This window comes from Lactuca virosa, chromosome 5 (assembly GCF_052849685.1).
Source record: "Lactuca virosa cultivar CGN04683 chromosome 5, Lactuca_virosa_CGN04683_v6, whole genome shotgun sequence".
Taxonomy (NCBI): domain Eukaryota; kingdom Viridiplantae; phylum Streptophyta; class Magnoliopsida; order Asterales; family Asteraceae; genus Lactuca; species Lactuca virosa.
Genome location: NC_136430.1, coordinates 306,120,529 through 306,264,707, shown reverse-complemented (window position 1 = coordinate 306,264,707; position 144,179 = coordinate 306,120,529). Strand labels below are relative to the sequence as shown.

Below are 144,179 nucleotides of genomic sequence, written 5' to 3'. Positions count from 1 at the left end.
CGACGAGTTCCTCTTCGATATGAACATCGAATGAACCTTCATCCGACTCGCCGAGTTGTATGAACAACTCGTCGAGTTCATCTTCATCTGATGAACAAGTTCTGACCTTGACTCACCGAGTTGTATGAACAACTCGTCGAGTTCATCTTCAATCATAAGGAGATTGCCTTGGACTCGCCGAGTCTGTTCTAGCACTCGTCGAGTCCCATGAACTCCAGGTCTAAGGCTAAGTCCAATACATTGGGTCACTCCTTCGGACCTTCTACAACCTTTCTAACACCCAACTGAGTTCTTTTGACCCTCAACAGACATGGGACTTTATGCCTTGGACTTGTCGAGTCCCAAGAACGGACTCGCCGAGTCGATAATGTCCACACCCTAAATCCTCGATTTCTGATGTACAACCTTTAACCAAAAGATAGATCCAAGCCCCTAAGCTCGATCTAGCACGTAAAGTTTCAAACTTTACGTGCATGCATGGGACGTTTGAGCCTAAAAGGCTTTAAAATGGCTCTTATGTTGCATGGGGCCTTCCTTGAGTGCAAAAGCAACCCAAATATGCCTTGTGACCCCTCCTAAGACTTAGATCCGAAGTCTTGACCCCCAACCATGTTTGCAATCATGGTTGGCTACCTCATATGGCTTAAAAAGCCCTAATTCTTCCCCAAAAAGGGATTTAACAAACAAGCAAGCAAGGTACAGACTTTATACCTTTCAAAGACTGCAAATGATGAACCAAACTCGAATCCTTCAGTCTCCTCTTGATCCTTCTATGTTCTTCCTCCTTCCTTGAGGTCAAAACCCACAAAAATCACTCAAAAGCCTTAGATCTTGCACCAAAACACTTAGGGTTTGCTATGGAGGGTTTCTGGGAGCATAAAGGGGCGATGGAGGCTGTATAAGGTTGTTTAAATAGGGTGCAAACCCTCAGATTAGGGTTTTGTCCAGTTAGAGCCTAGTCGTCGAGTCCGGGACCCGACTCGACGAGTCCATCACTTAAATCCCGCGTCTCATCCCGCTTCTACTCGGCGAGTTGGGCCTTCAACTCGCCGAGTCCCAAGCCAAAAATGTGAAATTACTTAAATAAAATACATACCAGGAACCAGGTGCTACAATCAGAGTGTAGGACTAGCACTTGTGACTAGAGTATCTTGTAGGGAGAGCGTGACTGTTGTGTATAGATCTATACCGGACTGACAATCCCGCACCCCGCTGCTAGCTACAGTTTGGACCGGCAGGTCTACGGGTGACAAAGTCATTGAGGATACCGGCCCCGTTACGTGCCTTATCCAGTATGAAACTCAAAACCTAGATAACATGAATTTACTTTTGTAATAATGAATCAAATGAACTAACCTCAAAGTAATAACCAATAGATTACTGGAGGGTATTACTAATAATAACTTCAGGACTTAGTTCATCACGGTTTTCCTTTATTATTTTTATTTATGTAATAAGGCTAATATACCTCTCTGGGTGTAACCAGGGTTTTTAAAAGAAAACTGCTTTTTGAGTATGGTAGATACTTGCACACCTCGGTTTAGAACGGAAAATCAATCATCAACCTTTAGGGAAAATATAGGATTTTCCCGGGATAACCCGGCTATTCAAAAACAGATTGTTTGACATGTAATCAATGGATATTCATATTCCTTCCACGACTCCTTGGGTTGTACATATCTTGTATGAATCTGGAAGTCATGGAAGGAATGGGTTTTCAAACACGCTTTTCATAAGAAAATATAGGTTTTTCTTGAGGAACACTTTTCAAAAGGATTCAAGAAACACTTTTCCACCAAAACTAAATGCTTATGAACTCACCAGCTTTATGCTGATATTCTTTCAAAACTGCTTGTATTCTCAGGGAATTAGTAGACAGGTACTTCCAGGAGTTCGGAGAAGTCGAAGTGTTAGAGTCGCGTCTTTCCATTTTACTTTTGATATGAACAAAATTGTGTATTAAACAATGTAAACCTTTTTCATATATGTATTCAATGTCTGGTTGTGTTTACTATGCTTGCTATGATACAATTGTCGTGATACTACGCATGACGTCAACCACCCCCGAACGTTTCCGCCGTTCCGGTTTGGGGGTGTGACAGATTCAGGGATGAGTTTGCGCCGGCTGTGGAGCTTCAGCAGCTGGCCAGGGAGTTTTTGGATATGAGGCAGACGACTGAGTCAGTGGCGGAGATCACCGCCAAGTTCAGGGAGAGGGCCCTGTTGGTACCCCAGTATGCAGGGGATGAGGAGATGCGGAAGACCCGCTACCATGATATGTTGAGGGCTAATATTCGGGAGCATGTCAGCTATTCAGCCTGCCCGACCCTGGAGTCTATGACTACCAGGGCGTGGGAGAGGGAGCTCGATTTGGAGCACGTCAGGAAGAGGAAAGCAGAGACTGAGCAGGTGACAGGGGTTTCGGGGAAGAAACCCAAGGGATTCGACGTTATGTCGAAGGGCCAGCCAGGCCAGAGCCGCTGCAGGAAATACGGCAGGCCGCATGAGGGAGCTTGTAGAGCGGGATCGACCGGCTGCTACAAGTGCGGCAAGACGGGGCACTTTGGCAGAGATTGTACTGCCCCCGCCCCCACAGTGCAGATGCCATACCTGATTTGCTTCCATTGCAATCAAAGGGGCCATAAGAAGGCCAACTGCCCTAGATTGACAGCAGCGTCAGCAGCAGTGCCAGCGGTGGCGCCGACTCCAGTGACAGCGCGGGTTACGGATGGCCGGAAGGCCAAGGTAGAGGCTCCAGTGGTGCGGAGCCGAGCATTTCAGTTGACAGCCGAGGAGGCGCGCGCTGCACCCGATGTGGTGACGGGTACGATTTCTTTCTTATGCTTTTATGATATGACGTTGTGATTTTAATATGTTATATATGTGCTCTGTTTAGGATCGTTCCATGTGAACGGTATCCTAGTTCAGGTATTGTTTGATTCGGGTGCTACCCGATCGTTTGTCTCTCTTGCGTTTGGCAAGAAGTTTCCTGAGTCTTCGGGCATGTTGGATTGCCCTCTAGAGGTCGAGATTGCGGACGACCGGTCAGTGCGAGTATTAGAGGTCTACCGAGGTTGTGTTTTGCGGCTGTTCGAGGAGCGTTACCTGGTAGACCTGGTTCCCATACCTTTGCGGGGGAACAAGGTTATTATTGGTATGTATTGGTTGAGCCCCAAAGGGGCGGTGATTGACTGCACGCAACAGTTGGTGCGGATCAGGACCCCAAGTGGGGGAGAGCTGTTGATTCAGGGCGAGAGGCCACAGCGAGGACCAGCTTTATGTTCAGCGGCGAGAGCTAGGCGCTACACTCAGTAGGGTTGCGTAGGATTTATCGCCTATGTTATGGATACCCGGGAGGCGGGTAAGGCGACAGTGGGCGATGTGCCAGTGGTACGAGAGTTTGTGGATGTATTCCCCGAGGAGTTGCCTGGGATACCTCCGTAAAGACAGGTAGAGTTCAGGATCGACCTAGTCCCTGGTGCGGCTCCGATAGCCAAGGCACCGTATCGGTTGGCTCCTCCTGAGATGCGGGAGTTGTCTACACAGCTGCAGGAGCTATTAGACAAGGGATTCATTAGACCGAGCAGTTCACCCTGGGGAGCCCCGATTCTGTTTGTGAAAAAGAAGGAGGGGTCACATCGGATGTGTATAGATTATCGGGAGCTGAATAAGGTAACGGTGAAGAATCGTTACCCGCTTCCGAGGATTGATGACCTCTTTGATCAGCTACAGGGAGCATCTTGGTTCTCCAAGATTGATTTGCGTTCAAGGTATCATCAGATGAGGGTCAGAGAGGAGGATGTGCAGAAGACTGCGTTTCGGACGCGTTATGGCCACTATGAGTTCGTGGTGATGCCTTTCGGGCTCACCAATGCTCCTGCCGCGTTCATGGACCTCATGAACCGCGTGTGCAGACCGATGTTGGATCGGTCCGTGATAGTTTTCATCGATGACATCTTGGTTTATTCCAAGACACGAGAGCAGCATAACGAGCACGTGCGAGAAGTTCTGGACACTTTGAGGAGGGAGAGCTTGTATGCTAAGTTCTCCAAGTGTGAGTTCTAGTTGCGCGAGGTGCAGTTTCTTGGGCACCTTGTCAACCAGGACGAGATATCAGTTGATCCGGCCAAGGTGGAGGCCGTGATGAGGTGGGAAGTCCCGAGGTCTCCATCCGAGATTCGGAGCTTCCTGGGATTGGCAGGCTACTATCGGAGATTCATTCAGGACTTCTCAAAGATAGTCGTGCCCCCGACCAGGCTGACAAGGAAGGCCGTGGTCTTTCGCTGAGGGCCTGAGCAGCAGGCTGCGTTTGAGACATTGAGACAGAGATTGTGCGAGGCGCCAATCTTAGCCCTGCCGGAGGGCATGGAGGATTCTGTTGTTTACTGCGATGCGTCCATCACAGGTTTGGTCGCGGTATTGATGCAGAGAGGGTATGTTATTGCTTACGCTTCAAGGCAGCTGAAGCCTCACGAGGCAAATTATCCGACACACGATTTGGAGTTGGGGGCTGTTGTTTTCGCCCTCAAGATTTGGCGTCATTACCTCTATGGGGTTCGTTGTACCATTTACACGGACCACAAGAGCCTGAGGTATCTCATAGACCAGCCAAATCTGAATATGAGGCAGCGTCGGTGGCTTGATGTGGTAAAGGATTATGATTGTGAGATCCTCTACCACCCGGGGAAGGCCAATACCGTGGCCGATGCGCTTAGCCGCAAGGCAGCGCTGATCAGGGACATCTGTATGAGGATGACAGTTGTGACTTCGCTGTTGGAGCAGATTCGGGAGGCCCAACAGGAGGCCATGAAGGAGGAACATCGAAAGAGTGAGCGAATTGTGGGTCAGGTTTCCTCCTTCGACTATGATAGTCGGGGATTGTTGACTCTTCACCGTAGGGTGTGGGTCCCTTATCATGGGGGTGTGCGCCAGGTGTTGATGGCAGAGGCGAACAAATCCAGGTTCTCTATCCATCCCGGGGGGACGAAGATGTACAGGGATCTTCGTCTCGATTATTGGTGGCCCTGTATGAAGAGGGACATAGCCTGGGTCGTGGAGAGGTGTCTGACCTGCAGGAAGGTCAAGGCTGAGCACCAGAGACCTCAAGGCAAGGTCCAGCCGTTGGATATCCCGCTGTGGAAGTGGGAGGATATTACGATGGACTTCATTACGAAGCTTCCCAGGACCGCGCGAGGAGTGGATTCGATTTGGGTCATCATTGATCGATTGACCAAGAGCGCCCATTTTATTCCGATCCAGGAGAGTATTTCGGCCGAAAAGTGGGCCGACATCTACATCAGAGAGGTGGTGGCGCGGAACGGGGTGCCAGTTTCAGTGATTTCAGACAGGGATGTGCGGTTCACTTCCAGGTTTTGGAAGAAGTTTCATGACGAGCTGGGTACTCGTAGGGGTGTCATTAAAAACCAAAACCGAATAACCAAACCGAACCAAATGATGTTTGGTTAATTTGGTTCGGGTTATTTGGTTTTCGGTTAATTTGGTTTGGTTAACCGAATAAGGATACCTTATTCGGTTTGGTTTTTGGTTAAATTTTCATTGTTTTGGTTAAACCGAAAAACCGAATTTTATATATATATATATATATATATATATATATATATATATATATATATATATATATATATATAAACATTATATATATAAATTTATTGATTAGTTACTAAGGTTTTCATGACTTTTTTAGTTATTAACCATTATAAAGTTATAGTTGTTCTATATTTTGTATTAAAAAGAAAAAACAAATTAACCAAATAATCTTTAGTCGTACGATTAAAATTATATTGACCTATTTCGAAAACTTGAATATAATATTTTATATATTAATTTAGTTTCTTTGTTTGGTAATATTTTGGTAAGTCCTTTTTTCTTTAAGTTTAATATTTATTTTTACGTGCTGAATTTTATTCGGTTTAACTGTTAAACCGAACCGAATAAACCATAACCGAATAAACCGTAACCGATTAAACCGAACCTTATTTGGTTTGGTTATGGTTAGATTTAAAATGTAAAAAAACTGATAAAACCGAACCGTTATAACCGAAAACCGGAAAACCAAACCGAATAACACCCCTAGGTACTCGTCTGCATTTTAGCACCGCTTTTCACCCGCAGACGGATGGTCAGAGTGAGCGGACCATCCAGACTTTGGAGGATATGCTGCGGGCGTGTGTTTTAGACTTTGGGGGTAGTTGGGATACTTACCTTCCGTTGGCAGAGTTCTCCTATAACAATAGTTATCATGTGAGCATTGACCGTCCTCCTTTCGAGATGTTGTATGAGAGGAAGTGAAGGACCCCGATATGCTGGGGAGAGGTTGGACAGAGGGTTATGGGGAGTACCGAAGTGGTACTCAAGACTACAGAGAGGATCCAACAGGTTCGAAGCAGGCTTCAGACTGCTCAGAGTCGGCAGAAAAGTTATGCCGACAAGCGTCAATCGGACCTGGAATTCCAGGTCGGGGATATGGTGCTCCTAAAGGTGTCGCCTTGGAAGGGCGTCATTCGATTCAGGAAGCGGGGCAAGCTGGGCCCCAGGTATATTGGACCCTTCAAGGTTATAGCCCGGGTGGGCAAGGTGGCATATAGGTTGGATCTGCCAGCCGAACTCAGTCAAATTCATAGCACATTTCATGTCTCCCAGTTGCGGAAATGCCTGGTAGACGATTCGGCGGTGGTGACTTTGGAGGATATTCAGGTTGATGAAAGCCTGAACTACATCGAGCGGCCAGTGGCAATCCTTGACAGGAAGTCAAGGGATCTGAGGAACAAGAGAGTGGAGCTGGTAAAGGTGCAGTGGCAGCACCGAAAGGGCTCAAAATGGACCTGGGAGCCGGAGGACGAGATGAGGGAGCATTACCCCGAGCTTTTTCAGGATCGAGCAGCAGACTTCGAGGACGAAGTCTAAGATAAGTGGGGGAGATTTGTAACACCGGATTCCTGGTATGTCTTTAATTCAAGAATTTTATGTATTTTCTCTAGGACTCGACGAGTTGGTGGCCCAACTTGTCGAGTAGAGACGGGATCCGCGGGAAGTTTAAGTGACCTACTCGACGAGTCGGAGACTGACTCGGCGAGTAGGTGCTGTTTGAGTGAAACCCTAAATTTGAGGGTTTGCACCCTATTTAAACGTCTTATTGCAGCCTCCATCGTCCCTTATGCTCCCAGAACATCTCATATCGAAACCCTACCCGCTTTGAGTGATCTAAGGCCATTTTTGGTGCTTTTGGGTGGTTTGTGAAGCTTGCAAGGAAGGAAGAAGCTTGGGAATCCGAGTTGGGGCTTGTAGATCCAGAGATCTTACTCCATCTTCAGCTCAATCAAGGTAAATGCCCCCTGTTTTGGTCTTCCATTTGGTTGTTCGTCTTTAGGGCTTAGATTTTGGGTGCATTTAGGGCTTTCTAAGCCATTTTCGGATTTGTGAAGTGATTTATGGAGTTCTACTTTTAGATCTGAGTCATTGGAGGGGTCTCATGGCATAAAGGTGCCAACTTTATGGCCATGAGAGCCCCATGCTCATTGTAGAGCACCTTTTATGGATTTTTGAGCCAAAACCCCATGCATGTGCACCAAGTTTGAACTTTACGTATAAAATGGACATTAGGAGACCAGATCTATGGTTTTGACGTGTTAAGACCCATTTAAATCGACTGTATAATAAGGGTCAAGAAGGGACTCGACGAGTTGTTCTTGGAACTCGGCGAGTCGGTGTGTAATGACCACTAAATCCTTTCTGTGGATGGACCAGTGGTTCGGGAAGGAAGTACCGTAAATGTTTAGACTCGTAAAGGGACCTGGGAATCATGGGACTCGACGAGTGTATGAGCAGACTCGGCGAGTCCAAGGCAATCTCCCAACCTTTGAAGATAAACTCGACGAGTTGTTCATACAACTCGGCGAGTCATAGACTGGACACGTTCTTATGAGGGAGATGAACTCGCCGAGTTGTTCTTGGAACTCGGCGAGTCGGATGAAGATGGTCCCGATGGTTTGAATGAAGGAGAACTCGACGAGTTCTCGCTAGACTCGACGATTGGTGTCGGGGTTGGATCGGGTTAGTGGAGCATGGACTCGACGAGTTGGTAGATCAACTCGGCGAGTCAGGTCAACTGGGTATTGACTTTGACCAATGTTGGCTTTAACTGGACTTGAGTTGACCCTGGTTAGGGTTGTATGTTCTGTTTGATGACTTGGAAGGTTGTCGTGTAGGGATTGAGGAGTCGAGGAGAGCCGACCTTCACGCCGGGGACAGTTCAGGCACTACGCGACATCGAGGTGAGTTACCTTCCAGTAGGAGTGGGTCTAAGGCACCAAGGTCGGCCTGTTATTGCTTGATATCCAAGTATGCTAGTTTGCTTGATATGTGACTATGCTAGTTTGTATGTAATGTGAGATAGTATCAGTAGGAGGGGACTAGTCCCCGAATTGGTCGTTAGGACCAATGGGTAGGTCGGACACCCCAGATATGTCTGACAGCATGATTGAGATATGATATTATGTGTTAGCAGTAGGGGTGAAATAGTCCATGTGTTGGGTCTAATAGTGTTGCGTCTTTGGGCTCGGTTCTTAGCCCGGTTTTGTTATCCGGTTTGGGCTTGTCCAACCGTGTTTGTTTTATTAGGGTTTAGTATTTAAGGTGCATGCATGCATCCTTTATTGTGAGCGCTTTAATTATTATTCTGATAGTTGTACTGCAAACCCTAGCTCGCCTCTACAGTGGAAGTTCTTAATCGAGCTCTGCTGAGGCGTGTCTACATTTGAATCATTAAGCATTACTTGATTCTATATCGTTTTGATTGTGTTTGTTTGCTTTTATTGTTTAACCTGTTGAATATCTAATCGATCTAAGAGTTTTCAACTCATCAATTGGTATCAGAGCAGGAGACTGTGTAATTCATACACATCTCTTCTGTTAAAGAAGATCTTAGGGTTTTCCGCCTTGATTGATATTGTTAGAGCCGTCATTTACTATTGAAGTAGTTCTTTAAATATTCGATCTTACCCTAACGTCATTTACAAGTCTGATCTTAAGCAGATTTTTGAACAAACATCGTCATGTCTATGGATGATTCTCAGTCTAACCTAATCAATATCTCCAACAGCATAGGATCGACGACAAGGATTCCTATATTATACATTCAGGATTATGAGGTCTGGACTCATCACTTTGAAGATTACGTGATTGGCTCAGAAGACAATGGATACTTGATCTGGGAGGCGATTACTGTAGGTCCATTCGCTCAATCAAAATCTTCAAGAGTTGTTAAAACTCAAAAGGAGTACAATCAACTTATCAGTGATGTGAAAGACATTCCCCAATATGAGAAGGAAAAGTTTCAGTGCAACATCAAAGCTTTAAGAATGATCAGGTTTGCTTTGCAATCGGACACGTTTCGGTTAGTAAGCTCATGCACAACGGCAAAATAAATATGGAACAGATTGAAGGAATTGTATTCTACGGATGAAGATCTTGAGCAATCAATCCAAACATTGTTGCTCTCAGAATTTGGTGACTTCAAGCAGAAGCCAGAAGAGAAGCTTATTCAAGCCTTCGATCGCTTCAACCATCTCCTTAGTAAGATAATAAAGCATGGGATTGAAAGAAAAATCATTGAACAGAAGGTGACATTTATGAATGGCCTTAGACCCGAATGGATGGCTGTGGTGTCTACTGTGAAGGCTCATGAACAATTCAAGAATTATTCTCTAGCGAAACTGGTGGGAATATTAAAGTCACATGAGAGTGCCTTGACTAAAGAAACGAATGTGGTTTCTGGCATGGGTTCCTTGGCCCTAATCGCAAAAGGAAAGAGTGTTGCTGAAGAAGAAGAAGATTTGAATCTCTCTGAATATGATCTAACAAGTGAAGAGTATGCTTTGATGGTGTCAAATCCCAAGAAGTTCATCAAAAGAAGGTTCCGAACAAATAAGAACCGAAACTGGCAAGGTAGCTATAGTGCCGAGAAAGCAAAGGAGGAACCGAAGAACGTTTCTCAGACCGAAGAACCAAAGAAGGAAGTAAAACTTGGAGGTGACTCAGGGATTAATTGTCACTACTGCGGAGGCAAAAATCACTTCGCCAGAGATTGTATGCTGAGAAAGATGTCAGAAAAGAATGAAGATGAGGATGAGGAAGCGAACCTCACATGACTATTGGAAGAAATCAAGAAGAAGAAAGCTGGATCTAATAACACTATGAATGCTCTTATTGTACAGGGAAATATTGTTGACGATGAGTTCGGAGGTGTTGAAGTTTGGTCCACTGATTCAGAAGATGAAGAAGTGAGGAAGCCTACTCATGGCATGGCTTTGTTGGTGAAAGAAGAGGACGTTGCAGGAAAGTGCCTAATGGTGACTTCTGGGGTGTCACAAAAGTGAGGCTATGCCACTGATGGGGAACTAGATGAAGCGAAGGAGCGTGAAGACAGGTGTTTTGCAGCGAAACCTGTCGGTGAGCAAATCAACGAATGCGATGAGTTGATCAAGAAGGTATAATCTATTCTTGTTTCCTTACAAATTCCCATCTCAAACTATGAAAAAGAACTAAATGGATTAAAATCTAAATTTTCTAGTATAAGTGGTAGTTTAACTCAAACTCGCGTCACAAACTCTAACCTAACTGATCAAATCAGCAGGGTATCATCAAATAGTGAGGAGAGGCGTATGTGGATTGAGCAGAAGGAGAAGGAGTTGATTAGGTCTAGGGATGAAACAATTTATTTGCAAAGAGATAATTTGAAGCTTTTGAAACAACGAAATGTTTTTTGTTTAATTGCTAAACGGTTATATACCAACATTACTCAATTGCATCTTGATTGTGAAATAGGGAAGAAGATACATCGTATGATTTTACCCTTCCTTGAGTTAAAGGAGGACGAAATCGATGTCGATGCATATAACTGTGAAAACGTTATTTCCTCTAATGATATTTCTCCTGTTTACAAAATTGGTTTCGACGAAATAGAGTCCTTCATTAAGTCAAAAGACCATAAGGACATGCTCAAAAATTTGTTTGATGAAAATGACAAATTAAAGATCAAAACCGAAACTGTACAAAAATTTGACTCTTTGAATGCCAATTTGAGTTCAGAATATAAAATTGATATTGAAAACACTTCTGAATTCAATGAGGATGATGATATGAGTGTAATATCTGTAGAAGATAAGGTGGACTGTTCTGAGTTTGTCAAGAGCGAACCCGAAACCAACAAAAATCTTATTTCTGAAAATTCTGTTGAGTTCGCTCGTTTATCCAAAGACAAAACCAAAGTCCTTAAGGAAAAGGCTGTTGTATATCAGAAAGTCCAAACGACTCCAAATCAAGTTTATGCAGTTCATGGAGTTACTCAGCAACAGACAGCCGAACTGACAGCATTAGTAGCAGAAGATAATGCTGATGGCTGTGATGAGTTTTTCTGGTCAGCACCGATTGATAACGCTGATGAAACAGTCGGTCTATCCACGAAAACATCATGGAGAGTAAAAGGAAGGTATGTGGCAGAATCGCTTAATGATCCTACAAGCTTTGATGTGCCCAACACAAGTGGTACCAAAACTCCGTCAGGCAAACCGATCATGATGTCAAGCGAAACCTCTTCGCTAAAGAGTGAAATTCTTGCTTAGAAACCGAAGAAAAAGGCCAACATCCACAAAAATCCAAAACAGGTGTTAGAACGAAAGCATCAACGAAATATGAGATACAAGAAGAATCTCACTGAAAGGAAATAGTTTGGCGTTCTCAAAACCCTAATTACGTTCGCTATGAAAAACCCTCTAAGTTAAAGGAAGAAGCAAAGGCAAACTCAGCATCTTGTGCTCAACGTAATGAAAACAGCCGAAAGAAGAGTTTTGGTCCCCTGACTCAAAACAACCGAAAACAGAGTATCGGTCCACAAAGGCACAACAACCAAAAGAGAAATTTTGGTCCTCAGACGGACAGCAACCGAAAAAGAAGTGTCGGTCCTCAAGATAAGAGAAACCAAAAGGGTGGTTTCGGTCCTAGACCAACAAATGAGAGGAACCGAAAGGAAAGTAGTTTCGGCTCTCAACCAAGTAAGAGCAATGACCGAATGCTTAACTCTGCTACCGACTCTCATCTTTCTCATTCCGATCCTCACTCACAGAATAATCGAAAGGGAAAAGGAAAGCTCTTTCCAGAAAATGCAAAGAAGACGTCGTTTAAACCCAATTTCGAGAACCGAAAGTCTGCCAACGTCAAATTCTCAAATTCTAAATCTGAACCTAAAGTATTCAAATCAGATAAAATCAAAGTTTTCACCTTAAAAAGAAAAGACGAAACAACCTTAATAAAAAGGACCTTTTTAGTTGATGTTTCTCTTACAATTCCTTGTTCTGTAAAAGGCTCACAAGGACCCAAGAAACTTTGGGTTCCTAAATCTGCTTAATTTTTGCAGGTAATCCGTGACGAGCAGTTTGACGATGAATGGTACATAGACAGTGGTTGTTCGCGTCACATGACAGGAAGAAGGGAAGAGCTGAGGGAGTTTTGGTCCTTAACAAATGGTGGAAGTGTCAAGTATGGTAATAAATCTTTTGGCACGTTTAAAGGATATGGTATGATAACCAATGGCGAGTTCTCGATAAGAAAAGTGGCGTGCATTGAAGGTTTACAACACAACCTTATCAGTGTTTCTCAACTGGTAGTTGGTACCGGGTTGAAAGTTTCGTTCGATGACGATGGCTCAGAGATTGTTGAAAAGAAGACGAACAACATTCTGCTGAAATCAAAGCCAAAAGGGGAGATGTGCCCTCTGAATCTCAATCCCATACGAGGGAAACCAGCAATCTGCTTACTAACGAAGGCTCAGTCAAACGAAAGTTGGCTTTGGCACCGAAGACTCTCCCATCTCAACTTTAAAGACATAAACAAACTGGTGCTTGGGGATCGTGTTCGAGGTCTTCCTGTTCTAAAGTTCGATAAAGAACACATGTGTGCTGCATGTGAAATGGGAAAGCAAAGTCGACAGAGTCATCCTTCTCGAGTCAATACAAAAATTATTGAACCACTTGAATTACTCCACATTGATTTATGTGGTCCTTCTTCAATCGAAAGTATTGGCGGTAACAAGTATATACTTGTCATAGTGGATGACTTCTCTCGGTTTACTTGGGTGTTCTTTTTGAAGCAGAAATCAGAGGCCACTCCAAAGCTTAAACTTTTTATCAAGCAGATAGAAGTTCAACTACGGAAGATAGTTCGAAATATAAGGAGCGACAACGGGTTGGAGTTCAAGAACAAAGACTTTGAAGATTTTCTTGCAGAGAACGGAACAACTCACAACTTCTCAGCTCCATATACTCCACAACATAATGGAATTGTCGAAAGGCGAAACCGATCTTTGTGTGAAGCAGCCCGAACCTTGCTGAGCTTCACTTCTCTACCTCTATATTTCTGGGCTGACTCCATTGCCGCTGCATGCTTTACACAGAACAGATCTTATCTCAACAAACGTTTCTCCATCACTCCTTATGAGATCTTGAACAACCGAAAGCCTAACGTAAAGTTTTTTCACGTGTTCGGTTCAAGATGCTTCATCTTCAATTCAAAGGAGCACTGAAACAAGTTTGATGTCAAAGCAGACGAAGGAATCTTTCTGGGTTATTCCTTAACCTCCAAAGCATATCGGGTTCTCAACAAGCGTTCAAAGAAAATAGAGGAGACCTATTATGTTACCTTCGATGATAACTACGTCAAGAAACTGAAGACAACCGAAGGTTCTGTGGAGGAAATATTTCCAAAATCTGGTCAAGTTAGGGTACCAATTTCAAACCTCTTTGAGCAATACATGCTGCTATTTGATGAACCAGAAAAGGCTATTCTCTGTGAATCTAAAGTTGTAGACAACAAGGTAGATAACTTGAAGAAGATAATCGATGATGCTGCGAAGAAAATGGCAGAGGAAGAACCAATCACAACCGAAAAGCCAGACACAAGCGAACCTCCAACAAATAGTTCCCATATTCAGGGGGAGGGTTCGTCCTTTCCACATAACCAAAATTCACCATTCCAGGGGGAGAGCTCATCATCATTCATTCCAACCGAAAATCGAGTCCAGGGGGAGAATTCTGAGCCTGATACTGAGGAAGTATCTTCATTCGAGGGGGAGAATGCGAATACAAACGATGACGATACTCAGTCAGAATTTGAAGAAGAAGTGAATGCTGAACTGGATCCCTCATATGATCCTAGTTACCCTCCTCTCACCAAATGGACCAAAGATCATCCACAAAAACAAATTATTGGTGATTCGACAGAAAATGTTCTCACACGATTACAACTGAAAGCGAAACAAACTGCACTTTTCTCTAAAGTAGAATTATGCATGTTTAATTCATTTGTCTCCAAAGTCGAACCAAAGACGATCAAGACTGCACTCGATCACTCTGATTGGGTACAGGCGATGCAAGACGAACTCAATGAGTTCGAGCGAAATAAAGTGTGGAGACTGATTCCAACACCAAAGGATGCTTCTGTGGTTGGATTAAAGTGGGTTTTCAGGAACAAGATGGATAAGGAAGGAAATGTAATATGCAACAAGGCAAGATTGGTTGTGAAAGGTTACTGTCAAGAAGAAGGCATAGATTACGAAGAGACCTTCGCTCCAGTAGCAAGGCTAGAATCGGTTCGTATCTTTCTCGCCTATGCTGCACACAAGAACTTTGAAGTATTCCAAATGGATGTAAAGTGCGCCTTCCTAAATGGCGAACTGGAAGAGACGGTGTACGTGGAGCAACCACCGGGTTTCGTGAACGAGAAGTATCCAGATCACTGCTATATTCTGGACAAGGCAATCTACGGTCTCAAGCAAGCACCATGGGCCTGGTATGAAACTCTAACTAGATTTCTCAAAATGTCTAAGTTTAAACAAGGTTCGGTTGACCCAACCTTCTTTCGTAAGAAAGAAGGTGACCACCTTATGATCGTTTAGATTTACGTTGATGATATCATCTTCGGTTCCACAAATCCTAGCTTAACAGCTAAATTTAGGAAATCGATGGAGACTAAATTTGAAATGAGCTCAATGGGTCCTATTAACTTTTTCCTTGGCTTGAATATAAGACAGGGACCCGAAGGCATTTTCATTAATCAAGAGGCTTACACGAAGACCTTGCTAGCCAAGTTTGGAATGATGGGAGATTCGAAAGTAAAGGTTTCTCATGGCGTTTGGCACAAAGCTAACACCTTCTTTGGACAAACCGGCTGCTGACATGACTCTTTATCGTCAGATGATAGGGTCTCTAATGTATCTAACAGCAAGTCGACCAGACATAATGTTCTCTATTTGTTATTGTTCCAGGTTTCAAGAAAATCCACGTGAACCTCACCTGCTAGCTGTGAAGAACATCTTTCGGTACCTGAAGCGAACCTCTTCTCTTGGTTTATGGTACCCTGCCAAATCAGGATTCTTTGTCCAAGCATTCTCAGATGCTGATCTTGAGGGATGTGGACTGGACCGAAAGAGTACCACTGGAGGATGCCAATTTCTGGATGGCAAACTTGTTAGCTGGCAATCCAAGAAACAAACTTGTGTGTCTTTCTCCACTGCCGAATCAGAATATATAGCCGCTGCATCATGCACATCTCAGATCATTTGGATACAAAGTCAACTTCGAGACTACGACCTGAACATGAAGAAAATCCCACTATATTGTGACTCGGAGAGTGCAATTAGGATTTGTCATAACCCAGTGCAACACTCAAAGACGAAACACATAGCACTGAGGTATCACTTTATCAAGGATCATGTGGAAGATGGTAACGTTGAAATTCATTTCGTAAGGACCACTGATCAGTTGGCTGACATCTTTACTAAGGCCTTTCCAGAAGCAAGTTTTAATAAAATCCTGCAAGGCTTAGGAATGATGGAAGCTGAATCTGTACCGAAATCTCGTTTGTCTCAATAAAAATTGGAAGCGAAATAGAGCGAACGCTCGGTCTATTTCGGGTTCGGTTCTTCCGGGAACCGAAATGCACCGAACGCTCGGCCTATTTCGGGTTCGGTGTCACCGAACTCGGTTCGCTCCTCATCTCTAAAAGATGATTTCGGTTGTACAGTATGTATACTCTTTTCTCGCAATTTCCTTTATGTTTTTTTTCATAAAATTCAAAATATTTTTCTTTCTGTTTTAATTGTTTTTCAGAAAACCTTATAAAATTCAAAAATATTTTTTAGAAATTTCAAAACTCAAAAATATTTTCTTTCATTTTATTGTAATTTTATTTACTCTTAATATCATTTGTATACAAGGACCATTATTAATGATGGAGCTGGGGTAGGTATAATTCTTTATTTATGTACTAGCTAAGTGTCCCTAGAAGCATGTTGTTGCATGTTGACCCAAGTCTCAAAAGATTTTGAGTGAAGCCTTAATGACTTGATATACACAAATCATGTCTTCCCAATCAGGCTGTCAAATTCACTCTAATCATGAGCTACCTTACTCTTCTTAAATGGAGTTAAGAGTTTTTCTGCTTAGTCCACCTTTTATAGCAGAGGTACATTCGACTCTTTTACCACCTCTTATTCATTCTCCATCATATTTCATCTCATAACTGTAACCCTTAAGACTCTCAGCATTTCCACTGAGGTTTACGGTTACACAACTTCTATGTTAATGATCTTAGTTTCGTGCCACTACGTGCTAAGTGAAACCCAAAAATTCAAAACCTTAATGCATTGATGGTGAACAATTACATGTTCTAGCTTTCACCTTTGAATTAACGAAATCCCTTTTGTGGAAGTACCTTGAAATCTCCTTTTTATTATGAGAGATCCTTATGAAAATGTCTTGCACCATGACTTTTCTTCCCAAAGGATCCAGTTTTTTTTTTTTTTGAGATTTCTAATTAACGATTATCAACAAGTCACTGAATATGTTCCAAACCTACTTGTTTAACAGACCACATCGGTCTCACAAGTACTTCGTTCTATTTTCGGTCTTATATCAAGTATTGGAAACCAGAATTGAAGCGAAAGCCACACTTAATAGCCTTATATAGAAAATAAAATGCCTTTCGATACTTCTCAACAAGTACTTGATCGTAATTCAACGGGAATCCAAACAAGCACTTTGAAGTCTCTCTTGACTTTGAAGGAAGAGATTCATGCCCGGGATCCACTGCTTTATGTCTTAAATGACATCACAAATTCCCACAAAGAGTTTGATTTATTTCTTTATCTTTGACACTACCTTGCACGAAAATCTTGTATTTTCCAAAAGTCTTGTTTGGTCATTTATAAGCTATTCATAAATATATAGCTTCAGTTCCTAATGATGTAATGCAGTTATTTCCATACGAAGGGATGGGTCAATATTCAGCCTTTGGTAATCATGGTAATAAAGATTTGATTAAAGATTCAAGCGGTGACTCAGTAGGGAGTGTAAACGATTGATGATGTGGAAAGAGGATAAGTATGGAAGGCGCGAGAATTTGAATCGTTACCTACTCATGCGTCATCAGCTACTTTATCGGCGTTGCTAGTTGTCAAATCACGCTTTTTTAGGCGTCGTTTCCCCAATTAATGGAATCATTGCTTGCGATTTTTCTCTCTATTCAAAATCGTATATAACGGATTGATTTCTATGGCATTCTTCTCTACCACACTTCATCTCTCACAAGCAAAAGAATGCAATTTAATTTCCACTGTTCATCTTCTTCTTCATCAAGCATCAACAATGGCAGAATCTTCCTCTGTTCAAGAAACCACTGGACGCTCTACTCTTCTCGTAATCAAGGCAAACCAGAACTTGTTGATCGATCTTACACCGTTTCTCTACGATACTTACATGTATCAAGTGGTGGAATGCCTAAAATATTCCCCACTCGTCAAGGCTCTCTCAACGGTGGAAGTCGTACCAATGACATGTCTCTCTCAACTTTATTCCACTGCTACATACGACAAAGGTGCTGAGAAGATTTACTTCGACATTCTCAACCAAAAAGCTTCAATCTCCAAGAGCCGTTTTTGCTCGTTACTAGGGCTCACTTATGACGAATCCATGGTGCACCCTGATTCCATCTCCACAGGTCAGCTTTTCTCTATGTTCTACAACATGGGGTACATTGAAACCCTAACTACTGTGACAAAGTTCAAGAAATCATGCCTTCCTCCTCAATGGAATGGCCTCTTCACCCTTCTTTTCAAAGGGCTTTCTGAACGAAGTGCAGGATCTGATGGTGCTAGCAAGTCTTTCATGACTTTGCTTGATGGATTATATAATGGTGTCAACCTTGATTATGGTTTGGTTCTATGGCTTCAACTTGTCCAAAGTTTGTCATCTGCTTCTCGCCACACAGAAATTTCTTGTGCCAGGTTTTGGACCATTATCACTCAATGGATTATGGAGCGTTATCATGTTCCTATCATGGCAGACTCACTTCTCTCCTCCATTGCTACATTTCATACCACTAACATCATTGTCACTCATCCGTCGAAGTTTCACTTCGTTGGCTCAATTCCTGAGGCAATGTATGCCTATGTGTCCTATGCGAGCAAGATTATTCAGGAGTACAAGAAGCTTCCCTCTTCTGGTCCAAGGGAACTTTCTCCTGAAATGATAAAATCTATTGAGGAAGCAGACAAACCTGTTAAACGGGGCAAGAAGCAAGAAGCAAAAAAGGGGGATAAAGGAGGTCAAGTCTCAAAGGTTCAGACTCCGAGGAAGCGAAAGTCTGAGAAGGCAGCACCTTCCCAGCCCAAGCAGAAGAAGACCAAGAAACCTGCTCGGAAGCTTATTCTTCAATCATCAAGCGACTCAGACTCCGAGTACGTGCCTACTGGTCATAAACACTCCATTCCCAGCGAATCTGAGAGAGAAAGCTCAGATGATGAAGGTTCGGCTCGTGGTGGTACTCCACCTCGTTCGCCTACACCTGAGGTACATGTTCACTCCAAAGCACCTTCTCCTCCACCTGTTTCCATTCCTATTTCCTTACCTCCCATTTTCCTTATCATTACATCACAACCTTCCTCTACCATTCCCATTCCTACACCTATTTTCTCTGAAGCTACAACTACAACTACCACTAGAGTTCAAACCAACGTATCTGATACGGGGGTTCGTTCTTCAGCACCCGAAACCCCTGTTACCACCAAACCTCCCTCCCCTACCCAATCGACAGAAACCAATACCGTTCTTGGTGGTGAGGACTTGGAGTTTGATTCTACTTACTTCAGTCCTTATCGTGTCCAAAGCGATGATGATGAAGACGCTCCTCTCACCAAGCGACATCTCAAGGTTGTGACTGATAAGCTTGATCAGTTACTTTCTTCATCCTCTACTGGTGCTTATTCAGAAGCTGCCCTCAAAGCTTTGTTCTCTTTCGTAGTCAAAGAACATGCTACCTCCATCTCTGATGCTGCAAAGGCTATTGATGCCTCTACCTCCCAATGCCAGAAGGCTTCGCTTGCTGTTGAAGCCTCGACAAAAGACTGAAAGGACGCGACCGCAAAAGACGAAAAACTAATATCAGAGGCTCAACTCTTTTTGGATTCTTTGCAAGCAGCTGCTCAGAAAAACGCACAAACAGTGAACGCATCTGTTGACACTCTCACACGTTCACTGGAGGCAGAGAAGACACAACTTGAAGTGGCTCGAAAAGCTATTGAAGCTGCTAACGAAGAGCTTCATACTAAAGTTGATGATCGCTTAACTCAGCTTGAGGCCGAGCTTGCAGTCGAAAACAAAATAATGGATGAGCTGGACAAGCGAACTTCCCAGCTCAAAATTCAGAACTTAAAGCTCCGAACTGTAACCAAAGAGCTTGACGATTTAAAGTCTGAACGAGAGGTGATTCGAAGCTCAGTGGGTGATGTCCATTCAATCTTGTTGCATCTCCTAGACGCCCATGACTCCATTTTGACTATCTCCATTCGACGCCACTTAGCTGAGAAGCTACGACCTGCTTTGGATATCTTAAGTAGGATTGAGGGTGTTCCGGAGACTAGTGTTCTTCCGAAACAAGGGGGAGAAAAGGTTCCACAAGGCAAGGCTGGCAGGGCTCAACCTCAACCCCCTCCAGAACTAAAAGCGACTGCTGGACCGAAGGATAATGTAGCTTCGGTCAGTAAGAGGGAAATGAAAAAGAAGAAGATTGGAGAAGACGATGAAGATGATGATGATGATATTGAAGACATCATGAAAGGGAATCCTTCTAAACCTCATCAGAAACTCAAGCCTACTGATCAAGAGATTCGGGAGAAGTTGAATCTTGTGGAGAAAGAGTTGAAAGAAAAAGAACTCTTAGGGAAAAAGAAGTCCATGTTTCCGGAATGGACCATTGAATCGCTCCAGAGGGAAGTCATTGATGAACCGAGCACTCACTGGCTTGAACCTGTTATGTCGTTCGGTCTTGAGAACTCGAAGGATGCTCACTTCGATATGCCAATCACCCGAAAGGCATTTATCTTCCATTGCTTTGACTCAACGGCTGTCGTTCCTTCTCTAGACCTGAAGGTAGATCGGGATTTATTGGAGTTTTATCTGGAGTTTGCTCAGCCTCAATACTTGACATGGAGCACAAAGAAGATTACAACGGTCAAGGTATTGAAGCCCTCTTCGGCAGGGAAATTTGTTAATGTTAAATTCAAAGTGACCCGAGGCTCGGATAGCTCGGTCCATACTATTTCCCTGGCTGATCTACCGAACTTGAACCCGCATGACTGGATACTCCTCAACAATATTTTGTTGTCCAATCCTCAGGAGTATCAGCCGATCATTGATCACGTCAAGCGAATGCTTGTTTGCTACATTCACGAAGTAGCAAAGATGGATCAAGAAATCGCATCTGCCATTCACAAGCGAACTACGATAAAACAAATTGGAAGAACTGGCAATGTGAATGCGATGATCAAGGGAAAAATCGATCCTCAGTTTCATATAGTGATGTTCATTAGGGGCGAAGGTCAAAAGTGTTTGTTCGCTCTTATTGACAAGCACCTGTTCTCTACTGCTTGCTTGGAGCACATTTTGGAGATCATACACAGGTGTAATCAGAACGGTGAAGCTGACAAGAAGTTATTCACCGATATGCTTCGTTGGTACATTCAGTTTCGGCAGACACTTCTTGCGATCATCCCTCGGCTGTTCAAGGTTGTGAAGCAGGTCAAGGTCACTCAACCGAAGTAGTCTCTCGCCTCATTTGACGCAAAGGGGGAGATTGTTGGGTCTAATAGTGTTGTGTCTTTGGGCTTGGTTCTTAGCCCAGTTTTGTTATCCGGTTTGGGCCTGTCCAACCGTGTTTGTTTTATTAGGGTTTAGTATTTAAGGTGCATGCATGCATCCTTTATTGTGAGCGCTTTAATTATTATTCTGATAATTGTACTGCAAACCCTAGCTCGCCTCTACAGTGGAAGTTCTTAATCGAGCTCTGCTGAGGCGTGTCAACATTTGAATCATTAAGCATTACTTGATTCTATATCGTGTTGATTGTGTTTGTTTGCTTTTATTGTTTAACCTGTTGAAGATCTAATCGATCTAAGAGTTTTCAACTCATCACCCCGTGTTCGGTTGAAAGACCGGAGGGTAGGTCGGCACACCAGAATAGCCTGACATGGGTAGGTCAGCACCCTAGAATGGCTCGACATGGGTAGGTCAGCACCCCAGAATGGCTTGACATGGGTAGGTCAGCACCCCAAAATGGCTTGACATGGGTAAGAAGGGCGCCCCAGAATTGCCCGGCAGTATGTATGTTATGAGATTGTATGGTATGTGGTATGATAGGGGAACTCACTAAGCTTTGTGCTTACAGTTTTAGTTTTGGTTTCAGGTACCTCCTCGTCTAAGGGGAAGGAGCCGGCGGTGTAGCAGCGCATCACACACACACATGGTTTCCGCATGGAGTTTTCTGGGAATGTACTCTGATTTATTTTACTTTTGACGATATGGTTTTCAGACACATTGTTAAGTTTCTTTTTACAAATGACATGGCATGGGAAATGTTTTGGTAAACTGTGTTGAGAAGTACTTAATTAAAAATGAAATTTTTGGGCTTGAAATTTGGGATGTTACAAAAGTGCAAGAAAATGATTATTAATCATGCATAAGTGTCAAGCGGTCATTTTCACAGACTTTGAGGGGCTAGAATGTAACTTATGAAGTATTTAAGAAATGTTAACCCTAAAATTCGGGATTCTTACCCTATTTGCAACCATCAACTTTCTAAAGAGAGTGTGTGTATCATTTTTGGGTTGTTGTGATTATTCAAGTGAAGAAAGTGGTGTTCTTGAAGGTTTTGAAGCATCCTTGGGGTAGTGCTTTGGTGGTTGCTTCTTCTCAACTTATTCCTAGTGATTCTCACGAATTCCCAAAAGGTATGTTGATGTTCCTTTGATTTACTTTCTATCCATGTGATGTACACTCAAGAGATAATCGTAGGGGTGTGCAAATCAAATGGAAATGAGTTATAATCTTGGTCCCATAGTATGACAACCCGAAATTTCTATCTTGAATAGTTGTTCAAATCAATCAAGGTTGGACTCATTTTTCTATCTTCTAGCATTGTTTAGAGTCAATTAAAGCGTTTTAAGCCTAGTACATCCAAGAAATGAGTGTTAGAAAGTATCTGGTTGAGTCCATTGTGCACCAAGCAAGCCATAAACTTCATCATGTGGAGTTTACAGCCACATCCCATGAGTTTACGGCCGTAAACTCAAGGTGGCCGCAAACTCATGCCTTATACATGATGTTCTTTCATTTCTTCCTCATTATTCACCATTTCAACCTCAAGAACTTGATTTCTCTCTCAACTATCATCCGATTTTTACTCTTAGATCTTCAAGATTGTAAGTGTTCTTCCCTTGAATCATTGATACATCTCATTATCTAGTATCACCCTTTGATTTCATCCATTAACTTCATCTTTTGGGTTTGATCTTCAAGATCACCAAGAACACCAAGAACACCTACTAAGTTCTTGGACTTCAAACACCCCTAAAGGCTTCTAAACTTGTAAGTACCTTCCTATGTGTATTACTTACTAGTTATGCTACTTGAAATCATCCAATATCCAAGATCAAAGAGAGTTTACGGCCAGGAGCATCTCCCTTGGCCGTAAACCCTTGTTAAGGCTTCTAATTGGACATAAACTCTTCTTTAAGGCTTGGATTGGGTCTAGAACACTTCCATGATGTTTGTAAGACCTTAAATAACCTCTTTGGCACAAGACTTCATGAGTTTACGGTCGTAAACTCTTAGGTCCGTAAACCCTATGGCCGTAAACTCAAGGGTCGTGAACACCTTGGCCATAAACACCATAGTGTGGCCTTAAACTCCTTAGATGCAATCCTTTGTGATTATAACACTTCCATATAAGTGTTTCCTAGTTCCTAAGGTGTGTTCCTTGCATGATTAGTTGTATAAACACTAATTATATACACATATGTGTCTTTATATGCTTATTAGGATCCGTTGTGCTCAAGTCTTCACTTGGCACTTAGCATCCTACAAATCGATCTTTCATTCGTACCACTCACTGCAGGTGAGTTCATACCCCTTAATTTACCCTTTTAAATGATTTTAAATGCTTTTATATGGGGGGGGATACAAGTAGAAACATCATAGTTATTATATCAATCACATGTGATTAATAACTATCAAACATAAGGATTTCTTATACTTCAAACTGTGTTATCAATCAAATTGCTTCAAATCGTTTTACAAACTATTTTATATGCAAAAATCTTTATAAAAATATTTTAAAACTTATATTTTGTCAAAAGCATATCTATATAGATATAGTTATATAAGTAGGATTGAAAGGACTTAGGACTGATAGCTCGCCTTACTTCCTGTTCCTTGTTTGGTTGTGGACTTAGGGTATCGGTTGTTCGTCCGAAGGTCGTTTAAATCTTAGTTATATATTATGTGTATGTATATAGATATAGAAGTTCTTCATTCAGTTCAATACCTTTGGGTAGCAAAGGGTACAAACATGTTCATTCATACAAACAACATTGCTAGTAAACTATAATAGGTATAGTTTAGGAAGTCACTAATACTATTACTAGAACAATGAAACACACAAAGAGTCAGTTCATACATGAGTCAGTACATACTATAACGAGAGACAATACTCACTATAAAGAGAAACAGATAGAGCATACTATAACGAGAAACAATACTCACTATAAAGAGAAACAATACATACTACACACTATACACTAGAGAACATACTACATACTAGACAGAGAGAACATACACTACACTAGTACATACTATACAAATACAAGAATATTATAACATTAATGTGAGATACTACTTCATGGCTCGGCATATAATGTTGTGTCACGTTTTGTACCCAGAGTCTCCTGGAGGGAGAGCGTGAATTTGTGTATAGATCTATACAGGACTGACCCTCCCACACCTTGCTGCTAGCTACAATGGGACCTGCAGGTCTACGGGTGACGAATGTCATATCAATTCGACGTCTCGAACGTCGTGTTATACTATTCAATCAAGTATGGTTACAATCATATCACATTTTACCCTAATTAACTAACAAGTTTAAAGGTAGTTAGTACATTAGTAGTTACCTAGATAAAACTACAGTACATCTTTATTTTCCCATTTCATTCACATTGTGATCTTCTCACATAAACGGTAATGAGAAACTATATTTTGGTAATGATAGTCATACTTGGGGAAAACTCATACTTTTACAAAAGAACAAACATAGAGAACAGTTGAGTCTTGGTAGAAGACTACTTTAGTAGAAAATATAGGATTTTCTAGGAAGTTTACAAACATTTACATCAAACACTTACAAACTTTTACATCAAACATTTACAACTACTTACTTCAAACTTATACAAACAACGACACTAAAATATTTATGAACTCACCAGCTTTAATGCTGATCTACGCTTTCAAAATAACTTGTATTCTCAGGTCGCCAGTAGACAGGTACCGATGATCAGGTTTTGAGAAGATGGAGCACACTCAAGACTCATCTCTTATTTTGATTATTCATTTTGGTGTCGTATAAACTTCAGAACACACTTGTATTAAAACTATACTATTAATGCAATGGATGATGTTGTTGCTTGTTTACTATTATGCATTGTTGTGATACTGTACATGACGTCCTCCGCCCCCGAACGTTTCCGTCGTTCCGGTTTTGGGGTGTGACGGATTGGTATCAGAGCATTGTTTATAGTGAATTGGGTATATCAACCCATAAAAGATATACAACTATAAACACAACAGGATTAAATACTCTGACCAAGAGTTTATACTTTTAAATAATAAAATATTTAACCGAAGTATACATACCTGCATTCTTACTAAAATCAGTGTCACTAGGACAGAACAAAAGTATTACGATTGTTGGACAGCACAAGTAGGCTTGGGGACATATAATCAGATCTGGGAGTGATATAGCCTGATCAACTATATCTTTCCGAGAAGTGATTAGCATGTGCCTGGGAATGGTTGTGGTGTTGCAGCAAGTCTAAAAACTTACCAACACTACTACAATGAAAACATTAGAACCGAACATAAACTTAAAATACTATAGGAGTATTTTGTGTTACTATAATTACTTATGTGCAAACTAAAAAGGTCTTTATTAGTATGTCAATAGTTGCTGAGTGGATACACTAAGGTTATATGTGACTAGGATGATATAGACTTAGAATCTGTGATCTTTGCTTTACTTCCTGTTCCTTATTTGGTTGTGGGCTTAGAGTTAGGGTCACTTATTCGAAGGTCTATCCTGTTTTGGTTACATATGACTGGTATGCACTACGCAAATGTTGGAGTAACTGGTAAGGATCATCTTATAATTATATTAATTTAGTACGTCTATTAATTATTTCTTTTACCCCTATTCTCGCGTAGATAACATGGCTGGATTCCATATCCCCGGAGACTCGTACTTTCCCAACCAAGGCGACGGTGGATGGCTCGATGTAGACCCAGAAGAGGAACCTGCAATTCCACTGGATGATGATTTTGCTGAGAACTTCCCGGAGGATTCTGACTCCGAGCCAGAAGTCAACGATCAACCCCTGGTAGCTCCAAACCCAAATCCAAACCCACGTCAGGCTTTTCAAGGCCCGACGCCTCTGTGGGTGGAAAGTCTGGAGACATGGAGCCAGGAACAGGGTCAACCCATTCCCTACAATGGAGACAGAAGCTTCTATAACGTGAGTGAAGGAGGCTCAACGGACAGAGTCCTGCCTATTCTAGTCCGCAGAGTTGCTCATAATGAGATACAGGGTAAGACAGCCCTCAATCGAATTGCGGAACTTGATGCCAACACAGGGATCAACACTATCCGCATTCATCGGCTGGAAGATGCTCGTGAGAGAGCTGAAAGATACAATGAGTCTCTACTGCAAGCACTAGCTGATACAAGGGCTGAAGTCATAGAACATCGCGTGCGCCATCGAGTGTACGAGCGACGCCTTCTTGACTTGGAGCGTCAGCTGGCTGACTTAAGGGTTCGCCCAAGGGGTTCCCGTCGTCAGTAAGGGATGCTCTGCTCATCCCTTTTCTTTTGGATTAAGGATTAGCATTCCTATCTATGATCTAAGTAGCACTCTTTCCCTATAATTTCCTGTTATCTTAAGACTTTGAACTTTCGGTCGATAGGTCTTTATTCTTTGAAAATTTTCTTATCTTGGTTTGATGTAGGACCTACTTCTAGGTCATTTTCCTGAACTTGTTACATCTGTAATACCAGTAATATTGATGGATATATAATCTAATGGAAATCAATATCCAACTGCTTTCATCTTTTTAGTTCTAGAGCTCGATTTAATCATACTTCTATCTGTGTTGTTGGGCTATGGAGTGTTAGTCCATGAGTCACTCTCATCATTCTCTCTATTTAATTCTTACCAATATCGTCATCTTTGTGATCTTATAGCTTCAAGATGCCTCCACGTCGATCAACGAGGCGCGCTACTCCAATAACTCCAAATCAAACACCTCATCCTCCTCCTCAATACAACCCAGCAGCCATCCAAGCTGCTGTGAATGCGGCTGTTACGGCATCCCTAGCTCAATTCAACTCAACCGGTACCAGCGGGAGTGGACCTAATGTGCCTCCCACCCCAGTTGAAACTCCAGTGCGCTCTAGGGAGTGCTCGTACAAGGAATTCACCAGCTGCAAACCCAGGGACTTCAATGGAACTGGCGGAATCATTGCCCTCTCGCAATGGTTCGAGAAGACGGAGTCGATCTTTGAGATCTGCTCCTGTCCGGAAAGGAGCAAGGTAAAATTTTCCGTCTGCACCTTCGCGGACCGAGCTCTGACGTGGTGGAACAGCCATGTCAAGTCACTATCCCTAATATTGGCGAATGCTATCGGCTGGGAAGCTCTTAAGGAGCTTATGATCGAGGAATACTGCCCGAGGGGCGAAGTTCAGAAGTTGGAGCAGGAACTCTGGAGCCTAACCATGAAGGGCTCCGACATAGTTTCCTACACTGTCAGATTCAGCGATTTGGTAGCGCTATGTCCGGGAATGGTCCCTTCTGAGGCGAAGAAGGTGGAAAGGTACATCTGGGGGTTGGTGCCTCCATTTCAGGGGAATGTCCTAGCTTCCAACCCCACTACCTTCGATAGTGCCAAGCGATTGGCACAAAGGCTCATTGACCATGGGGTCCGAACCCCGTCAGCAACAACAACCCTAGCCATCTCAGAGCCCTCCAAAGCCGCTGACAACAAGTGGAAATTCTGGGATGACAAGAAGAAGAAAGCTGCCAAAAAGCAGCAGGTCGTAGCTGTTCATGCTGCGATAGCGCCTACTGCTGCTGCACCAACGAAGTAGTATGTTGGAAGCTTGCCTAAGTGCAACAAATGCAGCTTCCACCACAATGGACCCTGCCGAGAAATACAGTGCTCTAACTGCAACAGGAAGGGGCACACTGCCCGTTTATGCAAGGCTCCGACAAAGCCAATCACCCAAGTCCCCGGCGTTGGTGTGGGCCAAGCTTGCTACGGTTGTGGCGAGGTGGGCCACTACAAGAGGAACTGCCCGAAGGCAGGGAATGCCGGTGGAGTGGGAAGAGTTTTGGCTATATGCCACGAGGAAGCGGTTGCCGACCCCACAGTGGTCACTGGTACGTTTCTCCTCGATAACTCTTATGCATGCATTCTGTTTGATAGTGGAGCGGAGAGGAGTTTCGTGAACCAGAAATTTGCTCACTTGCTTAAACATAAATCGCATGCACTTAAAGAACCGTTCACCGTAGAAATGGCTAACGGGAAAACAGAGAGCACTAGCTGCATATACATAGGATGTACACTAACATTAGATAGCCATTCATTTCCAATCGACCTCATGTCGGTCTCAATTAAAAGTTTTGACATCATAATCGGCATGGATTGGTTGAGTTCTCATCGTGCCGACATCATGTGTTACGAAAAGGTTGTTCGTCTTAATCTGCCGTCTAGCGAAACCCTCATTATCTACGGCAACAAACCCGGCACCAACCTTCGCCTCATCTCGAGCATTCAAGCCCATAAATTCTTGCGAAAGGAATGTCGCGCATTCCTTGCTCATGTTGTCGATGTGAGCCAAGAGACGAAGGACCTAAAGAACATTCAAGTAGTACGGGATATTCCCGACATCTTTCCAGAAGAACTCCCAGGATTACCTCCGCAACGTCAAGTCGAGTTCAGAATCGACTTAGTTCCAGGGGCTACCCCAATAGCCAAATCGCCCTATCGTCTAGCACCAGCTGAGATGCAGGAGCTATCCGGTCAACTGAACGAATTGCTCAGCAAGGGCTTTATCAGACCAAGCTTCTCACCCTGGGGAGCACCGATCTTGTTCGTCAAGAAGAAAGACGGATCGTTCCGTATGTGCATCGACTATAGAGAACTGAACAAACTGATCCTCAAAAATCGTTACCCTCTGCCTCGCATAGACGATCTGTTCGATCAACTTCAAGGGGCGAACTTCTTTTCAAAGATAGACCTGAGGTCCGGGTATCACCAGTTACGAGTGCTAGGGGAGGATGTTCCGAAGACAGCCTTCCGAACTCATTATGGACACTACGAGTTTGAAGTGATGCCGTTCGGATTGACCAATGCGCCCGCAGTATTCATGGACTTAATGAATAGGGTGTGTCGTCCTTACTTGGATCATTTCGTCATTGTCTTCATCGATGACATACTTATCTACTCTCGTAGTAAGGAGGAGCATAATCAACATCTGCGACAGTTCTTGGAAATGCTGCGATCTGAGAAGCTTCATGCGAAGTTCTCAAAATGCGAATTTTGGATCCGAAGAGTCGAATTCTTAGGGCACGTGGTTAGCGAAGAGGGAATTCACGTGGACCCTTCCAAAATCAAAGCCATTGAGAACTGGTCAGCACCGAAGACGCCTACAGAAATTCGTCAATTTCTAGGCCTCGCTGGCTACTATCGCAGGTTCATTCAGAACTTCTCACGGATTGCGAAACCGCTTACGACATTGACCCAGAAGGGCGTGGCCTTTGACTGGGAAGAGAAGCAAGAGAAAGTGTTCCAAACGCTAAAGCGAGCCTTATGCACTGCACCGATATTGTCCCTCCCCGAAGGGATAGAAGACTTTGTGGTTTATTGCGATGCATCCAATCAAGGGCTCAGCTGTGTTTTGATGCAACGAGGTAAGGTCATCGCCTATGCCTCAAGACAGCTGAAGACACATGAGGTCAACTACACCACACACGATCTTGAGTTAGGAGTGGTAGTGTTTGCTCTGAAGATCTGGAGACACTACCTGTATGGTACAAAAAGCACTATCTTTACAGACCACAAAAGCCTTCAACATATTTTCGACCAGAAGGAGCTCAACATGAGACGATGACGGTGGGTCGAGCTACTCAGTGATTACAAATGCGAAATTCGTTATCATCCCGGCAAGGCCAACGTAGTAGCTGACGCCTTGAGTCGGAAAGAATACTCTAGTCGTAGAGTCAAATCATTGACTATGACTATCCGTTCACACTTGTCCACACAAATTAAGGAAGCTCAGCTCGAAGCTTTGAAACCTGAAAATGTGGCGGGTGAATCCCTTAGAGGGATGGATAAAAACTTGGAAGTCAAGGGTGGAGGAGCCTTATATCTCGTGGATCGGATATGGACACCGAAACACGGTGGTTTCAGAGATTTGGTCATGACCGAAGCTCACAACACTCGATATTCCGTCCACCCAGGTTCAGATAAGATGTATCTGGATCTTAAAAAGTTATACTGGTGGCCTAACATGAAAGCAGAGATTGTTACCTTCGTAAGTAAATGCCTTACTTGCGCCAAGGTTAAGGTCGAATACCAGAAACCATCAGGTTTACCTCAGCAACCAGAGATACCTGAATGGAAGTGGGAGCGGATCACGATGGACTTCATAACAAAGTTGCCCAAGACAACGGGTGGTCTCGATACCATATGGGTGATCGTAGACAGGTTAACAAAGTCCGTACACTTCCTGCCGATCAAAGAAACTGACAAGATGGAGAAGCTAACAAGAACATACAATAAGGAGATAGTACGACTGCATGGTGTTCCCATATCCATTATCTCTGATAGAGATAGTAGATTCACTTCGAGGTTCTGGCAGTCGCTACAAAGTTCCCTAGGAACTAGGTTGGACATGAGTACAGCCTACCATCCACAAACCGACGGACAGAGTGAGAGGACTATTCAAACTTTGGAAGATATGTTGCGAGCCTGCGTGATAGACTTTGGGAAGGCATGGGATACTCATTTACCCCTTGTCGAGTTTTCCTACAACAATAGTTATCACACGAGCATAAAGGCTGCTCCATTTGAAGCCCTCTATGGCCTCAAGTGCAGATCCCCTTTGTGCTGGGCTGAGGTGGGCGACACGCAGTTAGCTAAAGGACGAGTTCCTGACAGTACTCTCACGGGTCCGGAAATCATTCGGGAAACGACAGAGAAGATCGTTCAGATTCGTGAACGATTGAAAGCCTCTAGAGACCGACAGAAAAGCTACGCAGACAAGAGAAGGAAACCGTTAGAATTCCAGGTGGGCGACCGTGTTCTATTGAAGGTCTCACCTTGGAAGGGCTTGATACGCTTCGGAAAGCGTGGAAAGCTAAATCCAAGATACGTAGGGCCTTTCGCGAACTACCTCGCGAACTCAGTAATGTACATTCTACTTTCCACGTCTCGAACTTGAAAAAGTGTCTGTCCGACGAGACTCTTGTAATCCCACTCGACGAGATCGAGATCAACGAGAGCCTCAACTTCGTAGAAGAACCTGTAGAGATCATGGACCGAGAGGTCAAGCAAACGAAGCAAAGCCGCACCCCGATAGTGAAGGTTCGCTGGAATGCCAAACGAGGACCTGAATTCACTTGGGAGCGCGAGGATCAAATGAAACTGAAATATCCTCATCTTTTCGTTTAGTTATTTGTAATAGCTTATTCTTTAAACTCCAATTTCGGGACGAAATTCTCTCTAACGGGGGGATGATGTGACAACCCGAAATTTCTATCTTGAATAGTTGTTCAAATCAATCAAGGTTGGACTCATTTTTCTATCTTCTAGCATTGTTTAGAGTCAATTAAAGCGTTTTAAGCCTAGTACATCCAAGAAATGAGTGTTAGAAAGTATCTGGTTGAGTCCATTGTGCACCAAGCAAGCCATAAACTTCATCATGTGGAGTTTACAGCCACATCCCATGAGTTTACGGCCGTAAACTCAAGGTGGCCGCAAACTCATGCCTTATACATGATGTTCTTTCATTTCTTCCTCATTATTCACCATTTCAACCTCAAGAACTTGATTTCTCTCTCAACTATCATCCGATTTTTACTCTTAGATCTTCAAGATTGTAATTGTTCTTCCCTTGAATCATTGATACATCTCATTATCTAGTATCACCCTTTGATTTCATCCATTAACTTCATCTTTTGGGTTTGATCTTCAAGATCACCAAGAACACCAAGAACACCTACTAAGTTCTTGGACTTCAAACACCCCTAAAGGCTTCTAAACTCGTAAGTACCTTCCTATGTGTATTACTTACTAGGTATGCTACTTGAAATCATCCAATATCCAAGATCAAAGAGAGTTTACGGCCAGGAGCATTTCCCTTGGTCGTAAATCCTTGTTAAGGCTTCTAGTTGGACATAAACTCTTCTTTAAGGCTTGGATTGGGTCTAGAACACTTCCATGATGTATGTAAGACCTTAAATCACCTCTTTGGCACAAGACTTCATGAGTTTACGGTTGTAAACTCATAGGGCCGTAAACCCTATGGTCGTAAACTCAAGGGCCGTGAACACCTTGGCCGTAAACACCATAGTGTGGCCTTAAACTCCTTAGATGCAATCCTTTGTGATTATAACACTTCCATATAAGTGTTTCCTAGTTCCTAAGGTGTGTTCCTTGCATGATTAGTTGTAAAAACACTAATTATATACACATATGTGTCTTTATATGCTTATTAGGATCCGTTGTGCTCAAGTCTTCACTTGGCACTTAGCATCCTACAAATCGATCTTTCATTCGTACCACTCACTGCAGGTGAGTTCATACCCCTTAATTTACCCTTTTAAATGATTTTAAATGCTTTTATGGGGGGGAATACAAGTAGAAACATCAAAGTTATTATATCAATCACATGTGATTAATAACTATCAAACATAAGGATTTCTTATACGTCAAACTGTGTTATCAATCAAATTGCTTCAAATCGTTTTACAAACTATTTTATATGCAAAACTCTTTATAAAACTATTTTAAAACTTATATTTTGTCAAAAGCATATCTATATAGATATAGTTATATAAGTAGGATTGAAAGGACTTAGGACTGATAGCTCGCCTTACTTCCTGTTCCTTGTTTGGTTGTGGACTTAGGGTATCGGTTGTTCGTCCGAAGGTCGTTTAAATCTTAGTTATATATTATGTGTATGTATATAGATATAGAAGTTCTTCATTCAGTTCAATACATTTGGGTAGCAAAGGGTACAAACATGTTCATTCATACAAACAACATTGCTAGTAAACTATAATAGGTATAGTTTAGGAAGTCATTAATACTATTACTAGAACAATGAAACACACAAAGAGTCAGTTCATACATGAGTCAGTACATACTATAACGAGAGACAATACTCACTATAAAGAGAAACAGATAGAGCATACTATAACGAGAAACAATACTCACTATAAAGAGAAACAATACATACTACACACTATACACTAGAGAACATACTACATACTAGACAGAGAGAACATACACTACACTAGTACATACTATACAAATACAAGAATATTATAACATTAATGTGAGATACTACTTCATGGCTCGGCATATAATGCTGTGTCACGTTTTGTACCCAGAGTCTCCTGGAGGGAGAGCGTGAATTTGTGTATAGATCTATACAGGACTGACCCTCCCACACCTTGCTGCTAGCTACAGTGGGACCTGCAGGTCTACGGGTGACGAATGTCATATCAATTCGACGTCTCGAACGTCGTGTTATACTACTCAATCAAGTATGGTTACAATCATATCACATTTTACCTTAATTAACTAACAAGTTTAAAGGTAGTTAGTACATTAGTAGTTACCTAGATAAAACTACAGTGCATCTTTATTTTCCCATTTCATTCACATTGTGATCTTCTCACATAAACGGTAATGAGAAACTATATTTTGGTAATGATAGTCATACTTTGGGAAAACTCATACTTTTACAAAAGAACAAACATAGAGAACAGTTGAGTTTTGGTAGAAGACTACTTTAGTAGAAAATATAGGATTTTCTAGGAAGTTTACAAACACTTACAAACTTTTACATCAAACATTTACAACTACTTACTTCAAACTTATACAAACAATGACACTAAAATACTTATGAACTCATCAGCTTTAATGCTGATCTACGCTTTCAAAATAACTTGTATTCTCAGGTCGCCAGTAGACAGGTACCGATGACCAGGTTTTGAGAAGATGGAGCACACTCAAGACTCATCTCTTATTTTGATTATTCATTTTGGTGTCTTATAAACTTCAGAACACACTTGTATTAAAATTATACTATTAATGCAATGGATGATGTTGTTGCTTGTTTACTATTATGCATTGTTGTGATACTGTACATGACGTCCTCCGCCCCCGAACGTTTCTGCCATTCCGGTTTTGGGGTGTGACACATAGTGTTCAACTGCTTTGGACAGTTAATCTGAGTTTTGGATGGTTGAAATCTTCCTAAAAGAGGTTTTGATCGGACATGTATCAGACTAGAAATGGCATGTGAGCGGAATGAATTTTTGTAATTGCCAACGTTTTTGCATCGCGATGATCGCCTCTTAGCGCCTCGATGTCGGGTTTTCGTGTTGACCAGGATCACGACCTTTTGAATTTTAGTGGTGTGACTTATAATCCCTAGTGGCGCAAAATACACGCTATGTTGTTTATTTTCTTATTCGAATCTCATTTCTGATCAGGATCTTATGTGTTTTTTAGGGGATTAATTGTTTCCTGGAGAGTGATTTCCTTTGTTTATTGTTTCCCAAAACATAGACTTGAGGTGAGTCAATCCTTATTACAATTCTAGTACTTTGTTAGGGAAATCTTATATCTTAGGATGAGTTAACTGATTCTAGGATGATATATGAAGTGTTTGTTGTTATTTGTGTATGATGTGTGTGTTGGAAATGTTTATATCCTACTGTGGAAGGAGTGTTTAGGATGTATTGTATATTACGTACTTTGCATGATGTTTTGGTGTGAATTGTGTTGATAGTTTCATGTTAGTGTGAGGCATATGAATGGATTGTGTTTTGTAATGTTATATATGCTATATTTTTATGTAAAATCAAGTTGTTTATGATGTTAAGACAATGCATGCTAATGATGTGATATGCTTAAACATTATGATAATGTATTAGGTATGTTTATACAGTGATGTATTATGTAATAATTAAACGAGGAAAATTATGCATAACAATATGGAATGAGAATGGTTCTTTGTATACAGTTATACATAATTATAAATACGGGGGAATATACATAAAGGGGCAACGGATAATGTTGGCTCTAAGAGGAAAGCCAACTAGTGTTAGCACTATGAGGGAAGCCGATTAGTGTTGAATTTAGGAGAAAAGTCGGTTAGTTTTGACTCTATGAAGAAATTCACTTAGTATTTACTCTACGAGGAAATTCAATCAATTTTAGATCTACGAGGAAAGCCAATCGAATGATTTTTCTAGACGACTAATTCGACACATGGTTCACCAAAGATAGGTGAACGGGAGTGATGTTGGATCTATGAGGAAATTCGGCAAAAACATCATGTGGGATTTGTGAGGTGTATCATGATGAATTTGGAAACGCTTGTACCAATCCTTAATGACAACGTGGAATACCTTTATTAATCAACATCAGAGTATCAAACAATGTGAAATGGAATACCATGTCTTGGGTGAGAGTCGCACCTCACCTCGTGTATTGGTCCAATCGGCCTGGCTAGTAGTGAACTGGGTATTCTTTTGTGGGTGAGTGGGGTAGAAACTCAATTAGTGATGTAGATACCCATATACAATGATGATTTAATAATAATAGTAATTACAATAAAGAACGATGACTAGTAATTACAATGATGAATTAATAATAATATTAATTACAAAGAGGAATGGGGAAAAGTAATTACAATAATGAATTATTATTAACAGTAATTACAAAGAGGAATGAGAATAAGTAATTACTATAATGATGGCGAAAAACAATATTAATGATTTAAATGATGTAAGTGATGATAACGGTGATTAACATTTAAAATATTATAGTGAAGAGCAATGATGAATAATTACAAGATGGATAATGATAGGTAATTATAACGAAGATTAATATGAAGGTTATTATGAACATAATATGGTGTTGATTGTATGAAGTATGTTATGTTATGCAATGTGTGAATTTTATTACATGTAATGTGATGATTGATTGAGCCGTTGTGGGATATGCAATTTTTTATTAACATTGCTGACACTTGTTCTTTTCTTGTTGCATTTGCCTTGCATTGGTTCAGGTGCTCTAAGAGTCTGGTGGTGAAATTAGGTTACTTTGGTTAGTTATGTTTTGGTATTATATTTTGTAGTCGATGCCTCATTGGACATTTTTTTGATGGATATTTCATTTCCTTTTAGATTTGACAAACTTAAACTATTTTGGGGGATTCGTCTAGTTCTAATAAAAGAATAGTTTTTGTACACATGTTACTTTTCTATGCCTCCAATGTTTTCATTTTCATGCTCATTCCAATTACTTATCTAATTTCCATTTTACCCTTTTTTTTTCTTCAAAAATCAGCAAATATTAATGTTATTTCTGTTAAATCATCGGCGTCATTAGTTATATTAGTGATTATCGCATGATATACACACCATATATTTGCTAAATCCATTCCTAAAAATTAAACCATATGGATTTTTCTACAAAAACGTTTCTCGAATCCACTTGCTTGATTAATGCTCCTGAAAAAACCCTACATCACCATCTCTACGTCGACTGATTTTTACATCTCACCAGCACAGTTACATCTCACTGCCATCACGACCACCACTTCCCTTTCTTTATCTCTAAGTCATCGTAAACGACACCAACACTGCTGCTCTACATAGAGGACTGTAATGTCCCAAATTTCAACCAAAATATTTATTTTTAAAGGTGTGTGCGTCATGGTCTATTTGGAGCCTACTCACTCCTATAAGCACAGCCTGAAAACATTTAATCCACAGCTGCAAGCATAAAACTTAGTGGGTTCCCCAAAATATCACATACAACAATATACACATAATACATACAAATAACGGCCTTCAGTACAAAGTTGGTCCTCCCATGGCCTTCAACATAAAGTTGGTCCGCCCCTTTGGCCTTCAACACAAATTTGGTCCGCCCCAAGTATCTTGGCCTTTAGCATATAATATACTTTTTATTTACTTTTATTATCGTTATAGCAATTGGTTTTGCAGACCATTAAACCTTACTCAACCCCCAACCCCATGAAAGGTTGATATTAATTATAATGGTATATTTCCTTAACTTTTTATAATGTAGAGTTGTAACATTCGAGATTATTGATATGTTCTTTTAACCCTTATTGTAAAAAATTCTATTATTTTAGTCCTTAGCTAGTACGCGGGGCGTACTCTATGAGTACACTTAGCGTACTAGCTCATTGATGGATCGTGGATGCACCCACGTACACGGGGCGTACGTAATGCAGGGGCCAACCCTGATTTTTAGGGTTTGTGCCCTATTTAAACAACTCAAGACACCCTTGGACCTCCTAATGAACAACCTCCATCATCAGGAAGAATCTTTAGAAGGAGATAACCAAAAAGAAGAGTGTTTAGGCAAGACTTTGGAATTCGGTGCAAACGGCCAAGGGTTGAAGGTACTCCAAAACAGGATTTGGGTGCCTAAGATGGGAGGAATGGGAGATCTTATCATGGAAGAAGCTCACAATACCATGTACTCTATCCATCCATGCAACACCAAGATGTATAGGGATTTGAAATATTACCAGTGGCAGAAGATGAAACTCGATGTTGCTAAGTATGTGGCTGAGTGTGTGACCTGCACGAGAGTTAAAGCGCAATATCAGAAATCATATGGGAGTTTAGAGCCGCTGCATGTAGCCATGGGTAAGTGGGAAGACATCACCATGGATTTTGTGACTAAACTACCTAGGACAAAGACGTTTTTTTTTGAATAAATGAAAACATCATAAATGGTCCCTGTGGTAGTGAAATGACGAAAACGTCCTTCAGTTAACGGACAAAACTTAACGGAGTTAGCAATAAAGATCAATCTTCAAAAGTTTTGAAAGCACAGGGACCATATATTTTAAACCACGGAGACTAAACTTCAGATCTAGGAAAACCACATTGACCATTTATGATATTTTTTCGACGTTATACATAAGGATAATTACCGTGCCAACTTTTGTCAAAATGAACCATTGATGCAAAATGATAATAATAATAAAATTATAACGACCATTTGAAGGGAAAAAATTTAACCAAAAGGACCATTCGTGAAATTTAGTCTAAATTAAAGTGCAGCAACCATTAATGAATTATATAACAAATAACATAATCCAATCAAATATAGATAATAAAAATACGCTCTATATTGTTACTTTTGACCTTCATGTTACCAAACTTTATGAATAGGGGTACAAACGAGTCGAACCGAGCCCGAGCCTGACCAGGCTCGGCTCAGGCTCATTTAAGTTACATAGGGCTCGAGCTCGAGCCCGACTCGATTCGATCTTTATTTTACTGAGTTCGGCTTGATCTCGTAAAGAGTTATACAAGCTCGGCTCGTTTTTTATGTAATGTGCCTAAATAAGCTCAAGCTTGGTTCGAGCTCGTTGAGAAGCTCGTTTATTAACACCCTAAATTCGTAATTCCCCAAATATATATTTTTTATTTTAATATATAAAAATAATAATAAATTATATTATATATAGGCTCGTTTAGGCTCGCAAACCTAATCAAGCTTAGTAAACATAGGCTCGAGCTCGGTTTGGGCTCGTTTAAAATCGATTTCGAGTCGAGCTTTCAACGAGCCGATCTCGAGTAGCTTACGGGCAGCTTGGCTCGTTTACACCCCTATTCATGAACATTTGTTATTCGATAATAATTACACTTCACATATATCTTGTTAAACGAGTAAGTTCAAGTGATTCTTTTAAGAAGCATTAATTATCATTTTGCATCTTCTATGTATTTTATGGTAACTCTGTGCCAAACATCTTATTTGTTTTATTTATTGGTGTAGAAATGATTTTTGTTTAAAGAAAAAAAAACTATACTCACATTATTATTTATGTAAAAATATAAAATAAATTTTGCAAGTTTCAAGTAACCTGTTGCTACTATCGATTGGAACATTAGGGGCGTGTTCGGCAAAATTAGCTAGTAGCGGATAGCTTGTAGCGGGTAGCGGATAGCTTATAGCGTTTTGTTAAACGCTACATGAAGTAACATTTGGATTTGGAGCGTTTTGTTTAAACTAAACGCTAGAAACTTGTAGTGTCAAACAAAGCTTTCTGTTCAAAATGGAGCGTTTTGTCAAACGCTAGAAGCTAGAAGCTCTCAAAAACTCTGTGCCGAACACGCCCTACATATGCACTACTACAAGTAAAGAAACTTAGAAACATAAATAGGTTATTATTGTTTTAAAAATAAGATTTACTAAAAAGATGAGAATATTTTTCTATTTCTTGATATTTATCTTTTAAATTAAATTAGATAGATGTGTTGGCTTCAATACTAATATTCATCAATGTAAGGTAAACACATTCAAGTAAGGTGTTGTTACTAAGACATCAACAATGTATAAAAGAACTTACAACTACTTTTCAAACACTTTTACACAAATAACAACCACAGTTTCCGACTTCAAGCTTCCAGCTAATTTTACGAAGTTTTACCAGACAATAACATAAACCGCACTGCAACTAAAATTAACCGTAAAAACTGCATAAACCACAACCGCAATAAAAACCGATGGTAATGTTTTCTGTTTTTCAAAAACCGCAAATTTGCGGTGCAGTGCGTTTATTAGTTTTTAAAAACCACAAAAAACTCGCATCGCACCGCATATATTATATACAATTTTTTTATTAATTATTAGTATATTAAATATTAAAAATAAGTTAAGTTTCATGAATAAAAGAAGTATAAAATTCTAGGAGACAAAAGCGTTGATTTTTTGTTATAATTAACTTTGAAAAATGGTGAAATTTGACAATTTAAAAATATCTATTGTTAATTACTAGTGATTTGATATTTTTAAGATATTAGTCTTTTGTAATTTAAGTTAATTGTGTTATACCTTATAGTTTTTTATTATTACAAGTAATATGTTTAAACTCTTAAAACCGTTTGAACTCTAAACTGCGGTTAAAAACCACAAAAAATAACCGCATCAAATCAATGCGGTTAATAACCGAAGCACAAAAAAAAATAAACCGCACCGTAAAAATAACCGTCTAACCGCACCGCAAAAATAACTGCACCAAACGGTTTTGAAAATGGATTAACCGCATGTGCGGTTAGTGGTGGGGTTTTGGCCAATAACCGCACCGCGCTCACCCCTACCAGCCATGACCTTAACCCTCCAAAACTTCTAACAAAACAAAAGTTTTATACCTCACTTCCATAAATCTCCTTATAAAACATCATAGTAACCACTTAACACAAACATAACAAAACTCCACACCAATGGAAACAAATTGCATACATTTTTGGCGACATCATTACACGAGAGGTTTATTGTCCCACTCCTCCCTTACTTCCTCTAAATCGGGGCAATATCGTTGTGACAAAATCTCCACTTGTTCAGAAAACGGCTTGCTTCCATGATGACCAATATGACGAACCATTTGCTCCCATCTTTTTCTACAAACATCACCCGACCTATGCTCAAGAACCCTATCCCACTCCACATCTTCCACACACGAAGCATCAAGATCATAAAGAGCCCTAATCAACCTATAATCATCAACATTACTCCATTTCCCTTCCTCCACAAGAGAAGATGTCAATTGTGAGTACCATTTCTTACAACAAGTCGAATCATTTCGAGTCGATAGCTTCTCACTAATCGCAGTCCAAGGAATATTATCCCTCAACATCCCATGTTTCGACTTCTTCTCTTCCAAAATCACTTTCATTTGTAAATCCAAATTCACCAAATCATATAACCCTTGGTACTCTTCTTGACTCCATCTCCCTCCCTTTTTGTTATCCAATTTGATTCTTCGCCATTTATCCTTAACATGAATCCGATTTTTTCCTAGTTCTTCGGCCACCTTTTTCCAATCGCTTCCGTGTTTTTTATAAGATTTTCGTAGAAATTCGGTTTCTTCTTCGGTCCATTTGCCTTTTTCACCCTGTTCGAATAGGATATGGGCCCGATAGTATATGGCGGAGTGTGGGCGATAGGGGATGCGGGCCCCGATTTGTTTCCAACAGTTTTTTAATTCGGGGTGAGATCGACAATTTAGAATCTTTTTTAAACCTTCTTCTTCTCCACCAAGATCGTGTGACTTTATGTAATCCAAAACAGATTCTTTTACTATTTTGTCTTCTTCTGAAGTAAACCACTTGCCTCGAAGTAAGTTGTTTGTTTTAGTGTTTGTGTTCTCTTTATCTTTATCCGAATTTGGAAAAACGTCTACTTGATCAGAAAAGGTGACTTTCTTGGATTTGTGTTTCTTTTTCTTCTCTTTTCTTGAATCCGGATCATCTTCGGTAGGTTCTTTTTTCCTCTTCTTCTTATCCTTCTTCCGTGAATTATCGTTATTTCCCATATTACCCTTCTCATTTAGAGATTCAATTCCCATATCGCCCTTCTCATGTCGAGCCTCGTTTGTTTCTTTTTCTATCTCCAAAGGCTTGGCATCATCTTTTCTTTCTGATTTGTCCATTTGTAACTTTCTAGTTTCTAAAAGCCTTTTTTACTACCTCCTGCAAGAAATAAAAACAAATAACAAGTACCTTTGAGAATTTATATATTAACACTGAAAATAAAGATAGGAACCACGACTACAATTTGGTAATTTAACTCAAAATAACATTTTTGTTTTAGACCCTAAAGGAAATTAACTGCAGTGAAAAAAGAACAGACTGAAATATTCAGCAGTTCGGTTAAACCAACATAATGTACAAATACGTTATCTGTAGTCCTTTTATAGAAAAATCAGAAAGAAATTTCTTAACACCCTATCTTATTACCAAGTCAACTGGGCTAGTGAGTTGGTTTTCTGATGATGAGGATGAAGGAGGGTATTCATGTCTTTTAAACAAGCGAGAGAGCAAGAGCCGATCTCTATCCCAAGTGGACAAATAAAAAATGCAATTTTTGTCCCATTTGTAAGGCTTTCTTAGCAGATTTGGCCATTTGGGGAAATGAAACTATATTGAAATATAACTATAACCAAAAGCAAAATGTTCATAATGACTAAATGCCATCATAGAAACATATGTGTAGTTCCAAGCAAAGGTGATAACACGAAAAGTTGAACAGACCAAGTTTAAGAATTTTGTTAATTATGTTTTATTTTGATTTCAACAATGTGGGTAGAAATTTTCTTTAGATGTGTCTCGAAGCAAAAAACAATTAACCTATAGAAACCACAACCATTTGTTAAACATAAAGGGCCTGATTCTTTTTGGATTTGTTGTATGGATAAACTATTTATATCTAATTAAATCTGTTATAGATAATGAGAAAAAAAAAAATAAACCTGTTGCAATGGTATCGATATAAAACGTGTATATGGCTGTTTCACTCCTATCGTCTATCAATTCGTGTTAGGATTCTATAATCAATTGATAAATAGGGAAGAACTCCGTATCGACGAAGGCATTAAGAAATCAATGTAATTAGCCATTGGAGAATATAGCATACAGAGATTATTCACAAAATACAAAAAATATAAATTACCTAAAAATAAAGTGAGAAACAGACTTCAGATTTCACAATCGTAAGCTAGTTTAAATTTCATACTTCAGAGTTCGGACGTCAGGCGGGGTGAGTGGGTGGAGGTGCGGTGGCCGGCGGTCAATCGGCTGTGCCCTAGAGGCTTCTTGAACAGAACAGAAGAGAGGGAACTTTTGGGATTTCGCTTTGCCGCTTGGAGAAGTCGCGATATCACGGCTGAATGAAAAATCTGTTTTCAAATTTTTAATTTAATTTTTAAATATTAAAATATGAGAAAATTACAAATTTAACCAAATTATTTAATTACTTTGTGAAAAATAGAAAAAAAAAAAAAAAAAAAAAAAAAACTCAAATTACAAATATAGCCATGAAAATCGCAGATGGATTAAGCCCATCTGCAATTTTAGCATTCCTTCTGCGAACGTACAAGTCGTTAAAGCACAGTCGTGCTTTAGCGACTTGTACGTTCGTAGGTGGTTTTTTTTTTTTCCCGTATAAATACCCAATCTTTGACTGAAATCGCAGATGAACTAAGTTCATTTGTGATTTATTTTCATCCCATCTGCGATTTTGAATTTTTTTTTCATTTTTTTTTATAGTTTTGACTACAAAATTGATAGGGTTTAACTACGAAACAATCTTATTATATATAAAGTTTTACAAAAGATTATAAATTTAGTTCTTATTTCTTTGGAACATTTGTTTAAAACATCTCAAATAAAATAAATTCTTCAACAAAAACTTTGAAAAATATATGAAAAATGAAATCGTCCATAGTGTCTCTAGAGAGAGTTCTCCAAAAAAAAGTTTGAAAAATGAAAGAAGAAAAAAAAATTACGTTTTTATACCCCTGAAAAAGGGGAAATCACAGATGGACGTAAAATCACAGATGGACTGAGTCCATCTGCGAACGTACAAGTCGCTAAAACACAGATATGTTTTAGCGACTTGTACGTTCGCAGATGGACAAGTAAAATCACAGATGGACTGAGTCCATCTGCGATTTTGATGGCTATTTTTGTAATTTGGGTTTTTTGGCTATTTTCTACAAAGTAATTATGGGATTAGGCTATTTTTGTAATTTTCTCTTAAAATATAAAGTATTTAATTAATTAATTATTTACCTATTTAAATTTGGTAATTACACCAAAACTCAAATTATAAATTGAATTTATAATTCGGTTTGGTTTCAAACTTGATTAAAAACTTAATTTAAAATCTCATTTTATCTGCATTTGATTTTTATTTGGTTTTGGTTTTGTTTACTTTTTATGGGGTTACAACTCAAATAACAAATGTCCATCTTTGTAATCAATTAAAAAATTTGCAAGTTAACTTTTTATATTTAACTTGACAAAAAAAACATAAACATGGAAGATTTTATTCTTTTAAATTCACATTTAACTATAAAGCTTTTTAGATAAACATTGAACTCATTTGATACAAACAAAATAACTCATTTTGTTCTTTGTTAGTTTTGTTTATTACTGGGGTGATCATAAATCGATTTAGATTGGTTTTTACCTAAAACTGAACCCAAACCGACAAAACTTTAGTTTCAAAATATTAAACTCAAGCCAAAACCAATGGGTTTAGTTTCTTGGTTTTCGGTTTTCCTCTGTTTGGTTTCGGGTTTAAACCCAAACTAACTTATTTATGGGTTTTGGTTTGGGCTAAGCCAATACCAAAGAGTTCATTATATATAGAATATATTTGCTTGAGTTTGAGCCAAGCTTCAATGTAGGACTCTCATATGGATGATGTGGGAATCGACTAAGTGAAAGTTTAAGAAATCCGTTGTGGGACGCGTTCAAAATAAAAGGTGAGATATATGAGAGGAATAGGATTCAAACATGGGACATGAAGGTTGGAGGACCAAACACTTAACCAGTGGACCAATCTTCTACTTATGTTTTTATCTCATGTAATGAATATATATACATATATTTGATTCGATTTGGGTTTGCTCGGTTTCTTATAAATATAAAAACCGAACCCAAACCAAAATTTTCAGTTCTAATAAATGTTAACCCAAAAAAGACGATTAGGATTTGGTTTCGGTTTTTTAGTTTCAGTTTTGTTGGTTTTTTTAGGTTTTACCCTTTTCCAAATTTTGTTTTGCTCACACCCATATTTATCCATATTTATTGCAGTATCATTCAAATTCTTAACACACTAAACTTAAAGACTAAAAGTGACACTCAACTTAAATCTAGTTGGTGGGGTTTTTCATTACCAAATAAATAATTCATTTTTGTTCCTTTGTTTATTGCAATAGCATTCAAATTCTTAACACAATAAACTAAAAGTGTCAACTAACATGGCTCTAGTTGGTGGGGTTCTTCATTACCAACTAAATAACTCATTTTTTGTTCCTTGTTAGTTTTGTTTATTGCAATAGCCTTTAAATTCTTAACATACTAAACTAAAAGTGTCACCTAACTTGACCCAGGTGGGGTTCCTCCTTAAAAAAAAGTATTAACTATCCTTCACAGCCATTAGTTTTGTCTTAATACAAATGGTCATTAGTTTTACAATCTATTGATGACACTCTCTTTCTAAGTTATGTTAATAAAAGTTATTATATTTAACTATTAAAATTAAATAGTTTTTGACCTAACAGTATTAGGATTTGGTATGTGTCATGTGTCCCTAAGTAAAGATTGAGTATGTGTCCCTAACTAAAGATTGATGAGCAAGCCGACCTATTCTATTACCAGACATAATTGGGGGAAGCTCATCCGAAACTAGAGCTAGAAAGGCCCCATTTGACAACCGTATCTCGTTCGGATGATTCTCTGAAACCCCTTAACTAAGAGAGAGAAAGGCGAAGGGAAGTCGGAAAAGCGTGACAGGTTCAAGTCTTGTTTAAAAAATATATATAAATTTAAAAGTAAGGTTAGTAGATGCGTGTATAAGCCTTAAAAAAAAAACTTTAATTGTTAATAACAAACTAAATTCATGTATAAATCATTTATGCCAATACCTAAGGGACATAAGCAATTAGGTGAGCGTAAGGAATTAGGCTCAAGGGTCAACAACGGTGTCATCTTTTTAAAATATAATCGGGTATTCAGGTTTACCTGATTATATAATTACATACTCGAACTGTAATAAGATCGGGTAAACCGATCACCTAAGTTTCATTACTTGAAATCTGATTAACCCGACCCGGTCTACCTGAATCGTCAACGGGACGTTCAGTTAGTTAAGGTATCAATTATTTTCAACGGATCTAGTGTTGGCGATATATTTAGATTTACACCGATTATTACATAATAAAAATTATAAATCTATCTGATGCCCAACTGAATTAGTTATAAAAAAATATTTGAAAACATTTAAATTAATGTTCTAAACTATTAATAATATCTAATAATTTTGCTGTTAAAATTTGAAAAATCTCCGATAAAATCTTGATATTTTGGGTCAGTTTCAAGTTTAATCATAAAATTTTATTTTTTTAAACAGAAAAGTCTCATTATTTTATATTTTGCCCAAATTAATAAAATAATCCTTATTTTTTTCAATTAAAAATTATAGAATATCATATAAAATTAGATAATCAAAATTTTTTTTTGTTGAAAAAATAAATATTATTATTAACTAGTAAACTCAGCCCAAAATAATAGTATTATTTTATGGGAGATTTTCTTTAAAATATCTAAACTAAAATTCAAAATCAATTTATCAATGTACACGGACAAATGGGCTTTTATCCGACCCGATAGCCATCAACTGTCACAACCAATGTACCAATTGTTCTCGTTTCGAGTCTTTTAACCCAGGGTTTAATTAGGGTTCCATTTTCATGGCGTACTCCAGAGCTGTATCTAGGATCTGCACTCGTCTCCAATCTCTATCTCCCAAATTCACCACCAAGCGCTCCGTTCCTCTTTCACCTGATTCATCATCTTTCCCCAAGTCAACCTGCAAGCCTCAAGTTTCTTCTTCTTCTCATCGACGTACTTCAAGGTTTGTTATCGGCATTTCTTTTAGTAAATTGAGCTGATGTACTACCAGGTTTCAATTTCAAACTTTCTATATGATGTAACATTACAATGCAATCAATTCAGTTGGCAATTCCAAATTTGTTCATTACCTTCGCTATCTTGTGTTAGGTTACCACTTGAGTTGAGCGCTTTGATAACAATGATGCCATTGCATAGTGCCATTGCATCAGCATGCTTAAAATCGGGCTTGTTGATAGAGTCTGAAAGCTGGGGATTAGTCCCTCAAGGTTTGTTTTTTGCCTCTATTTATCATCTGATAGTGTTTGATTTTGAATTCTTGACTCAAACTGTAAGCGGATGAATAATCAATTAACTGGCATTAGAAGAGTATTGATTGATTTGAGGTTTAGATGAGAAATAACTCTTAGTCTTTTACCAAATTTTCAACAAATTATTATACTATCAAATGGATTAAGGTACTTAATCGTAGTTCTTAATGAAAATAGCTTCAATCCCTTTTATCAAATGGATTAAGGTATTTATGTGTAGCTCTATGAGATGTTAGTGCTTTAATCATGAACTCCTTTGGTAATTGTATATACAATATATTGAGGAATTGTACACACGAAAACTCATGCTTTAATCATTCTACCTACAAATTTCGTTGCAAATTTCAGACAGTCCAGCCCTACTATAAAGCATCCTACTTTTATTTCTTTCCGTTACAACACTATATTTCTATCTTTTTGTTATCGAGCCTTGAAAAATCTACCCGACTTTAGCATTGTTCATTCATCGATTTTCTTATAGAAATTGCACATTAATAATTTTGTGCGATTATTGTAGTATAAGTTGTTTTGTATGTGGATGGCATTTCTATAATGGTAGATTTTTAAAATACAATGTTAAACAAATGAATGAAAGTACGTTGCTATTTCTTGCATTTAACTCGGTGTTTTTATAATCAATTATTTGGCTCTAACGGTTTTCATGGTTGATATTTCAGGCAAGTCAATGCCTTTATGAGACAATTTTGTGGCTTCTTTGGGTCTGTAGGAGAAGGAACGTCATAGGTCAAGCAAGTTTCTTCTTTTGACATGTAATACAGGATCAAATTTCATAAGTTTTCAAATTTTCTATTTAGTATTTTCCATCAATTTGAATTGGTTGTTCGTTGTTGTTTGTTTATTGAAAAATAAAACATGAAGTTGTAGAAAGCATCATGTCGAATTTTCTTCATCTTGTCACATTTTTGTTTTTGAAAACATTCATGGAAAGTGTAAACACGAAATATCCAAATTGAACCAAAATACGTGATATAATTTTTTTCAAAAAATAGAAACTATAATTTTTCCCAAAAGAATATAACCAAGTTTTAAAGGATTTTGATAAATCGAAAAACTACTGCAATTATTAGGGCAATTTACTAATATTTGAAGTCATGCTTTTTTGACAAGAGATACGAACTTACGAAGAAAGACTAATAAAAAACTCAAAGAGAAGCTTAAATGCAGATTAGACAACGGGAGTTGATTTATGAATTTTTGTAGTGTTTACATATAATGGTAAAATATAATTAGTTTTGTACTTTTTTATGTATGTTGTATGAAGTAGTAAACTTGTACAACTATGTAGTAATTTATTAGTCAAATTCCATAAAAACTAAAACTAATGTAGTTTGATCTTTTTTAATAACCCAAAGAATGCTTTTATACTTTTTTATGCATGTTGTATGAAGTAGTAAATCTGTACAAGTATGTAGTATTTTCTTTAGTCAAATTCCAAGAATCACATCAGATAATTAGATAATCCGTTGATGAAATCAAACATGGTCGATCAAAATTATTAAAAATTATAAATAGATATGAATATAAATTATAAATAAATAAAAGTAATAAAAATATTAAAAACGGTATAAAAATTATTAGATAGTCTATAAAAATTGAAACCATGCGTGTCAAAAAAGTACTTAAACAATTTAAGGTTAAAAATGACTAGCGGCGCAGCTTGTTGCCCGTTTGCCTGTATTGAACCATTTATTCTATAATTTTTAATTGAATAGTTACATTTTAAAAAGAGATGCGCAATTGTGCATACGTGTTTGCAATTTTGCATATTGCATGAAAGGGGTGAACCGGAAATAATGAAAACTTGAAGGACATAAAATATAAATTGGCCTCATCCAAATATAACCCAATCCGAAAGTGATTGCTAACTTTTCTGTAAAAAAACGGCCACAAATGGCCTTCACCTTCTCCACTTTGAAACAGCTCCACCCCCATAATCAACTTCGTTCCTTCACTCTCTGTAAGTGTCCATCTACTCTTTCTCTCAACCTCAACAATTTCTCACATGGGTTTCGCATTTTATCACCAAACAAACACTCAAAGTTCTCACCTTTTCTTCTTCAAGCACACATCACCCCACAGCAACAGCAAGAACACTCAAAACCCACAATCAGTCGAAGAATTATCGACAAAATTCAGCAAGGTTTTTCATCTTTCGACTCTAAAGATGAAAGGGTAGAGAAAAAACCAGTAGACAACGAAAAAAGGGTCGTAAAAGAGAAAGATAAGAATTCGAGAAACAGGGTTGTTTCTAAAAAAGCGAGACACAACGATTCAAACGAAAAGCTTTCGAAAAATACAGGTGATTCAGGAACTGGAAAGAGGTTTAAAAAGCCTAAAAAAGGCAAACTTGAATCACCATTACTTATCCTGCGTCTCAGTTTAGAAATTTGTTCGAAATTAGGCGATGTAATGGGTGCGATTGCAATTTTTGATTTAGCAAAAAGAGAAGGTATAAATTTAGACCAATATCATTACGCTATAATCTTATATCTTTGTTCTTCAGCTTCTATAGGGGTCGTTCAGCCTGCAAAAAGTGGTAGATCAGATACGAATTCAAATAACCCAGAATTATCAAAATGCAATTCTGAAAATTTTGAAGGATTTCAAACCCTAGATGATTTAATCCACTTGATAAACGATCACAAGGGTTCAATCACTAGAACCGGAATTAAAGTAAGCGAAAATTTGAAAGAATATGCACTCAAAAGGGGTTTTGAAATTTATAAACAGATGGTTTCTGATGAAGTCGAAATGAATGAAGCAATCTTAACATCTCTAGCTAGAATGGCAATGTCTAGAAATGATGGGCAAATGGCGTTTGATTTGGTAAAACAAATGAAAGATTTGGGGATAAACCCTAGATTACGTTCATATGGTCCTGCTTTATCTGTTTTTTGTAATAATGGAAATCTTGAAAAGGCTTTTGAGGTTGAAGAACATATGTTATGTCATGGTGTGTACCCTGAGGAACCCGAACTTGAAGCACTTTTGAGAGTGAGTATAGAAGCTTCTAGAAGTGATAAGGTTTATTACTTGTTGCATAAATTAAGAACAAGTGTCAGAAAAGTGTCGCGTTCTACTGCGGATGTGATTGAAAGGTGGTTCAAAAGTAAGATTGCTTCAAGAATTGGGAAAAGAAAATGGGATCAACGTTTGATTGATGAAGCGATTGAAAATGGTGGTGGAGGGTGGCATGGGGTAGGGTGGTTGGGTAGTGGGAAATGGAATGTTGTGAGATCGGTTGTTGGAAAAGATGGATTGTGTAAATGTTGTGGTGAAAAATTGGCAACTATTGATCTTGATCCTATAGAGACTGAATTGTTTGCTGAATCGGTTGCAAAAATAGCTAGAGAAAGAGACAGAAATTCGAGCTTTGAGAAATTTCAAGTATGAAAATTTACCTATGTAAAGATCTTTTTTTTGGTTTGAAAATGAAAAAAGTTCTCATATACATACGTTTTGTTCATTTGTAGAAATGGCTTGATTACTATGGACCATATGAAGCAGTTGTAGATGGAGCAAATGTCGGTCTTTTTAGTCAAAGAAGATTCAAACCATCAAAGGCAAGTCATTTTACGATAAATACCATTTATATTCTTTAATCATACAAATTAAAGATTTATATTCTTTCCTTAATTTCTTGATATATATTTTTAGGTCAATACCATTTCAAATGGAATTAGACAGATGCTTCCTTCCAAGAAATGGCCACTTATTATCTTGCATAATAAACGTATAAACGATAATAAAATGGATGAAGGGCTTAACAAGGCACTATTTGAAAAGTGGAAAAATGCTGATGCGCTCTATGCAACACCTACTGGATCAAATGATGATTGGTAATCTTGTTTTCATTATATTTTTCTTGTTTTTTTTTTGGCATTTATATATTCTTTTTATCAGGTACTGGTTGTATGCAGCTATAAAATTTAAGTGCTTACTTGTGACTAATGATGAGATGAGAGATCATTTGTTTCAACTCTTGGGGAATGATTTCTTCCCAAAATGGAAAGAAAGACATCAAGTGAGTAATAACTTCATTGATTCCATATAAGTTTCCAGGAAACATCAAAGAACTGATTTTTCTTTCTAAATACATCTTTCTTTTAGTAATTCAATCACTTCAAGATTGTGATTTTTCTAGAAATTTCAACTTTTAAAGTTCATTTGGTAACATTTTTTTTCTAATGAAAGGTGCGATTCCATTTTTCTGAGATGGGTCCCGTGTACCACATGCCACCTCCATGTTCAGTTGTCATTCAGGTTAGTTTTTTTTTTTTTTCGGAAAAAACAATCGAGGGTTGAGTCTCAACAGTCGCAGTATTAAAGTTTTATTTCCCATATGGGCACTGGCTTTATGTATGAGCAAATTAATGGGGCCAATGTGTACCTGATTTACATCTCACATGATGCTCATTTATATCAACCAGATAATGGCCTGCATGGGCCCTACACTGTCTCACATGATGTTTATGGGCAGACAGTATGGGCCAACTCAGGGGTTGTTGGAAGAAAAAACATTTTACAGAGAGACGATAGAATTGTATAAATCTTTGGGTAGAAGGAAAGATATGATATGTTTTAAAGTGTGTTTTTGATATACTTGTCAGGAATCAAGAAAAGGGCATTGGCATATTCCTATTGCTTCAGAACAAGACTCTGAAGAGGAGAGAGAGTGGATGTGTGTAACGCGTGAAGGAAAGGGGGTTGAGAGGTTGGATTCTGGAAAGGAAACCCGGGTAAATACACGTACACCATTAATGTTAAAGAATCAAGAAGTATGTGAAACTCTAAAAGAAACTGTTTTGTCGTCTGTTCCTGTAAAAGGAATTACAATTTTGAGACAAATTACTGAAGCAGAGAAGCTTGGAGACTGTATACTAGATTTTCATATATGATGAGTTTAACTTTGTCGGACATTGCAGTGTAGGTAGTTATTGTAAAAGAGCATTTATTTTCGAATTTTTCTGTTTAAACATAATATTTTATTTTTATGTTGATAAACCCACACCTTTTTCAATTTTTTCATTCCGATCTTTTTAGCAGATTTATCGGTAATTGAAAAAAAAAAAAAAAACCTAATTTTTATTTTCAAAACCGGTCACGATTTTTTTTTCAAAGTGATGCCAAACACGCCCTTTAATTATTTGAAAAGTGGTGTGTAGTTTATGCTTTTTTTTTTACTTGTTAATCTGGTTATGCATTAGGCAACACCAGAATAGAAAGCACACAAACATTACCCCAAAATTTCATTTTCATATAGTTTGCATTTATATAAAAATCTTACTATTACTATTTATGCAACTACTTATCACCTTTTAACTATTATATTATTACATTACACCCACCCACCTACAAATTGGTGTAACGACCAGACGCAGAAGATCCTGATCCTTTCCTTCTTCGACGCCTCTTCTGTCTGATTCTACAGAAATTTATCAACACCAAAATCCCTGACAACAAAAAAAATTAACATATAGTATATCAACAACCACTTCACTTCTCTTAAAAACCCTAATTACAAACAATACTAATATAGCATTGTAATTTACTTACCTAAAACAGCAATAACACCAGGTACAAGCCAGTGACTCGGAAACACAACCGGCGCCTCAAGCTACAAAAAAACAGAAACAAAATATAATCAAATTTATAGAAACAAAAAAAAATATTAAATACTAAATAGCAATTTTTACTTACATCATCTCTATACAGCAACCCAAGAAATCTATTCCCTGAAGAATTATCTTTGGGTCCCCCTTTCAACATGGAAATATCCACTGAAGAAGAATTCAACCCCCGCCCAAGATCAATTGCTTTATACCCCGGTAATCGCCGATTCCGTCCTCTCACCTGTAACCCATACCCCTTCGTTCCCCACACATCAAATCTCGAATCGCTCCGGCATGTCAATTCCTTTCCGACAACTCCGGAATACATCGAGAAATTCAAATCCGTCCTCCGCGAAGGCAACTGATCCTCATCTTGATGCAATGGTGCTTTTAACTTCACCGAATTTGAAAAAAGCACGGGATCTTTAATATTCTTTCCCGTGAAATCAAGTAATTTCCTTAAAAGCCAATAACAGTTCGTCACCATATGACTACTATCCAAACAGTTGGAATCCCCGTACACCGCAATCCGACTCCCGCCAACTTCCACCAACCCAAGAACAGCGGAATCGGAATTGTCAATTCCAGACGCGAGAAAACTATGCGTTGCCCCGCTCTCCGAACTATCATAAAACGAGAAGCTATGAACGTATCCATTTCCCGGGAATTTCGCAATATTTGTCCCAGAAGCATATCGAATCAACTCATCATTTAAAGTAAAATCTCCATTTAAAATCCGGTCACCAAACGCGATTCCGAAGGGCGCCAAAAGATCGTTCATCGCCGGAATATTCGCGCCTCCGGTCACCGGAGTCCACCAGCTCCGGGTATTATCATCAAAAAACCGCATTTTCACCATTGTATCAACATTGTACCAATCCGCAAAAACCACCAAACTTAGCCCGGAATTTACCACATCGTCCCTCAGCTTCTGAATCTCTTCTTCGAAATACTCATCTTCAAGATCCACTAAAAGGAGAGTCCCGTAATTTCGCGCTTCGAAGCATGTGAGAGGAGACCCGAGTGTTTCAATGTAGAATCCCGCGTCTCGTAACATGTTAAACATTATATGGAAATTAGTATGTAAATGATCGCCATGCCAATCAAGAATGTCATTCCGGACATCTAGGGAATCCCTTGGAATGTAACCGGGAGGGTATTTGATACTATGGAATTGGTCCCATAAAATCCGGACTGATCTTTCCGGAGTCGGAATCACTTTTAGTTTCAACCGGAGTACACACGTGCTATACCGGAATGACTTCTCTCCGGTCGCCGGAGGGCTGTAGACTTTGACAGTCACATTGCCGGAGATCTCGCCGGAGAATTGAGATCCTTCTTCTTTTATTTGCATATGGAGTGCTAGATACCCTGTCCATGGCCAAATAACATCGGAATAAGTGAAATGAATACTCAGGAGATTTCCTTCTTCGGAATCAGGATTCCAAACCGGTTGACTTTTCACATATCCAATTACTCCCATTCCGTTTAGTATTGTGGTGTTGAAAAGAACCGGCATTGCATCTGCATAAAGTGGTTGCTGACAAAATGGCCATGAATAAGGGCAGTCTGTGTAATCAAGAACACTCGGGAAAATACTTGCTCTAGGCTTGTAGCTTTTCAAGATTTCATATGATTCTAACCTAATAACACAAAATAAGATGTCAATTTTGGTTTATTTACAAAAAAGCCATTGCTTTATATGTGAAAACCCTTTTTTTTGCATGAAATCTATTGCCATTTTTGAACTTTTCTAACAATGGCTTCATGCAAAAATGACTAAATGACCTAAAAGAGGAATGGCATTTTTGTAATTTTTTGCAAAACAAGGAATTGTGTGATTAATATACTTACAAATCAACACGTCCAGCACCCTGTTCATACATATTAGGACCAGAGAGCTTTGCAGCACCTTCAACTAGGGCTTGTTTCATGCTTGCAGGGTTCAATATCTGTTTCCGGTCGGAATCAGGGATTACACTCACGAGGAGACACACAACACCAGCCACCACAGGACTTGCAACACTGGTTCCTGATAAGGGTTTACACCCTGTGCTAATTTTAGACCCCATGATTTCTCTCCCGTATGCAACAACATCTGGTTTTACACGCCCATATCTGTTGGATGTAAAGTTTTGTATGAGTTAAAAAGACGATTATATCCTTGGGTTTGAATGAATTAGATGATTATATTTACCCATGAGGGAGTTCCCAAGTACTCATGCCACGTGATGAAAATGAAGCAATGTGATCGTTGTAATCTATGCCACCAACACCAATCACATCACTTTGATCTGCAGGATTGTTTAGTGTGCCATAAAGTGGGCCATCGTTTCCAATTGCTGACACCATTATGATGTTACTTGCTGTCAATTCCAGGACCTTGTATGCGATTTTCAGATATAGGTTAGGACTTGGGAATAAGGCATTCCGATTCCGAGGGGTATATCATATATGGAATAGAAATATAGAATCTCTTACCTTCTCTACAAATGGAAGATCCAAGTAATCAGGGCCACCAATGCTCAAGTTTAGAACATCCATATTGCTCGCAATTGCATAATTAAATGCGTCTAAAAACCATGACGTGTATGACACCTGCAATAAGCTGAATAGAAACTTATCATATAGTTTAAATGAAGATACAAAAAAGAAATCGGATTGGAAAGGTTGAGGGTTGAGTTATATTGTGGTGAACATGAATAAAAATGGTGATAAAAGTATGTATGATATGCATTACCTGTGCGTCTGTAAACACACGGAAAGCATAAATCTCTGTGTCTGGTGCAAAGCCAAGGCATTCTGCATCTTCACCAGCAATCACTCCAGCAACAAATGTGCCATGTCCAAGATTGTCATTTAAGGTATCTTCATTGGTCCAATTAGTGCGTTCCTAGTATTGGAAGGAAACGGAAGTTAGATTGTTACCAATTTTTTGCAATTCAACCGATCTTATTATTTATAGTATGGTTTGATGAAAAACCTTGATATTGCGAAAATGGGGATGATCTGAACGAATTCCGGTATCAAATATAGCCATCTTAACTTTTGCTCCGGTGTACCCTTTTGACCAAAGTGCATCTGCTCCAAACAGGGATGTAACTTGAGATCTCTGCAGGGAAGATGTACAAATTACCATGTGTAGAATGCCCTCAAGATTTGACTATTAATGCGCATCTAACGAGACGTTGCAACCAATCACCAATGTCTATTCGAACTTACCTGTGAAAGAAGATGTCTGGCCCAATCGATTGTTTGGTTACTAGTCGCCGCCGCAGCCACATTATCACCGCCATCACCAAATGACATGGAAGTGAAGATCTTCCCAGGCCTCTTTCTACCATCCGAAAACGCTCCGACTTTCTCGTGCTTTTCGTTCTTATCTCCACCAAGCAAGTTCCTTAACTGATAGCTTGAATCAACCGTAACATCTTTCACCATTTTCAGCCTCTCAAACTCCCCGATGATCGAACTTGCCGCTTCATCGTCGATCGCCACGACTCCGAAGTCAGTAGGGAATTTAGAAGCAGGATTATTTCTGTTAATCCATTCCCAAGACGAAGAGCCATTTAATTTCTCCTTCGTGCTCTGCTCGAGATACTCCTTGTGATGTTCCGCTTTCTTGTACTCGATAAATCTTACTATGTAGTTTCTCCGAGCTAGTGTCCCTTCTTGTCCTTGTGATTTTGGTGATATTTCGGGGGTTAGGGTTTGGTTCTGAGGGGGTTTGCTGAAGCGAAAAAGGGAAATTGATAGAATGAGGACGATGATAGAGAGATTGAAAATGGAGGTTTTCAATCTGTGTGAAATCGTCTTCATCGTTATGTCGCCGACGTTTACTGGAATTGGTCGGAACGATCCCTCATCGGAATCGGCAAGAGGTATTGATTTGGATTTTGGAGAATGCAGATGAATCTCCGATACGGTGCTTTTTGGGGTTTACTGGGATAGAAATCGAACCTTTGAAATTGAATTGCCGGTCTCCTTAAAACTCCAATTTATATTTTCTTTATTTGCTAAATTTACTTTCAAATAAAATTTTAAGAATTTATGTTCCAAATGTATGATCTATAAAAATAAAAATCCAAATGGGTTGTTTGGTTGGCAGAATCTTACTGAACTAATTTGAATTGGAATTGAAAAAGAAATTTGTCAGGAATTTGAATGCAATTTCATATGATGTTTTGTTGGTAGAATTGGAATTAATTCTAGATTCTCTTTGGTTCGTATGAAATAGAATTGAAATTCATGTAAAATGACAGAATTGTCTTTTTATTTATTTTGTTTAATTTTACTTTGTTTTCTAACACATGAACAATTTGATTTTCACATTTGTTGCTGTTACAAGCTATTCTATTTGATTAACTAATAACACTTTGATTTTCAGGAAGATAAACAACATGGTTTTCACATAAACAACACTTTTGAATAAGCATAGATCTTCACAGAAACAACTAGATAATCGATATTACTGAATAAAACTAAAAATGAACAAATTCGATTTTCAGGAAATCGAGAAGACGAGTTGAGTATAGAATTAGCAGAAACCAGATAATTAATTTTCATGAAACAACTAAATACATGTTTCAGGAAATCGATTTTCACTGAATAAAACTAGATAATCGATTTTCCTGAAATCGACTTTTCACAACAAGAAACATGGTAGAATGAGTAAAAAACCATCGACTTTGACAGTGTTTTACGATGGGGAAGAGAGAGCGCCGGAGAAAGACATCAAGAGAAATCGAGATTAGGTCGAGTTGTAGGGATACACATACCTGACCAAGAGATAGAGAACGAGTTGAGTTTGATGAAGCATGCAATTCGATTTTGACGAAGAAATGGAGAAGACGAGTTGAGTGTGATGTCGGTTGCAGCCTGATTTTAAGGAATACGTGAGATAGGGTTTTAGTTTTTAGAATGGTTTTGTTGAAATAAAATGGGTATAATGGTAATGTTTCACTTTCCTTGATGATATGGAATTATTTCCTTCAGTTTGTTGAAGGAAAGTAGTTTCCAACATATGAAGAAATGTTTTTCTCATTTAGGATTCTCTTTCCTTCCTTAAAGTTGAAGCAAACGCAGGAATTCGGGGGAATTGGAATCCTTTTCCCTCGAATTTCAATCATTTCCTATCAACCAAACGTAGCCTAAGATACATATCATTAACAAACACCAACTTTTATTTTGGGGATAACGACTTGAGAGAGTAACCAACTATACGTTTTGTATATATTTGGTCACTTAAATTTTTTTGGTGTGTTGTTAACCCTTAAACTTGTACTTTTGTTAAAATCATACCATTATTACCTGCAATAACAGGTAAAACCTGTTTTGGGGTACCTCCGACGACATTTCTGGCGTCTGTTACCTTCGGTGACATCTCCTGTTATCTTCTCCGGTCAAATGTGAGTTTTCTGACCATTTTTTTCAGTCTTTTTCTCTTATCCGATCAAACATCACTTTTTCGGTGCGTTTTCTCAAAAACAAATCTTTTATTTCCTACAACCGAATAGAAGTCCATAGGAAAATCGTGATCATCAAATGAAGATCATGTTCTGTTGGTTCTTGAAATCCCCAATTCGAAACCTACAAAATCATTTTAGATATGGGTTACTTGAACAAAATCATCTCGAGTTATAGGTTTCTTGAACACAACATTTCGAGTTCTAGGGTTTTTAGATGAAGAACATATCGAAAGATGAAGAACAGATAGGAAAAGTTTCATGAGTGAAGATGAAGTAATAAAACAAAAACCCACAAAACAAGATGAATCTTCAAATCCAGATCAAAAATCTATCCTAAAATCGTGTTCCCATCCATCCATTGTTCTACAGATCGATGTTACAATTCTTCAAAAACTCATGTAGATCAATGTTCTTCAGAATAACACACAGACGATTTTTTGAAGCAGATCTTTGATTTTATTCCAAAATCAAGTGGTTCTTTGTTCAAGATTTCATTATTCTATTCCAAAATAGAGTGTATTGAGTTCTCTGAGCTTTTCACATGAACACACACATGGTGAGACAAAATTACGTTTTTTGTGGATTTTTGTGAGTTATAAACTTAGTTTTTCGTGGGTAAATCAATAATATTTGTAAGGAAAAACTTACATTTGACCGGAAAAAATGGCCGGAAAACTCACATTTGACCGGAGAAGATAACCGGAGATGTCGCCAGAGGTAAGGTACACCGGAAATGTCGTCGGAGGTGCCCCAAAGCAGGTTTTACTTGCTATTTCAGGTAATAATCGTATGATTTAAACAAAAAATAAAAATTTAAGGGTTAATAGTGCACCAAAAAAATTAAGTAGCAAATATTTACAATGTAAATAGTTGGTTACCATTTCAAGTCATTATCCCTTATTTTGGTATATAATTATTTGATTATAAACATATGGGTTCTTAGAACTTTCAAAATGTAGTCATTTTGGTTGTAAGGAGTTTCGTAAATATGTTATTTTTTAATAAATGTTTTGTTATCATGTGTTTATAAAAAATTTGAGTCGTGTATCATTCCCGTCAGAATGCGGATGCAAAAATTTTCAGTTAGCGGATATTTTTTTATCGTTGTTTTAGAAGAAGATCCGATATAGTTGTGTTATCATTATTTGCGAAAGCAAAAATCATTCTATATTTTGTAATTTCCAACTAATTTACCTCAACTACAAGCAACTTGCTAATATGTCGGTTGTTTTGTTACATTTTCTTTTAAAATATGATTAGTTGTCGACCTTTTGCTATCAAGGCATAGATAATTACTAATGTATACACATTCTCTTATTTCATGTCTTTCATCCATCCAAGTTTACAACAATTTAAAGTTAAAGTAAAGACACGTTCTCCAAATAAACTCCTTGTAATATGCATATCATCCACCGGTTGAGACTCTTACTAACTCCATTAGGTACCTTCAGCTACATATTTGAATGATGAGTGAATAACATAACATATGTATGTATAGTAAGGACTTCGATTGACTAGGGAATCGCATAAGCATTGTTGATTGCAACGTTACTTATAACCTACCTTATCCTTCCCGTGGACTCATATATCAAATATGTAACTGATGCAAGTTCCTGGGTTTCTTGTATAGATTGATATGGAACATTTTTTAGCAATTAGTCATTGGTTTTGTGGATTTGAAAATATTTTAGTATGATTTGGTTTTTATCGGTTTGATTTGGATTTTAGTATAATTTTATGCATTTGAAAATATTTATGTTTGACTTGGATATTTTATGGTGTTTAAATATTTTATTATCAAACTAGGCGAAAAACCGTGCGTTGCGCAGAAATAAAACTATGGTGATTAAAATTATGAAAAATATATTGCGCTGACTAAAATAATATACTTATTTTAGCAATTAGTCATTGGTTTTGTGGATTTGAAAATATTTTAGTATGATTTGGTTTTTATCGGTTTGATTTGGATTTTAGTATAATTTTATGCATTTGAAAATATTTATGTTTGACTTGGATATTTTATGGTGTTTAAATATTTTATTATAAACTAGGCGAAAAACCGTGCGTTGCGCAGAAATAAAACTATGGTGATTAAAATTATGAAAAATATATTGCGCTGACTAAAATAATATACTTATATTACTATTATTATAAATATTTATATCATTATTATTAATTTAGAGTTAATAGTTTTTATACTAATCATTTCATCAAATTCTTTGTTACTAATATTTAGTTATTCTTTATATATTATTAATGTCATCAATCACTTCCTAGCAAATATTTTGATTATTTTGGATGCTAGTTTTGTTGATGATTTATAACACAACAACAAAAGATAAGTTTCAAGGGAAAATTAGAAAATTTAATAAACAATATTAAAATGACAAACAAAAAAAATAAATTTTAATAATAGAAACAACAACAAACGATAACTTTCAATTGGAAATTAGAGAATTAACAAACAATATTAAAATGACAAACAAAAGCATAAACTCTAATAATATGTAAAAAAAACAATATGTAAAAAACAAAACAAGTTTAACATGAAGAGAAAAAATAGAAAGAAATACATAAGAAAAAACATCATAAATGGTTCTTGTGGTTGGTTTCCCCAGATCTGAAGTTTAGTCCCCATGGTTTAAAAACATCATAGATGGTCCATGTGCTTTCAAAACTTTTGACGATTGGTCATTATTGCTAACTCCGTTAAGTTATGTCTGTTAATGATTGGTCATTATTGCTAACTACCACAAGGACCATTTATGATGTTTTCTCTTATTTAAAATATATATATATATATATATATATATATATATATTTAATATATATAAAAGCTCTATCTCTCTATCTCTCTCTCACACACACACACAACCTGATGATGAGGACCTTGTGCCCAAACGTAGACAACGAAGATGCTCTTGAAACAGTGCTCGAAGTTCCGATACCGAAGGAAACCTTCGATGATAACAAGATCAACCACAACACCACCTCTTGGAAAACCTTGAAATCGTGGATGAAACCTCATTCCACCGATCAAAGACGCCAATTTTTGGACTACAGTGGTCGGAACGCTGAGATTCAGCTCTTGCTCGGCGTCGTCGGAGCTCCCCTCGTCCCTCTTCCCATTTCTTCCGGCCACCCCAACATTATCAACCCAGATAACCCCATCGTAAGTCAAATTCCAAGATTTCTTTATGAAACCCCAACACTCCAGCTAACCTAAACATGAAGAAAAGCACATAAAAACCTAAATCTAAGCACATAGGATCATAAAGCATGGAGCTTGAATACTCACAAAGGTCCAGAGTGTGTGAAAGAAGATGATGGTGAGGCTTGCAAGCTGAGATGATGCACCAAAACTCTATCTCTTCTTTTTATTGGCTAGAAATCACCCAAAAAGGAGCTCACAATCAACAATGGAGGATTAGGGTTTTCTTGAGAGTAAAGGGAGATGATGGAGGCTGAGGGTGAGCAAACCCTAGCCTTCACTTCCTTTAAATAAGGGGATAACCCATGAAATTAGGTTTTTGGCACACAAGGGTTGTCACATCGTGACAACCCAAATTGGATGTGTGTTTCCTCAGGCATGGTCATGTTGTGACACACTGATAAGTCTATTTTATGAATGTACTAAATTGTCATAAATATGTTGAATTGATGTATAAACATCCAAGAATGACACTACTTTGATGAGTTGTTGAACTTCATATGCAGGTCAATATATCATACTAAAAGTGGGCGGAACCTGCAAGTAAAACGGATTGCTAAAGGAATGAAGAAACGTTGCTTGGAAAATTGACCATGCTTCAATGTTTTGGTCATATCTCAAGTTCTGCTAGTTATGCCATTTTGACCACCAAAACTTGCACGGAATGTGAAGGACGTCTCCAGGCGTCTAAGACGTCCCCTAGGACGTCCAAGTCAAACAGTTAACATCTGGGCAAATTTCGGAGCAGGAAAGAAGGAAGGACCCCCGTCGGCGTCTTACACGGCGTCTAAGACGTCCCCTAGGACGTCCAGGCTTTTTAGGGGTGTCCCGTGTTGGAACGGTGTGTTTCGAAAAGCATAGAAATCAAGGAAGGACGTCCTAGAACGCGTCTAAGACGTCCTCTAAGACGGCAAGCGTTTTTGGTCAATTTTTTGTGTATTTCAAGGACGACAGAAGGCATGTAAAGACGTACAAAGAACGCCTGGGCGTTATACACGATGTCTAAGACGTCTCTTGGGACGTCCAACGTCCCACATCGCCTGATTTCATTATTTTTTGTCACACACTATAAATAGGAACCTATGCATTCGTTTTTAGGGTTACCACCTGTGATTTTCAGAGTTTTTCCTGCGTTTTTGAGGCTTCTAAAACCCTTGGAAACATTTGGAAACACAAATCCATTCCATTTCAATCTGGATTCAAGGCAAGATTTGATTCAATTCATCATCAAGCAACATTTGACGATCATTCATCCGGTGATTCTCATCAATTCTAGTAATTTTCAGAAACGATTACTTCCTCCCAAGGTTTATCTGTTTCGTACTTTGATAATCATTAGGCTACATTTTTTTGATGATTCTAAGTTTGATTATGAATTCTATTATGCATTTCATTTATTTCATCCAAGTTAGTGTTTTTATGAACTCAATGGAAGGCTAAATCATTAGGGTTACTTCCGGGGATGTTTAGGACTTTTGGATGAACACACTTAATTATTACTTGATTCTAGTTAATCTCAATTGTTATTTTATGTTTCATATGATAATCTTTTGGTAATAATAATTGAAATTTGGGTTGTATGAATTGTTTGATGTCATAATTAAGATAGTCTATTGTCAATTCATCATTTGTTCCAAGTTCAATTAGTTTAGGAATGAAGACAAGTGATTGAATCAACATATATTATTCCAACTTATGATATTAAATCTCAATGCGATAATAGGTAGTTGCAAGACATTTTATTGCTAGTTCACTAATTGTTCCTGATCCATTTAGACATAAATGAGTAAGACAACTAGTTGAATGAACATCTAGTGTGCCCAAAACTATGTGTTACAAGTTAATAAACCTCAATTGCATCTAAGTAATTGAATTAGGATTCTAGGGAAGAAAGTGTGTGAACCTAAACTGTCTGTAATTGAACCGGGAGTACTCTAGTTTTCTCATTGAGATTTTTGTTTTAATTAATAAATTTCCAAGTTTTTTATTTGATCATTGATTTAATTTTTTTCGTGACAATTGCCAATAATATATTTTTGTTGACTATTTTCACACAAAGTTTGACCACAAACTCCTCGTGGATTCGACCCGACTTACCCTATCTACTTAGGTTAGTTGGTTTATTTTTGATTGAGACAACAACATTGTTCACACACAAGTGCTCATTTCGCGACCAATGCTAAATCCTTAAAAGTTAACAGATAGTTTAACGAAAATACTTACCTAGAACCAGGTGTTACATCGGTGGTTGTTGTTGTGTGTTTGGTTAATATTTGGCCATGACAGTGCGCTACATGGTGGATGATGATTACTTATATTTTAGTGAGAATTGGTGTTATGATTTTGTTAAAGTGTTGGCATGAGAAGCTCTTAGAGTATTAAAGTCAATTCTTGTTGCTGCAAGAAGAAGCTTTCCAGTTTTAATTAACCTCAAAGGGAAGGTTTTAAGCATTCCGATATGTGCACCCATTTAAAAAGGTTAATTTAGTGACCTTATTGGGAAAAAAACGTTAGTTTGACTTTTAGGGAAGACAGAGTCGACGCTCGGGTTGGGAATGGGTTGAGGCGGTACCGACGATACCGCCGAGTTGTGAATCCTTGATTGGTGGTTCCAGCGGGCTAGAGCCTTTAATTGATTGCAGCGGGTTGGTGAACCTTTCTCTCTTTCTTCTCTTCTTTACACACACATACACACATACACACACACAATTGATATATATTTTTATGAATTAAAGTTATATTTTATTAATTAATTTGTATGTTTTTAATTATTAAAAATAGTGATGTGGTAGTGGGTTGGAAAAAACTGAGTTTTCATATGTTGTGGGTTGGAAAAGATGAAAGAGATAAGAGAGATAGAAAAGTTGATGTTACGATGAGTTGAGTGTGCTGGGAGGGAATGACTCTCTCCACCCTTATTGATCTAATTGGCACATAAATTGATTTAATGACATATTTAATGTTAGAGTAAATTACACGAGTCGTCCCTCATGTAGGTGCCAAAAGGCACGTTCAGTCCATATTTTCAAAAATAACTCGGACCATCCCTCATTTGTTTAAAATTTGCATGTTTCGTCCCTATCAACATGAAATGACAAGATTACCCTTACCAATTACTTTTTTCATTTTATTTTTTATTGTGATAATTTATCTATAATTATTTGTGAGTTTTATTAAATAAGAAATAGAAGTGGGCCCATACCCTTTTATACATTACCCCTCATCGTCCTACCTTTCAATTCCTTTATCTCTAGCCCACTTTTCTTACAACTTACCAATTACATGAAGGTGAAGGCGTCAGTGGAGTTGAAGGGATTTCACTATCTTCATTGTTTTAAAAATCGGAAAAAGCGTATGCCTTAAGGCGCGCCTCAAGGCGATTCGGACATAAATCGCATATGAGGCGCCACTTCTAGGGTTGATTTTGTTTTGTACGCCCTAGACTTGTGAAGCGGAGGTTGAAGTGTTGAAGCGATTCGTTTACAGGAAGCGTACGCCTTCTGTTTTTTGTTTTTTGTTTTTATTTTGACTTTTTGACCTTGACTAATTTTGACTTCGATTTATATTGACGAGGACACGGGGTATTACGTATTAACTGACCTAATTGACTCCTCTCCTCTCTCATTCACTCTACACACTGATACTTCTTCAAAAAAAATCGCATCACACATCACTAACTTAATTGTGTGTTTTTTGGTGTGTGTTTTTGATATTTTTGGTGTGTGTTTCCTATGTGGTTGTGCCTTTTGAAGTTTGAGACTTTTTTTATGTTTTTGAATGTCTTTTTTTATGACTAATGGATTTAATGGTGAAATTAGCTATATATATATATATATATATATATATATATATATATATATATTGGTGGTTGTCGAGACCAACAAAATTAATAACCCTAAATCTTTTACGCTAAAATAGTGTATAGTGGTAAAGGGGTCGATGTAACGTCCGGTTCCCGATACGTATTTTAAATATGAGTCTTGCATTTTTATACTGGGACTCGACGAGTTGAGGCCCCAAACTCGTCGAGTAGGGGCGAATCTTGGACGCGGGTGAAAGAGTCTACTCGACGAGCCGGAAGCCCCGACTCGACGAGTAGATCTGTCTGAATGAAACCCTAAATTGTAGGGTTTGCACCCTATTTAAACACCTTATATGGCCTCCACTCCAGCCTCCATCACCCTCAGATCCTATTCTCGAAACCCTAATCAGCTTGTGAGTGTTCTTGAGCTATTTTGTGCCATTTTAGTGATTTGAAGCTTGGAGATTCAAGAGGAGGGCAGTAGATCCAGAGCTTGGGTTGCATTTCCAGCTTGGTTGAGGTATAAAGCTAATAACTTGGCTTTCCATCACTTAGATCTTCTTTAGGGCTTGCATATTGTCATTTTGGGCCATTTCTAAGTCACTCTCGGGATTTGAGTGCATAATAGAGTAATGACTTCAGATCTGGGAACTTTTGAGCTCAGGAAGCTTAAAGTTGCCACCTTTATCAAGCTATGGCCCTATCCCATGCATTAGAACTCCTTTATGGCTTAGTTTTGGTGTTTTAGCTTCATAACACCCATGCATGCACGTTAAGTTTGTAACCTTACGTGTTATATCGATCCTAGGAGGCCAGATCTATGCTTTGGATGCAATAAGCCCGAATGAAATCGATTGTATGGACTTAGACTTTGGGGGACTCAACGAGTCGTTCATAGGACTCGGCGAGTCAGGTCATGGTTCCCTAACCTTTTATGTTTCTGAGCAATTTGGTTGAATCTTGAAGAGGGCTCAACAAGATGGACGTGAATATGGACTTGAAGATCAAAGAACTCAATGAGTTCAAGGATGAAATCGGCGAGTTCAAGACAAATGTCCCAACTGATATGAAGCAGGACTCGACGAGTTCAAGGATGAACTCGCCGAGTCATAAGCAAAAGGTCTCGACTCTGTATGAAGGAGAACTCGATGAGTTCAAGGAGAAATCGGCGAGTTAGGAGTAAAAGTACCGACTATGTAGGAGGGAACTCGACGAGTTGGTGGACCAACTCGGCGAGTTAAGTCAACCAGATGTTGACTTTAACCAGGGGGTTGACCTTGACTTTGACTTTGACCTGAGTTGACCCTTGAAAGGGTTACGAGTATGAAATGGTAATTAAGGAAGGTTGTTATGTGTAGGAGTTTGAGAGGAGTTGACCCCAACACCGAGGACAGTTCAGTTACTGTACGACATCGAGGTGAGTTACCTTCCATTAGAAGTGGGTCTACGGCCACAATATCGGCCCACTAGTAGGGATTGTTTGTCAGGTAATTGTCTTTGTGATAATTACCTGGGTTTGCCATTTATCTGATATGTTTTATATGCTAGTATGATATGATGTTAGGTGATAGTGGTAGTAGGGGGAATAGTCCCCATGTTACGGTTGTAAGGACCGAAGGGGCAGGTCGGGCACCCCGGTATGCCTGATAGTATGATTACGTTATGTTATTATGTGGTAGTAGTAGGGGGTGAAATAGTCCCCGTAACCGGTTGAGATAAACCGGACGGGTAGGTCGTACACCCCGATATGTCTGACAGGGGTAGGTTAGGCACCCCGGTATGCCTAGCAGGGTAGGTCAGGCACCCAGATATGCCTGATAGTATGTTTATAGTATGATATGTGGTATGATGGGGGAAACTCACTAAGCTTTGTGCTTATGGTTTTCAGTTTTGGTTTTAGGTACTTCACACTATTATTTTCTGCACCATGATGTTCTTGGGATTGTACTCTGACATTATTATTACTGACGGGTTTTGATCACTCTAACAACCTTAAGGTGCACATACAACCCTAAATGATTTAAATCTATGTTTTCTCTAATTATACATGCAATTTGATTTTCCAAAGCATTATCCTAACTAGCATACAAAACATGGGTACTTGTATAACAAAAACTAGTTATATGACATACCTTTTCTTGTAGCTTGATTCCTTGGACCTTTAAGAGCCTAGCACCCCAAATGTGATGCCTCAAATGCTTCACACACCACCACCAACAATGGATGACTTGAGAGAAGATTACTTGCACTCAAAATTCGGCTATGCTCTTCTAAAGAATACTAGTGGCCGATTTCATGTCCTAAAGGGGTTCTTATATAGTGTGGCAAGAACTAGGGTTACATCCATGTAAACCCTAATGTGCATGACCTTTCATCTTACTTAGGATCCATGGGTTAAACCTCCATGGACTATCCATGGACTACCATGTTGGTTTAGCCCAACCTAAATAACTATAGGCCCACGCTATAAGAATCATTGATTTACCAAATCAACCCCTTACATTTAATTAGTCTCTTTTGATCACTAAATTGATTCCAAATTAATTTTTGATCAATACTAATTAAATAATATGATTTCATATTAATATATTAGAACTTATAATATATTAATAAATCATAAATAGCCTCTTCTCAGAAGTCCATCCTTACAAATGTTCTGGTGACATGCAACCTAAATGGACCATGCTACTCTCGGGTCAAGTACATACCAATTATAGTTATGGACTTAGACACCTTATTCAACAGTCTCCAACTTGGATAAGTCTAATAACTATAGCTGCAAGTATGACCTAAAACACCAACTAGCAATCGTAGCTCTTAAAAGCCTTTGTCGAACTGTGACACGCCATTTTAGATAAGTGATCATATAATCATCTGTTCTCAAGATATCAGTCGGACAAATACATGGAACATAGTCATTCTTATTGTCCAGCATTTGTTTCCCGATTTCCGATGTGTTTGACATAGAACTTAATCGAACACATCAATTGAGTTATGACCGGGCCCGACACATAATTCAAAACAAAATCATCGAGGGGCCAAAGATATCGCTTTTAATCCTTCAAGGACTAAAAGGAACAGATAAACTTCGACTCATATGCTTGTACTAACTACTCGTTAAGTTGTACACAACAGCACGTTTTATAGCATCAAGTTACTGATGCGGTTTCGTACTATCAATGTACAACCAACTCATAGTCAACAACTCATATCTCTTGGTTTGAAGACTTATATGATGTTATCGTCTCACGATCACTCGAGATAAATTCCATGAAGTGATATAAGTAAGCGTGGGTTTAATCCAATACTCAGACCTTATGAGCACTCATGAATGTTGTAGCAAACTTTGATATGTCTAATACACTTCAGGCAATCTACAAGCCAAATTCATGACAGTCTTGCCTCAATACCTACTTCCAAAGTATGATCGACTGTGGACAGTTTCAATAATATAATTATTCTGGAAGTCAAAACATGCAAAATGAAACAACAGTAAATGATTCACACAAGATAGTAACATTACTTATAAATAAAAAACACCTTTTATTTAATCATCAAATGTCAATTACATTTCAACTATTACAAGTTTCAAAACTATCTAATCATTAAAACTAATATCGTCCTTCAGCCCGATGCGTCTGGCACGCTGTAAGTGTTTAACCCTACTCAGTCCCTTCGTGAGGGGATCTGTTGGGTTCTCCTCTGACGATACCCTATTTGCTACGAGGAGTCCTTCTTCTATTCGATGTCTTATGAAGTGATATTTTCTGTCAATGTGCCTGGATCTGCCATGATCCCTTGGTTCCTTGGCTAAGGCAACCGTACTCTCGCTGTCACATAAAATCTCCAAAGGCTCCTTTATAGCTGGTACAACTCCAAGGTCTCCGATGAAGTTCTTCAGTCATATTGCCTCCTTCTCCGCCTCGCTTGCTACTATGTACTCTGATTCGCACGTTGAATCAAATAATGTCTCCTGCTTGGAATTTTACCAAGTTATTGCTCCTCCATTCAGGGTAAATACCCAGCCCGACTGAGAGCGGAAATTATCTTTGTCGGTCTGAAAGTTGGCGTCACTATACCCCACCACTCTTAAGTTATCACTCCCACCGAGGGTAAGGACCCAATCCTTAGTCCTCCGCAGGTACTTGAGAATGTTCTTTACTGCAGTCCAGTGAGCCTTGCCAGGATTCCCTTGATATCTGTTGACCATGCTCAAAGCAAAGGCCACATCAGGGCGAGTACAAGTCATAGCATACATGATCGAGCCAACCACAAAAGCATATGGTATTCGACTCATCTCAGCTATCTCAGCCTCTATACTCGGACTCTGAGTTTTACTCAGTTTGGCATTGCTCTGGATCGGTAAGTCACCTTTCTTGGAATCCATCATGCTGAATCTTTTCAACACCTTTTCCAAGTAGGTACTTTGACTAAGTCCAATTAGTCTCTTACTCATGTCTCTCGATATCCTTATCCCTAGGATGTAAGCAGCTTCTCCAAGGTCCTTCATAGCGAAACACTTCCCAAGCCAGGACTTAACTTCCTGCAAGGTTGGAATGTCATTTCCTATGAGTAGTATGTCATCCATATACAATACCAGAAAGCTAACTATGCTCCCACTAGCCTTGACATATAGACAGGACTCATCCTCGCTTCTTGAAAAGCCAAATTCTTTGACTTTCTCATCGAAACAAAGATTCCATCTGCAAGATGCCTATTTCAATCCATAAATGGATTTCTCAAGCTTACACACTCTATTAGGGTACTTTGCATTGACAAAACCCTCTGGCTGACTCATGTAAACACCGTCAACCAACTTTCCATTATAGAAAGCGGTTTTGACATCCATTTGCCATATTTCATAGTCATGAAATGCAGCTATGGCTAACATAACCCTAATAGACTTAATTTTCGCCACTGGTGAGAATGTCTCATCATAGTCAACTCCCGGAGTTTGAGTAAAGCCCTTCGCAACCAGTCGCGCCTTATAAGTGTGTACTTTCCTATCCATGTCGGTCTTCTTCTTGAAGATCCATTTGCACCCGACTGTCTTACGACCCGGTACATTGTCAACCAAGTTTCAAACTTGATTGTCATACATGGACTGAATCTCACTGTCCATAGCCTCTTTCCATTTAGCAGACTCGGGGACTGCCATGGCTTCCTTATAAATGTTAGGTTCATCCAGATTTACCAGTGTGATATCACTGATAAATGTATCACCTTCAGTAGTAATATGGAAACCATAAAACTCAGGTGTATTTCTAACTCTAATGGAACGCCTTAGAGGTACGGACTCGTCAATTGGATCAACATGAGTTTCCTCCTCAGGTTGATTGCTAGTGTTTGAGGTTCATTCACCACTTGACTCTTGAAGTTCTTCAAGGTCAATTTGCCTCCCACTGTCTCCTTGGCCTATGAGCTCTCTCTCACGAAATACTCATCTCCTCGCAACGAAGACAACATTGTCACTCGGTCTGTAGAAGAGATATCCAAAGGATTTTTATGGGTAGCCGATGAAAATACACCGCTCAGTACGAGGTTCGAGCTTGTCGTAAGTCTCACGTCTCACGAAAGCCTCGCAACCCCAAACCTTGATGTGTGCTAATGAGGGAACCTTCCCTGTCCACATCTCGTGAGGTGTTTTGGCAACCTTCTTAGTTGGGACTAGATTAAGGATATGGGTGACAGTCTCTAAGGCATACCTCCAAAATGAGATAGGTAACGAAGCTCGACTCATCATGGAACGAACCATGTCCAAAAAGGTTCGATTGCGCCTCTCAGCCACACCATTAAGTTGTGGTGTCCTAGGTGGCGTCAATTGTGAAATAATCCCACATTCCTTAAGATAGTCTAGGAACTCGATACTAAGATACTCGCCACCCCGATCGGATCAAAGCATCTTTATCTTCCTGCCCAGCTGATTCTCCACTTCTTGCTTAAACTCTTTGAATTTCTCAAAGGTTTCTGACTTATGCTTGATTAAGTAGACATAGTCATATCTACTGTAATCATCAGTAAAAGTCACATAGAAGCGGTTAGCATCCCTTGTGGCGGTTTTGAAGGGCCCACACACATCGATATGTATGAGATCCAACAAACCTTCACCCCTTTAACAAGTACCAGTGAAGGGTGACTTGGTCATCTTTCTAAGTAAGCAAGATTCGCAAGTGTCATCCGTCCTTAAGTCGAATGACTCCAAAACTCCAGCCTTTTAGAGTTGGCCTATGCGCTTCTTGCTGACATGTCCAAGACGACAATGCCACAAGCATGCCTTATCCAATTCATTGGAAGAATCAATGTGCAACACATTATTTCCTAACTTGTCTACAACCATCACAATTTCATATACACAATTACAAGGTAATGCTTTAAAATAAAAAACACCATTATAAAAAACATTAATAGCACCAATTTCATTATCAAATGAAAAACTAAAACCTTGTTTGTACAAACCATGAAAGGAAATAACATTTCTCGCCATTTCAGACGAGTAGCAACAGTTATTCAAATCTAATTCTAACCCACTACTCATCAAAAAAGAATAAACTCCAATCTTGGTGACAGTTGAAACCTTCCTATTCCCCATGATCAAGTTTATCTTTCCGTGCTCCACATCCTTACTTCTTTTTAGTCCTTGCAAATCAGAACAAATTTTAATTCCACAACCTGTATCAAGGACCCAAGAACAAGAATGTGATGAGTTATTAGATAGAATAGTATAAATACCTGCATGGGTGGGTTTAACCTTCCCGTCTTTAACATCTTGCAAGTATTTGGGGCAGCTTCGCTTCCAGTGCCCTTTATCATGACAGTAGAAACACTCTGCTTCCTTAGGAATGGAAGAGGGAGCAACAGAACCAGCTTTGGTCCCACTTGAAGAGGATCCATCAAGAGACTTTCCCTTGCGGCTCTTAGAGGGAGCCTTCCTCTTCTTCCCCTTTCCTTGTCCAATTGCCAGAACAGGGGTGGTGGTAGGAGTAGTAACAACCAATTTACCTTTGAGAGTACTTTCAGCAGTCCTCAAAAGTGCTTGAAGTTTTCTATGTGTTCTCCTACTTGTTCATATGATAGGTCATGTGGAACTGATCATAACATGGAGGTAAGGAGTGTAGAATGATATCTATAGCTAGCTCCTCATCGAAGTTCACATTCAATTTTAGCAAACGGTCCACAAACCTTTGCATTTGCTGTAAGTGGTCCGTAATGGGTTCACCATCCTTCATCTTAGTTGTTATCATGGAATAGATGTGAAAGGACCCCTTTCTTGACTTTCATATTTCTGAAAGACCCAAACTTTCATATTTGACAATACAGTTATTCCAAAACATGCTACATGCATATTTATAAAATAATATTTTTACATTGAAAAAGTCATTACAAAAGATTGGATACAACCCGACTATGTTTTAAGATTTTACATAACTACCCAAGATATTGTAATTTTATACAAACATAAACTGAAGTACAAAAGTACTATTACAAACTATTCTAAGCCTTTCAACAGTATATGACTACACTGGTTACTTATCTCCTGCAAATTTGTTAAACATTGAGAGGGGTAAGCGATAACGCTTAGTGAGTTCAATAATAGATACAATATAACGTTATGCCATATATATACCAATATGGCAGAAGCAAATAGGAGCAAGGAACAACATGGCATAATGTGATAAGCTTTTCCTAACAATCATTGATTTGATTCAAAGATATACAATCATTGAGACATAACAATTTCCATACTTGATATACATCAATAACGCTTTGGCCCAAATGGCACAGAAGACATACAACTTCGGATTAACCTTTTGGTAGATTTCAGGCTTACAGCCCTGTCTAACCTTCTGTCAATGCCATAGAATAGAAATCATTCTCTTACGGAGACATGTTCTACATGGCCAGAGGCTACATACCAGTACCAATATGAATCTAAGTCCTTTCACTGATCACATGGTCAAAGGTATTTTTTCCAGGAATATCATTTTGCTAGAATATCCAGGCTTTAAGCCTTATCTTAGTATACTACTGAAGCCAAAGTGATGCCTATATCATACACTTCATGGTCAACGGTTCATACCAATACCCAAGTGATGCATATGTCATACACTTCAAGTCAGAGGTACAGTCTTGCTATAAAAATAGCGGAAACAACAACTCGAGATGATAACATGGAAAATCACATAGCACATATAACACATAACATACAATTGTTCCTATATATTAAACTCACCTTGAATTAACCAGGGGTCAAAATAATAATTTGGGCAGCACTTCGGCTCTAAATATGACTTTCGTCGTTGAAAACCGGGCCCTGCGAAGGTAGAGCTTCGAAACCGAAAAGATAAATTTTCCGGGTCTCCGGGCACTTCGGGGCGTGTTTCGGGCTTTGAAAATAATCCCGGGGCTTCGGGGGATATCAAAATAATGAAAATATAGAAAATGGGGGGTGAAATGGTCATTTTCTCATTTTCCCCGGGTAGTCTCACAAGGCTCCTATTTATAGGAGGGGAAATCCGAAGGTCGGACGAGAAGGGACACGCGGAAGCGAGGGGTTCGGACACGCGACATCAGGAGGCGAAGGAATGCATGCGAGGCTCGGACCAGCTGGCATCGGACAGGTGGCTTCTACACGCGTCGGACCTGCGAGACCTCGGTTCGGACGGCTGGAAGCTTCTTAGTGGACCGAACTTCGGTCCAATGGGGAGAGAGGTGACGACTTCGGACCAATCAGAGGGTGCCACGCGAGGCTGCGGTCCAATCAGAAGATGCCACGTGGATCAACACTATTCATGCGAAAATTAAATGAAAAATGTGCCCAATCTTGTAAAATCCATAACTTTCTCATACGGGCTCCGTTTTTGACGTTCTTTATATGAACGCGTAGAGAAAATTATGCTCTACAACTTTCGTTTAGACTTCGTCGGAAAATTTGGACTTTATTTTTATATTATTATTTTTAACAGACCGGGACTGGTAAATCCGTTAAAAATTCATAACTTCTTCATCCGACGTCCGTTTTCGTCAGACTTTTTACCGTTGTACTACTAATGACGAGACCTTCGATTCTCGTTTAGGTTGTGTCGGCTAAAAATCACTCGATCTAAAATTCGAGTTTTTAGCTGTCTATTGCTAAGCTGAAACTTAGAAAAATCATAACTTCCTCATACAAAGTCAGATTTTGGCGTTCTTTTTATCAAAATTCTCGGTTTAATGAATACTACGACTTTCATTTAGATCACTAAGGCTAAAAATTAGTTTATCAAAAACTCACTTTTTACGTCATTCGGCACCGTGCCGGTTTTATCGCGGATCTTCGATTGGTCATAACTTCTTCGTTATAACTCGGATTTCGATGAGGTTTTCGCCTATATGTTTCTAACGAGATTATCTACAACTTTCAAATAATAAAATTTTACTTATTTCAAATTTTATATTTTCGCTAAATTTCACTATTTGGCTTTTAATTTGAATCTCATAAGACTTCCAATAATTTATGAGTGATTCTAAACATAGTTTTACTTCATTTCTAGTAAAAAATATCTGTTAGAACTCAACACTCAATTTCACATAATATTTTTAACTTTTCAAATTACATAACACGATTTCAAAACGTGTATGTTACAAGATGATTTCATACCTCTCTTGACGAGCAATCTGATGGTATATTTCCATCAGGTCCCGGTGCATCTCAAAAGGGTATAAGTCCTCATAGGACTTTTGGAGTTCAACTATCATGGTGGCCAACATGATACAAGACACCTTGGTGGCATCCTTCTCATGAGTCCTAAACTCAGCGATATCCCCAGGAATAGTAGAAGACTCATCGATTTCCTTAAGCTCCTTGTCAATGATATATTCCTTGTCCTCATAGCAAGTGACCATCCTGATGTTCCTAATCCAGTCATTGAAATTAGTGCCATCAAATATGACTCTCCCACACAAGTTCATGAGAGAGAAGGAGCTAGCAGGGTTTGAGCTAGAAGCAGTGTTGGAAGACATCTGAAAAGAAAGAAAGACAAAGTTTAGATTAGATAAGAGTCCTTAATATAACACCCAGATGAAATATTAAGGCTAGGACCCAACACAATATTTTACAATTTGGAAGAGGGATGTCGTAATCCAACTTGCAAAATATTTGAAGGTAGGTAAATGACGATTTACCAATTTCCACCATGAAAAAACGAAATAGATTATTAAGTTTTAATTGGATTGAAATTCCTAGATTCCTTTGAGATTCATTGAACTTTTCAATGACATGTTTAAATCTCGATTATGCCCTTCAAGTTTGTGACTGGGATACCGAAGATCACAAACAAGGTGTGAATAACCATGAAAATTAACTTGGTACACTTGATGTCATTTATCACCTAATCGATGTGCCAGTTAACCACACACGCTCCACTGATCTATGACAAACACCAAGCTACCCATTTGCCACCCTTACTAGTCCATGTTAGTGTGTCGGTTAACCACACACGCTCCACTAACGACTTGGCAAGGTGCAAAGTGCAACTTCATGAATTAGCATCAAATTCACATTTTTCCTAAAGTAACTAAGATTGAGAATTTAATAAAAGTTTAGTTACTTTATAATTATCATTATACTTTTAACGAGAATTAATGTCCTATCCTACCCGTTCGGCTAACGACCCTCCACCAGTCAAGGAAGCGGTGGATGAGAGTGGACACCCATTAAACTGCCATTTTATAGGCAGTATCCTTATACCCCCCTTATAGACCAACTTTGTGAATGAGGCCTACTAACGGTAAGACTGACTTGTCTTATACATATATATAATTATTAAACTTATAATATTATAATAGTATAAGGGTTGAATTTTAAACTTTTAAAATTCTAGGGTTTGGAATTAAAGTATTCATAAGTGTGACTTTACAAATTCCAAAACTTGAGGACAAGTTTTGACACTATTCAAAACTTTTCATTTTCTTAACTTATGAGTTTAATGACTTTTAAGGAAAAGACTTTTGGTTTTCCATAACTTGAGGACAAGTTATGGAGTCCATTAAAACCACTAAGATCGTTAATTTAATTAACACAATAATCAAAAATTCATACATGATCTAGTTAAACTCATAAGCACAATATAATTCATATCATCAATCTTCAAGAAATTAGCCTAATCATATAAACTAATACAAATCTTGAAATTATGACAATTATCTTTTAATTGGACAAGCATGATCATTACCTTATGAAAAAAAATAGATTTCATGGTTCAAAAAACAGTTTGGGGGTAATGATCCTAATCCAATTTCTGGCCAAAACTCGAAAATATGCACACTGGACCACCAACTCGGCGAGTACATGAACTAGACTCGTCGAGTTGGTCAATTTCTGAGTGGACCCGTCGAGTTACCCAGTGGACTCGGCGAGTTCACCTGTCAAAATGCATAAATTCGATTTTTCCAACTTTGAAAACCAATAAAACATCGAGTATAATAGAAAACAATCCTAGGCTTTGATACCACTGATGGGTTTTGAGAACTATAACAACCTTAAGGTGCACATACAACCCTAAATGCTTTGGATCTATGTTTTCTCTAATTATACATGCAATTTGATTTTCCAAAGCATTATCCTAACTAGCATACAAAACATGGGTATCTGTATAACAAAAACTAGTTAGATGACATACCTTTTCTTGTAGCTTGATTCCTTGGACCTTTAAGAGCCTAGCACCCCAAATGTGATGCCTCAAATACTTCACACACCACCACCAACAATGGAAGACTTGAGAGAGGATTACTTGCACTCAAAATTCGGCTATGCTCTTCCAAAGAATACTAGTGGCCGATTTCATGTGCTAAAGGGGTTCTTATATAGTGTGGCAAGGATTAGGGTTACATCCATGTAAACCCTAATGTGCATGACCTTTCATCTTACTTAGGCTCCATGGACTATCCATGGACTACCATGTTGGTTTAGCCCAACCTAAATAACCATAGGCCCACACTATAAGAATCATTGATTTACCAAATCAACCCCTTACATTTAATTAGTCTCTTTTGATCACTAAATTAATTCCAAGTTAAATTTTTATCAATACTAATTAAATAATATGATTTCATATTAATGTATTAGAACTTATAATATATTAATTGATGAGTTTTCGGATGTGCAAAAGTTGGCTAAAGTGGCACACCAACCTTCCCCATATAGAGCTCCAAATGAAATTCCGAAAATGCCTCAGCAGGAACCCACGTAGGCCGCGTGGGTATCTTACGCGGGCCGCATAAAAGTGACGGGGAGTTGGCCTTCTTCAGATGTTGGGTCTCCACAACTTAACCCATTTGCCCAGCTTGAGCCCAATCAACTTCTAGCCCATTTTTCTTCAAGATTTCTTCATTTTAAGCCCAATTAGCTTTTTCTAAACGATCCATAGCTTCCGTAATCGCCCAATCATCAATATTCGCATACTCAAAAATTCTCCCGCATCTCGCAAATTTAAAGTTTATTTCTTCCAAGCCTTCAAATAATTGACAAGCCCACTCCATGCATCATCTCCATAGCCATCAAGCCCAAAATCCTTGTTGTCCTCCAAGTTCAATTGCTTCCTAAAGATCCCGCTCCGCTAGTCTCCTTAAAATCTGCAACTATAATCACGAAACTAGAAAGTACCTGAAAGTGGTCATAAAATAACAAAAAGGAAAATATGCATGAAAATTAACTAAAATAAACTATAAAAAGAAGTAAATAAGATACTGAACATCCGATCCATATCAGATCCAAATCCTCTTCTTTAGGAGTTATCAAAGTGCTACAAAATTCCATATATGTGAAGATAGCTCAAGAACCCTAAATCTTTAAGTCGACTTGATACAAGATACTGAACATCGAGATGAAGAAACTGATTTGAAGAAATCGACAAGTGGGTGATTTATGATTGTGCAGGTTTTTTCAGGAACCATTTTCGGAAAGCTCGATTTTCCAAGTTTTCAAAACCATCAAATGAAGATTATCTCATGAGGTATGTAATGGTGGACTGATTATGGCGATGGTCGGTTGTATGAAGATCACAGGTTTGATTTGAGGTTCGATGGTGGGTTTAATTATTGGTTTGATTTCCATTTTCGATTGCGGGTCTGCTATGGTGGCGTGATTAAGAAATTCCAAAATCATATCCCGAAAAAATGAGAGATAAATAAGTAGATCTGCAACCTATAGATCTCTCCGACACCACCAAAAACCACGACGGGTTTTGCACAAATGAAAGAAGAGACGAAGGGAGAGAGGTGTTCACATTCCAACCTCAAAGAGAATGCCAAAATGGGGTGGTGGGGTGAGGTCACTGAGGTTGGGGTAGGGGGTGGGTGGGAGTGAGCCCATTTCCTTTTTAAAATTATAAATAATAATAAATAATATTAAATTAATTGGAAAATAAATATATAAAGGTAGTATAGTCATTTCAGGTATGCCTTGGACTAAAACCGCAACAAAATTGCCTTTTAGGGATGAAATGTGCAAGTTTAAACCAAACGTGGTACGATCCGAGTTAATGTTTGAAAATAAGGACTAAATATGTCTTTTGACACCTACACGAATGACGATTTATGTAATTTACTCTTAGGCTGGTGGATGTCATACCACACTCACTACACTTTTTAAATGTCACGTCATTTTTTACCATACCCCACGAAACTAGTGAGTGTCATACCACACCGACCATAGTACACATGTTTATGCATGAAGTACAAAATTTGAAGAAATACATTTTTTCGAGTGTGGCAAATCCATAACACATACCACTTTTACCGCATTTCTTTTTTACCCATCGGTGCGGTGTTTAGCACATACCGCAATATACCGCAGTAAGAGGCGCACCACATAGCCTTAACGTTAAGACCTTAGTTTTAGACACAATTGATTGATAAATGTTCAAAAATTTCAATATTTGCCCGTGCTTAAAGGTATTTGCCAAATTCAATCCGTGAGTACCTTGCAGTTTGTTTTTATGAGTCTCGACTAATGTGAGTTGAATCATCCTTTGCGGTTGATTTTGGAAATTATCATATGATTATATTTATAAATCTTTGGTTAAATAGTCTAGTATTTTGATTCGATGACAACTAATACTAAATAATATGCCATTCTTTTTGTTACCATTGGACTTCATTACCGATTTTAGTAGGGATAATGACTTATAAGGTAATATATTTTTCGATTTGTACATATCTGGTCACTGAGTTTTTTTCATCTATATTTACCCCTTCAACTTGTTAAACTTACACATTCAGTCCTTATGACCGGCTACTACATGTTAGTCGGTAAAAATGACTTAATAGGGTAATATATTTCTTACGTTGTACACATTTACTCCTTAATATTTTTGTACACATTTAGTCCTTAATATTTTTTTGTTGCAAAATAAGTCATTTTTGTTTTTGTACTTATTCAGTACTTATGAATGATTTATTTAAGTTTTTCTCATGACATCTTACATGAGACAATCATTAATGAGGTGTTCGAGGCTTTTGATGCTTATGTCAATCGCAATCTCGACTATTTTGTTGCTTAGGTCATGTGTTCTGAACGTCATAACTTCTTCATACGACCTCAAATTTTAACGATTTTTATATCCATGCGTTTGTAGTTTAGTCTACTACAACTTTCGTTTAGATTACTTCTGTTAAAAGTATTTTAGTTTGTGATCATTATATCCATACGTTTTTTATGAATGCATGTATGAATGTTTTTTTATAAAATTGTAAGTAAAGTTATATTACATTTTAACGGGAGTAATCTAAACGAATGTTGTAGTAGACTCAAAAAATGAACACGTGGATATAAAGATCGTTAAAATTTGATATCGTATGAAGAAGTTACGACGTTCAGAACACAAGACCTAGACCAAACCACAAGACCTACACAATCAAGCAGTCGAGATCGCGATGAATATAAGCATCAACAGCCCCAAACACCTCATCAGTGATTGTTCCACGTAAGATGTCGTGAGAAAAACCAAAATAAATCATTTATAAGTACTGAATGAGTACAGTAACAAAAAAACTTATTTTGAAACAAAAAAATATTAAGGACTAAATGTGTACAAAAACATTAAGAACTAAATGCGTACAAAATGAAAAATATATTACCATATTAAACCATTTTTCCCGACTAACCTGGAGTAATCGGTCATAAGGACTGAATGTGTACACTTTAACAAGTTGAAGGGGTAAATGTGGACGAAAAAAAAACTCAGTGACCAAATATGTACAAATCGAAAAATATATTACCATTTTAAGTCATTATACATTTTAATATTCTTGTTCAATTTTGAATTAGTGTTTTGTTTTGGTATTTACTATTACTCTAACCTAAATGTATTTCACTAATTTGATAAAATATAGTACAAGAAAAACATTAAGCAAAACCATTGTTTCCATTCACTTAGGTGGTGTTTGTTTTTTGCCCGCATATCTTCTTAGCGTCTTCTGTCTGCGCGACGCAGACCACGCGCAGACATTAGTCTTCGCAGACTGTTTGTTTTTTTGAAGACTGCAGACCTAAAAATGTCTGCGCGCCATCTTCTTGGCGCAGATGTGGACCCAAATCTTCTAACATCTTCAGACATCTTCTAGCTTAAAAAAAAACACATATATCTTGATTTTTTTTTTTAGTTTTTTGAGTTTATATTTATTCAAACTTTATTAATGATAAACAAATTGAAAAAAAAAGTTACAATACTTAAAAAAAAATCGACGACACAAATATGATATTTTTCACAAATTTATAAATAAAAATTTATTAGAATAATGGTCATTGAAGTTGTTTATACAAATATGAAAAAAAAATCATAATATATTCTTATATTTTTTGTGCCAAATTTTATAAAATATTATGTAATACAATATCGTCAATTTCTTAGAAAAATATTTATGGTACAATTTTAATTGACTTAATTGAAAAAATCAAAGTTTATTTCCATCAATTTATGTATCAAATTCTTTGATTCACAATTACAATGTTTAAGTATAACTTTGCGACCAAAATTGTTGGTTTTTATCAAATATATACGTTAATTTGTACCATTTTTATTTTCACTTTTTATACAATAATACATAAAAGTTGATATAGATTTGTTAATTATTTATAATAAAGTCATAAAAATATTAAAAAATCACTTTGTAGTTAGAACAATCAGTTTATTTAGATTTTAGCTTATTTTAATAGCTTGCAAATGTTAAAAAAACAAACAGTCTTATTTTTTCAGACTGCAGACGTTTGGTCCACCTCTTCTGCTGCAGAGGTCTACAGATGTGGTCCGCAGACTGCAGCCATTTTGCCTCAGTAAAAACAAACAACACCTTAGTGAGTTAGCGTATGATTAAAATAGTTTTTTTTATTACAAAATTGATAGTTAAAGTTTGAAGAGCAAGAAAAACATAGTGAACCAAACAAGATTCTACTTTCAATTTGTATCGGACCTTTAGATATTATGTAAAAGAAAACGGGCAAGTTTGAAGAAAGTTGAAAAAACTTAAAAAATTAAATTTGTTGACAGTGGGATTTGAACCCACGCCCTTTCGGACCAGAACCTTAAATTTGTGTCAACTTTGTTTTATTTTAGAGCATTATATAATATAAACTATTGTTATTAAGGAAAAATTGATTTTGTTGAGAGTAGAACGTGTTGGGTTGAATCGACCCGTTGGTGTCTATTTGGTACTTTAATATGCTAGTATATATTTAAATATGATAATAAAGAACTATATTATCACAATAGTTATATGTTTTCTTTATATAAAATGATTTAAAAGATTTTGAGTATATGTATACATTTTAGTTGACTTTCAAGTCGTTGGGTTCATCCAAACAGTTGCCTCTATAGCGTTTTTTTTTCAACCATTGCGTTTGATTAAAAGTTTACAACATTGTGTGAGTATACATACATAAATACATATTTAATCCATACAACTATAATAATGATAAATACATTTGTTTAACATTACAAAATTGAAATGTAATAAGTTATTTGGTATTTATATGTCATTAAGTGGTTAGTTTAAGAAATAATTTGTCGTGGTTAGTTTGGTATACGATTTGTTGGCATGAGCCCGTTTTTGCATCGATTTGGTGACAAATGTTTATGGATTAGTAATTCATCCTCAATTAAATCAATTATTGGATTATGTTGTGTTTTGGGTAAATTGTAATAACAATCAACATTTTCGTGTTTTTAGGTTAGGCAACCAACATTTTACAGTTATTTAACGACTTTAATCATAATGAAGAATAAGTGTAACGACAACATCAACATAACCCAAAAATCCTAGTATAATGGGAAAGAGGGAGGTAGAAGTCAATAATCAAGTCCACATACAAGAAAGAGGGATTGCATCAGTTTGATAACCTCCGGTGTGCCCACAATGAAAACATGTAAAATGAAGCAAAAACAAAGGAACATTAAATCCTTACAATAAGATATAAACATGGGTACTTCGTAAAGAAGCGTACGTATCTCTGAACCCGAAGTCTAAAGAGGGACACTCGTATACCTACAAAGGGAAAAAACAACAAAATCTGCAACAAGATGTCGATAAGACTGGAGAGAGAAATGAAAAAAGAGAATCGAAACGATAGAGTATAGGTTTTTAAATATTCATTTTATAATTTTGTTAATAAAATATATTATTTTATACATACAATTTGTCGTTTTTTTGAAGTTTAACATTGCTAATGTAATAGCTTTAGCTTTTATTTTTATTTTAAAGTTTAACATTGTTTATGTGTGAATGATGAGAGATTTTGTTTTCATTACGAAAATGACGGTTTTGCCCTCGCCCTACCCCACCCCCACCCGACCACTAAATAATTCTCCCCGCCCCTGTTTTCAAAATCGATAAAAGTTTCAAAATCAAAAAAGCCCCCTTCAACACTCAAACACAACTCTCCACACACCAATCTCAATCCCAACAACCATTCCATCTCCATTACACCTTCAATCAGCTTGCTGATTGCGATTCTCAAAGATCTAATTTGTCCTCCTTGTTTTGGTACTTTGATAGCAATTCCTGATTTTACTGCTTGCCGGCCGGCCGGCGCTTTTGTCTCCGTGTTATTGTATTTCACTACAAAGATTCAGTTCACGAACCCTAATCGGACAGTGCTGCTGCAGATTTTACATGAACACAGGTGGAAGAGTAGCGATGCAGAGATCTGGTTCCAACGGAGGACATCAACATCAGCGTCAATACTCATCCTCAGATAACTTCATCGACACTAATTTCAACAATAAATGGCTTCAATCAGCTGGACTACATCATCTGTACTCCTCTAACCCCAACCTACCTCCACTCCAGGTATCTTCAACTACCTCACAAGCTCTCTTTCAATCATTTTCGAAATATTTAGAGAGCTGTAGCATTTCAGCAAATATGATTGGTATTCAAGCGTTGTTTTCTACAGTTATTGGTATTTGATTTCACTGCATTATGTTTATCGCTCATTTATGTTTTCACCAATCGATCTCTTTATAGTCTGTAGATGAATGGTTTGTAAAGTAATGATACTCGTTATATAAATGTAATTTGATTGAGGTTTCATTACAAGTTCTAGCTGTCTGAACGAGAAGCAACTGATTTTGGAATTTGGATTACTTTTTTTTTTTGACAAGTTTAAAATTGGGTGCAGGATTTTGGGTTTTATGGGAATAATGATGTTGAGGGTTCAAGGATAAACAGGAATTCACAGAGGAATGCAGATGTTTTAACTCCTGGTTCTCGTTCATCAAGCTTTACAAAGTATGGTGGTGTGGAACAAGTGTCACCCAATGAGTTTAGCCCTGGGTTGCTTGATCTTCATTCCTTAGACACTGAGCTGTTAACAGACGTCTGTCCCCACTTCAACTTTACTTCTAATAATCATGCATTTTGAAAATACACCATTAAAATTAGTATTCTGTATCTGCAGGTTCATAGTGAAAACAACTTGAATTTGCTCAATCAACCTCTATATGCTGAAGGTCTTGATGATGTCAATGCTTATTCCTTAACCAACAAATTTGCTAATATTTCTTGTGGTCCAATTGAGAACAACAATCTTAAGAGCTCTTTAGCAGATAAAGAGAAGGCCAACAATGTTGCTAAGATTAAAGTTGTGGTACGCAAGAGACCACTTAACAAAAAGGAACTTGCAAAAAGAGAGGAAGACATCATCACCATAAACCCTAATTCTAGTTCTCTCACTGTTCATGAATCAAAAGTCAAGGTAAGCTGAAAGCTCCATATGAAGGTCAACTGTAACATATTACATACCTTTTTTCTTACTTTCTTTATTATTTATAGTTCAATTTAACATAATGGAGACTCAAATCTATCGCCTTTGCAGGTAGACTTGACTGAATATGTTGAGAAACATGGATTTGTTTTTGATGCTGTTATGAATGAAGGTGTTACAAATGATGAAATATACTCTGAAACTGTGGAACCCATTGTCCCAATTATTTTTCAGAAAACAAAAGCAACCTGCTTTGCTTATGGGCAAACAGGTAGTGATGATTGTTATTATTCAAAACATATTTTCAAGATCTTACATAATCAATAAATCAAATCTTTTACTTTTTTATACAGGTAGTGGAAAGACCTATACAATGCAACCGCTACCCCTCAAAGCTTCACAAGATATCTTCAGACTAATGCACCACACTTACAGAAACCAAGGGTTTCAGTTGTTTGTCAGCTTCTTTGAAATTTATGGAGGGAAAGTTTTCGATCTTCTTAATGACAGAAAGTGAGTTTCAACTTTCAATCATTTTATACTAAAGTCAAAACGTTTATTTCCTTTAGAAACTGATTGAGTATTACTTTACATTACAGGAAGCTTTGTATGAGGGAGGATGGAAAACAACAAGTTTGCATAGTGGGGTTGCAGGAATACATGGTATCACATGTGGAAACAGTGAAGGAGTTAATTGAGAGAGGAAATGCCACAAGGAGCACTGGTACAACAGGGGCAAATGAGGAATCTTCTAGATCACATGCTATTCTTCAACTTGCTGTAAAAAGATCGATCGATGGCAATGAATCCAAGCCTCCAAGATTAGTTGGAAAACTATCTTTCATTGATCTTGCTGGAAGTGAAAGAGGAGCAGACACCACTGATAATGATAAACAAACAAGGTTACTTGATGAACTCTTTTAATTCGTTAAAAAAAGCTCAAATTCAAGAAATAGCATGTGTTGATGAATCTTGATCATTGATATTGCAGAATGGAAGGTGCAGAAATCAATAAAAGTTTACTCGCTTTAAAGGAATGTATCAGAGCACTTGATAACGACCATGGCCATATTCCCTTCAGAGGGAGTAAACTCACTGAAGTTCTCAGAGATTCCTTCGTTGGAAACTCGCGAACTGTTATGATCTCATGCATTTCACCAAATTCTGGATCTTGCGAACACACTCTAAACACATTGCGATATGCAGACAGGTGAGAAAATCGATTATTGTTCTTAGTTTTTCAAGAGCGTACAAAAAACCCTAATTGATTCGATTTGTGACGAAATTAGGGTTAAGAGTCTATCGAAAGGTAATAGTTCGAGGAAGGATTTATCGTCTTCAACATTTAATCTTCGGAATTCAATCGCGTTGCCTGTATCGCGTTCTGAAGATGTTAAAATCGAGAGATTGCCATATGAAACGAACAGATTTGGGTGGCCGAAACAACAGGAACATGTTTCTGTTGCGAGATCGGTGACTTATTTACCTTCGTCGGAGAATTACAGAAGTGATTTTGGTAATACAGATGAAGAAATTATGGAAGATGATTTTGATTATTCGATTGAGAAGACTGATGCTCAGATGAAACCTATCGTTGAAGAAGCCATTAATGCTCATGCAACTGACGAACTTAATGCGCTTTTGGAGGTAACTTTTGGATTTGGTTGCTTTTTGGATGTCGTTATAACGCAATGATCGTTTTTTTATTATTTTTGTGGGAAAATTTTGATTTATTTTTAGGAAGAGGAGAATCTCGTGAGTGCTCATAGGAAACAAGTGGAGGAGACTATGGACATCGTTAAGGAGGTAAAACCTTTTTCTTTTATTTTGTCATTTATAAATGGTTTTTAAAAAAATATATGAGAAAATAAAACTTGTTTGGAAATCTACCTAAGTACTTTGAATTTTTTATTATTGGGACATTGTACTTTGAAGTTTAAAATAGTGTTTTTGACGTAAAAACCGATAAAATTTGATAAACTTAAGGACTTTCATGTCAAATTTGAAAAACTTACTTAGGGTAAAAACAAAGATTTGAAAACTTAAGGGTTTTGTTTGCAAATTTGAAAAACATACTTAGGATAAAAACATAAAAGATTTGTTTCAACTTTCAAGGGAAAAAATGAAAAATACTTTGGCAAACTTTGGGCATCAACAAACAAAAAATCGTCAAAGGGACAAAACCGACAACATTTGATAAACATAAGGACTTTAATATCAAAAGCCATTTAACATATGTAAGTTTTGTATGTGTATGATATTGCTATAATTGGTAGATTTTTCAAAGATGTAATATGAAGAAATGAAAATAGGATGCTATAATAAACAAACCAAGGAAAATACATTGCTATTTCTTATATTCAACCCTGTGATAATTGTATACAGGAAATGAACTTGTTGGTTGAAGTGGACCAACCAGGGAATCAACTTGATGAATATATTTCAAAATTAAATATAATTCTTTCACAAAAAGCAGCCGGGATTCAGCAACTACAGACACAATTACGTGATTTTCAAAAACATTTGGAACAATACAATGTTCTATCGTCTGCTTCGGGTGGCAACTGATATTATAGAGATACAAAAAGGTGAGTCATTTGTTTCTATCTTGTTCGTGTTAAAAGATTGTTTTTCTTTATATTTAATGTGGGCTTGGGTTGGGGTGTGAATCATGTACGATTTGTAACTTGTGATAATTTATACAAAATCAAAATGCCGTTTTGATTTGGAATTACCAAAAGCTATTATTTTCTCGTTCTCTAATCCATATAAAAAAGATGACGACTGTTAGAATGATAATTCTTCAATGTTTTAATGTTTCTATTTTCTAATGAATAATCAACATGGTAGATTTGGGTATTAGATTGTATCGTATTAGTAAATTATGAGTTTTAAAAATCCGCTAAATAAATATCTTGGTAAACGGAACTAATTGAAAACGAATATATTCAAGACAACCGTTGAAAAAATATATTTGAAATTAAGTAGCAACAATATGATCTAGTCACCAAAAAGAATCCCACCACTTTAGATTCGGGAGTGGGGCTAAAAGGAAAAGTGATTGGAAGTTTTTATGTTATAATGACTGTATTTGAAAATAATGAACCGATGCATGTTTCTGACTACAACGAATCAAGACCTAATCTTAGTTTATGAAAGAGAAACATATTAGAGTATGATTTTTAAAAAACTTTTCATTAAAGATAACTTTGACAAATTAGCCGAAAAACTATCTTTTAGTTAATAAAAACAATGTTTAGTAAAATTAATCAAGAATTTAGTTGTATAATGTAAAATAACATTTAAAATTAATAATTGAGAATTATAAGAAAAATATATAATATATTTCATTATATTAAAGTAAATATTAAGTAACAGTTCTCCAATTATTTATGTGAAGTGAATTTTTTTACATATCATATTATATTTACAGTATATCATGGATTTTTTGCATATCATGACATGACTATGAATGTTATCGTATGACTAAATCTTGAATTATTGTCTAATTGTTATGTATGTATGGAATCAATGTACATTGTTGAACAATGTTGAAAACCATATATTATCAAATCATTCATTTGCAAAGATGAGAGCCTATACGATTAAAAGTCTCTTTGAGCATTGGTTGAAAATATATCTTCAAATTGATTACAAATGGATGATGTCTAATACCAAGATATAATGACAAATATCATTGTTTGTGAGAATATCATTTGTCTACTATGTAATTATTTTCTATATGAAAGAAAGATAAAGAAAAATTAAAGTCAAATATTGATCAACACAAAATTTATAAACAAATATCAAACTAATTGTACCACCATGAGGCTTTTAGAAAATTCATAAAAGGTGTCACAATTGCAAGAAAGAATACTCGGGTGTCATGTGTTGATCCTTCCCACCCAGACATGAATATAAAACATATGTCAAAGTCACATACAATCATTATATTGAATGTTTGAACTCTTATTATTCTCCTTTATCTCATTTGGTCGACCATTCATATATAAACATATTCATGAGTACCATACTAATATGAATATTGTTGATGCTATTTTAATTTCCAAAATTCATCGAAAACCTATAAAAGAAACTTAGTTTTATTTTGTTTAATAAACACTTCATTTTCTTTTATAAATATGAAGCTAAAATGGTAAATATTATGAAATAGTGAACACCTTAATGCCAAACACTAATACACAAAGTCATGTTATCGACGGAAAAAAAGAAAAAAACGATGGTTTCCAATGGAACATGAAACCCAAATTTTGAAGGTTTTTTTATGACTGATTTTGATATCTTGTAATGGACTTTACCGACATTACCAATGGAAATGGCTGGAAATTTATATCAAATTATGTATGAAACTTTTGGTATCATGAATGTTATTAAATTCCCCCAATTCAAATAAATGATGTGAGTTTTTTTTAGAACCGGCAAATATTATAAGGGACCACCGCCTAGCAAGGTATTAGGCGGGCCCAGAAAAAAGGAATTACAAATGATTTTGGATTACAAACATTTCAGTGGGCAAATACACCAATCAGCCCAACTATAATGACAATTGATTCTCCTGTGTCTAAGCCAAATGAGGACAAGAGACTTAACACTATCTATAATCTGGAAGGGGGAAGCTCGTATGCTCCTAAACACCCGGTCGCATCTTGTTTTCCATAGTAACCATACAACACCATAACAAACATTAATTAGGTTGTTTCTCCTTCTCCGACATCTCCCCCAAGTTTTTACAAATCTGATGAGTTCCCCGATGGTTTGGAATTGTGGATTCGAAATATCGCACCATTTAAATACCAGATCCCATACAGTGCTCGCCACAGGGCAAAGAATCAGGATGTGCTCCGTATCTTCGTCCTCAAGATGGCATTGGGAGCATGTTGAGTTTACGACTGTGACTCCTCTCTTCTTTAACGCCACATTTGTTGGGATACGACCCAGATTAGCTTTCCAAATAAAGGTATTGACCTTTATAGGAATATCATGAATCCAAGGGATGATTACTTCGTTGTTTGCCGGCTCTATATTATCAATCTTGAGTCTGATCGCCTCTACGTGAAAGGTACCATCCTCCGATAAGGGGCAATTCCATGTATCAGGTTCTGGGGATGGCTGGTGATCTCCAATGACAGCATACAACATCCGAAGACTATGAATCTGTTCAACAGATGCAGGGGGTGTTCTCCATTCCCAAGTGTGGCCCTCCGCTTGTACTCTTTGACTAACCCTGCAAGTCTTATGTCTTTCAAGCTGATAGAGTTCTGGGAATTTGTCTTTTAATGACTCACCATCGCACCACCCGTCCATCCAGAAGAGGGTGTCGTTACCATTCTTCACATGTTTCTTTAAAATGTCATGAAAGCTTATCCCAACCATAGTTAGTTCATTCATCACCTCCGCCATATTGTTCCACACACCTGGAATAGTTCTTTTTGATAAAACATTAGGGGGTTTGTTATGCAAATTATGAATACCCATAATTACACGGCTCCATAAGGCTGTTTTGTTTGTTTTTAATGCCCACCACCATTTGACAATCATTGAAATGTTAAAGGCCTTGAGTGAGCCTAGACCAAGTCCCCCTTTCTCCTTTGAAGCAACGACCTTTTCCCACGACACCCAAGCAATTTTGCGTTTGTTATCACTCCCACCCCATAAGAATTGTCTACGAATCTTTTCAAGAATGTCAATAACTCCCACCGGAGCCACAAATAGAGAGAAATAATACAACGGTATGCTGCCAAGTACCGCTTTGGCTAAGGTTAATCTTCCTCCAAAGGAAAGCGCTTTCGATTTCCAAGGCGAGAGTTTAGAATAAAAACGATCAATTATGGGCTTCCGGTGCTTCTTTAACTTCATGTTTGCGCCTACTGGGACCCCCAGGTATGTGAAGGGCAGCGAAGATGGTTGACAACCCAAAGGTGCAGCCCAATGAGAAACCTCAGACATATCAACTCCAACACCAAATACCCTAGATTTGTTGAAGTTGACCTTCAATCCTGACGCCACCTGAAAACATCTTAACACCCTTGCTAAGTTCTTAATGTTGCTTTGGCTCCACTCTCCCACAAAAATAGCGTCATCGGCATAGAACAGGTGGGAGAGTGAAATTTCTGAATGTGGTATTTTTATTCCATGGAAAAGACCCTTCTGGCAAGCCGCTTTCATCGCAATGTTGAGTCCCTCCATAGCGATTATAAATAAGAATGGTGAGAGCGGGTCACCCTGCCTTACACCTTTTTCCATTCCAAATTCTGCAGTTGGAGACCCATTAATAAGAACTAAAAGTCTAGCTGACTGAAGGCACCCCTTAATCTACATACGCAATTTATCTCCGTATCCCATTTGAACAAGGATCGATTCAAGGTACTCCCAATTAACGGAGTCGAAAGCTTTTTCTAGGTCCACCTTGAATAGTAGGACCTGCTTTTTCACCTTCTTGGCCCAAGCACATAGCTCATTTACAATTAGCGGTCCATCGAGAATGTTACGTCCCTTCACGAATGCAGTTTGGGTATCTCCAATGTTCATGCCAATCACCCCACTGAGTCTGTTAGCTAAGATCTTGGAAATTATCTTATATAAACATCCAATTAGACTAATTGGCCTGTAGTCACCCAGGTGCAATGGGTTTTTTGTTTTTGGTACAAGCGTGATGAAGGACGAGTTACACCCCCGCTCTAACTTTCCGTATTTCTCAAAATATCTAACGAATTCCATAATATCTCCGTTCAATACATCCCAATATTTTTTAATAAAGTCAAAGGTGAATCCATCTGGGCCGGGTGCCTTATCCCCTCCGCATGCCCAAACAGCTTGTTTGATTTCTTCAGGCATGAAAGGATCCTCAATTCTAGAGCTAGAGGCAAGATCTAGCCTATTAAATTCACTGCTGATAAGCTTTGGTCTGGAAGGCCACCGTTCTTGAATTTTTTTTGATAGAACGAAAATACTTCACCTTTAATTGCTGCCACATTTGTGTTCCAAGATCCATTGATAATCAAACCATGAATGTAGTTCTTGCTCTTCTTATTGTTCACATACCCATGGAAAAAACGGGTATTCTCATCTCCGTCAATAGTCCATCTTAATCTAGCCTTTTGTTTTAAATCAAGAACAACCAATTTTTCAAGCTCAGTTATCCTTTGAATTCCAAGTCTCCTTTCCACTATTTCCGAGTCTGTTAACAATTTGGATTCAGCAGCTATATCTAGATCATGTAACCTGTAAGCTTCAACAGTTCGTCCATCTCTTTAGGGTGATCCCTTGCTCTCCACTTCTTGAGCTCAGTTTTAAGGAATCGAAATTTGGCTGCCAGATAAGCATCCGGTTTGCCATATCCCCTGAATTTCTCCCACGCTTCTTTAATAATCTGCTCGAAGCCGTCCCTTTTCATCCAAGAGTTGAAGAATCTAAAGGGTGGTTTTCCAAAATCCGCTTTACTGGTCTGAAGTATGACTGGGCAATGATCTGAAATCTCCGTTGGAGCGGCTGTGATTGACACAGAAGGGAATTGACTTAGGAAATTATTACAAACTAGAAATCTATCTAGTTTGCTAATCTTTACATCCGTCTAGCAGAAATAGGTGAATCTATGTCCCCCCATTCTAAGATCGTGTAGACATTCTTTTTCAATGAATCGATTAAACTAGAAAGCTTCAGAAGGATTAAAAAAAGAATTATATCTTTCACATTCCTTCCTTACGATATTAAAGTCTCCAAAAATTATCCACGTTCCAGTTTTGGCGGATTTAATCTGGCTTAGATCTTCCCAAAGCTTCTTTTTGTTTTGTGGATCGTGAGGACCATAGACGTTTGCAAAAATCATTTGACCTTGAACTCCAGACCACTTACCTATTATGATTAAAAAATGCCTCGCCTTTATGACTTCTTCTACCTGGAATAAGTTGGAGTCCCAAATGCTGAGTAATCCACCTGATCTTTCGGTGGAAGGTGTTTTAGTATTATATTTATTGTAATTTGGTCGTCATCTAAGATAATATATGTCACTTACATCATGTTCACGACCCGCGAACATGATGTAAGTGACATATATTATCTTAGATGACGACCAAATGACAATAAATATAATACTAATATGTAAATAAAAATAATAAAATGCTAACAAATATATTTGCATTTATTTCAATTTAATTTATTAAAATGTATCATGAATGTTATACAACTTTCCCAAATTCAAAGAAATGATGTACGAAACATAAAAATTGTGTTAGATGACGACCAAACATGTAAATAAAAATAATAAAATGCTAACAAATGTATTTGCATCTTAGTTTTTCTTCTCGATTTTGACACTATTTTATTATTGTTATAAATCAAACATCACATTTATGAATTATGTTCAGTGTTGGCTTTTGACCATTTCATCGGGAACCTTCTAGTTATTCGATTGTTATGCTGAGTTGGAAAATAGTGTTGATGTGACACGAAAGTTACTATAATTATTTTATTTATTTATTCAATTTTGATATTACATTATATTTTTCAAAAGTCACTACAATATAATTTCTTCCGATTTCAAACATTTTCATCCCAAAGATCTTTTTCTACTATCCATCTTCATAATTTAATAAAAAATATGATTGAGTGTTTCAAGTCAAACATCTTCATCCCAAAGATCATTTCTCCATATGCTGTAAGTAGCTCGTTAACAACTTCTTCTTTGATTCAAGATGTTGGATACACGAAACAAATTCATATTGCAATTGGATTGTGTCTATCTTATTATGAGTAAGTTATGTGGGAGTGATCCAATACTAGGATAAGGACACACACATTTACTTTTATTGATGATTTCTAACTGGAACTTGACATGTGGATGGACAAGTATTGTGTGGATGTAGATACCAATAAGAATTCATAAATTTTTTATTATTAATTAAATAAAAAAGGGTAGTTTGGTAAATTCATTTAAGAATAAATAACTTTCCAAAATTATTCTCCTAAAACTATGGCTTGATTTCCTAACTTAATTATATTTTCCCCGTTCTTTCTTTAAAACCATGACCAACCTCTTCATTTCTCTGTGTGTATGTGTGTTTTACCGGAAAGCCTAGGTCACATGACTACCTTCTTCTCTATGTTTTATTATTTTCCTCCACCTCTATTGCTGCCCTCTTTCATCTCCAGTGTCGTGGTTTATACCACGAATCAAATACCTCTTATAATCACACCTGCCATCTCCATAAACCTATGCTTTTACTTCCATTTTTCTTTCTTTCGTTATATAGGAACAATCCCCATTAATCGTGAAGATGCTATCACCAAATTAAGCTTCTATCGAGGTTCAACTTCTCAATTTCTCAGATTCATCTTCAATTTTATGATTTTCTTTGTTTAATTAGGGTTATTATGTTTTTGACCGTCCACCTCAATATCCCTTACAACTTCATAACATCTGAAAAATAAAGAATATGGATCAATGGTTACAGGGTCATCTGCTCCATCGCCATTGTTGGATGGCCATAATAATAGGTAAAGTACAACCTGGACAAGCATCGACCTTAAGGTAAGAAAATAATATCTTTCGTCTCTGTGATAAGCACCACTTGTAACCTACTGTCTTCCATCATTCCAACAATCTCATTTTTTTCAAACGTTCTTGATTTGTTCTGAAAACAAGAAGCAAGATCAGTTTGTCTATATTTGTTGCATTTTTTCATCTTCAGAACAAAAATTGATGGGGGCGGGGGGTGTTGTAAATCAGTCCCTTATGTTCCTTCTGATTGTGGATTTATTGGAGCAGAAAAATAAGGTAAAAAACTAGATTAACTCCCTCTTGGTGTTTTGTGTGTGTGTGTGGTTGTTGTGAATTGGATTGTTAATATTTAACCTTCCTTGGTTTCAGATTCACGATCACTATCACCTTGATAGAATATTGATAAAAATGCATATGAGGTATCTCTTTCTTTGATGCACTGATAATTTTTTTTGAATGTTTATCATATATATTGGATTGGATATTAATCATGATTATTGGAATTCATGATGCATATGTTTACATATGATATTCAAAGGTGTTCACATTCCCCATCAATTGTTTCTTTTGCTTGTGGTTAGTTTATTAGACTAATTTTGGTGGCAAGGGAGACATATCACAGTACATATGATGCTTAATCCTGTAGTGATGCGACTTTATCTAGTGATCTTAACGAATATATCAATTCTATATAATATGGAAGTCACTCTTACGAAATTTCTCTTATTCTTTTGCAGGTCACAAACAGAGGATAAAAGTTTGTAATACTTTTTACATTCTTTCAGAATTTTAGGGTTCACCTTACAAAAGCAACAACATTCTTTAAGAATATCAACGTTCATCTTACAAAAAGCAGCAACATTCTTTCAGAATATCAATGTTCATCTTACAAAAACAACAATCTTTCAGAATAGAAGGGTCCATCTTACGAACACAAGAACATTTTTTCTTTAGGGAGAAATCTGGTAGAATGTATTCTCAACATTTTTTCAGAATATCAAGGCTCATCTTACAAAAACAACAATCTTTCAGAATAGAAGGGTCCATCTTACAAACATTCTTTCTAAACATGGATTGTTGTTTGCAATAATAAATATTTGTTTTTTTAATTGATTTTTTACCATTCTTGCTCCAATTTATAAAATAAATGAGTTTATTTCTTAAAGAATAGATGAAGATATCATTCTTAAAGAATAAATGAAATAAAATCGAAAATGATAAAAAATATGTTAAAATTGGAATTGAATTAATGTGTGCTAGAATGTGGGGATAATGAGACCAGTTAACAAATTAAGTCGTCCTTTCCTATTATGAAGGTAATCAAATGTACCATAATACCCTTTCATGTCTGTTTCATTCAATTACAAGACATTTTTCTATTTTAGTTATTGTAATAATATAACTAAATTACTTTCTTTATATAACTAAAACCATTGGTCCACATTCATCTCTACATCCACACAATATATACAATCCACATTATAACCTAGCCCTATATATATACACACACACACACACACCATATATATATATATATATATATATATATATATATATATATATATATAGAGAGAGAGAGAGAGAGAGAGAGAGAGAACTTATAGTTTCCCGAGAACTAAAGGTGGAGCGTTAGATTGAATTATTGAATGACTAGGATTAATTATGATATTATTGTAAATATGAAATAATTTAATGGCATTGTAGGTTTTTTACAATGGAACACAAAGGGTTGATACGGAATAGAAAATTTTCAATAAAAAATCAATTACCAGTTAATAGAAATCCCTAAATTACATTTTCTCACTATGTTTCTTTCTCTCTCTCTCTATATATATATATATATATATATATATATATATATATATATATATATATATATATATATATCTCTACAGAAAACCTAGACCAGTCCTTCCAAAAGCCACCATCGACTGGAATTCCTTGGTTGCCTCCGGTCATCCTCATCCATACGAGACACAATAGTGGGCGAGATCTTTCCTTCCTTCCTCCACGCCGTTGCATCTCCTCCAGGCGGTGTCGTTTCCTCGCTCAAGTTCTTCCTCTACTTCTCCTTTCCGCCTCCAAAATTGTATCCACAAATTGATCTAGTTTTCAGCGTTTTTATCATCAATCAATACCGCCATACCAGAGCTCAAAAACAAACGCTCAAACACTAGATTTTATCTAAGATGAAATGCCTGATATTAGATTGAAAGTGGCGACATCTTGACGAGGCTGAAGAGGATAACAACGACGTTCATGCGATGATAACTCTGTAAGTGGCTTTTCAGATCTAATTGACTCGTTCTTATCATACATACCTTTTTGTCTCTTATCACTAAAATCACTATCGATTTCCACAAAAAAAATCACCATCAATTTCCATCGCAATCACCTTCGACGATCACCACCGAATTGGTAAGAAATTATTATTCATGGATATGTAATTTTATTTTAATTTCATCATATCTTTTCCTACTTTTGTGAATTAAATCTAATTCGACTGATTTGTGTATGTGTTTTGTATTATTCTATATTGTTGCTTTGATTTAATCTAGTAACATCCATGCTCTGTATAAACAATCATTTAATTTTTTGTATGTATTATTATATATGTACTTGCTTTATCTAAATGAAATTTGCTAATTGTTTAGTATTTATACTATTAGTTACGCTTTGAATGTATCATATACTTGACTGATAGATTTTTTTAGTTGCTATTATTAGGGTTTTTCCATCTGTTTGCTTGTGTTTTGCTTCATGTATTCATTTGTTCTATGACTTTATGTCAAAAGATGAAGAACAAGAACAATTTCTACCAAAGGAATTTGTACTTACTGAAAGAAACATTGTGAAATGGCACAATTAAACAAATTATTTTATCATCTGTGAAGATGTTGGCATATTTGATCTTCAATCCTTATCACAGGCAGTTTCATTGCAATTGCATACATGGATTGTTTATTTCCCATATCAATATGTCATATTATTAGATTTTATATTTATGAATTATTATTATTTTTTAGAAGGTTGGATGGCCTAGAAGACCACTATCAAAGCTAGCGGTTGCACAAGAAACAACTACAAGATAGCAACATTGCATTCCATAAAGAAATCAGCAGGCGGAGCACGTATATATTTTTCTTGAAATTTGAAAATGTTTTTGTTTTTTTATATTTAACAAGTTGTAACACACTGTTTTGAATCGTTTCATAATTTGGGGTCGTGACACGAAGATAGGTTATCATAAGGCTTAGGGCCTTTGGGAAAGATACTTAGACCCCTTTGTGGGTGGATAATGTAGATTAGATGACTACGGAGTTTGGTTTGTGTTTTGAAGTCCAAGGGTATATCGGTAAAGTGGCAGTTCGGGTCTTTTATGGATTTTAGGTTTTTAATTGGAAAATCTTTAAGGCAAGGGTGAGTTGATAGATGTGTAGAGCTCCTATTTATCTTTCCGTAGATATAAGGATCTTCGGAATTGGAATATGTCTATTTGAAAATAACAAGGAATTGGGGAAAAGCCGAGTACGCTGGGCGTACTGGGAGTACGCGGAGCGTACTAGGCTCAAATGATCGCGGAGCATCACCCTTGTACGATGGGCTTACCATGTGTACGCAGGGCGTACGTGAGTCTGATGCAAACCCTAAAATTTAGGGTTTACACCCTATTTAAGCCTCATTATAGCATCTTTTGGACAGTTATGATCAACCTCCATCCCCCTTTACTCTGGAAACGAAACCCTAAGAACATTTGGTGAGTTTTTGAGCTTGAGAGCGATTTGTTGGTGTTTTGTGGTGAAGAAGAAGAAGAGGAACACTTGGAGGAGTGGCTTGAGCTTGTAGATCTAGGATCACCTTCTCATTTGTAAGATTTTTGAGGTAAAAAGTTCACACCTTGATGATCATTTATGTTAGATCTACTTTATGGTGTTTCTTGGACATTTTTGAGTCTTTTGAAGTAAAGGAGAGATTTTGATCTACTCCAAAAGTAATGGATGCTAGATCTTAGCTCCATTTAGTCCCTATGTTCATAAAAAACGCCAACTTTATGGATGTTTTTGGTTCATGCAAGTATTAAGACCATTAATTAAGCTCTTTTTCTTTGATTCCCATTAAGCCATGCATGATTGTAAAGTTGCCAACTTTACGTGATAAGTTCCCCTTTAGGACTAGATCTGAGAGTTTGGCTTGAGGTCTCAACCGATTAAGTGCTTAATGGAGTACTTTGGCAATCTGGGGAGTATGCTGGGCATACCCAGCTGGTATGTTGCGTGTACTAGCCCCAGATGGAGTATGCTTAGCATACAATTTGAGTACGCCCCATGTACTCAGCAAATGGGCTTTTGGGGCTTGACGTTCTCGATATTGGGCCATAGTTTGGTTTTGTAAGTTTGGGCCTTGTTGGGCCACTAGACTTCTATTTTGGACTCTCGACTAGTATGTTGGGCTTCCTTGGATTTAGGGCCATGATGGGTTTTGGGCCCAATTTGGAAGATTGGGCCATAAAGTAGGCTTTGGGTTTCCATTTAGGACTTGGGCCTTTTGAGTAGTTGAGTTGGGTCTTGGATTTGGGCCAAGTTAGATAAAAAGAAAAATGGTCTTTTACCCAGGTTATGGGCCAAGTAGCTTAGATTCTTGCTTATGGGTCGAAATCCAATTAATAATTGGATGTTATCTTGATAATGATAGCACGGGGATGTTCCAGACCAGCAGACAGAGATTCATTTGTGTGGTTCAGCAGCTAGAGGTGAGTTTACTCACTGTGTTTAGCGGGTCGAAGGCACCAATGCCGATCCATGGTTTGTTATGTTAGGATGCTAGATGTCTGCATGCCTCTTGCATGTGTTATGTCCTTGTATGCTTACCGGGCGGGGCCCGATGACCATTCTGTATGCTATTTATCTTTGCGATTGATGCATGTGTTATGTGTTTATCAGTTTTTTGTTATATGTATATCGGGCGGGGCCCGATGACGGGCGGATCCAATATATGTTTGATATGTATGGTATGTGGTATTTTGGGGAACTCAGTAAGCTTTATGCTTACAATTTTCAGTTTATGTTTCAGGTACCTCGATTTCTAAATGGAAGAGCTCGGGATTACTACATTGCACACACCACATTGTTCTGCATTTTATATAACTCTGATGTAATTGGATGTTTATTGACATACTCTGAGTTCACTATGGTTTTATGATATTGTTTGGATAATGGTTTTATTATTATAAAAATCGAAATTTTGGTCTTAATTTTTGGGACGTTAGAAGTTGGTATCAGAGCCTTAGTTTGAGGGATCCGGGCATACTCTTGGGTGTGTCTGAACTCAAAATGAGGGTTTGGTAGATTTTTTTTCAAAAAGAAATGTTTTATAAAAGGTTTTTCTAATAAAAGAAAAAGGGTGTGATGTATGCAATCAACCGAGCTCAAGTAAGTTTTCCCAAAATACCCATACAAGTTTTATGATATGATTTGATTTGTGAATATGTGAATCACATGCTAGTTAGGGCTAAGGATCTACTTAGGATTTGCATGATAGAATGCTAGGAGATATGCCTTTCTATGCCTGCTGTATGAGCTTGTAGACTTGCATTCTAGTATTGATCAGTCAGTGATAGGATGGCCTGTTTAGGCTATGCTTGTTTCGATTACTCGATGCTCTAATGCTGCTTGCTTTGTGCTTTTAGGAGTTTCTATTAACCTCAGCTAACTTGTAAGAGAGTATATTAAGTTACATATTGTTGAGACTAGATAATTTTAGAAGGTTGGGTTTTAACTCTATTGCGCAACTCTTGTTTGAGTCCAACCGTTGTAGTGTGAGACCTTTCATTTTGAAGAATTATCTGGTGATGACGATATGTAATTGTATTCGTGAGCTAGTTATAGGATGTTAGGGGGAGTTCCTTATACAACTGATGGCGAGGAGTAGTATGGTGGTTGCCCCAGGTTCATCAGTTCTTTTCAAGGTTTTGGCCTGGGTGGGCCGAGTTGCTTATCACCTGGATCTTCCCGATTTGTTTAGTTAGATCCATAGCGCTTTTCACGTCTCTCAGTTGCGGAAATGTTTGGTGGATGGATTGGCCTGATATGTGATGCCTTGTAGCTTAATAGGAATTGGATGTTATGTTGGATTTAAAATATTTCTTGGTAGGAAGTGAGATTGCGATGTCCTCTGGTTGGCTGTGGGTTGGAGTGTTAATGCACGGATGCTCCTTGCTTTGTGCTTTGTGGGACTCATGAAGATGCGAGTTAACTATTAAGTGAATATGTTAAGTCACATGTGGCATATGTTACTTAATCTCAGAGTGACGGATTTGACCCTACTACGTAGCTCTTGTTTGAGTCTAATCGTTGTAGGGATGAGTCTTTCACTCGAAGGATTATCTAAGCTTTAATGCATGTGATTGTATTCATGGAGTAGTTAACTGACATTATTGGGAGTTCTTCAGTAGCTGATGGCAGGGTGAGGTCGGGAACCTAAGAGGGCCTAGGAAGTGATTTAGTGGGTTGGCCTATGCTGTTTAGCGTTGGGTATTAATTTGAGAATGGGTGTATAAGAATGGATAGGTCAGATGCGGACAGGAGTGGTTACTTAGAGGACCCGAGATGATTCTTAAGGAAAGTATGGATAGGTGTGAAAGGTAGTATTAGGCCCGTACTATTGGAAGCACAGGATCCATACTCGACTCGAGGAAAATTTGGGGATTCTAAGGAACTGGTTAAGGAAGGTGGCACGGTTTGGCTTCGTGATTTGTTGCGGTGTATTTCCGCCTTTATCAGTTTATCGGGTATGATCGTACAGGTTGAGGATGGGTCAGATGATTTTTCGGGCCTCAGTGGCCATGTCTGTTGGGTTTCAATGGTGCATAAACATGGAAGGTAGTTGATTCTGAGGTCTGGAGGTATTTGCTCAAGTAGTGACAGTTGAGTCGCGGGACTCAAGAAGGAAGTGAGTTTGATGAATGGTTTGAGGATTGCAGCCAGAGATTAAGTGATTGGCAGATGGATTGGGATGTCACTCTCATCGACAGGGGTTATCTACTTCCAACTTTCCGCGATAGGAGGAAAAAGAGAGTGGTCATGTGATTTTCAGGGATGGGATGTAGTCCCGACATGAGTCTAGAAGGTTGTGGTTTTCTTGTCGACGGATATCGCAACGTAGAATGCACAAAATGGGTTTTTGTGGTGCGGTCGCTTTGAGATGAGAGCAGGGGTTTGCTTTCTTGAAATTAGTTAGGTCAAGTGCTAGTTGATTGTTCAGGAACCAAGGGAAGTGAATCAGCAAGAGCAACTTTTGTTGTCACTGATGTATCCTGACTAAGAGAATGATGTTTCTTATAATTATGATTAACGCTCGCGACAAATTGTACGCTGGGGAATTAGGCGAGGCGTGTGGTAGTTCATTTTTTTCTAGATGAAGAATTGGTTTCATGAGTGGGCAAAATTGATGTTTATGCATCCGCATGGGATTCTGATATTAGAAAGTGGTTATGAATGAGCGGTTTTTAGAGTTTCCATCTGAGATCCGAGATAAATTCGTGTTCTTTTGGTCCTTATTTGGAGGACCGGTTTGAGATGTGGGAGGTCTACAACGTCATTGGTTGGTAGTTCGAACCCTAAGTGGGGGAGAACAGACTATTTTTATTGAAGGATCATTGCTATATATGAGTTTATAATTTCAGAAGAATGGGTCTTAGGGATTTTCGGTTCGGGTATATGGAACTTTGTTTTAGGATTTGGTCAGGACGGAGGTGCAGAGCAAGTTATCATAAGATGTATGTGTTCAGGAATGAAAGAGTCATCTACTCGAAAAGAATATGTGGGATAAGGAATCTTTTTGTAACTGGTGGTTCCTTTCAAAATGTCGCTGAATTGATCAAGAGGCGTTTGGGATGCTCATGATGAGCATCGAGTGCTGAGAGAGTTCAACAACTCGTTGTATAGATTGCTATCCTTGTTCTAGGGTGGGCAGTATGGATTGGTAAGTCAGCTCCAGAGTTTGTTGTGTTTAGTCTCTCGGGGGATTTGTGCAAGTAGTGTTTTGGGTTATTGGGTTAGTTGTCAATGGATTCTCGATTGTTGGTATTTTCGTTCATCATCAAAAGTGGAGGTTCTTAGAAGTTTCGAGCTGTGTCAGTTGAAGTTCAATGGATGCGTCAACCTATCGCCAAGTTCCGTATGTTTAGATCTTCTTTGGTTTCTGAGTATGTTTACCCTCTATTGCGGTGTAGAATTTTGGTTCATAGCAGGCTCAAGTTTGGCAGTTATCCTTGATTATTGGAAGTTTGAATGTTGGGGCATCGTTATTCAGCTTTCCTGTTTTGGCATCATTTCTAGATCACCTTGGATGTTTTTTCGAGCTTTTGGCGAATTGGTGGAATCTGTTCGGTTTCAATCAAGGTATGGGATCTTGTGTCGATCGTTCATGAGGGTGTTTATGCTGACGGTTGAGGCTTATCTAGTTTTACATTGATATCAGTCTGTGTGTGATAGAAAGGTATGGTCGATGTGATGTTCGAATAGCATTGAGAGGGATGTCGTTTGGTCCCTGCAAGTCGGTGGACTGATGGTTGAATATCCTTAGGTTCCTGTGGGGCTGGTCGCAATTCTTCAGGCTATGGATGTGGTGTCGGCAAGATCGGTTTAGTATCGTGAGCTTATTGTGTAGTGGATAGCAGGTGTCACGATGTATTGTGAACCAGTGGCTGTGCGATTTATAGGGTTAAGGCCCGATGGTCTTTTGATTGAGACTCATATGTCTCAGATCGTTAGCTTTCTTGGCTTATTTGGGTGAAAGTGCATTGTGGGACTCAGGAGATTCGGTGATCAGCTGGTTTTGATCATATGGGTATTTAAGGTTGTTGGGAATGATGGTTGTGCACGGTAGCCGCTTGCAGAGTGTTTTCATTGGGAACTTGGGTTGCTTGAGGGCTGTCTATCAGAAGTTCGGTTACCAATGCCGAGCATCGGTTATGGAATCTCGAGCCATAGCTGAGTTGGGATTTGGTTGCAACGTGAGAATTTGTAGATTGACCATCCTTATGCTCGTAAGATCAGCAGGTTAGTGATGACTTGTCAGGAAGCCGAGCGCGTATTTGAGGTTGTCAGGCGCAACCTCAAATTTGGGATTTGGTGAAATTTGCTTTTTGTAACACCCTGTTCCGAATCGTTTCGTATTCCGGGGTGGTAACCAAAGATCGGGTATTATTAGGCATAAGACCTTTGAGGAAAGGAGATCTGGACCTATTCCGGGATGGTGACCAAAGATCGGGTATTATTAGGCATAGATGATCCGGGGTTCGGTTTTGTGTTTTGGAGCCAAGAGGTATTTTGGTAAAGTGTCAGCTCGGACTTTTATGGAAATTGGATTAAGGCGATTTTGAGATGATAAAAGCGTAGAGCTTCCCGTTACCTTTTCATGGATATAAGGATCGTCAAAATCGGATTAATAATGAAGAAGTTATGGCCTTCGGAAGAATTTAGGGTTTAGGGGAAACCCTAGTATGCGGGGCGTACATGAGGAGTACGCAAGGCGTACTTGTGCGAGGACCGTTACGCGAGGCGTACGTTGGCGTACACTGAGTGTAGTCAGTAGATGGATCGTGAAGCCTCGGCCTTGTACGCTGGGCGTACGAGGAGTACATTGGGCGTATGAGGAGTGCATGAAACCCTAATTTAAGTGTGTTGTACCTTATTTAAGCTCCTTAAGTCTATAGGGCTGGCCTCTTTACCAGCCCCGAAACCTCCTAAACCCTAAATCGACCCTTAGCTTCCTTTGTGGTGTTTTGAGCTCTTGAGAAGGATTTGGTGGTTTTTTGCTCTTTGTGAAGGAAGTACAGAAGATTGAAAGTGCTTTGCTTGGTGAGAATGTTATAGATCCAAAATCATCACCCTTGTTGCAAGCTTATTGAGGTATCAAGTTCAAACCTTGTCTTATCCATGCTTATATCTCTTCATATATTGGTTTTTATGCTTTTGGTCCCTTTTTGGGTTGGTTTGAGGAGTTGGGACATTTTAAGGACTTACTATTTAGATCTAAGCTGATTATGGATTCCTTAAGCATAAAGGTGCAATCTTTATGGGATTTTTGGTCACATGCATCCATTAAGTCACTTATTAAGTCCTTTTGAGCTTTAAGAGCTTCATTTAGCCATGCATGAACGTAAAGTTAGCAAATTTACGTGATAATCCAGCTCAAGGATGTCAGATCTACGTTTTGGGGCAAAGTCTTAAGGGATTAAGAGCTAAATGCGGAAGATGGTTGAATGGGAGGAGTACGTTGGGCGTACAAGCCAGTACACGCAACGTACAAGCCCTACAACAAGTACACTTAGGGTACAGTTGAGTACGCCCCACGTACTCAGTCTGGGGCTTCGGACGTTGTGGGCTTCGGTTTGGGCCATTCTTTTGGGATATGATGCTTTGGGCTTTGTGGGCCATCTGAATGCAATTATTATGGACTAGAAATGTTGTTGGGCCTTGGGGGTAAGGCCCATGTAAGGGTTGGGCCCATTTTAGAAAACTGTGCCATGAATGGGTATTGAGTGTTTATTTGGATTTTGAGGCCTTTGGATTGTTGGTTTGGGCCTAGGTTTGGGTCATGTTGAGTAAAGGGTAAAAATATATTTTTACCCTAGTTTGGGCACTTAGTGTGGACCAGGTCCGATTATTGATGGATGATTATTTTGGTGATTGTAGCGCGGGGATTTTAGCAGGGCAGTAGCCAGAGATTCTTTCTGTGAGATCCGGCAGTGCGAGGTGAGTTTCCACACTGTACTTTTGGGTCGAAGGCACCAAGGCTGGCCCTTTTGGATTGTTATCCTGGTTATCACATGATTGTATGATGTAGTGATTTGTTAGATCTGTGTTCTGGTATTGAGTATGCTGCTATGCGATAGTGATTTGTTAGATTTGTGTTATGGTATTGAGTATGCTGCTATGCGATAGTGATCTGTTAGATCTGTGTTACGGTATCGAGTATGCTGTTGTGCTATAGTGATATGTTAGATTTGTATGACTGTCTGTATATGCTAGCTAGGATTTGATATGGTATATGTTGATGTGTGATGGTGTGTTGGGTTGAGGCGGTCCTGCTGTGTGCTGAAGGCCGAGAGACCCAGGGCATCCCGGATAGATTGCAGCCCAGAGGGGCTTACCAGTCAGGCTAAAGGCACAGAGAACGTTCCAGATAGGCTGAACGCACAGTGAGGCGTACCAGTCATGCTGAAGGTTCTGTGAGCGTACCATATAGATTGTGTGCCGATGGGGCATTCCAGTCAGACTGAAGGATCTGCATGCATGCTGTTTGTTGTTGATTATGATTATGTGTTGTGTTGGTACTTTGGGGGAGCTCACTAAGCGTTGACTTACAGTTTTGGGTTATGTTTCAGGTACTTCAGAGGATCGCGGGAAGGTGAATGAGTGACCGTACACATCCTCATGTTTTGGACTTATGATTTTGGGAAACTCTGATATAGAACATGTTTTGAAAACTATGTTGTAAACAATTTGTGATTTTGGGGCGGTTTTTAAAAGTTTAAAATTTTCATGATTTTATGGATGCTACAAGTTGGTATCAGAGCCTTGGTTTGAGTGAATTGGAGGAACACTAGTGTGAATCCAGTCTCAAACTAAGGAAAAATATTAAAAAAAAAACAATTTTCCAATGGTTTTTAAAATAATCAAGGAGGATGCGATGTGTACGATCAGCCGGAGCCAGTAAGTAGACCCCAAATTACCACACAATTATTTGAGATTACATTATGATATGTTAGAACAACATGCTAGTAACAGGATAAGGATCTTCAGGAACTGTATAATAGAGTTGCCTGATATATGATGCCTTATCTCTTATAGAATACTTGATTGATTGTTGTATGACTCTTTCTCGTGTGAACTTACTATTTGTAACAACGTAAATTTCCAAAACAATTTTTCATTTTTAAAACATACTTTTATTCATAAGGTAATATCAAAACATAATGTATCCAATGTTATCATAACAAAACATATCCCATAATCTCAAGACATAAACTCCATGAGTGTGTACGGATCATGCCGGCGCCTTCCCGCGATCCTCGCTAGTACCTGAAACACATAACACAACAACTGTAAGCACAAATGCTTAGTGAGTTCCCCAAAATACCACATACGCACATACACACATACGCCACTCAAGGCTATAAGACCTTCCGGTCACTGTGTCTCAGAGGACTTCCGTCCCACAACCCTGGTAGACCTTCCGGTCCTACCCGTAATGACCTTCCGGTCCATATCATCATGACCTTCTGGTCCACATCATAATGACCTTCCGGTCCTTCTCATTCATAAGATACATAACACATACATATCATATAACAGCATACAACACATACATCTCATAGCATATAAGACCTTCCGGTTACACATAGGTACCATCCTAGGTACAATATAGTGAGAAGACTCACCTCGTACGAAGTCGGATAAAGTCTCGTGCTTGACGTCCCAACCTAGCCTCCTCCTATCATCCGAATAACATTCCTGATCAATACCCTCTCATAGTCTCATCTCTAAAGATTGGGTAGAAGGCCATTCTACCCCTCCTTGAACTCTCCTGAATCAGCTTGACCAAAACCCTAAGGTCAACTGAAGTCAACGGTCAAACTTTGACCCGACTCGTCGAGTGCACATGGGCGACTCGGCGAGTCCATGCGGGTCCTCTGAATCCTTCTAGCCTCACTTGGCACGTCGATTCATCCCTTCACTCGACGGGTTACTCCTGTCACGAATTGCGGGGCAACCCCGACTCGACTCGTCGAGTCCACTTATGAACTCGGCGAGTAGCGTCCATGGCAACACTCAAATGACGTTCTGAGGTCAGATCCGCTTCTCTAACGTATAGATCTGACCTTTCCATACCCACTAATCACGTAAAGGTGAAACCTTTACACTCATGCAACACATATATGGTTCCTTTTGAAGAAATGGCCTCAAAAATGGCAACCTAAGTTCATTCCTTCCATAACACTTCATAAAGCAAGATGGATAATGCTCTCTGGACCTCTATGGGTCCAGATCTGAAGTCTAACACATAAAGGGACCATAAACTCATCAATTCAAGCCATCAAAAGGGTATAGAAAACCCTAGATTCATAGATCTTAACCAAAACATAAGGAGAGTTCGATTTGCTACCTCAATACTGCAGATCCAAGCTTGAAAACCACGGATTAGGAATCCTCTTGACCTCCTCTAGCTGGAAACACCTTCTTCTTTGCAAAACAACACCAAAAAGGATTAAAATGGCTTGCTCTCACACACAACTCGCCCAAGCTCTCTAGGGTTTCTCTCTCTGGACTGGTAGCCGCAAATGAGGGCTATAAGGACCCTTAAATAGGGCACATGCCCAAAGATTTAGGGTTTCTGCCACCAGCACGGACTCGTCGAGTCACCCTGCCGACTCGTCGAGTCCATTCATTAATCCAGTCAACAAATCGCGATCTTACTCGACGAGTCTAGGCGTCGACTCGTCGAGTCCTTCTCTCAAAGTCAAAATAAATGAATAACATAGAATACCTGGGAATCCGGATGTTACAATTCTCCCCCAATAGAATCAGACTTCGTCATCAAAGTCTCGCTCTGCAAATAACTCTGGATGCCGCTCCCGCATCTCCAGCTCTGGCTCCCAAGTCAGCTCGGACCCTCTCCGATGTTGCCACTGGACCTGAACCAGGGGCACCTCATTGTTCCTCAGAACCTTGATCTTACGATCCACAATCGCGACTGGCCTCTCAACGTAATTCAGACTCGCATCCACCTGAATATCCTCCAGTGGTACCACCGCCGACTCGTCGGCTATACACTTTCTCAGCTGAGACACGTGGAAGGTATCATGAATCTGGCTCAACTCCGCAGGTAGCTCCAAACGATATGCTACCCTGCCCACCCTCGCGGTCACCCTGAACGGACCAATGTACCGGGGCCCCAGCTTGCCCCTCTTCCTGAATCGGATCACTCCCTTCCAAGGAGACACCTTCAGGAGTACGAAGTCTCCCACCTGAAACTCAAGCTCGGATCGTCGCCTATCCTCATAACTCTTCTGGCGACTCTGAGCTGTCAACAACCTCTGCCTGACCTGCTGTATCTGCTCAATCGTCTGAAGCACTATCTCAGTGCTACTCATCACGCGCTGCCCTACCTCTCCCCAGCAAATGGGAGTCCGACATCTCCTCCCATACAACAACTCGAAGGGAGGCATACCAATACTCGAATGGTGGCTGTTGTTATAGGAAAACTCAGCCAACGGCAAGTACGTGTCCCAACTTCGTCCGAAGTCTAACACACATGCTCGAAGCATGTCCTCGAGCATCTGAATCGTCCGCTCACTCTGTCCGTCCGTCTGTGGGTGGTAGGTGGTACTGAAATGCAACCTCGTACCCAACCCCTCATGGAACTTCTTCCAGAACCTGGAAGTGAAACGTACATCTCGATCTGACACAATCGAGATCGGTACTCCATGACGCGATACCACCTCTCTCACATATAACTCGGCCAGCCTCTCTGCGGAAGAGCTCTCACTGATGGAAAGGAAGTGAGCACTCTTCGTCAGCCGGTCAATGATCACCCAAATTGCATCGACGCCCCTCGCGGTCCTCGGCAATTTGGTGATAAAATCCATAGAAATCTGTTCCCACTTCCACAGGGGAACCTCAAGTGGCTGCAACTTGCCATGCGGACGCTGGTGCTCGGCCTTAACCCGACGACAGGTCAAGCACCTCTCAACGAACCACGCAACATCCCTCTTCATACAGGGCCACCAATAGTCTCTCTTCAGATCCAAATACATCTTAGTGGCCCCGGGATGGATCGAGAACCTCGATCTGTGCGCCTCCTCCATCAGAATGGTACGTGCCCCGCCTGCATACGGCACCCAAATCCGACCTTGAAAGGTCATCAGCGCTCGGCTATCGGTAATGAACTCAGACACCTGCCCGATCACCCGCTCCCTCTTGCGGTTCTCTGGTATCACGGCCTCTGCCTGGGCCTCCCGAATGGTGTCCAACACTGGAGTCATCACCGTCAATCGCATACAAGTGTCTCGAATCGGGGCACTCTCTGCCCTACGGCTCAGAGCATCAGCTACAACATTAGCTTTGCCCGGGTGGTACAGGATCTCACAATCGTAATCCTTTACCACATCCAACCATCTCCTCTGGCGCATATTCAGGTTGGGCTGATCCATCAAATACTTCAAACTCTTGTGGTCCTTGTATATGGTACACCGAACCCCATACAGATAGTGACGCCAGATCTTGAGGGCGAACACCACTGCCCCCAACTCCAGATCGTGGGTGGGATACCTCGTCTCATGAGGCTTCAGCTGCCTCGATGCATACGCTATCACATGCCCTCTCTGCATAAGCACCGCACCCAACCCCGATATCGATGCGTCACAGTACACCACAAAATCCTCCATTCCCTCTGGAAGGGATAACACCGGGGCTTCGCACAACCTCTGGTGAAGAGTCTCAAACGAGGTCTGCTGCTCCGGACCCCACGAAAAAGCAATGCCCTTCCGGGCCAACTTGGTGAGAGGCACGACAATCTTGGAGAAATCCTTGATAAATCTCCGATAGTAGCCGGCCAACCCCAGAAAACTCCTGATCTCGGTGGGTGATCTCGGCACCTCCCAACTCATCACAGCCTCAATCTTGGCCGGATCGACCAATATCCTATTCTGGTTAACGAGATGCCCCAAGAACTGGACCTCCCGTAACCAGAACTCGCACTTGGAGAATTTGTCATAAAGCCTCTCCGATCTCAAAACTCCGAGAATCTCTCTCACATGCTCCACATGCTGCTCTCTAGATCTCGAATACACCAGAATATTGTCAATGAATACAATCACCGACCTGTCCAACATCTGTCTGCATACCCTGTTCATGAGATCCATGAATGCTGCTGATGCATTGGTGAGCCTAAAAGGCATTACCACAAACTCGTAGTGCCCATAATGAGTCCTAAACGCCGTCTTCTGGATATCCTCATCTCGCACCCTCATCTGGTGATATCCAGACCTCAAATCTATCTTGGAGAACCAAGATGCTCCCTGCAATTGATCGAACAGAACATCAATCCTCAGTAGTGGATAACGGTTCTTGACCGTCAATTTGTTCAACTCCCGGTAATCAATGCACATCCGGTGTGAACCATCCTTTTTCTTGACAAAACGGATCGGCGCTCCCCAAGGTGAGCTACTCGGCCTGATAAATCCTTTCCCCAACAGCTCCTGAAGCTGTGAGGATAACTCCTGCATCTCTGGTGGCGCAAGGCGATAGGGCGCCTTGGCGATAGGCGCCGCTCCCGGAACCAAATCGATGCGAAACTCCACTTGCCTCACGGGAGGCACACCCGAAAAATCCTCGGGGAAAACATCCGGGAACTCACGCACTATCGGCACATCACTAACCGAACCCGGCCCCTCTGCGGCCACCCGTGAATCCATCACATAAGCCACAAACCCGCTATAGCCCTGCTGTAGGCTCCGCCTCGCTCTAGCAGCCGAACAAAATGCTGACCCAGAACGGGTACCCTTGCCGTACACCATAAGTACTCCCCCACTAGGGTCGCGTATCGTCACCAACGGTCGCTCGCAGTCTATAACAGCCCCAAATCGGCTCAACCAATCCATGCCCACTATGACACACACGTCCCCCATCGCAATCGGGACCAGATCTATCAGGAACTCAACACCGAAGATCTCGAGTACACATCCTCGAATCACATCCGTAGCATACACCGCTCGCTTGTCAGCTATGAAAACTCGTAGAGGTCGACTCAACGCCTCCCGCTGGATACTGATGTGCTGACTAAATGCTAAAGACACAAATGACCGACTCGCACCCGAGTCAAATAGCACCAAAGTAGGTACAAAACTCACAAGAAAAGTACAAGCCACGAGATCGGGCGCTGCGCGGACCTCCTCCGCTGTCAACTGTAAGGCTCTCCCGCGAGCCTTTGGTGCCTCGGCCTTCACCGGCCGAACCTCAGTAGCTCGCACGGTAGCAGGGGCAGATCCATGCGGTGCTCCCTGTGCTGTCCCCCGCAGCTGCGGACACTCGACGTTCCGGTGTCCGGTTTGGTTGCAATGAAAGCAAACCATGAACCCCTTGGGGCAATCCTTGTCTATGTGCCCCTCCTTGCCACATTTGTAGCAAGCACCTGATCGACAAACCCCATCATGTCCCTTGCCGCACTTCCCACAAGTGCGGCCCTTCTGGCCTCCAGATCTCGAATCGGCGGGCTTTTCCCGCTTGGCTGCCGGCTGAGACTGTGCCGGCCGCCGGTCCTTACCCTGAGACTCGGCCTCCTCCCGGGCCTGAGTCTCCAGCTCGATCTCCCTCTTCCGGGCATTTGCCTGGAGCTCAGCAAATGTCCGGTATGACGAGTTCGCCACGAACTCCCTGATATCCCTCCTCAAAATGCTCAAGTACGGACTCATGCGTGCCTGCTTAGACGACACGTGCTCAGGGAAAAACAACGCCCTCTCATGGAACATCCGTGTGATCACAGTCACTGACTCCGTCCCCTGCTTGAGGGACAAAAACTCCTGTGCCAACCGTTCCCTCGCCACCGGGGGAACGTACTCATCTCTGAACATGATGGTGAACCTCTCCCAGGTCACCTCCGAAATCTCTGCAAGAGTGAAGTTCGCCGTCACAAACTTCCACCAGTCCTTCGCTCCTAAGCGAAGCTGGTTCAGTGCAAACCGAACCCTCAAATGCTCCGGACACGAACGGGTGTAGAAGCATCGCTCGATATCAGAAATCCATCTCATCGCAGCAATCGGATCCTGCGTCCCATCAAACTCCGGTGGCTTCGTGTTGCTGAACTCCCGGAACAACATCGAGTCACCCCCCTGAGGTCTAGCAGCAGCAACAGCTGCAGCAGCCGCAACCTCAGTAACCTCTGCGTACCGCTCATCAAAGGTCTCAATCAATGTGGTCTTGATAGACCCAAACATCTCCGGAATCTCGGCTCGGATCGCCGCAGCCACCTTATCGTGGATCATCTGACGAAGCTCCTCGTCACTCACGTCGCTCGTCTCAGGTCTGTGGCGTGTCCCAACCATGATGTCTCTGAAATACAACATAAAATATCAGAGACTCGCTCGATTATACTCGCACTCGATCACTCAACCTTACTTGTTCCCTAGTACCCTAAGGATTCTTACTTGGACTGCGCACTGATCCGATGTCTTCAGTAGTACGAGCCCTATACTACCGTCCACACCGCATCAGTATTCACCCCAAGTCCTCCTCCTAGGATCCCAGATCACAAGTACTCTACATCTCGCTAGCATAGGCTACCCTTCGGTAGACCTCTCATAAGCTCCTCACTGCTACCTACTCACTCTCAAGCATCACATAGCAGCAGAAATCTTCCTAGGATAAGGCATCACAAATCAGGCCACTCTAGTCCTAATATGAATACCTAGCCTACTCTAGCATGCATAACATATCATAACATATATGATCTATAGGTTAGAGAAGCGGATCTGACCTCAAAAGGTCATTTGAGTGTTGCCATGGACGCTACTCGCCGAGTTCATAAGTGGACTCGACGAGTCGAGTCGGGGTTGCCCCGCGATTCGTGACAGGAGTAACCCATCGAGTGAAGGGATGAATCGACGTGCCAAGTGAGGCTAGAAGGATTCAGAGGACCCGCATGGACTCGCCGAGTCGCCCATGTGCACTCGACGAGTCGGGTCAAAGTTTGACCGTTGACTTCAGTTGACCTTAGGGTTTTGGTCAAGCTGATTCAAGAGAGTTCAGGGAGGGGTAGAACGTTCCAGATAGGCTGAATGCACAGTGAGGCGTCCCAGTCATGCTGAAGGTTCTGTGAGCGTACCATATAGACTGTGTGCCGATGGGGCGTTCCAGTCAGACTGAAGGTTCTGCATGCTTCTGTTTGTTGTTGATTATGATTATATGTTGTGTTGGTACTTTAGGGGAGCTCACTAAGCGTTGACTTACAGTTTTGGGTTATGTTTCAGGTACTTCAGAGGATCGCGGGAAGGCGAATGAGTGACCGTACACATCCTCATGTTTTGGACTTATGATTTTGGGAAACTCTGATATAGAACATGTTTTGAAAACTATGTTGTAAACAATTTGTGATTTTGGGGCGGTTTTTAAAAGTTTAAAATTTTCATGATTTTATGGATGCTACAAGTTGGTATCAGTGCCTTGGTTTGAGTGAATTGGAGGAACACTAGTGTGAATCCAGTCTCAAACTAAGGAAAAATATTAAAAAAAAACAATTTTCCAATGGTTTTCAAAATAATCAAGGAGGATGCGATGTGTACGATCAGCCGGAGCCAGTAAGTAGACCCCAAATTACCACACAATTATTTGAGATTACGTTATGATATGTTAGAACAACATGCTAGTAATAGGATAAGGATCTTCAGGAACTGTATAATAGAGTTGCCTGATATATGATGCCTTATCTCTTATAGAATACTTGATTGATTGTTGTATGACTCTTTCGCGTGTGAACTTACTATTTGTAACAACGTAAATTTCCAAAACAATTTTTCATTTTTAAAACATACTTTTATTCATAAGGTAATATCAAAACATAATGTATCCAATGTTATCATAACAAAACATATCCCAGAATCTCAAGACATAAACTCCATGAGTGTGTACGGATCATGCCGGCGCCTTCCCGCGATCCTCGCTAGTACCTGAAACACATAACACAACAACTGTAAGCATAAATGCTTAGTGAGTTCCCCAAAATACTGTTGGATTAATGTCTAAGTCCATAACTATATTTGGTGTGTACTTGACCCGACCCGGCATGGTCCATATGGGTTGCACTTCACCGGCACAATTTATATGGATAGTCTTTTGAGAATAGTATATTTATGATTTATATTAATATATTATAAGTTCTAATATATTAATATGGAATCATATTATTTAAATAGTATTGATCAAGAATTAATTTAGAATTAATTAAGTGATAAAAAAGAACTAATTAAATATGGACTCTTATATATATGGAATGGGCCAAGTTCATTTAGGTTGGGCTAAGCTTTCATGGATGGTCCATTGAGATTTTAACCCATGGATCCTATGTAAATGAAAGGTCATGGGTATTAGGGTTTACATGGATGTAACCCTAATCCTCCATAATATATAAAGGGGTCATTGGCTCATAAAATGGAACAAGTGTGTGAAAATAAGAGTGGGCCGATTTTAATGTGCATACATATTCTCTCAAGTTCTTCCAAGGTGTTTTGGTGATTTGTGATTCCATTTGAGGATTCCACACTATTGGGGCTAAGCTCTTAAAGCTTGAAGACATCAAGCTACATCAAAAGGTATGTCATCTAACTAGAACTTTGTAGTATAGGTGCTTCATAATATGCTAGTTAGGATGAAATCTTGGAATAGTTGATATTTGTAAAATTTGAATCATTTGCTATATGAGTTGAATTAGGTCAAATTTAGTAAAAGATAAAATGATATGATTATTTTATTAGTTTTAAAAGTTTGATCTAAAGAGTTTTTTGAAACCTCCATTAGTTATGGATATGAAAAGATTTTAAAAAAAAATTGATTCAAAGTTTTTTATGGAGTTACAAAACTTGGTCTTAATGTTTTAAAGAATTCCATAACTTGTTCTTAAGTTATGGAACATGAAAAGTTTCATCATAAAACAAGTATTTAACTCCATAAGTTATGGAATCCAAAAGTTTTCAAGAGTTACAAAACTTGCCCTCAAGTTTTGGAATTTGGAAAAAGGTTTTTTATGATAAAAAAAAGAATTGAATTCTAAAACTCTTGGGTTCATAACTTAAACAATTAATTAAATGGTTTTAATTTTGAATTTAATAATTGGAATTATGATGTTTTTATTGAATAATTCAATTAACTCTTATGGACTTTATTAATAGATAATTAAAGTGTTTAATTAAAAGAGAATAAATAATTCCATAATGACATGGTTTAAATTTAATTAAATTAAGAGTATAGTTTAATTAATAGATTAAACCACCAAGTATTTTAAATGTCTAAAATACACCCTTATACTATTATAATATTAAAAGTTTAATATATTATATGTATAAGAGCAAGTCGTCTTACCATTAGTAGGCCTCATTCACGAAGCCGGTCTATGAGGGGGGTATAAGGTTACTGCCTATAAAATGGCAGTTTAATGGGCGTCCACTCTCACCCACCGCTTCCTTGACTGGTGGAGGGTCGTTAGCCGAACAGGTAGGACAAGGACTATAATTCTCTCTTCATTAAAAGTATTAATGATAAATACTAAGTAACTAAACTTTTTATAAAAATTCCCAATCTTAGTTACTTAGGAACATGTGAATAAGGTGCTAATCCATGAAATTACACTTTGCACTTTGTTTAAGCTGTTAGTGGAGCGTGTGTGGTTAACCGACACACTAACCTGGACTTAACAAGGTAGGCAAAGGGTAACTTAATGTTTGTCATAGTATCGTTGGAGCGTGTGTAGTTAACCGGCACATAGATTGAGGGGTAAATATTAAGGGTACCAAGTATATTTGCATGGTTACTTCACACCTTGTTTTGTGATCCTCAGCATCCCAGTCACAAAACCTGAAGGGCACACTCGAGATTGAAACATGCCATTGAAAAGTTCAATGAATCTCAAAAGAATCTAGGAGTTTTAAAACCAATTAAAACCTAATTATACATTTCGTTTATCTTGGTGGAAATTGGTGAATCGTCATTCACCTACCTTCAAATATTTTATAGCTTGGATTACGACATCCCTCTTCCAAGTTATAAAATAGTTTGTTGGGTCCTAGCCTTAATATATCATATTGGGTGTTATATTAAGGACTTAAATCAACTTTACGTGAATTTCTCCCATTGTTGATGTCTGGTTTAGACAACAATGATCTTCCCAAACCAAGCTTTCCTAATGAATATGACTTCCCGAGTTTGGCTCATGGAAGTCATACTTCTCTTCCTCCACCTCCTCCAATTATTCTCCCTAACCCACAAGTTCAAGGTCACTCAAGCCCTAATGGCAAGCAAGGTCTATGTGTGATCACATCTTAGAGATGAAGTCACATATTGACAAGCCGGGAGAGTTGGGTGTCAAAGTCTTGAGAAAGTTGGATGTTCAATCACTTTCTAAGTCACATAATGAGTTCCTTTGGGACTACTATGAAACAGACTATGACATGAACCTTAATGATCATATCTATTTGCTTGGTGCTGCTGAATCAGCAATGATTTGGAACGATAGTAAAGCAAATTTGATTAGAAGATCAACTTCCCAAAAACTTTATGGACAGTGACAATGGTGACACTGGAAATCCAGAAAAAGCATTCTCTTCCCAATGGAAAGGGATTGGCCATAGTCAACCCGGTTGACCAAATGGTAAAGAGAAAGGCTAAGTCTTAGATAGTCCCATTACCAAAGGGTCCATATGTTTATTTTGCCAAAGGAAGGGGCGTTGATTGCAAAGCTGCCAAATTTACCTAAGGATGTTAAAGTCAATAAGTTTGACTCTACATCAGGTAGAGCCCATTATCTAACTCTGTTAAGTTCTATTCTGAGATCCTCATTACATGATGTGACTGGGTCATATGTTGATGTTTTAAGAATCAAAGAATAGAGAGAAATCTTAAAGGAAGTATATGCTGATTCTGATTGCGAAGGTGGATTTCGATTGCATCAAAATTTTGAGCAGTTGCTTAAGAAGTTATGATATATTGCTAAGGAATAGATAACAACAATTTTCCATGTGGATTGTAAGGATAAGTTTTTTCGCAAAGTTTTAAAATAAAAGAAAATTGTTTAATTTTATTTATTTGAAGTATCCTTACAATGACATTTATGGAAAATTGTTGCTTATATGATTCCACTGACAACAATATTGGAAAATGGATTTGATTCTTTCATTTGTGGTAGTGTCTAAATTTACCAAATCAGGAAAGTTCCTCATCACCCAAGTTTCAATTGGACCGAAACTTGGAATCATGCAAGTTGAATAGTATGATGAATGAGAACTTTCAAGCATTGGAAAAATCAAGACTAATTACTTGTTCACATGGATGTGTGAGTCAAGTGAAGGACTAAAGGGATCGAGTACACATTCTTGTTCACTGGTCATGTCCACCACAAAGCTCATTAAGACTATTTGATTTACAAAAGTTTAGTAAATATGGTTATACTTACAAGTTTAAGTATAATTCTGAAACATTGGAAAAGTCTCAATGTATGGCAGAACGAATGGGAAGAATCAAATTAGGCAGAAAGATAAAAGTTTCTCAAATCTGAAAAGATGGGAGAGTACTTTAGTATCATGTTTGTGACCATCTTAATGATTTAGAAATCATATCACTATTAGTCCTCTAAAGGTCATCTTAGTGCATTCTTATGACTAATAAGAGGAGTCATGAATTGTTGAAATGGTTAGATCAGGAAGATGAGTCATACTTCGTTCCAAAACAATTCTTAGAGTCATACTCCAAGATTGTAACTTGAGTGATATATCTTAAAGAAAGGTTTAAAACACTTGTCAAATGTAAGAGTAAAAGTGTCCTACTCTTGTACATTTGAAATTGGTAAGTTGTGATGTTTTGGATAAAACAAATACCAACTAAGGCCAATTGTGTGAAGTGTTTGTCTTGATAAAGAATCCGCACTATCTCTTGAATATTTGGCAAGATAGTCTTATATGTCAAGAGGATAGTGGGAGTCTTAAAGATCCTAAAAAGAATTTCAAGAACTAATCAAGAATAAAACCTGAGGTTCTTCACTAGCACACGACTTGAGGTTTATAACCTATCGTGTTGACATATTCCGTGCCCATTCCAGTTAAAGTTGGCTTTGCATAGGAGTTCTGAAAGTTCTCAATTGGTTGCATAACAGCTTGGAAGCAATGGCAGACCCTGTACTGCCAGGTGGCAAGAAGTTAAGATTTCATAAGTTCAGTCCATATGAGTTTGGATTTGTCATAATCCTTGTCTTGTGACTATGGTTTTGACGATTCACATGGATAAGAACACATACACCATAAAATCTAAGGGTCATAAGGTTTCTCTCCGATTCATGAAAATGATGGTGAGGAAACACTTCCACCAAGTAGATTTGAAGCAGATGGCAAAAGGTCTAAACAATTGAGACTATGATTACGGCATCCCTTTTCATAGTTCTGAAATTGCTTAGACACACATGCATGCTATCTAAGGAAAGGTGTATGATTTTGATAAAGTTTTATCAAAGCATCTCGTATCAGAAATCTGAACTTTGGTAAGAAAGTCAATAAAGTATTGATTTCTAGAAGTCCAGCTGATTTCTGAGTACATGTCAAAGCTAGTGGGAGCATAAGTGTTATGCTAATAATCATCATGTTAGTGGGAGCATGATAATTATTGTTAGTGTTGCAAGTTAGCAATGTTAATTATAGAAAACAAAAGTTTCAATTCGTGAGGCTGCAGGGATTGAAAAAGTTGTTTTGCTATAATTAAGGGAGAGGATATACTTCATTTCAGTTCTAAAGGCTTAGATTGAGACCTTAATCATCTTTAGTCAAGAATATATATATGAATTTCATGTTGGATTGGTTCAACTTAAGGAAATTCTATATATTGCGTTCTCAAAATTCGATTATGATTACGACATCCCTCTTCATAGTCAAATTTTGAAAACATGGCAAATAAAAATATTGTAGCAAAAGACTGGTCTAGAATCATGTCTTTATGACTAAAATGATTAAGCAAATTGTCGAGGACAATCTGAGGTTTACCAAAGATTGGTTGCTCAGGGACAGTTGGAAGTATAGTGCTAATTTTGGAAGGACCATATTGACATATTCTGAAAAGAGGCATCTCTTATTCAGAAGTGATAGTCAAAATGAGAATATGGAGTTGTCTCCATAAGTGGAAGTTATCTGTGTAAGATTAGAAAACTTAATGCAAGAAGCATGTCCAAAGCAATGTACTTTGAATATGAGACTTAGTTTCCATGGAGTTGATCTCCATTGGAATACCTTATAATGACTGTTGACAAGTCTTTGTGACTTTGTACATATTCATTACAGGAGGGTCAGTGCATATAAGTTTAAAAATCTAAACAGATTTCGATAAATGATAGGAATATGAAATTCTCACATTTTTCGAAAAGGATTTGGGAGTGTGAAATTAGAATCATTGAAATTATGTTCAATTGGTTTATTTCACAAAGTAAGGATCATAGACAAACATAGAGTGCATACTTGGTGTATGGAAAAGCTATTGTTTAAGAAAAACATAGTGTACATGCTTGGAGCATGGGACAACTAGTGTTTTTAATTCAAGTATAAAGTTGATAAAACCGAAACAATGAATAACGAGTAATCAGTATGGTGATAAATAAAAGTGTTTATTTATATTCATAGGGTTTGATACCATATTTGATTCATTTATTCTTGTGTTTCACTTTGCATGTTTTGACTTCTAGAATAACTAAGTCGCTCTTCCTGAATGATTAAGTTATTCAAACCATCCACAGTCGGTCATATGTTGGAAGTAGATATGAATCAAGACTGTCATGGGTTGGTTTGTAGAGGTCCAAGTTGGTGGACAAAGTGGTGCTACAACACTCATGAGTGATCAAAAGTTCTGAGTATTGGATTCAACCCACGCTCATTTGAATCACTTCATGGATTTTATCACGAGTGATCATGAGACGATAATATCTTATATTCTTAAAACCTAGAGATATGAGTTGTTACTATGAGTTGGTTATACATTGATTGCACGAAAACGCATTGGTAACTCGATGTTATAAAACGTGCCTTTGTGTATGATTCAACAAGTAGTAGAACAAGCCATATGAGTCGAAGTTTATCCATTCCTTTTACCTTCGGGATAAAAGCGATATCTGTAGGCCCCTCGATGATTTAGCGATGACACATGTGAGTGCTTGGCCAAGCCAGGACTGATTTGATTTGTTCAATCAGTCAGTCATCATAAATCGAAAATCGGGAAACAACAAATGGACAGAGAGAATGATTATAATCCATGTCTCAGTCCATATGATATCTAGAATGGAGGAATATATGATCCCTTATCTAATGGACAAGTCATTGACAAGGTCAGAGTTCGACAACGGCTTTAAGAGCTACGATTGCCAGTTAGGTTTTGAAGTCATACTCAATAATAGTTTTAGACTTATCCAAGTGGGAGACTGTTGGATTAATGTCTAAGTCCATAACTATATTTGGTATGTACTTGACCCGACCCGACATGGTCCATTTGGGTTGCACTTCACCGACACAATTTATATGGATAGTCTTTTGAGAATAGTATATTTATGATTTATATTAATATATTATAAGTTCTAATATATTAATACGGAATCATATTATTTAATTAGTATTGATCAAGAATTAATTTAGAATTAATTAAGTGATCAAAAAGAACTAATTAAATATGTACTCTTATATATATGGAATGGGCCAAGTTCATTTAGGTTGGGCTAAGCTTTCATGGATGGTCCATGGAGCTTTTAACCTGTGGATCCTATGTAAATGAAAGGTCATGGGTATTTGGGTTTACATGGATGTAACCCTAATCCTCCATAATATATAAAGGGGTCATTGGCTCACAAAATGGAACAAGTGTGTGAAAATAAGAGTGGGCCGATTTTAGTGTGCATACATATTCTCTCAAGTTCTTCCAAGGTGTTTTGGTGATTTGTGATTCCATTTGAGGCTTCCACACTATTGGGGCTAAGCTCTTAAAGCTTGAAGACATCAAGCTACATCAAAAGGTATGTCATCTAACTAGAACTTTGTAGTATAGGTGCTTCATAATATGCTAGTTAGGATGAAACCTTGGAATAGTTAATATTTGCATGTATAATAGAGAAAACATAGATCCAAGGTTTATAGGGTTGCATGTACACCATAGGAGTGTTAGAATGCTCAAAACCCATCAAATAGCACATACGCACATACACCACTCAAGGCTATAAGACCTTCCGGTCACTGTGTCTCAGAGGACTTCCGTCCCACAACCCTGGTAGACCTTCCGGTCCTACCCGTAATGACCTTCCGGTCCATATCATCATGACCTTCCGGTCCACATCATAATGACCTTCTGGTCCTTCTCATTCATAACATACATAACACATACATATCATATAATAGCATACAACACATACATCTCATAGCATATAAGACCTTCCGGTCACACATAGGTACCATCCTAGGTACAGTATAGTAAGAAGACTCACCTCGTACGAAGTCGGATAAACTCTTGTGCTTGACGTCCCGACCTAGCCTCCTCCTATCATCCGAATAACATTCCTGATCAATACCCTCTCATAGTCTCATCTCTAAAGATTGGGTAGAAGGCCATTCTACCCCTCCCTGAACTCTCCTGAATCAGCTTGACCAAAACCCTAAGGTCAACTGAAGTCAACGGTCAAACTTTGACCCGAATCGTCGAGTACACATGGGCGACTCGGCGAGTCCATGCGGGTCCTCTGAATCCTTCTAGCCTCACTTGGCACGTCGAGTCATCCCTTCACTCGACGGGTTAGTCCTGTCACGAATCGCGGGGCAACCTCGACTCGACTCGTCGAGTCCACTTATGAACTCGGCGAGTAGCGTCCATGGCAACACTCAAATGACCTTCTGAGGTCAGATCCGCTTCTCTAACCTATAGATCTGACCTTTCCATATCCACTAATCACGTAAAGGTGAAACCTTTACACTCATGCAACACATATATGGTTCCTTTTGAAGAAATAGCCTAAAAATGGCAACCTAAGTTCATTCCTTCCATAACACTTCATAAAGCAAGATGGATAATGCTCTCTGGACCTCTATGGGTCTAGATCTGAAGTCTAACACATAAAGGGACCATAAACTCATCAATTCAAGCCATAAAAAGGGTATAGAAAACCCTAGATTCATAGATCTTAACCAAAATAGAAGGAGAGTTCGATTTTCTACCTCAATACTGCAGATCCAAGCTTGAAAACCACAGATTAGCAATCCTCTTGACCTCCTCTAGCTGGAAACACCTTCTTCTTTGCAAAACAACACCAAAAAGGATTAAAATGGCTTGCTCTCACACACAACTCGCCCAAGCTGTCTAGGGTTTCTCTCTCTGGACTGGTAGCCGCAAATGAGGGCTATAAGGACCCTTAAATAGGGCACAGGCCCAAAGATTTAGGGTTTTTGCCGCCAACACAGACTCGTCGAGTCCATTCATTAATCCAGTCAGCAAATCGCGATCCTACTCGACGAGTCTAGGCGTCGACTCGTCGAGTCCTTCTCTCAAACTCAAAATAAATGAATAACATAGAATACCTGGGAATCCGGATGATACACTATTTAGTGAATACGCTAAGTCACATGCTTCATGGGTTATTCGATCTTAGGGTAAGGGATTTGGTCCTGCTGCGCAGGTCTTGTCTGAGTCCAACCGTTGTAGGATTGAATCTTTTAGTCTAAGATTGTTTAAGTTGTGCGACATATGATTGTATTCATGCGATAGTTATCTGGAACCAATGGAGGGTCGTGTGGCAGTTAGTGGTAGGATGAGTTATGTAGGGTCATCCAGCCAGTTGCTTTATGTTTATCCTTCCTCTAGGAAGTGAGGATAGAGTGTATGACTATGCTAGTGTGCGGGTATTGGTAGGGTTGTTGTGATGATCCTATGAGACAAATACGTGTAGGTATGGAAGGTAGTATGGGCCCGTACTAATGAAAACACATGACCCGTACGCGTAGCAAGGAAGTCACAACCCCTAGGGATTTGTTGGAGGTTGGCTCCCCTGGTATGATATGCGTTTCATCTGATATCTCCCTGGTTTATGTTCAGTATGGTGATGACAGGACGATTGGAGGCGGGATCCGGATCAGGATCAGGGGCTAGTGGCCAGGATAGGCCGGTATTATCCGTCAATCAGATGCCAGAGATGATTTCCGTGGAGGTTTTTCAGATGTTTCAAGAAGAATTATCCGGTGTCGTAAATCGGATCACTGGCAGGGTAATTGCCAGGCTCGAGGTGCAAACTGCAGCTTTGCAGACTGTGAGAGGTGCTGCTAATGAGATGATTACCGAGGGAGATCTGGTTGTGGGAACACAGCTAGGAAAAAGGAGGAGGTCCCTTTCAGTAGAGGACGAGGAGACTGAGGCTACTGACCTTGGTACTAGAAGTCAGGAGAACTATGAGGTGTGTGGAAAGTGTGGGGGAACTCACATATTTGTTTGTCACAAGTTCATGTGTTTCAAGTGTCGGAAAGATGACATGTGCAACAGGATTGTAAGAAGGATCATATATGCTTTCACTGTCACCAGCCAGGTCATTTCAGGTCCATCTGTCCTGCTTTGGAGGCGGAGGGAGTTCAGGTCTCAATGCTCATCGTTCCTCAGGAGGTCAAGGTCGGGCCACAAGAAATCTCTGGTATGTAATTTGAACCCCAATTCTGTATTGATATTATGGCGAAATTTTTCTTGATCGGTGTTGTATCTGCCTTGGAATCTTGTTAGGTATTGGTAAGCAGTATCTTCGGGATAGTTCTATGTTTTTCCTGATTTATGTATTTTCAATCTTCGTATGCCATTTCGCATGCCAAGAGTGATCGGTGGGTCGTATCTTGCCGGGCGGGATTCAGTGCTTTAATGGATCGTTCCGGTTCCTTTGGTGGATCCAGTTCAGGGGTATGGAATGGAAGATCTATGGTCTAAGTAGTAGGATTAGTTCATCAACAAAGTCGGAGTTTGGACGTGATAGCATTCGTTTCTGTAGGACCGGTAGTTGTTCGTGAGAGAACCTTTGGGTTCAACCACAATCGTTGCTGGGGAAGGAGCGGTAGCAAGGAGATGGTGGTGTCAGTCACATGATTCGTTAGGTTATTGGAAGTGCCAGGGGAATTTTATTATCACCAAGCATTGTAGATGGTTAGAATTCAGAGATTCATTTGGGGATGAGAAGTTAGGGTAAAGATTCGCCAATTTAGAGCAAGGGTTATGGTTTTAGTCACCAACATAAAGGGCTTAAGGATTTGGTGTGGTATCTTGAGAAGTGATTGAGATTATATGACTTGCTAGGATTTTGGGGAGCATTCTTTGGGAATTCTAGAATTAGACAATCATCGAGATCAGCTAGTAAATGGACGCTATTATTGGTAGACGTAGATTATAGTCGGTTCGTGATGATAAGATGGGTTGGGAACCCAACAAATTTTATGGGATAGGAGAAATTCGGCGAATCCAAGTGGGGGAGAATCGATCAGAATCTTCGGGAGCTGACTCGGGTGTGAAACTAGGGTAGGTTTCACTTCCCAGTCAAGAGGGAAGCAACATAAGCAGCTGTCTGGATTGAAGTTGTGTAAGTTGGAAGTTTAGGAAACTTCCAATAGTTGGTCAACATTTCCGCTATGGTGTATGGCAGACTTGTGGATGGATTCGAGTTGAGAGTTGTGTTGGAGCCTCGCTCTCTGTTGTGGTTTAATGAAGGCTATTGGGGTTCGAGCCGGAGTCGGGCTTGTGTAGCTCTAGATGGGTGGGACCCGTGGCCGAGACCCATGTGTATATAGTAATTCAGGTGGGACCTGGTAGAGACTGTAAGGTCGAGGTTTTGGATCTTGAGTTGCGTGATTGAGTGTGCGGTCAGTAAGTGGTGTAGAGGGATGCTTAGGATAGGATATCCTTATCTTTCGGGTTCTTGGGAACCTGGTGGCTAGACCAGGTGTGAGACTGGTAGTCTGAACGATGGTTGGGGGAAATCTTTATATCCCAGTTTAGTGTGGGGTTTCCTTGGATCAGAAGATTTTGGGTGAAACATGAGTGTAGGTCCTTGGATCTCGGGCTATAAGTTAAGTACCGAGTTGGTTTTTGGTGGGAAATCGCGTTGGGAATCGTGGATGTTTATGTACAAGGGCTTCATTTCAGTAGGGTATAAATTAAGGAATATGTATGCCAATGGTATCAGTTGAAGGGTTCAAGGTCAAAGGATGGTTTCAGTTTTGATGGCAGATCAGATTCTTGTGATTGTGGTTTGGTTTGGTTCTATCTGTGTGGGGGTCAGGAAAGTATGGGGTTTCAGAATTTCAACAGCGTATGGTCTGTGAATCTGTTTCCTAGTGGGAACTTTCGGTTGTCAGAAGTTGAGTAGTCGGTTGGGGAATGAGTAGAATGGAATTAGCAACGGTACAGTATGGGGGGTCTGTCAGGGAGTCAGACCAATTCGGGACTTCAGATTTCAGGTTGAGTAGATGTTGTTATTACATGGGATTGTTTGAGGCTGAGAAGGATTCATCCATCTTCGGGATGGATAGCCGTGCTAGGGTTGGTTTCGGTTGCCTTGGGAAGGCTGTGGTATGCTCGGGGTTGTGGCCATGCTGCTCAGGTTGTCTGGCATTCCGGGGTTGGTAAGGATTGATTTCGAGGAAAAAATCTAATTTAAGTGGGGGAGAGTTGTAGCACCATGTTCCAAATCATTTCCTACTCCAGGGTGGTGACCAAAGATCGGGTATTATCAGGCTTAAGACCTTTTAGGAAAGGAGATCTGGACCTATTTGGATGTGGGTGATGTAAATTTAGATGATCCGGGGGTTCAGTTTGTGTTTTTGGGCCAATGGGTATTTTAATAAAGTGTCATGCTTGGAATTTTATGGAAATTGGATTTTTTTCGGGAAATTTTAAGGCGATTATGAGATGATAAAAGCATAGAGATTCCTGTTACCTTTTCATGGATATAAGGATCGTCGAAATCATATTTTTAATGAAGAAGTTATGGCCTTCGGAAGAATTTAGGGTTTAGGGGAAAACCCTAGTACACGGGGCGTACATGGGGAGTACGCAGAGTGTACTTGTGCGAAGATCGTTACGCGAGGCGTACATTGGCGTACGCTAAGCGTAGTTAACAGATGGACAACGAAGCCTCGGACTTGTACGCTGGGCGTACGAGGATTGCATGAAACCCTTATTTAAGTGTGTTGTACCCTATTTAAGCTCCTTAAGTCTTTAGGGCTGGCCTCTTTACCAACTCCCAAACCTCCTATAACCCTAAATCGACCCTTAGCTTCCTTTGTGGTGTTTTTAGCTCTTGAGAAGGATTTGGTGGTTGTTTTGCTCTTTGTGAAGGAAGTAAATAAGATTGAAGGTGCTTTGCTTAGTGAGAAGGTTATAGATCCAGAATCATCACCATTGTTGCAAGCTTATTGAGGTATGAAGTCCAAACCTTATCGTCTCCATGCTTAGATCTCTTCATATATTGATTTTTATGCGTTTGGTCCCTTTTTGGGTTGGTTTGAGGAGTTGGGACGTTTTAAGGACTTATTCTTTAGATCTGAGCTTATTATGGATTCCTTAAGCATAAAGGTGCATGCTTTATGGGAGTTTTGGTCACATGCATCCATTAAGTCACTTATTAAGTCCTTTTGAGCTTTAAGAGCTTCATTTAGCCATGCATGAACGTAAAGTTAGCAAATTTACGTGATAATCCAGCTCAAGGATGTTAGATCTACGTTTTGGGGCAAAGTCTTAAGGGATTAAGAGCTAAATGCGGAAGATGGTTGAATGGGAGGAGTACGTTGGGCGTACAAGCCAGTACGCGCAACGTACAAGCCCTAAAGCAAGTACGCTTAGGGTACAGTTGAGTATGCCCCACGTACTCAGTCAGTGGGTTTCGGACGTTTTGGGCTTCGGTTTCGGCCATTCTTTTGGGATATGATGCTGTGGGCTTTGTGGGCCATCTGAATGCAATTATTATGGACTAGAAATGTTGTTGGGCCTTGGGGCAAGGCCCATGTAAGGGTTGGGCCCAGTTTAGAAAACTGTGCCATGAATGGACATTGAGTGTTAATTTGGATTTTGGGCCTTTGGATTTTTGGTTTGGGCCTAGGTTTGGGTCATGTTGAGTAAAGGGTAAAAGGTCTTTTACCCTAGTTTAGGCACTTAGTGTGGACCAGGTCCAATTATTGATGGATGATTACTTTGGTGATTGTAGCACGGGGATTTTAGCAGGGCAGTAGCCAGAGATTCTTTATGTGAGATCCGACAGTGCGAGGTGAATTTCAACACTGTACTTTTGGGTCGAAGGCACCAAGGCCGACCCTTTTGGATTGTTATCCTGGTTATCACATGATTGTATGATATAGTGATTTGTTAGATCTGTGTTTTCAGGCAGGGCTGCTGGGTTTCCTTCTTTTAGGATGAGGGCAGAATGTTAAGGTTCATCCTTTCGGAGGTATAAGCAATTTCTGCCACGGCGGGGATTGGATGGCAGGTTTGGGAGGCGGTCGTCGGTATGGGATGATTCTTCGGTATTAATCAGAATTTAGGAAATTTGGGCAGGATCTTCGAGCAGCGAAGGAAGTAGTAAGGAATGATTTCGAGGAAAAAATCTAATTTAAGTACGGGAGAGTTGTAACACCCTGTTTTGAATCGTTTCATAATTCAGGGTCATGACCCGAAGATCAATTATCATAAGGGTTAGGTTCTTTGGGAAAGACACTTATACCCCTTTGCGGGTGGACAATGTAGATTAGATGACCGCGGAGTTTAGTTTGTGTTTTGGAGTCCAAGGGTATATCGGTAAAGTGGCAGTTTGGCTCTTTTATGGATTTTATGTTTTTAATTCGAAACGATTTAAGGAAAGGGTGAGTTGATAGATGTGTAGAGCTCTTCTTTAGCTTTCCGTGGATATAAGGATCGTCGGAATCAGAATTAAAACGGAGAAGTTATGGCTATTTGAAGATAACAAAGAATTGGGGCAAAACCAAGTACGCTGAGCGTACTAGGCTCAAATGATCACGAGGCATCACCCTTGTATGCTGGGCGTACCATGTGTATGCAGGGCGTACGTGAGTCTGATGCATACCCTAAATTTTAGGGTTTGCACCCTATTTAAGCCTCATTATAGCATCTTTTAGACACTTATGATCAGCCTCCATCCTCCTTTACTCTGGAAACGAAACCTTAAGAGAATATGGTAAGTTTTGGAGCTTGAAAGTGATTTGTTGGTGTTTTGTGGTGAAGAAGAAGAAGAGGAACACTTGAAGGAGTGGCTTGAGCTTGTAGATCCAGGATCACCTTCTCATTTGCAAGCTTTTTGAGGTAAAAAGCTCACACCTTGATGATCATTTATGTTAGATCTACTTTATAGTGTTTCTTAGGCATTTTTGAGTCTTTTGAAGTAAAGGTGAGCTTCTGATATACTCTAGAAGTAATCGATGCTAGATCTTAGCTCCATTTAGGCCCTATGTACATAAAAATGCAAACTTTATGGATGTTTTTGGTTCATGCAAGTATTAAGACCTTTATTAATCTCTTTTTGAGCTTTGAGTCCCATTAAGCCATGCATGAGTGTAAAGTTGCCAACTTTACATGATAAGTTCCTCTTTAGGACTAGATCTGAGAGTTTGGCTTGAGGTCTCAACCGATTAAGTGCTTAATGGAGTAGGTTGGTAATCTGGGGAGTACGCTGGGCGTACCTAGCTGGCATGCTACGCGTACTAGCCCCAGATGGAGTACGCTAAGGGTAGGGGTGAGCGCGGTGTGGTTCGGTGCGGTTATTAACCAAAACCTCACCACTAACCGCAAATGCAGTTAATCCATTTTCAAAACCGCTTGGTGCGGTTATTTTTGTGGTGCGTTTAGGCAGTTATTTTTGCGGGGTGGTTTTGTTTTTTTTTGTGTTGCGGTTATTAACCGCATGGATTTGGTGTGATTATTTTGTGTGGTTTTTAACCATAGTTTAGAGGTCAAATGGTTTTAAGAGTTCAAACATATTACTTGTAATAATAAAAAAACCATACGGTATAAGACAATAACTTTAAATCACAAACAACTAATATCTTGAAAACGTCAAATCAATAGTAATTAACAAAAAATATTTTACAATTGTCAAATTTCACCATTTTTCAAAGTTCAACATAACAAAAAAACCAACACTTTTTTCTTCTAGTATTTTATCCTTCTTTCATCCATGAAACTTGTCTTATTTTTAATATTTAATATATTAATAATTAATAAAAAAAATTGTATATAATATATGCAGTGCAGTGCGGTTTTTTTGCGGTTTTTCAAAACTAATAACCACACCACACCGCAAATTTGCGGTTTTTGGAAAACATAAAACCTCACCATCGGTTTTTATTGCGGTTGCGGTTTATCGGTTGCGGTTTATGCGGTTAATTTTAGGTGCGCTGCGGTTTTTGCTCACCCCTAGCTAAGGGTACGAGTTGAGTACGCCCCACTTACTCAGCAGATGGGCTTTTGAGGCTTGACGTTCTCGATATTGGGCCATAGTTTGGGATTGTAAGTTTGGGACTTGTTGGGCCACTAGACTTCTGTTTTGGACTCTGGACTAGTATGCTGGGCTTCCTTGGATTTAGTCCCATGATGGGTTTTAGGCCCAATTTGGAAGATTTGGCCATAAATTGGGCTTTGGGTTGCCATTTAGAACTTGGGCCTTTTGAGTAGTTGAGTTGGGCCTTGGCTTTGGGCCAAGCTAGATAAAAAAAAAATAGTCTTTAACCCTGGTTATGAGCCAAGTAGCTTAGACTCTTGGTTATGGGTCGAACTCCAATTAATAATTGGATGTTATTTTGATGATGATAGCGCAGAGATTTTCCGAACCAGTAGACATAGATTCATTTGTGTGATTCATCAGCTAGAGGTGAGTTTCCTCACTGTATTTAGTGGGTCAAAGGAACCAATGCCGTCCTGTGGTTTGTTATGTTAGGATGCTAGATGTCTACGTGACTCTTGCATGTGCTATGTGCTTGTATGGTTACCGGGCGGGGCCCGATGACCATTCTATATGCTATTTATCTTTGTGATTATTGCATGTGTTATGAGTTTAGCTGTATATTTGTTATATGTATACCGAGCGGGGCCAGATGACTGCCATATTTGTATATCGAGCGGGGATTGATGCTGGGCAGGGCCCGATGACGGGCAGGGCCTGGTATATGTTTGATATGTATGTTATGTGGTATTTTGGGGAACTCACTAAGCTTTGTGCTTATGGTTTTCAGTTTATGTTTCAGGTACCTCGATTTCTAAAGGGAAGAGTCGGGATGACTACATTGCACACACCACATTGTTCTGCATTTTATATAACTCTGATGTAATTGGATGTTTATTGACATACTCTAAGTTCACTATGGTTTTATGATATTTTTTGGATAATGGTTTTATTATTATAAAAATCGAAATTTTGGTCTTAATTTTTGGGACGTTACAAGTTGGTATCAGAGCCTTAGTTTGAGGGATTCGGGCATACTCTCGGGTGTGTCTGAACTCTAACTGAGGGTTTGGTAGATTTTTTTTTCAAAAAGAAATGTTTTATAAAAAGGGTTTTCTAATAAAAGAAAAAGGATGTGGTGCATGCAATCGACCGAACTCAAGTAAGTTTTTCCAAAATACCCGTACAGGTTTTATGATATGATTTGATTTGTGAATCTGTAAATCGCATGCTAGTTAGGGCTAAGGATCTACTCAGGATTTGCATGATAGAATGCTAGGAGAGATGCCTTTATATGCCTACGGTATGATCTTGTAGACTTGCATGCTAGTATCGATCAGTCAGTGATAGGATGGCCTGTTTAGGTTATGCTTGTTCCGATTACTCGATGCTCGAATGCTGATTGATTTGTACTTTTAGGAGTTTCCATTAACCTCATCTAACTAGTAAGAAGGTATATTAAGTTACATATTGTTGAGACTAGATAATTCTAGAAGGTTAGATTTTAAATCTATTGCGCAACTCTTGTTTGAGTCCAACCGTTGTAGTGTGAGACCTTTTATTCGAAGAATTATCTGGTGACGATGTTATATAATTGTATTCTTGAGCTAGTTAGAGTATGTTAGTGGAGTTCCTTATGCAGCTGATGGCGGGGAGTAGTGTGGTGGTTGCCTAAGGTGCATCAGTTCTTTTTAGGGTTATGGTCTGGTTGGGTCGGGTTGCTTATCGCCTGGATCTTCCCGAGTTGTTTAGTTAGATTCATAGTGTGTTTCACGTCTCTCAGTTGCGGAAATGTTTGGTGGATGGATTGGCCTGATATGTGATGCCTTGTAGCTTAAGAGGAATTGTATGTTATACTGGATTTGAAATCTTTCTTGGTAGGAAGCGAGATTGAGATGTCCTCTGTTTGGCTGTGGCTTGGAGTGTTACTGCACGGATGCTTCTTGCATTGTGCTTTGTGGGACTCATGATGATGTGAGTTAACTATTAAGTGAATATGTTAAGTCACATGTGGCATAGGTTACATAATCTCAGAGTGACGAATTTGACCCTACCGCGTAACTCTTGTTTGCGTCTAACCGTTGTAGGGATGAGTCTTTCACTCGAAGGATTATCTAAGCTTTGATGCATGTGATTATATTCATGGAGTAGTTAACTGACATTATTAAGAGTTCTTCAGCAGCTGATGGCAGGGTGAGGCCGGGAACCTAGGAGGGCCTAGGAAGTGCTGTAGTGGGTTGGCCTACGCTGTTTAGCGTTGGGTATTCATTTGATAACGGGTGTATAAGAATGGATAGCTCGGATGCATGTGTTATGTGCTTGTATGCGTACCGGGCGGGGCTCGATGCCGGGCGGGTACCGATGACCATTCTGTATGCTATTTATCTTTGTGATTATTGCATGTGTTTTGTGTTTATCTGTTTATTTGTTATATGTATACCGGGCGGGGACCGATGTTGGGTGGGGCCGGATGACTGACAGATCTGTATATCGAGCGGGGATCGATGTCGGGCGGGGCTTGATGACGGGCGGGGCTTGATGACGGGCGAGGCCCAATATATTTATGATATTTATGGTATGTGGTATTATGGGGGAACTGACTAAGCTTTGTGCTTACGATTTTCATTTTATGTTTAAGGTACCTCGATTTCTAAAGGGAAGAGCTCGGGATGACTGTATCGCACACACCACATTGTTTTTCATTTTATATAACTCTGATGTAATTGGATGTTTATTGACATACTTTGAGTTCAGTATGATTTTATGATATTGTTTGGATAATGGTTTTATTATTATAATAATCGAAATTTTGGTCTTAATTTTTGGGACGTTACACAAATCTTGGTGGTTTATAATTACTTGGCATAATTAAATAATGAGAAAACAATTGATAGGCATAACTCTTGCGACATCAGATCATGCACTCAATTCAAAAATATAGGATGTCCTTGTAGATCCTAGCTACCATGTATACATAATATAATATATTATAAAATATGATTTTTTAAATCGCATATGAATTACATATGATTCAGATATAATTCATATATGAATCACATTTAATTCACATGTAAATCACAAGTGAATCACATATGAGTCACATGTGATTCATATATAAATCACAAGTGAATCACATATGATTCATATGTAAATTCCAAGTGAATCACATATGAATTACATGTGATTCACACGTAAATCATAAGTGACTCACATATAAATTACGTCTATATGTTTACATACATTTTGTGTAAGCGTTCTTCGTTAATTATTATTATTAGTTTTTTTAAATTTTCTTGTGAACTTCAAATTTGAATCTTAAAAGATAAAATAACATGTGAATTCACATTATATAATCACATGTAAATCTTACATGATATATACATATGCATTTTTGTGAGTGTTCTTGCATTAATCAATTTTTTTTATTTTTCTTGTAGATTCGGAAGAATTTGTGGAAAATATTGAAGAGGTGAAAAGTGATAAATTGAAGAAATATATGAAAAATTTGACACGAAGACATGAAAACGCTTTAAAATTTTGTAGCATTTTTTGTTTTTTATATTTTATTTTGTATTAAATAAGATATTTATACTATTGTGTTTACAGAATAGTAAATAAGAATGAGTTTTTTTTTACTTAGGAATATTATAGTATAAGAAATATGCATATATGTACTTGAAAAAAATATGCATATATACACCTAAACGTTGATTTTTTGGTTAAAAAGGTTATACTTTTTTTTAAATATTCCAGTTTTTTAAAAAATTAACTGATTTTTAAAATTTACTCCTTTTTAAAAAAAAATTTCAATTTTTTTAAAAAAGTTCATGTTTTCTAAAAAAAATAAAAAATATTAATTTTTTTTTTAAAAAATCCGAAAATATTATTTATTATGTTAATTTTTAGACCTTTTTATTAATATTTCCAATAGCACAAAAAATTAAACATTAAATGTGATTGGTAAGATGATGATAATGCCATTAATGAGTTAATTTTGATGTAACGCTCCACCTTTAGTTCTTGGGTTTCGGAAAATTATGAGTTCTCAACCGATCTTACCTATATATATATATATATATATATATATATATATATATATATATATATATATATATATATATATATATATATATATATATATATATATATATATATATATATTAGTCATATCTTGAATTTTAAGAGATATAAGATATAACGGTTTTTGTACAAATCAATTATGCATAGCAAAATCATTAATAGTTGCCAAAATTTTAAAGACTTGAATTAAGGAAGGTAATTAAAAAAATAATTTGGAGCAAAATGACAATTTTAAATATTAAATTCATCTTTATAAATTAATTTATATCTCTTAAACTAAACACCGATAATAATTAATTTACATCAAATGTATAAACAAACAATATAAATATAAGTTTTAAACATAAAATTTTAATTAATGGTGATAATTTTTTTGTTACATAATAACCAGTAATATAATTTAATAATTATTTCTCCGTAATAAAAAATATTCACCAAAAGAGCTATTTATCGCCTCTGTTTTGCGCGGACACACTTCTAATATATATATATATATATATATATATATATATATATATATATATATATATATATATATATATATATATATATATATATCTTATACAATATTATAAAGCATATTAGTTATATCTTGAATTTTAAGAGGTATAAGCTATAAAGTTGTTTGTACAAATCAATTATGCATAAATAATTCATTAATACTTAGCAAAAGTTTGAAGTCTTGAATTAAGGAAAGTAATTAAGATATTCAATTTGGAGCAAAATGCAAATTTTAAAATATTAAATTCATTTATACAAATTAATTTATATTTTCTTAAACTAAACACTAATATTAATTAATTTACATCAATAGTATAAACAAACAATATAAACACAAGGTATAAACATAAATAGTTTATTTAAACATGATAATTTTTTTATTAGATAATAACTAATAATAAAATACAATAATATTTCCCCATAAGAAACTATTCGTCAAAAAAAAAAAAAAACTATACATCGTTGCCGCTTTGCGCAGGCATACATATATATATATATATATATATATATATATATATATATATATATATATATATATATATATATATATATATATATATATATATATATATATATCCTGGAGTATATGATCAATAGGGTTTGACAAATTATAATGAAATGTTGAATATTAATCCTTTAATGGCACAAGATATATATATATATATATATATATATATATATATATATATATATATATATATATATATATATATATATATATATATATATATATATATATATATATCCTGGAGTATATGATCAAATAGGATTTGCCAAATTATAATGAAATGTTGAATATTAATCCTTTAATGGAACAAGAAGATCCCAAATTGCCATTTTACAACTACAAATGAGTTAATCGTCGTGGACAGTGAAAAACCTCTTGCAATCCAATTTGCATTATCCTTTATGGAAGAAGGGGTTAAAATGTGTAAGCTTGGAGAATCAGTTTGGACTAGAGTTAATGATTCTCGCAAATAAGTGTTTTATCTCAATGAACATGCCAAGATGTTTCCATGTATACATAGCTAGGAAAATAATTTAAATGAGTTCAGATATGAAGCCACTCGCTAGCTCGATGTGATAGTATCACTTGGTTGATGCTTTTGTTGATGTTATAATATAGATTGCTTTTTTGATATTATTGATTGATTCTCAAAAGAAGATTAGATACGAATATATAGATAAACTCTAAACCCTAAAGGCTTTGGGTCTAAACCCTAAAGGCCTCTAACACCCCCCTGCAGTTTGAACGGGAGGACGATGAAACTGAAAAACAAAGAAACTAAAAACATAGAGAACATGAGCATGAGACATAAATGAAGACAAGAGCTAGAGCTCTATCGACGACGTTGACGTAATTTGTTAGGGTTCCGACAGGTGTTGCAACAACGACACCTTTGGTGAAGAGGATCTGATGCAGTGGTATGAGAGAGGAAGAACTGAAACTCCGGTGAACTCGACATTGGAAGTTGCTAAGGTTCCGACGAGAATGAAGGGGCTCCGGCTAAGTCGACATCAGAAAAAGATAAGGTTCCGACTTGTACAGAAGACAGTGGAGAAGGGACAGAGACAGTGAGGGCTGATGGCTTGGAGCTGATGGCTTCCGTGTAAACAGGAGAAACAAAAGAAGGGTTCTCCGACAAGGTCTTCAAAGGATTCGACCGTGTTCCTGAATGGAAAGCAGCGGACCTGGAAAAATCTAAAAATAGGGGAGAACAGAAGCAGAAGTCGGAGATTAGAGGACTCCGATAAGCAGCGAAAGGGGGCAATATTTGATGTCTGTTGATGCGACAACAAAAAGGAGAAGCTGTTGATTTCTCCAGCTAGGAGACCGAAGATTGTAGAAGATGAAGATGATGGTGATTAGATGACATGTCACCGACAAACAACGGAAGAAGGAGGTAGAACAACTGGAGAATGAACAACAAGGGTTTTCTGACGATGAAAGATCAGAAGGTCGAAACCCGCTCTGATATCATGTTATGATATAGATTGTTTTGATATTATTGCTTGATTCTCAAAAGAGGATTACATACGAATATATAAATAAACTATAAACCTAAAGGATTTGGGCCTAAACCCTAAAGGCCTCTAACAGTTGATGTGTTATATAATTATATTAGATTTTTTTTTAATTTGATATTATTTTTGTTTTTAATCTTTCTTGTTTTGAGTATTGTAGGATAAATAGATGGAAGTGTTTGTAAAAAGTGTTTTAGTCATGAAAATGTATTTTCGTTCACGTGTAATATATAACTTTAATGTATTGATTTAAAATGTAACACAAAGCTTATATGTAGGCGTTTTATAGGAATTGTTTGATTAATTCAAATATAATATTACACATGAACGAAGGAGTAAAGACCTTGATTGTTCAAATGTGGAGATATGTTGGATATTTGAATTTCGCATACGGTAATTTGAATATATGTCATTCCATGTTTTGGATTGCAAATTACACCGGAAGTTCACTTATGTTTGCATAAGGGGAAATTGAGTAATCCTCCGTAATAAATGAAAATATCCTCCGTAATAAATAAAAATAATTTTGACACATGTCACTCTTTCATTAACTTGGACACATGTCATTTTTTAGTATTTTTGAATAAATGTTTTTTACATTTGTCATTTTCTCATTTTTTTTTATATTTTCTTAATTTTTTTTTGAATGACAAATACAAATATATATTAAGCTACTCTTAAATTATTCAACTTATGTCCATAATGAGACTTGAACCCTTGACCTCAAGGAGGGAGAGCAACACCGGATACCGCTGGACTTTCTTAAATTAACACATCATATTTACATGTCAATTAATAATTACCTTAATTGAAAATAACCAATAAATTACAATATTACTACTCATATAATATTTAATATGTTTCTTTTTAAATTCAAATTTTAAATTTTAAGTTTAAATCTAAAATTTCAAATTTAAATAAATTTTTGTTTAAACCTTCATATTTAATTTTTTGTTTTATCCAACCCGTATAACATATGGGTATCACAACTAGTTTAATATATATAAACGAAGTCTTTAAAGAAAGTATTATTATTATTATTATTATTATTATTATTATTATTTTTTTTTTTTTTTTGTAAAATAACATCTTTGTTTGGAATAGGTCATTCCGGAGATATCTCTGGAATACCGAAATAGGATTCCAGACAATTGTTCCGGAATAGTCATTTTTTTTTATTATAATATGTTTTTGGTGATTTTGTATAATATTTCTTTTTATAAAATCTAGTGCATGAAATTTAAAAACTCTAAAAAAAGCAATATATTCATAAACTTAAATTTGTTTTAAATAATAGTACAATGTTTAAATGGACTTTTTCCTCGTATCCCAAAAGATTTCCGCCAATCGTTTATGATATGAAATAGACCATGGACCGCTTTTACCCTCTATAAAATATAATTTCCCAACGATCAACATCTCCAAGAACCAACACAAAAGCACCCCACAATCCCTTCTACTATCAATCAGTTGTGGTACGTATGGGGTCTTTTCAATGGTCATGTTGAAACTCTCAACTGACATCAGTTGGTTCGATACTCCACTAGTTGATACCCACTAGCAGTTTGTGGATGCGGGCTCACATACCTATAAACCAATCCTCATATTCTGAACAATATCTACTCTTCCAGTGACTATCATAAATAGTCATTTTGAATGTCTTTAAATCCAAAAAACCCAAAAACCAGTGAGCAGCTGCTATATTGATTGAGATGTAAAGCTACACAAAAGATTAGAATTAATTAATTATCAAATAACATTATATTATAAATTACTATTAGTTAGGTAATGTAATCCAAATACAATTATACCGTATCACACTCTAACCAAGCTGGGTATATTATGCACCTATTTTGCACTTATATTCCATAGTATTGCATTGCATTTAGGCCTAAAGTCATGCATTTTACATGTTTTCGGGACAAATCAAGATATATTTCACTCACACACTTTTGTGATATTTCAAGGACTTTTGGAGGTAGGATCTTATTAGGGGGGATAATTGGAAGTTGTGGGAAAGATATCCCGAATTTTGGAGCGAGGATGCACGAGATGCAAAAATTGAAGAAAGCCTTTACAGAGTGTTCCATGACCGTGCTTTTTAAGTCATGGTATTTACATGGGCCGTGCTTTTGTGCCAAACTCGACAACGTACTTTGAAGACCCGTCCAGATTAGCATTATACTTTTGCATTTCCACATACCTTGTTTTATCGTAGTGTTAATTTCTGTTGGCCGTGTAAATGGATAATGGATAATTTGGCAGTTTCTAATTTTCCTAAAAAGAGGCAGCTGATGGCATTTTCGGGGTCATCGAATTCTGGAGCTTTGGAGGCGATTTTGCGAGCATTTTGAGTCTTGATTAACGCTTGGAAACATTTTTCATTTCGTATTTTGTAATTTTGATTCGTGTTTTCACCATATTCTAGACCTTGTTCTTGATTTAGCCATGTGTGCCTAAATCCCTTTTATTTCTGGTTCTATGGACGCTTGATGTTATGTCTTTTTAATTCAGTGACTTGATGTTATGTTTAACTATCAATCTAGTAATTATATTTTTGTTTTAACAAAGAGTTTGATTATGATTTTGGTTCATGGTGGCCACTTCGATTATAATTAGGTCATTCTTGTCATTCAGTTTTATAAAATTCGTACTTGTTTTGTGAAATTGATATTAAGTGACAACATCAAATTAGTTTTGTGATGAGATTAACTTTGGTGTAAACTCTAATTGCATGCCTTTACGCTTCCGAGCTGATGAGAAGTATCATGCATTGTTGGGAACATTTACATAAAACTTATTGCAATCTTTAAATCTAATTCTAAGTGCTTGTTTAGATTAGGTTAGTGAGGTTAGGATTAATCAAAGAGCTTGTTTTGGTTAATTAATTTGGTAAATGGAAGTTGCTAGAGCTTGTTAGTAATTTTAAGTACCAACTTAGATTGGATGAATATGTAGGGTGCGAAATGTCTAGTGAGATGTCGAAAGTACTTTTGGTCTGTTTAGGTGCGAAGTCTAGTACTTCGAAGTGTATGTATTTTGCAAGGAACTTGTTGATGTCGAAGTATATATATTTTTTGAGCATCTGTATCACTCTATAAATAGAGTAAGTATAGAAGTAGAAATTATCTTTTTGCACGTTCGTTCTCATTCTCTCTCTAGAACTTTTGTACCCATACAGACAATTAATGAACCAAACAGATATTATTTACGATCGTGTTCTTATTGCTTTCAGTGATTGATTTTGTTTTATAAACTCGATATAAACACTTTTCAATTAGTATCAGAGCAGGATACATTCAGTCAATACCAGTTTTCTTGTACTTTTTCAATAGTTTTGAATCGCTCTTTCCGATTCAAAGATTTCCGCACCGTTGATTAAGAAAACTTGTGTTAATTGATTGATTTGTTTCGATTCTGCAATTTGTTAGATCGAGTGTTTCCTGATCCTTTTCTGGTTGATTCTTCTATTATATCTCTTTTCTGAAATGAAACATCACTTTTGTCCGTACGAAAATGGCGAATTTCAACATGAAAACCATGTCAAGCTTTTCTCATTTGCTTGGATCTTCCACGAAGATTCCAATGCTTATTCTGGAGTATTATGAGCAGTGGGCGGATCGTATGGAGGATTATCTCAACGTAATTGACGAAGATCTCTGGCGATGCGTTACTATTAGAAATTATCATTCTGAAAGGCTTGATCAAGTTGGAAATGCTGGTTCATCTATTGGTATGGCAGCACAAAAGGATAAACAGGAGGCTAATGACACGAAATGCCTTCGTGAACTACGCGATGCTCTTCCACCGGTTGTTTACAAATATGTTCCAGGATGCAAGATTGTGAAGGAGATTTGGGATACTCTGAATGAGAAGTATCAATGAAGTGAAAAGACCAAGAAGAGTTCTATGAAACAATGCATGTTGGAACTAGGCGAATTCAAGCAAAAAGATAGAGAAACCATTGAGCTGTATTATGATCTCTTGAATGAGTTGATATTCAACTGCAATCGCTATGGTGTTACCTGTTCAACTCTTGAGTACAACCTTACATTTCTGATGGGGTTGCGAAAGGAGTGGAGAAACATAAGTCTAATGATCAAAACTCAACAAAGTTTTGATGGATATTCTTTGGGTGATCTGTACAATGTGGTCAAGGCTCATGAAAGTGAAATTAATGAGATAGCAGAGGAAGGAAAATTAAGCATTGGAGGACCTTTAGCATTAATTTCGAAAGTGAATACAAAAGACTTTGAGATCGAAACTGGTTAACAAGATAATCCTGTAGAAGAAGGATTTTTAGTAAATTCTGAGGATGAGGCTGTTTCTCACTATTCTAACAACAAGGTGAAAACGTTTTTCAAGAAACCATTCAATCCAAAGTACAAAAGTAACAATGAGTTCAAGGGGAACAATTCATTTGGAAAAGGTGCAAAGGTGGATTTGAAGGAAGAAAAGAAGGATAATAAGAGTGGTGTTGAGAAGAAGCAATTGAAATTGAAAGGTGATTCAGGGTTTGACTGCAACTATTGCAATGGTTCTAATCATCTAGCGAAAGATTGCATGTTGCGAAAGCAAGAAGAGAAGAAGGAGAAAGTAAAAGATGAAGCTTACTACGATGGAAAGATAGAGGAGATAAGGGAGAGAACCAAAGGTCTTTCATTGGTTGTGAAGGGAGAAAATGAAAGTGATGTAACTTATCAGATTTGGTCATCCGGATCTGATGACGAAGAGATGAGGAATCCAACTCATGGAGCGATGTTTGCTTAATATGAAGAGGACGGTTCAAAAGATGAGAAGGTCACAGGTAGATGTTTCGTATCTACTGGCACAGATAAGTGACCTATGAGTTCGAAGGTACCTGCTCTTCTTGAATCTTTTAATATTCCTTTAGGTTCTTATCTTACAGTTTTATTTGATTTTGATGATACTCTTTCGTATGTTAATGATATGTTGATTTCCGTGAGTAGAGAAGCTGAACAATCGAAATCATCTGTATATGGATTTGATTAGAAATGATAATGTTGTGTTAGTAAAACAACGAAATATCTACTTTAACTTTGCTAAAAGATTGTATGCTAAACTTACTGAATTACATCACTCTTCTGATATCTGCAAAGAACAACATCGAAAATTATTACCATTCTTAGCATATGAAAGAGAAAAAGTAGGTGCTACTTCTTATGACTGTGAAAAGAAAATTTCTGAGTTTGATAAAGTTCCAAATGACTCGTATGCATATGGAATTGTTAAAATTGATGAATGTCTAAATGATGATGAACTTGTGCATATAGTTAATGAAACTCTAACTAAAAATGAATAAGTTTAAATTTTGAACATGACTGAGAATTCGACATTAGACTCTCAACAAAATTTTGCTGATATCGAAGATGATTATGATAATATTAGTGAAGTTAAGGAAGAGGAAATTGTTGATTGTTCTCAATTATCTGTTATTAATGTCAATTAAATGGCAAAAGGCAAAGAAATTTGTCATGATTCAATGGCGAAGGTTAACAGTGATCAACCCTCTACATCGAAAGTTTGTGATCCTTTTGATCAAGTTGTAGTGGAAGATTACGAAAGCGATGAGGATGATGATTCGAATGAAACACCTATTCCACGATTTGTTGTCGAACAAGTCTATGAAGAATCAAAGGAGTTCGAAAAGGTGTTGAAAGACAAAGGTCCACGTTATCTGGAATCTAATTCAGTTGTCTATCCGTCATTCAAATGCACCGATGAGGTTGTATTTCCAAATCAAGTATTTGTCACTTCTGGAAATGGTGACAAGGTGAATCCATAAATAAACAAACTTATTGAAGAAGACAATAAAGATGTGACAAAAGAAGGTTTCTTTTCGAACCAAAGCACAGTTGAATATGGTCTGAACAAAAACTCAAAAAATTTTCAAAGACAAAAGCCAAAACATGTTTGAGAAGTAAAAACTGAAAAGTCAAAAGTTGTTAATCAAACCAAAGAAACTGATTCGGAGTCTCAAAAGACAAAAACAAATTTTTTTAATTAAAGTGTTCAAAAAGTTGTGAGTGCAGAAGGTATTTCGACTTCAAAAGCTCGAAACAAAGTTTATTGGAAAAATGTCAAGGCTTTTAAAAAACAAAAAGCTTTTAAGCAAAAAGCAACTGAACAAGTTAAGACATTTTCTCAAAATAAGACGTTTGTTCAAACCAAGTCATCTCAAAAGAAAATTGATTCTTCAAAAAGGCAAACTAATTATCAAAAACAAGTCTGACCTCAAAATGTTCAAAAGCAAGGAAATGGATTTTTTTTCAAAACCAACGTCCAAGAAACCTTAAACCAAATCGTGAAAATGAAAGGTTTGATCAAAACAAAAATTAGTGGAATTTTTTTTCAAAACCAACGTCCAAGAAACCTTGAACCAAATCGTGAAAATGAAAGGTTTGATCAAAACAAAAATCAGTGGAATTTTGTTCGAAATAATCAACAAAGAAATTTCAATCCAACTCATGGTCAAAGAGTGCGTTCCTAGAAAATCCAATATTTTCAGTTGTATGAAAAATTGTGATCTTAAACCCTAAGACTGGAGTGGTGATAATAATGTACAAAAAATGAAGCGTAGTTCTTTATTTTATAAAACTAGTGAAGTGTATATTTTCCGTAAATCCAAAATAATGTTGTTAATCCCTATGTGAGTCATTATAACCATGCTTGATGTGACTGGTATGCCTGTCATGACGTTCTTCAGGCGTCGGTTTCGATAAGATATTTGTCACCCTATACTGGCCCCGTCTAGCTGTAGCGAGCAGCTCAGGTGTGGGGGTGTCAACCCCGTATAGATCTATACACAATTACCTCGCTCTCCCTCCAGGAGAAGGAAAGTCTCACAAGAGCCTTAACAGATTTACGCAAACTTTGACTCTCATTATTGAATAATGAAAATGACCTTACTAGTGTAAATTTATGACTGAAGTTTTATGACACGCGTTTAAGAGCTTTCATATTATTCAGTTTATGACACGCGTTTTACAAATTTTATGACACACAGGTTATTATCCATGCCTTTGGAGTATTTATGACACCCAGTTTACGACCCGCCTATTTTTCTGTCATGAACTGTTTTGTACACTATTTTGGTAAAACTATTTATAACACTTTATAAAAATAGTCATCATTAAGTGTGTCTAGTTGTAACATTTGGTATAAAAAAATAGCATAATATCTTGAGCTTTAGACCATGAAAATAGTGAATACAAGTTTACAACTATTTTACAAATATGATTGTTTTTAGTAGAAATATTAAACTATGTATTTACGTTTTGCACCTTGTCTCCGGTTTGAGAGTTTTGAGTCAAAATATTTTCATGATGATTTGACTCTAGGGAGTCAAAATTTTAATATTATCACAACTGATAAAGTTTTAAAAAAAATAATATGAATATATCCTAGAGTTAAACATGCATGGGTATATACATGGCATGTTTTCTAAACTTTTGAGTGTACAACCCATGTCCACAAGTTTTTATGTATCAAATATGTTAACAAACACATTCCACACAATTTTTATGAAGAAACATAAGAATAAAATCCTTTTTGCACAAGTACTTGCTCCATTTTAGCACTTAACTAAGATGCATGCTATTATCCAAAAATTAAACACATAACACATAGGTACATGCAATTATCCAATGGTTAAACGGGACTTGACTTGTATTCCCCCCAAAAAGTATGAAAATATGAAAATAGTGGGATATGAAGCTCACCTTGAAGATTTCGAGTGGTAGGAGAAGAAGAAAGAAGTTGTATAGTTTGAGGAGATTCTCGAAAATGGATGATGTTCAAGAAGCTACACATGGAAATGGGTGTGTAAATGGAAAGATCTTATAATAAACATGTGTGAAAACACTTGAGTTTCATAAGAAACTTACCTAAAACTCTTAGGACCATTCGAAGATATGCCCTTTTTGAAGGTGGTTCTCGAAATTTTGGAAAAGGATGAGAGAGTTTGGAGAGTGAATTGGAAATGATTTTGGTGAGGGTATGGGGGGTAGGATCGGCCGATGCATAAGAGAGGAGGGGGAAAAAGAGAGGGTTGACTTCTTGAGGTTTGATGTGAAGTTGCATGGAAGTATGAAGGTTAAAGGCCTTGGTGCATGTTGAACAAAAGTGAGGTGGCACACCATTTTCCCATTTCTTTTTCTCTTTTTTTTTTTGTTTTATTCAAGCCTTAACCGATTTCAACCTTTTGAGGGGGTTTTCGGTTTTTAGGGTGGCCGAAAACACCCTAACTCCATAAGGAGTTTGCGGTTTTGACGAGTGTATGGGCTTTTGGGTTTTATTTGATCCAATAGAAGGGTTTTCGGCTCAATGGAAGGCCCAAAAGAAGTTTTCGGCCCAATAAGGCCCAAGGGAGAAGTTTTCGGCCCAATAGGGCCCAAGAAAGAGTTTTCGGCCCAATAAGGTGTTGGGCCGAGAATTCTTGGACCAAGACCCAAAATTGATTGGGCTTAACTATTGGATCGAGATTTTGGGCTTGCATGAGGCTATTTCAACTTGAATCACAATGTATGCACGTATAAATTCAAATGACATTATAGTTTGAATTTTATTAATAAGATGCAACAAGGTTACATAGAGGATTTTGTTGTGAACAAGCTTCACATCTTAAACCCTAAATTGCTAATTGTGACATCATCCCCCCGTTAGAGGGAATTTCGTCCCGAAATTCATTCGAG

General features: G+C 38.2%; 5 protein-coding genes across 8 annotated transcripts; 3 read left to right on the top strand and 2 right to left on the bottom strand.

The window, feature by feature from the left end:
• Nucleotides 1-40,147: 40,147 nt before the first annotated feature.
• LOC145111354 (uncharacterized) lies at nucleotides 40,148-42,678 on the bottom strand. Of its 2 annotated transcripts, none has more exons than XM_079047638.1 (2): nucleotides 42,472-42,678; nucleotides 40,148-41,492 (listed from the first exon to the last, which is right to left on the bottom strand). In XM_079047638.1, exon 2 carries the CDS (start codon nucleotides 41,450-41,452, stop codon nucleotides 40,280-40,282), a length of 1,173 nt encoding a protein of 390 aa, XP_078903764.1. In that variant the 5' UTR covers nucleotides 41,453-41,492; nucleotides 42,472-42,678; the 3' UTR covers nucleotides 40,148-40,279. The 2 variants fall into 2 exon arrangements, with proteins under 2 accessions (XP_078903764.1, XP_078903765.1); XM_079047639.1 differs by having other exon boundaries at nucleotides 42,535-42,678.
• Nucleotides 42,679-46,202: 3,524 nt separating this feature from the next.
• On the top strand, nucleotides 46,203-47,638 carry LOC145116276 (uncharacterized). The gene is made up of 3 exons (XM_079052630.1): nucleotides 46,203-46,443; nucleotides 46,590-46,708; nucleotides 47,428-47,638. The coding sequence occupies exons 1-3, from the start codon at nucleotides 46,280-46,282 to the stop codon at nucleotides 47,445-47,447; spliced, it is 303 nt and encodes a 100-aa protein (XP_078908756.1). The 5' UTR covers nucleotides 46,203-46,279; the 3' UTR covers nucleotides 47,448-47,638.
• A 989-nt stretch (nucleotides 47,639-48,627) lies between these two features.
• Nucleotides 48,628-51,799, top strand: LOC145114931 (proteinaceous RNase P 1, chloroplastic/mitochondrial-like). 2 transcript variants are annotated; one of them, XM_079051052.1, is made up of 7 exons: nucleotides 48,642-48,728; nucleotides 48,834-50,158; nucleotides 50,245-50,334; nucleotides 50,429-50,610; nucleotides 50,675-50,795; nucleotides 50,966-51,034; nucleotides 51,382-51,799. In XM_079051052.1, the coding sequence occupies exons 1-7, from the start codon at nucleotides 48,662-48,664 to the stop codon at nucleotides 51,667-51,669; spliced, it is 2,142 nt and encodes a 713-aa protein (XP_078907178.1). In that variant the 5' UTR covers nucleotides 48,642-48,661; the 3' UTR covers nucleotides 51,670-51,799. The 2 variants fall into 2 exon arrangements, with proteins under 2 accessions (XP_078907177.1, XP_078907178.1); XM_079051051.1 differs by having other exon boundaries at nucleotides 48,628-50,158.
• Nucleotides 51,800-52,007: 208 nt separating this feature from the next.
• Nucleotides 52,008-56,361, bottom strand: LOC145114929 (subtilisin-like protease SBT6.1). Of its 2 annotated transcripts, XM_079051049.1 has the most exons (9): nucleotides 55,606-56,361; nucleotides 55,367-55,495; nucleotides 55,124-55,276; nucleotides 54,865-54,981; nucleotides 54,581-54,765; nucleotides 54,238-54,501; nucleotides 52,472-54,026; nucleotides 52,328-52,388; nucleotides 52,008-52,224 (listed from the first exon to the last, which is right to left on the bottom strand). In XM_079051049.1, the coding sequence occupies exons 1-9, from the start codon at nucleotides 56,200-56,202 to the stop codon at nucleotides 52,124-52,126; spliced, it is 3,162 nt and encodes a 1,053-aa protein (XP_078907175.1). In that variant the 5' UTR covers nucleotides 56,203-56,361; the 3' UTR covers nucleotides 52,008-52,123. The 2 variants fall into 2 exon arrangements, with proteins under 2 accessions (XP_078907175.1, XP_078907176.1); XM_079051050.1 differs by lacking the exon at nucleotides 55,606-56,361 and having other exon boundaries at nucleotides 54,865-54,991; nucleotides 55,367-55,489.
• A 26,374-nt stretch (nucleotides 56,362-82,735) lies between these two features.
• On the top strand, nucleotides 82,736-86,832 carry LOC145115280 (kinesin-like protein KIN-13B). The gene is made up of 10 exons (XM_079051550.1): nucleotides 82,736-83,185; nucleotides 83,517-83,714; nucleotides 83,796-84,092; nucleotides 84,213-84,372; nucleotides 84,455-84,614; nucleotides 84,701-85,003; nucleotides 85,093-85,311; nucleotides 85,391-85,748; nucleotides 85,842-85,907; nucleotides 86,487-86,832. Exons 1-10 carry the CDS (start codon nucleotides 83,009-83,011, stop codon nucleotides 86,667-86,669), a joined length of 2,121 nt encoding a protein of 706 aa, XP_078907676.1. The 5' UTR covers nucleotides 82,736-83,008; the 3' UTR covers nucleotides 86,670-86,832.
• The last annotated feature ends 57,347 nt before the right edge of the window (nucleotides 86,833-144,179 follow it).

What these genes read in the sequence shown, in the direction of transcription:
- LOC145111354 (XM_079047638.1), bottom strand. Translation starts at nt 41,452, where the DNA reads ATGGACAAATCAGAAAGAAAAGATGATGCCAAGCCTTTGGAGATAGAA.
- LOC145116276 (XM_079052630.1), top strand. Translation starts at nt 46,280, where the DNA reads ATGGCGTACTCCAGAGCTGTATCTAGGATCTGCACTCGTCTCCAATCT. An exon ending in TCTCATCGACGTACTTCAAG is followed by an intron (nt 46,444 to 46,589) that starts GTTTGTTATCGG and finishes ATCTTGTGTTAG; the next exon opens with GTTACCACTTGAGTTGAGCG. An exon ending in CTGGGGATTAGTCCCTCAAG is followed by an intron (nt 46,709 to 47,427) that starts GTTTGTTTTTTG and finishes TTGATATTTCAG; the next exon opens with GCAAGTCAATGCCTTTATGA.
- LOC145114931 (XM_079051051.1), top strand. Translation starts at nt 48,662, where the DNA reads ATGGCCTTCACCTTCTCCACTTTGAAACAGCTCCACCCCCATAATCAA. An exon ending in ACTGGATCAAATGATGATTG is followed by an intron (nt 50,611 to 50,674) that starts GTAATCTTGTTT and finishes TCTTTTTATCAG; the next exon opens with GTACTGGTTGTATGCAGCTA. An exon ending in AATGGAAAGAAAGACATCAA is followed by an intron (nt 50,796 to 50,965) that starts GTGAGTAATAAC and finishes TTCTAATGAAAG; the next exon opens with GTGCGATTCCATTTTTCTGA.
- LOC145114929 (XM_079051049.1), bottom strand. Translation starts at nt 56,202, where the DNA reads ATGAAGACGATTTCACACAGATTGAAAACCTCCATTTTCAATCTCTCT. An exon ending in GTGTGTTTACAGACGCACAG is followed by an intron (nt 54,982 to 55,123) that starts GTAATGCATATC and finishes AGCTTATTGCAG; the next exon opens with GTGTCATACACGTCATGGTT. An exon ending in GGTGCTGGACGTGTTGATTT is followed by an intron (nt 54,027 to 54,237) that starts GTAAGTATATTA and finishes TTGTGTTATTAG; the next exon opens with GTTAGAATCATATGAAATCT.
- LOC145115280 (XM_079051550.1), top strand. Translation starts at nt 83,009, where the DNA reads ATGAACACAGGTGGAAGAGTAGCGATGCAGAGATCTGGTTCCAACGGA. An exon ending in CCAACCTACCTCCACTCCAG is followed by an intron (nt 83,186 to 83,516) that starts GTATCTTCAACT and finishes AATTGGGTGCAG; the next exon opens with GATTTTGGGTTTTATGGGAA. An exon ending in GATCTTCTTAATGACAGAAA is followed by an intron (nt 84,615 to 84,700) that starts GTGAGTTTCAAC and finishes TTTACATTACAG; the next exon opens with GAAGCTTTGTATGAGGGAGG.